General features: G+C 47.9%; 3 protein-coding genes across 8 annotated transcripts; 1 reads left to right on the top strand and 2 right to left on the bottom strand.

The window, feature by feature from the left end:
- Window positions 1–20632: 20632 nt before the first annotated feature.
- PRXL2A (peroxiredoxin like 2A) lies at window positions 20633–45071 on the bottom strand. Of its 2 annotated transcripts, none has more exons than XM_002720973.5 (7): window positions 44834–45071; window positions 38748–38811; window positions 33550–33729; window positions 31545–31636; window positions 25860–26000; window positions 25057–25221; window positions 20633–21336 (listed from the first exon to the last, which is right to left on the bottom strand). In XM_002720973.5, exons 3-7 carry the CDS (start codon window positions 33725–33727, stop codon window positions 21223–21225), a joined length of 690 nt encoding a protein of 229 aa, XP_002721019.1. In that variant the 5' UTR covers window positions 33728–33729; window positions 38748–38811; window positions 44834–45071; the 3' UTR covers window positions 20633–21222. The 2 variants fall into 2 exon arrangements, with proteins under 2 accessions (XP_002721019.1, XP_008272532.1); XM_008274310.4 differs by lacking the exon at window positions 44834–45071 and adding an exon at window positions 39608–39829.
- An 18-nt stretch (window positions 45072–45089) lies between these two features.
- DYDC1 (DPY30 domain containing 1) lies at window positions 45090–114879 on the top strand. 4 transcript variants are annotated; one of them, XM_008274307.4, is made up of 7 exons: window positions 45090–45359; window positions 103690–103857; window positions 104315–104416; window positions 107791–107883; window positions 109297–109347; window positions 110152–110256; window positions 114790–114879. In XM_008274307.4, exons 2-7 carry the CDS (start codon window positions 103711–103713, stop codon window positions 114817–114819), a joined length of 528 nt encoding a protein of 175 aa, XP_008272529.3. In that variant the 5' UTR covers window positions 45090–45359; window positions 103690–103710; the 3' UTR covers window positions 114820–114879. The 4 variants fall into 4 exon arrangements, with proteins under 4 accessions (XP_008272529.3, XP_008272530.2, XP_017206020.2 ...); XM_008274308.4 differs by lacking the exon at window positions 45090–45359 and adding an exon at window positions 99827–99991; XM_017350531.3 differs by lacking the exon at window positions 45090–45359 and adding an exon at window positions 99849–100010.
- DYDC2 (DPY30 domain containing 2) lies at window positions 91466–99787 on the bottom strand. 2 transcript variants are annotated; one of them, XM_002720980.5, is made up of 5 exons: window positions 99725–99787; window positions 96118–96309; window positions 95456–95611; window positions 95065–95172; window positions 91466–91934 (listed from the first exon to the last, which is right to left on the bottom strand). In XM_002720980.5, the coding sequence occupies exons 2-5, from the start codon at window positions 96118–96120 to the stop codon at window positions 91770–91772; spliced, it is 432 nt and encodes a 143-aa protein (XP_002721026.4). In that variant the 5' UTR covers window positions 96121–96309; window positions 99725–99787; the 3' UTR covers window positions 91466–91769. The 2 variants fall into 2 exon arrangements, with proteins under 2 accessions (XP_002721026.4, XP_017206021.2); XM_017350532.3 differs by lacking the exons at window positions 96118–96309; window positions 99725–99787 and adding an exon at window positions 95703–95973.
- Window positions 114880–141545: the final 26666 nt, after the last annotated feature.

Here is a 141545-nt window from a genome sequence, read left to right as displayed (position 1 = left end):
CTCTGTCTCTCTTTGCTTTCAGAGTTTACCGTGTCAGGGATGTGACTGTGAGATTCCAGAAAGGATTCTGGTGTGTCTGGCTCTGGTCAAATAGCTGCTCCTGGACTGGTCTCTACTGTGATTAGATGGGATACTGTAGTTGGGTGGGTCACGTGCCTCCCTCTGTGGTCAGTAGGGCAAGGCCTGTTCCAGAAGAAGAGATGGAATGTGCAGAACCAACATCATGATTCCTGGCAGCATCTCATACACCAGCCATTGCTTAGGTGCTAGGCAGCCACTGGAAGGTTTCAGGCAGAATTGCTCTTGCTTCAGGAAGATCCCTGCGGCGGTAGGAGAAAGAATGGCTTGGAGGGAACAAGACTAAAGCAAAGAAAGAATTGTTAGGAAGGAAACTTCCAATGGCTCAGGAAGGGGATGATGAAGAAATGGAAGAGGTGGATTCAGTATACATTCAGGAGGTAATTAGGAGGTATACATTAGGTGGCTAATTGGGTAGGCGAAAGAGGAGTTGTCACGTTCTGGTTGCGTGGACAGTGGCTGGTGGTGCTGGTAGAAGGAAAAACAAACTCGGTTTCTCCCAGGCACTCTCAAAATGTGGCTGAGACCTGCTGTGTGTGCGTCTTTCCTCACAGCCAAGCAGCACGCAGTGACAGCCGACAACGGGGCTGGACTTTTTCTTGTCTTCTCCGGGGCGCCATCCTTCAGGAACTGCGACCTGTTCCACTACAGAGAAGCTCCCTCTGTACCCCAATGTCTTGGGGTTTTATGGAGGCCTCATGGAATAGGCGTGATTGATTAGCTCACTGACCGCTGGTGAGCAGCTTAATCCTCAGCTCTACAGCTGGCTTTGTGATATAGGGGGTTAAGCCACCTGCAACGCCAGCATCCTGTATGTGTGCAACGTTCAAGCCCCAGCTGCTCAATTTCTCATCCACTCTCCTGCTAATGAACCTGGGAAAACACAAGTGCTTGGGCCCATGCCACCCACATGGGAAACCTGGATGAAGCTCCTGGCTGCTAGCTTTGGTGGTCTGGCCTAGCCCTGGATGTTGGACCCTTTGGGGAGTGAAAGAGGAGTTGGAAAATCTCTATTTCTCTCTCTCTGTGTGTGTGTGTGTGTGTGTGTGTGTGTAACTCTTTCTAATTAATCAAATAAATCTTTAAAAAAATCTTCAGCCTTCTCCCTTCCAATGAAGTTGAGGGGTGGGGATGAAATTTCCAACCCTCTAGTGCAGCTGTGGTCTTTTGGGTGCCTGATCCCCACCCTGAAGATACCTAGGGGCTGCCTTTAATCAATCATTAGCACACATGGGGCTGGTGCTGTGGCTCACTTGGCTAATCCTCCACCTGCGGTGCCAGCATCCCATATGGGCACCGGGTTCTAGTCCCGGCTGCTCCTCTTCCAGTCCAGCTCTCTGTTGTGGCCTGGGAAGGCAGTGGAGGATGGCCCAGGTGATTGGGCGCCTGCACCCGCATGGGAGACCAGGAGGAAGCATCTAGCTCCTGGCTTCGGATCGTTGCAGCGCGCCGGCTGTAGCGGCCATTTGGGGGATGAACCAACGGAAGGAAGACCTTTCTCTCTGTCTCTCTCTCTCACCGTCTAATTCTACCTGTCAAATAATTTTAAAAATTAAAAAAATCATTAGCATACAAAAACACAATTAAGATTGTGATGGAGACCAAATATCACAGTGACTATCACTTGGACAAGGAATCCAAGTGACCCTGCGTGTGTGTGGACAGAGGTGATGACTTGGATCAACTTCTTTTTAAAAATCTATTTGAAAGGTAGAGAGAGACACACAGAGAAAGAGAAAGGACTTCCATTCACTGCTTTACGCCTCAAATGCCTGCAACAGCCAGAGCTGAGCCAGGCCTTAGCCAGAGCCTGGAACTCTATCCAGGTCCAGGTCTCCCATGTGAGTGCCTGAGGCATAATTGCTGCCTCCCAAGATGCCCGTTAAGAGAGTTTGGTTGGAAACACCGAGCAGCAGGAACTGGAACCAGGACTCTGATGTGGGATGTGGGTGTCCCAAGAGGCGGCTTAACTTACTGCACCACAGCACCCAGCCCTGGACGGAGACAGAGGGGTCCAGTTTGCTATATGGAGTCCAGGGAAGACATCTACACAGAAACTATAAATCTGGGAGTTGTATCAGGGAGTGCGTTCAGCTCTTGTTATCAGTAACCCAAAAACACTCACTGCCTTAACCAAAGGAGGTCTGTTGCTGTAACTGTCGACAAAATTTTGATAACAGAAGAAACCTAGGGGCTGGTGCTGTGGCACAGTAGGCTAAGCCTTTGCCTGCAGCGCTGGCATCCCATATGGGCACCAGTTCATGTCCTGGCTGCTCTTCTTCTGATCCAGCTCTCTGCTATGGCCTGGGAAAGCAGTAGAAGATAAGAAGATAGCTCTAGTGCTTGGGCCCCTGCACCCGCATGGGAGACCTGGAAGAAGCTCCAGCAACCTAGCTTTGGATCAGCCCAGCTCTGGCTGTTGCAGCCATTTGAGGGAGTGAATCAGTGGATGGAAGACCTTTCTCTCTGTCTCTCCCTCTCTCTGTGATTCTACCTCTCAAATGAATAAGTAAATCTTAAAAAAAAAAAAAAAAAAAAAAAAAAGAAAGAGAAGAAGAAAAAGCTGGAGGAGGAGGAGAAACCTAAAGGCAAGCAGAGTAAGACTGGCCAGGACCTCCACAGTGTGGCTCAGGTCCCAGATGCACTCGGCTGGTCTCCTCACGGGCACCGCTCATCCTCAGAGCCAGCTGTGCTCCAACTCCAGCTTCCCACCCTGGCAGGAAGAAGAAAGATCAAAAAGGATGAGGTGGACCATTGGAAAGAACGCAATGGAGGAGTCGTGCTTGGTAGGGAAGCGAAGTGACAGCGGGATGTGGGGGGCTCGTAAATCTGGGACAGGAAGATGGGGGTGGAGGTGAAGGTCCTGGCAGGAGTGAAGAGGGCAGGTAGGACAGCACTGGACTGTGGGTGGACAGAGAGGTGCACCCATGGGAGTGGGCTGTCACAGGCTAGTGTCACAGGTGGTGAAGAGAATTTACCAGAGGAGACAGTGGCAAAAGGCAGTTTTATTGGAAGCCATGGGCAGACGAGCCGTGTAGGGGTGACTACGATGGTAACCTGTGGGGTACACCTGTGGAGGCAGTCCCTTCTTAGGATGCCTACTGCTGAATGCTTGTAAGGGAACAGTGGGTAGGTCAGCCAGAGGCTGGCCAGTACAATGCAGACTCCAATCCAAGAAGCACACTTGGAATTGCAAGGTTTCCCCAGTTAACGATCAGGGTTAACTGGGGAAACCAGGGTTTTCTAGGGTCAGGTAGGATTTCCCAGCTAGGTGCTTTGCATCTCTGGGCAGAGCTGGGGAGCCCGTGTCCCCGTTTATCTTCAAGGACTTTACCAGATGCCTGGGGACCACCTTCTGCATGGATGATAGAGATGGAAGAAAGAGGTCAATGGCTCATAGGGTGAGGAGCTCAGAGGGCAGAGGCCAGTCGGAGAATGGTCACCTCATCCATGTACGCGGGACGTGCAGTGCAGGCGGTAAGAGTGAGTGGGACGCCGTCCTCTTTGGTTGACTTTTCACTCCAAGCTCAGTTTGGAAGTGACGTGGCATTTCTTGAAAAAGAGGTCAGGGAGCCCTGCTGAAAGGAGAACAGAAAGGAAATTAACTTGGCCTGTCATCTAAGGGCTGCCCTGTTCGTTCTGGAACAATCTATCACACTGAAGGATTCTGCAAACTTCCAGAGGCCTCTAACTTCTATTTGCACGTGTAGCCTGACCCCTGCTCTCATATGCTGTCCCCTGAAGAACAGTTAGGGCTAGGATTTATGACAGGGAGGCTGGTGTTGGGGCACAGCAGGTTAAGCCACTGCCTGCAATGCCGGCATCCTATTTTGGAGTTCTGGTTTGAGTTCTGGCTGCTCTGCTTCCAATCCTGCTTCCTGCTATGTGCTTGGGAAAGCAGTGAAAGAAGGCCCAATCCTGGGCCCCTGCCATCCATGTAGGAGACCAGGATGTGGTTCCTGGTTCTTGGCTTCAACCTAACCCAAAAATCTGTGTGCTAGGAGCCCCTGTGTGAGCACACAGTGCAGAGGAGCACACTTGAATGACGGAGGCAGAGACAGTGGTGCCAACAAGTGCCATCGTGTCTCTGGCTCTCGTTGTCCCATCCATAAACGAGGGGTGAGGGAGAACAGAGTGGCCCAGTAGTGACCTTCCAGAGCCCTGGAAGTCCAGGCCTGACCGTCTGAGAGTCCACTGTGCTAGAATTACTCCCAATGGGAGAGGATTGTCTTTGCCCAGAGAATACATCAGAGAGACAGCAGATCCTGGAGGTTAAGGGCAAGGCCCTGGCAATCAAACTGCCTCGGGGGTGAACCCCAGCTCTGCCTGACAGCTGTGTCCGCTCAGGGTGGAGGCTCATTCATGTCTGCCCAGGAAACTGAGACAGGGTGGAGATGTGAAAGGCCCCTGGCAGTGTGTAGTGTTACTGCTGGAGTAAGCTCCTGCGACGTGACCTTCCCAGAGTTCCGAGTCAGGAAACCGTGCGTGGGAAGGAGGCTCAGAGAGAGTCACGTGGCCTGTGATAACCTGGGCTCCTCGGCTTTATGTCCAGATCCGAGTTCCCCCGTTTGCCTCAATGACACACACGGAAGTTTGAGAGTTCGCTCAGGCCCCTCCAGAAGAGGCCCTGGCAGTCCCTCCCAAACCGCAGGAAGCCAGGGAGAGAGGTACACACTGACGAGCACAGTGAGGGTGCTGCAACCATCACAGGTCTCCCGCTCTTCCTCTCACCGCTCTGAGTTTGCAGCTGGTCCAATGGGAGAATCCGGTTGCCCCCAGGGAGCCTGCATGGCAGCTGCTGCCGCGTGCACACACTGCCACCTAGGGGCAGTCTGCTGAAACGCTATCAAGGCTTAGGCGCTTATGAGCCTATCCAGCCACTGGGTGTGTGTGTGTGTGTGTGTGTGTGTGTGTGTGTGTGTTTGCACATACGTGGGTTGGGAGGAGAGGAGGACTCATCACTCATGTCTAGCACTGCTGATGTCTCCTTCCTTCCCAGAGCACGTGCTCTCTGGGCCACCCTTGTCTTCATTTTCCATTCTGGACTACACAGGGTGAACCCCATGCCCCTCAGTCTCCTGTTCCCCGCCCCTGCAACTATGGCAGCTCTCCCAGACTCCCCCACCTCCGCCACCCCCCATCTCCACCCCAGTCCAGCTCCGCTGGGTCTCTGTGGCCTCAGCCACTTCTATGTCTTTTGATACCTTTGAAGCCCATGGCCAAGGAGTTTTTTTTTTCTTTCTTTAATATATATTGAAAGATTTATTTATTTATTTGAAAGTCAGAGTTACACAGAGAGAAAAGGAGAGGCAGAGAGACAGAGGTCTTCCATCTGCTGGTTCACTCCCTAGTTGGCCACAACAGCCAGAGTTGAGCCGATCTGAAGCCAGGAGACAGGAGCTTCCTCCAGGTCTTCCCATGGGTGCAGGTCCTTGGGCCATCTTCCACTGCTTTCCCAGGCCATAGCAGAGAGCTGGATTGGAAATGGAGCAGCTGGGACTTGAACCGGCACCCATAAGGGATGCCGGCACTGCGGGTGGCAGCTTTACCTGCTACATCACAGCGCTGGCCTCCACACAGAGTTTTTACCGCCAGACTTGAACTTGAATTAATTGATCTGTTTCCTGGGGTACAGTTCCCCTCCCCCACATGGAATGGAAATCTGATCCTCCAGTCCCCTCCCCCAGACTCTTAGAGTTGAGTCTGATGTGGGATCGGTGTGTGCAGCTGCAGGTGCCTGCAAGTCATAAGCCCCGACCCCAAGTAGAACACTGGCCTACTTGTTCATCAGAATCGCCCTCTTACTGGGATGCCTCCTTCACCTGGGACCTGAGGGGAGGTGTCATGTGACTAGCCACCCACTTCCAACCTTACAAAACAAGTGGGCAGTTGGGAGGATCCCTTCCCTTCTCTGCAGACAGGGTCAAAAGGAGGTGCTGAAAATGCTGTCTCTCTACTTCCCCTCCCCCACCCCCTGTTCTCCTTCCGGCCCACCCACTCCTCACCTATGCCCACATGTGTGTTTTTGCTTTCTCACCGTTTAGATAAAGTTTTGTCACTTTGTGCACTGTATATGTGCCTGTACTTAGAATGCGTCACTGAATAGAAGCCAAGGACTTGGAATAAAAGTTAACCCCTGCCTCAGATCCATTGAACACCAACTCCTTCCTGTGTTCCACAGAGGCAGAGCAGACCTGGCCCCTGGGACCACATCCTGACCACAGGCCAGCTACATGGACAGGACAGAGCACAGGGCACCCAGAGCGCTTGGAATTTGAGCACTAGGAGGAAATGCCCCAGGCAGGCAAAAGGAAGCTGCCTAGGATGGGGGAATGACAGGGAGGGTGTTACAAAGCTCATTTCCAGGCAGCTGGTGGGGCATCCCAGCTCAGAGCTCCAGTGGGGCCTCACAGCTCAGTGTCTCCCCCTCCCCGCTGCCTGACACACATTTCTTGATCAGCTCCTGTTTCCTGTGTTCTGGGTCTCTGCACCTGCCGTCACCTCAGCTCAGAGCACCTTTTGCCCATTCCCTTTGCTTGTGTCAGGATAGGGAAGTAGAAAACCGCCCAGAACAGCCATAGCCAGGGCCTGGAGGGGTCAGGCTCTAGTACCATCCCCGCGACACCTCTCCCCACTTGCACCGTAACACCAGTACCAGCTTCTGGCCAACTTGGCTTCAAGGCTCCCACTAGGCTTCTGCCCCTGCCGCTCTCTAGAGGCACCCCAGACACCCTGAGGATGAGTAGCTCACTGCGCTGCCCAGCCACCAGCACGTGCCTTCCTTCTCGGGCAGAACTTGGAGGGATGTATGCTACAGAGCAGGGTTTGGGCGATGCCTGGCCTGGCCAGTTCTCTGAGGTCCCCAGGAGAGGGCAGTGATGAGCAACAGGGAAACTCTCCTGCCTGCTGCAGGACTGCTGGCTGCAAGTGGCAGAAGCTAATTCAGATCCCTGGATTACCATTTGTAACTGTTGTTAGTGTGTGCGTACATACCTGGTTCTGTAATACTGGTTTTCCGTTTTTCAAGGTGTCTGAAACATTTATAAGAATCTGAAGTCAATCTATTTTGTTAAAATTATTACAGTTTGGTTTATTAATTGGAGCAGCCTATGTGAATGTTTAGAGAAATGTTAACTGTTTCCACTTTCCTTTTTTTTAAAATAATCTTTTAAAAAGATTTATTTATTCATTTGAAAGGCAGAGTTACAGACAGAAAGAGGGAGAGACAGAGAGGTCTTGCATCCGTTGATTCACTCCCCAAATGGCCACAGTGGCTGGAGCTGGCCTGATCTGAAGCCAGGAACCTCTTCCGGGTCTCCCATGTGGGTACAGGGACCCAAGCATTTGGGCCATCTTCCACTGCTTTCCCAGGCATATTAGCAGGGAGCTGTCTTGGTAGTGGAGCAGCCAGGACTCGAACCGGTGCCCATACAGGACAGCGGCCCCACAGGCCGAGGCTTAACCTACTAAGGAACAGAACGGGCCCCTACTGTTTCCATTTTCGTTTACTGAAGATTAAAAACAGAGTATGACTAGGATGTGTTTCTCTGCATATCCAGAGCCCCTCTGGGACAAAATAACAGCTGTGAGGCGTCCCAGAGGGTGCCGGGAGCCACCCAAGGGAGCGGGCCTGAGCAGTGCGTGCACTAGTGGCTGGGCAGTTTTGCTCCGTGCTCTGTCCCACAGCCCAGCTATTGCCCTTGTCACTAGGGTGACTGGTTCACTGCTGGTGACCTTCTAGCCCCCCCCTCCCCCACCCTCTGCAGACCTGAAATTTGTCTGGAGGTCCTCCTGAGTTTGGAAGGCTGGGGAAGAGATGAGGGGCAGATAAGGGGGCCAGGCCTGTGGGGCAGAGGCTTCAAAGACTTGCTGCTTCCAAGGGCAAGCTAGCTGCTGCCCCAGGAGCCTCCCCAACCCCTCCACCCTAGATGGGCTGGCCTCCTCGCCCTCTTGGGTGAGCACTTGGGACAGAACTGCCACAGGGAGGCCCAGGGCCGGCTGGGACCACTGTGAGCAAGGGGAAAGCTCCCAGATGCTTCTCCCCGCCCACACAGATTGTCCCGCATTGAACTGGGCCACCAGGTCTACCCGGTCAGTCTCTGAGGGCGGTGGAGGTGAGAGCCCCGACATGACTTCTGCACCTCAGCCACAGCAGGGAAGCAGGGAGGTTTACAGAGCACATAGCTTGCTCTGCTGTTTTGATAACTTTGTTGCAGAAGTGTCCTTGGTTCCATGCACATGGAGCAAATTATCAAGGTTCAAAAGGGCATTAAAAAAGGGACAGTCTCCTCCCAGCCACGTCCCCTTCGGCCAGTGTCCTCTTCCGGGAGGCAGATGCTGCTGCTGCCTGCCGAGTTTGGAAGTGTTTTTCCATAGATGCGTTATGGTAGACACCGCCTCCCCGCCCCCACTCACACACACCGCGGTTCTGTCTTCCTTGTCTTCTCTTTAAGAGTCAGAACCATCCCATTCTAGCAGAGTACACAGACATCCACAAGGGCTACATTTCTCAGCCGCTCTTGCGGGTAAGGCTGTCGCAGCGTCCTGACCTTGAGGACATGAGCGCAGTGAGGCGTGCCACTTCCAGGATGCAGTCCCAGGGGAACCAGGACGTCTTCTCCTTCCCGCCCTGTCTGCTCCAGGGAACAGAGGACACTGTTACTGGTCACGGAGGCCAGAGCGTTTGCAGGAGCGAATTTCATGGGTTCTTTTCCTCAGCTTAGTATAGAAACAAAAAGCCAGAAAACAATTTGGAAAGAGGCAGAAGCTTTTGTTTGACGGAAAAGGAACTTCGATTTGATTGGCAAGCGACAGTGAAAGCGTCTGGTTCGAGAGGAGAGCAGGTACAGTGCCCGAGTGGGACACCGGCTTGGAGGCAGTTTCCCGATTTTTAAGGCATTGCTGTTATTTTTTCCCTATTGAGTCATTCTGTGGGGGCATCAAGTGATTTTTTTAAAGAAAATTCTTTTTTTATTATATTTTTTTATTTTATTTATTTTTCTTTTTACAGGCAGAGTGGACAGTGAGAGAGAGAGAGAAAGGTCTTCCTTTTGCCGTTTTTTCACCTTCCAATGGCCGTCGCGGCCGGTGCGCTGCGCCTATCCGAAGACAGGAGCCCGGTGCTTCTCCTGGTCTCCCATGGGGTGCAGGGCCCAAGCACTTGGGCCATCCTCCACTGCACTCCTTGGCCACAGCAGAGAGCTGGCCTGGAAGAGGGGCAACCGGGACAGAATCCAGTGCCCCGACCGGGACTAGAACCCGGTGTGCCGGCGCCACTAGGCAGAGGATTAGCCTATTGAGCCACGGCGTCGGCTGGCATCAAGTGATTTTGATTGGCTTTGGCTCATGGAGATAGCAGGGTCTCCTGGAGATAGTCCGTCTCCTTGGGGGTTCAGCCCCCTCCTCTGCCAGCTCTGGGTGAAAGATTGGGACCACCCTGAAGCTGTGATTTAAAGCTGCAAGGTCGGGGCCAGCGCGGTGGTGCAGTGGTTAACGCCCTGGCCTGAAGCGCCGGCATCCCATATGGGCACCGGTTCGAGTCCCGGCTGCTCCACTTCCGATCCAGTTCTCTGCTGTGGCCTGGGAAAGCAGTGGAAGATGGCCCAAGTCCTTGGGCCCCTGCACCCACATGGGAGACCCAGAGGAAGCTCCTGGCTCCTGGCTTCGGGTCAGCGCAGCTCCGGCCGTTGCAGCCATCTGGGGAGTGAACCAGCAGATGGAAGACCTTTCTCTCTGTCTCTGCCTCTCTGTAACTTTCAAATAAACAAAGTAAATCTTTTAAAAAAAAAAAAAAAAGCTGCAAGGTCAACGTGCAGCACCAGAAGCTATTAGTGGGGGAGATGCCCATCGTCCTGGAGACAGGCTTTCCAGCCGCAGCTGACAGCTTGCTTGTGAAGGACATTCTACCCGTGTCTGAGGGGCCCACAGACTCGCAGCCCCACTGGATGGCCTCAGACACCTTCCGGGAGCGACAGGGCATCAGCCTCAGATGACGCAGCACAGACGGAGCCTGGTCCCTGAGCCAGTGGATTGCTTATGTCCATGCTGTTATGTCAGCAAGAAATAAACAGCCTCTCTTTCTAAAGATTTCTTTATTAATTTAAAGGCAAAGTTACAGAAAGAGAGAGAGGGAGAGGCAGAGAGATAGGTATTCCATCTGCTGGTTCACTCCTCAAATGGCCGCAATGGCCAAAGCTGGGCCAGGCCAAAGCCAGGAACTTCATCTGGGTCTCCCATGTGGGTGCAGGGGTCCAAGTACTTGAGCCATCCTCTGCTGCTTTCCCAGGCACGTTAGCAGAGAGCTAGATCAGAAGTGTAGCAGCAGGGACTCGAACCTGTACCCATATGGGGTGCGGCACTGCACCTGCTGAAGTTTAACCTGCTGAGCCACAGTTCCAGCCTCTCTCTGTGCAGACCTACACACAGAGAAAGACACACATGCAACCAGGAAGAGAAACAGAGAGAGATCCTCCATCCTCTGGTTCACTCTCCAAATAGCTGCCACAACCGGGGCTAGGTCAGGCTGAAGCCAGGAGCCTAAAATTCCATCTGGGTCTCTCCTATTAGTTGCATGGGCTCAAGCACTACGGCCATTCTCTTCTTCCTTCCCAGGTACATTGGTATTCACATGGGATCCTAGTGTTTAAAGTGGTGGCTTGGGGCTGGCGCTGAGGAATAGTGGGTAAAGCTGCTGCCTGCAGTGCTGGCATTCTATAAGGGCGTCAGTTCGAGTCCCAGCTGCTCCGCTTCTGATCCAGCTCTCTGTGGTGACCTGGGATAGCAATGGAGGATGGCCACAGTCCTTGGGCCCCTGTACCCATATTTTTTAAAAAATTTTATTTACTTATTTGAAAGACAGAGTTACGGAGAGTCAGAGACACAGAGAGAAAGAGAGAGAGAGAAAGGTCTTCCATCCACTGGTTCACTCCCCAGATGGCCACAATGGATGGAGCTGTGCCTATCCGAAGCCAGGAGCCAGGAGCTTCTTCCTGGTCTCCCATGGGGGTGCAGTGGCCCAAGGACTTGAGCCATCTTCTACTGCTTTCCCAGACCATAGCAGAGATCTGGATTAGAAGTAGAGCAGCTGGGACTCGAATCGGTGCCTATATGGGATGCCAGCACTGTAGGCAGCAGCTTTACTCGCTATGCCATGGCATCGGCCCCATAGAGTTCAATTTTGCTATTATACATCCTATGGGTTTGGAAAATGTATAGAGAAATGTATTTGCAATTTTAATATCAAACAGAGTTGTTTGACTATCCCCAAAATTTTCAGTGCTCTGTTCACTCATCCCTCCCTCCCCCATAATCCTTGGAAAATATTGCTCTTTGGGGCAAGCACTGTGGCATAGTAGGCTAGGCCTCCGCCTGCAGTGCCAGAATCCCATACAGGTGCAGGTTTAAGTCCTGACTGCTCCTCTTCTGATCCAACTCTCTGCAATGGCCTGGGAAAGCAGTAGAAGATGGCCCAAGTCCGTGGGCCCCTGCACCCACATGGGAGACCCGGAAGAAGCTCCTGGCTCCTGGCTCCTGGCTTCTGATCGGCGCAGCTCCGGCCATCGCAGCCATTTGGGGAGTGAACCAGTGGATGGAAGACCTTTATCCCTGTCTCTCCTTCCCTCTGTCTGTAACTCTACCTCTCAAATAAATAAAAATCTAAAAAAGAAAGAAAGAAAGAAAATACTGCTATTTTTATTCTATGTACAAGAATGTCATGTAGTTGGAATCCTACAGTATGTGGCCTTTTTGGACTAGCATCTTTCACTTAGCATTTAGCCATGTGTTTTCATGGTAAGATAACGCATTTATTTTTAATTCCATGATCTGGATATTTCATGGTTTATTTATCCATGTGCCTGAAGGACATTTTAGTTGCTTCCAAATGTTGACATTATATGCAGGTTTCCGTACAGATGAAAGCTTTTGTCTGGATGAATATCAAGGACTGTTATTTCTGGATCTTCTGGTGAGAGTTACTTAGTTTTATAAGAAGCTATACTGTTTGGCTTACCTACCAGCAATGAATAAGAGTTTCTGTTGATCCTCATTCTTTGCAGCATTTGGTGCTGTGTTCTGGATTGTGACCATTCTAATTGGCGTGTGATGGTATCTCACTGGTTTTTTTTTTTTAAAGATTTATTTATTTATTTGAAAATCAGAGTTACACAGACAGAGAAGGTGAGGCAGAGAGAGAGAGAGAGAAAGAGAGGTCTTCCATCTGCTGGTTCACTCCCCAGTTGGCCGCAAGAGCCAGGAGCCAGGAACTTCTTCCAGGTCTCCCACACGGGTGCAGGGGACCAAGGACTTGGGCCATTTTCCACTGCCTTCCCAGGCCACAGCATAGAACTGGATAGGAAGAGGAGCAGCCAGGACACAAATGGGCACCCATATAGGATGCCAACACTGCAGGCAGCGGCTTTACCCACTTCTCCACAGCACTGGCCCCTCACTGTTGTTTTAATCTGCATTTCCACTGGGGAGGGCATTGTGGCACAGTAGGTTAGGCCAATGCTTGGGACACTCACATCCCATGTTGAAGTGCTGCTTCAAGTCCTCAGCTACTCCATTTATGATCCAACTCTCTGCTGATGCACCTGGGATGCAGCAGATGACTGCTCAAGTTCAAGTCCCTGCCACCCATGTGGGAGACTCAAACGGAGTTCCTGGCTCCTGGCTTAGGCCTGGCTCAGCCCTCGATGGTGTCCTAGATCATTTGGGGGAGTGAACTAGTGGGTGGAAAATCTGTCACACTGCTTTTCAAATAAACAAATCTCTTCTTAAAAAAGAGTATTCATTTTATTTGAAAGAGTTAAGGGGGGTTGGGGGGAGAGAGAAAAAGGTATATTCCATCCATTGGTTCGCTCTCCAAGTGGCCTCGATGGTCAGGGCTGGGCTAGGCCAAAGCCAGGAGCCAGGAGGTTCATCTGCGTCTCCCACATGGGTGGCAGGGGTTCATACACTTGGGCCATCTTCCGCTGCTTTTTCCAGGCCATTAGCAGGGAGCTGGATCAGATGTGGAGCAGTAGAGACATGAATCAGTTCACATGCCAGCGTCACAGGTGGCAGTTTTACCCTCTATGCCACAACACTGGTCCCAATAAATAAATTGTTAAACGGTTGATCTGCATTTCCCTGATAACATATGATGCGGAGCATCTTTTCATTTACTTGCTTGTCCTTTGTATCTTCAGTAAAGTATCTGTCCAGGTCTTTGGCCTATTTATTAATGGTGTCATTTTCTTCTTTTAAGATTTAATTTATTTGAGAGGTAGAGTTACAGACAGTGAGAGGGAGGGACAGAGAGAAAGGTCTTCCATCCGCTGGTTCACTCCCCAGATAGCTGCAATGGCTAGAGCTGAGCCAGGAGCCAGGGGCTTCTTCAGGGTCTCCCACATGGGTGCAGGGGCCCAAGGACTTGGGCCATCTTCTACTGCCTTCCTAGGCCATAACAGAGAGCTGGATTGGAAGAGGAGCAGCCGGGACTCAAACTGGTGCCTACATGGGATGCCGGTGCTGCAGACAGGGGATTAACCAACTGTGCCACAGTGCCAGCCCCATTCATTTTCCTACGGTTGAATTTTAAGAATTATTTGTATATTTTGGAATACAAGACTTAACCAAATATATCTTTGCAAATATTTTCTCCTAGTTGGTGTCTTTTCATCCTTTTGAAAGTATCTTTCACAGAACAGACATCTTAATTTTTTAAAAAAGTTTTATTTGAAAGGCAAAGTTACAGGGAGGCAGAGGCAGAGAGAGAGGGAGAATTCTTCCATCCACTGGTTCACTAGCCAAATGGCTGCAAGGGCCAGAGTTGGGCTGATCCAAAACCAGCAGCCAGAAGCTTCTTCCAGGTCTCCCACATGGATGCAGAGGCCCACCCCAAGCACCCAGGCCATCATCCACTGCCTTCCCAGGCCATCTGCAGGGAGCTGGATCAGAAGTGGAGCAGCCGGAACTCCAACCGGTGCCCATATGGGATGCTGGCACTGCAGGCGGTGGCTTTATAAGCTACACCACAGCACCAGCCCCAGAAATCTTAATTTTATTTTTTTAATTTTTTAATTTTTATTTTATTTTTTGACAGGCAGAGTGGACAGTGAGAGAGAAAGAGACAGAGAGAAAGGTCTTTCCTTGCTGTTGGTTCAACCTCCAATGGCCGCCGCGGCCGGCGCACTGCGGCTGGCGCACCACGCTGATCTGATGGCAGGAGCCAGGTACTTATCCTGGTCTCCCATGGGGTGCAGGGCCCAAGCACTTGGGCCATCCTCCACTGCACTCCTGGGCCACAGCAGAGAGCTGGCCTGGAAGAGGGGCAACCGGGACAGAATCTGGCACCCCGACCAGGACTAGAACCCGGTGTGCTGGCGCTGCGAGGCGGAGGATTAGCCTAGTGAGCCGCGGCGCCGGCCAATCTTAATTTTAATAAAGTCTAATGTCAATTCTTTCTTTCATGAATTATGTCTTTGATACCATATCTAAAAATCATGACCAAAGCCAAGTTCTTCCAGATTTTTCTCCCATGTTGTCTTCCAGAATTATTATAGGTTTGTCTTACAATTAAGTCTATAATACATTTTCAAGTGATTTTTGTGAAGGGCTTAAGGTCAGTGTCACATTCATGCAAATGCCTAGTTCCAGAATCATTTGTTGAGAAGACTGTCTTTGCTCCACTGTAATGACTTCACTCATATATCAAAGTTCAGTGGCCTTGGTGAGTCTGATTCACGTGAGTCTTTCTGGACTCTCTCTTCTGCCCCATGGATCTATTTGTCCACTCTTAAGCCAATACCACAATGACTTGATTATTGTAGCTTTATAGTAAATTTTGAAGCCAGGTAGTATCAGTACTCCAATCTTATATTTCCAATTCATTATTGTGTTGGCTTTTCTGGATCTTTGCCTCTTCATATAAATGTTAAAATCAGTGCAGGGTGTAGGGGGGTGTTGTGTCTCAGTGGGTTAAGCCACCACCTGCAATGCCAGCATTCCATATGAGCATATGAGTGCCAGCTCAAGTACCGGCTGCTCCCCTTCTGATCCAGCTCCCTGCTAATATGCCTGGGAAAGCAACAGAAGATGGCCCAAGCGCATAGGCTCCTGAACCCATGTGGGAGATCTGGATGGAGTTCCCGGCTTCTGCCTTTGGGCTGGCTCACCTCAGGCCATTGCAGTTATTTGAGGGATGAACCAGTGGATAGAAGATTTCTCTTTCTACTTCCATCTATAACACTGCCTTTCAAATAAATAAATAAATAAATAAATAAATCTTTAAAAACAAGAAGCATTTGGACCTTATGAATTTAAACATATCTCATGTGCTTTAATTTATTCCAATTATCCTTACCGATGCTCACATTCTCCCATCTTTGGCAAGTGGGAGGTTGTTCCCTGGGTTGTTCCTTTCTGTAAGCCCTCAGTGGTCTTTGAGAGCTTGTTTGAGGTTTGGTATGACAAGATGCGACAGGCTCATGTTGTACCCTGTCTGTCCCAAGCCTGACATCAGTCATTTCCCTGAGGAGTTCCTTTTAGTGGCACCTGACATTGGAAGCCCACAGGCTGAGCTCCATAGCCTCCTGGGAGTATTTACTCATCTTTCCTGGCTGAACACCACGGAAATAAGGGCATGGGTGTCTCTTGCCTAACATCAAAACACACACTGACCAAGGCTTAGATGTCTAAAATGGGAAAATTCCTTCTGCTTCTCAAAGATTTCACAATTGCTCTCAATTTCAGAGTGGTTTTCCACCTTGCCTGCACAGAGGAATCCCCAAGGGGGCTTTAAAAACTACTGAGGCCTGAATCCATCCCCAGGGCTTCTGGTTTATTAGACCACGTCCTAGCCTGAGCGATCAAAGTCGGAAAAATGTGAAGCTCCCAGAAGGGGATCAACCTTTGCTATGATTTTACAACCCATGCACAGAGCTGCTTGGATACCTTAATTTTAAGACAGAAATCTTATCCTGTTGTCTCCTTCTAAGCCTTGTTCACTTCTTTAGCACTGTTCCCCTGCATGCACACTGATGCTTGCCCCTCTAGCTCACTCATGTGTCACTGTTGTAGCGCATTCAAAGCTTCTGCTGCCCCTCATTTTCTGCTCTGTCCTGCACTCCAACATTCCCATGCCAGCTGCTCAGGAGTCGTGCGGTCATCCTCCACTCCTCTCACTTTCACACCCCACATCCGGTCTCTCAGGGATCTTCTCCGCTCTGCCTCCGGAGGTATCCAGCGTCTGACATTTCTCTGGATCTGCTTGGCTCCCTCCAGCACTGTCTCCTGCTTGTGGTCTAAGGGGTCTCCTGCCATGCCCTTGACTCTCTTGTCTGCCCTGTAGAAGCAGCCAGAATAATGGACATCAAATCATGCTGCTCCTCTTAAAACCCTCCAAGAGGCTGCTGTTTCTGCACAATGCAGAAGCTGGAGTCGTGATTTGCCTGAACACAGCCACTGCTCCGCCCTTCTCGCTGCCTCTGTCTCCTGCCGATGTCACTTCAATCACTTTGCTGCCCATTTGCGCGTCTGGAACTTTGTCCTTGCTGTTCACTCTGCCTGGATGCTCTCCCTCAGTCCCTAAGACCCACTGCTTCACTTCGTGCTGGTGCCTGCTCAGATGTCATCTGTGCGACGGCCCTTCCTGGCCACCCTGAACCAAAGTGCTATGGATACTCCATCGCTCCCGGGGCCTTGACCAACTCCTGCTCCTAGCTAGTGTGTTGGGCTGGCCCTGACCATCACCGTATCACGCAGAAAGGTGGCCAGGTACACCTGGGAAGGAGCACGTTCCTGAAAGGATCATGCCCCTTGGCCAGCGCCGTGGCTCACTTGGCTAATCCTCCACCTGCGACGCCGGTGCCCTGGGTTCTAGTCCTGGTTGGGGCGCCAGATTCTGTCCCAGTTGCTCCTCTTCCAGTCCAGCTCACTGCTGTGGCCCGGGAAGGCAGTGGAGGATGACCCATGTGTTTGGGCCCCTGCACCCGCATGGGAGACCGGGAGGAAGCACCTGGCTCCTGGCTTCGGATTGGTGCAGTTTTTTTTCCAAACACAAAACCCATGTGTTTGGGCCCCTGCACCCGCATGGGAGACCGGGAGGAAGCACCTGGCTCCTGGCTTCGGATCGGTGCAGTGCACTGGCCGTAGCAGCCACTATGATAATTTAGTTAGGAATAATAATAATAAAAAAAAAATCACAAACTCTTCTCCTTGAAACCTAAAAAGGATTTGAGGGGTTAAACCAAAACAAGTCAACTTTTCCTTCCCTGTCACCAATATAAACTCACAAATACGCATCTGTCTGCTTGCCCCATGGGGCACTGGCAACCCAGAACGGAGAAGGGAAGGCTGCCAGGGCTGGGGGCGGAGTTTAGACTCTTCCCTCTGATTGACGAGCACCTGCAGTCTCTTCCCCACAGCCCATCGTCCCTACCCCCCGTCCCCCCATGCTCTCCTCTGGGAAGAGAAAAAGTAGACACAGGCACAGCTCTGGAGAAATCAGTATATTAGGGGAGAGACCACAGAATTAGGTAAACAAAACATCCCAGAATCCTCCGCATCCTCCCACAGCTACTGTTTACTATCCTAATCCCCATCTTGGAGGTTCAGCTCCATCTAGGGTCCCCCTCCCCCGCCAAGCCACACCATCCCTGACCCTTGCCAAAGACTTAAACATTTTTTAAGTTTATTTTTATTTGAAAGGCAGAGAGAGAGAGAGAGAGAGAGAGAGAGAGAAAGAGAGAGAAACATTCTATCTGCTACTTCATTCCCCAAATGCCCACAATAGCCAGGGCAATATTCTTGCCTGGATCCTGTCCTAGAGGTACTGATTTAATGGGCCTGGATGTCAGAAGGTTTTTTTGTTTTGTTTGTTTTTAAAGATTTATTTATTTATTTGAAAGTTAGAGTTACTCAGAGAGAGAGAGAGAGAGAGATAGGTCTTCCATCTGCTGGCTCACTCCTCAATTGGCCACAATGGCTGAAGCTGCGCCATTCTGAAGCCAGAAGCACCAGTCTCCCACACTGGTGCAGGGGCCCAAGGACTTGGGCCATCTTCTACTGCTTTCCCAGGTCATAGCAGAGAGCTGGATCGGAAGTGGAACAGCCGGGTCTTGAACTGGCACCCATATGGAATGCTGGTGCTTCAGGCCAGGGCATTAACCCGCTGCACCACAGCACTGGCCCCAGTCAGAAATTTTTTAAACCTCTCCAGGTGACTCAGCTGTGTAGTCAAGATTGAGAACCACCGGCATTACAGTAAGGACACTGTCTCTTATTCATCCTCTTGGGTAGTTTGCATTACAGAGTCTTAGTTTATGAAATAACTCAAAAGGGAACCAACTCATACTTGCTAAAAAACCTGAAGCTTCAAACCCAAAGCTCACAGAGATTAATAACTTTGATTTATATCATGCTTCTCAGAGTGACCCTTGGAGCAAGATCACCTGAGGACAGAATAAATGTATTGACTCAGCTCTCTGTCCCTCTGCTCCCAGCTGTCCTGGCATCTTGAGAGAGCTGCAATTCTGTTCACCATCACGCTAGGAGGCTTGAACAAACACCAGCAGTTTCTAGAAGCTCAAGGCTACGTCCCTGGGGTGATCTAGCCCTCCTTGAGTTCCTGCCTAGGGAAACTGAAGGCTGCCAAGAGAACTTACTGCTTGTTCCAGCCAACACCTGACCGCAGGCTTCTCTCCATTTTTTTAAGAGCATTTACTTTACAAAATTTACAACTCTAAATCCTTCCTCTGTGCCCTTGAGATATACACATATATGCATCTCCTCCCTAGGAGTGTCTTTCTCAAGGACCTGGTAGCCATCCCTTGGAAATGCAATCAGAAAGCCAGGGCTGACTCCTGTGGGCTCTGTGGGAGCCCCGAAGCCTGACTTTCATAAGCTTGTGCTGTCATGAGCTGCAGACAGCCTAACACATCCACCAGTCCCCCGCCCCCTGCTTCTTGTACTTTTCCACTTCCCTGACTCCTCCAGCCTTGTTCCCTCTCCTTAAGCCAGCTTTCTTCTTCTAAAATTCCCAGTCACCTCTGCAGTGATAGGAGCTGACCTGAGTTCTAAGCCAAGGACTCCCCCTCCTAGTGCAGGAGCCACTGAAGTTCATTGCCTTCAACTTGTGCCCAGTTTTATTTACAACAGTAATAAGATCCTGGGGTGACCAGCGTGTATACTCAAGTTTGAGAAGTACTATCTGATAACAACATTTATCATCAGACTTTTTTTTTTTTTTTTTTTTTTTTACTTATTTGACAGGTTGAGTTAGACAGTGAGAGAGACAGAGAGAAAGGTCTTCCCTCCATTGGTTCACCCCCTAAACGGCCACTACGGCCGGAACTGCGCCAATCCGAAGCCACCAGGAGCCAGGTGCTTCTCCTGGTCTCCCATGTGGGTGCAGGGGCCCAAGCACTTGGGCCATCCTCCACTGCCTACCCGGGTCACAGCAGAGAGCTGGACTGGAAGTGGAGCAGCCGGGACTAGAACCAGCGCCACAGGCGGAGGATTAGCCAAGTGAGCCACGGCGCCGGCCCCCATCATCAGACTTCTGATAAACAGCCAGGAATGCAGGCAGGAGTCACTCTTCCCATCTTACCAATGAGGAAAGCTATGGTTAAAGTGGAAGTTAAACCCACCTCGTGACAGTCATTGCTGTGTCAATAATGGGATGATAACAGGAGAGAAAAGAGCACCATTGCATGCGAAGACCCAAGAGAAACAGGTTGGTGAACGCGAGAACAGCAAGGTTTCTATTTACGCATCCATCGGTGCAACGTGCTCTCGGGCTCTACTCCTCTTTAGTTGCAAGAGAACAGTGTCAGCATCATCAGGTGTCTTCTAGGCCCCAGGGAACGCTGCTCTGAGCTCTCCTGTTACCCGGTAGGTAGCTGATCACAGCTCCTGGGGGATGAGTCATTATACTAACTCCACATGGGTACAGAGGGTGTTGCTTCAGAGACTGCAAACGGCCAGGCCCCATGCAGCCACCATCGCTGAAGCCAGCCCCAGCCCTGGCTCAGCCACGAACCACTCACCTCACCAACGCTCCCCTTCCCCAGCTTTCCTTCCACCTCACTCTCCACTCCCGCTTTCCAGGGTAACGCCGGCTGCCGCCTCCTGGGTGCGCTGCTCCTCTGACTCCCACCTCTGCCTTCCTATTGCTGGACCAATTTGGCACCTTTAGGGCACTGCTGGGACAGAGGGCTCTTGCTGCCTTTATAGTTATTCACATGGTAAAACTCCAACATAACAGATTTATGACACTACGCCCTTTACACTTTGGTTCTGCCCTGGATTTACCAAAGTAGGCCAAAAGAACCATGGAAAAGCAGCTACTAATTCTAAATACCAAGGGAATCCAGTGGCAAAACCACTACCATGAATGAGGGGATGAATTTTTCTGGTCACTTTCAAGCCTCTTTGATCATTAGAACTAAGGGAGTCTCCCATCCCCGTTACCCCACACCCATGGGGAATACTGATTTTTCACTCTCAATCAGCATTTTGGTAAATATTTTCACTATTGGCTTTCTCAGGAAAAACTTGTATATGCAGATGATTTCTGATACATAATTTTATTAGAGCCAGAGATGATCATTTTTGTCTAGAACAACTCTCTGAGGTTAGAATGGAAGACGAGGAAACCAGAGATTCCACTTTGTAATTTACCCTTACCAAACTATCCCATCACACATCAGTTCTTTTATAAGAGTACCACTCTGTTATCATACCACAAATCATTAATAGAAAATGCACAAGCCTGGAACCTAATGTTCTCTAATCTTCAAGCCAATCATCAACTTCTCTCAGATTTTTGACAACATGAAAATGAAAAATCTTTTCAAATAACAGCATTCAAATGTCACATCCTTTCGTGATGAGGTACAGCAATCAACAGCTAGCCTCGTACTTTCTAAGTTTCAGCTTAAAGAACCCTCGCTAATTCCTTAGGTCTCTGTCAGTCTTCTTTAGGGGCTATTTTGCCTTACTGGGTCTCAACAGGATACAGTAATATTAAAATACGTTAATAACCATACTGAGAGTGCGGTGTCAGTGGGCTTCCGACTACTGAGGGGCACGTGTGGAAACACAGCCCAGCCAGGGAGCACAAGTGCCCAGAGGCATCCTGAGCTGGCTGGTTTCTCGGGATCATTTTTTCTCAGAGGCCGAGGTCTGGGATGTGATCTTCTTGGCAGCTTCCAGCACAGAAGGTAGGTTTACTTTGTCTCCGAATTCTTTTTCCCGGTGCTCAAGAAGAACGCCCTAAAAGGAAACAAGCAGGAGCATCAGTCCTCCTGACGCCAGAGACACTGGCCTTCCAAGCCCCGAGCTTGGGCAGCAGATAACACCGATCAGAATCTGGCCTGTATGGAGTTCAGTCTTTCAGCGAAAAGTAGGACCAGGAAGGCCCCGGCACAGCATCTGGACTGTGCAGACAGCACTTCGGGAGCAGGAAGTCGGACAAGATTAACCGAGACAAGGACATCAGAGGCAGGCTTCATAGCTGATGAAGCCTGGAAGGCAACCAGGCTGTCGACAAGGGTGGAGACACAGGTAAAAGACTATTCTAGGTGAAAAGAACAGAACAAAGGTAACGCAGAAAAGATGGTGTAGAAACGGAGTTTAAGGGTCAGGTATTGGAAACCTTCTGAAAAAGATCTTCCTAAGAAACCAGAGGCCTGGGGCCAGCGCTGTGGCGCAGCAGGTTAAAGCACCAGCCTGCAGCGCTGGCATCCTATATGGGTGCCGGTTCCAGTCCCGGCTGCTCCACTTCCAGTCCAGCTCTCTGCTATGGCCTGTGAAAGCAGTGGAAGACGGCCCAAGTCCTTGAGTCCCTGCACCCGCGTGGGAGACCTGGAAGAGTTTCCTGGCTCCTGGCTTAGTATTGGTGCAGCTCTGGCCGTTGTGGTCATTTGGGGAGTGAACCAGCAGATGGAAAACCTCTCTCTCTCTCTGGCTCTACTTCTCTCTGTAACTTTGTCTTTCAAATAAATAAAATAATGCTTTAAGAAAAAAAAAAAAAAGAAACCAGAGGCCACTCACTTCTGAGGCACTAAGATGCAGGCTACTGCTACACTCCCCTACAGTGGCAAAAGTGATAAAAATAATGCATGTAAGATCAGCATCAAGGAGTCCTGGTTGAAGAGTTCTTTGGCCTATTACATCCAGGAACTCAAATTAAAAATTAAAATCTGGGAGCTGGCACTGTGGTATAGTGGACTACGCCTCCACCTGCAGTGCAGGCATTCCAAATGGGAGCCAGTTCAAGTCCTAGATACTCTACTTCCAATCCAACTCTCTGCTGATGACCTGGGAAAGCAGTGGAAGATGGCCCAAGTGGTTGGTCCATTGCACCCATGTGGGGGACCTGGAAGAAGCTCCTGGATCCTGGCTTGGGATCAGTCCAGCTCTGGCCATTGCAGCCAATTGGGGAGTGAATCAGCAGATGGAAGATCTCATTCTCTGTCTCTCCCTCTCTGAATAACTCTACCTCTCAAGTAAATAAATAAAATTTTTTTAAAAAATAAAAATCTGTAAATACAGTGTATCATTATTTAGAAAATTTCAAAAATTAAAAAAATAAGTAAAAAGCCCCACCACAGTGTAGCAAGCACAGGGAAGTAGATCTCAATAAAGCATAATGTGGTATAAAAATATTGAGAATTATGATATGTATGAATGTATTAAAATGTTCACAATATACCTCTAAATGGGAAAAAAAATCTAGCTTCACAAGCTACCACATTCTAAAACAAAAGCCTTCTTAGATCTGTTCCTTTAGGTATCCATTGGATGGCTCTCCTCAGTTTCTACTGTTCCACTGTCCTCAAATTTCTATTGCACACACATCTTTAAAATAAGAATGACTTCAAGAATGTTATCACAAAGAAAATCACCACTGACTGGCACCTGGCACTATGAGACCGCAAAACCCTACTCCCAAGAAGAACTGAGTTAAGTCCTGATGCTCAGTGAGCCCAGTCGACTCTCCACCAGGGAGGGTGAAGGCCAGAGCCCCAGGGAGTAACAACAAAACCAAACAACACACCTAGCAACGCCAGGAACGTGCCAGCCAGGCCCATGAGCACCAGATGAGTCAGCATCGCCAGGCAAGAGAAGGCTGGCAGGTGTGCCAAGCCCTGCCCTAGAGGCCACGGGAAGAAACCCCACAAGCCAAAGTGGGGAGAGGATGGGCAACCCTCCAGAGAAGTGGTCTGTCCAGGTGTAAGAGCCTTTGGAAGGGGTTACTGGAACCCCCTCTGAAGACAGGCTTCGGGCAGGGCCAGGGCTGGGTCTCTGGAGCTGGAGCCGTTTGAGTTACTGCCATTGTTCTGCTCACTAGCTGTGTGTCTCTGGCTGATTTCTTTCACATCTTGAGGCCTGTTTTTTACCTAGAGATTGGAATAAAAACACCTAGTACCCCACAGTTGGTTGAGAAAGGCAGACCACGTAGATGAGCACCTGGAATGAGGCTGGTGCACATAGGAGCCATTATCACGACAACATCTTAAAATATTTTCCAGAAAAACAGCTAGTAGGCTTGTGTTAAATCAGACACCATTTATACTAAGTTCTAATACAGCTAAGAGTGAGCAGTTAGTACAGTGTAAAAGGAAGAGATCAGAAATAATGACTACAACCCTGGGATTTCCACTCTCACTTTTATTCCTCCCAAGTTGGGCACAGTATATGGTTCCCGATATTATAAGTGAGAGCCAACAATGCAGACCAATCCCGTCTTTCTCCAGGAAGCAAATACTCTCTACACGTGCTAATATGCAGGGACAAGTCTGGTCTGCAGGTGCATGTGCCATGCCCTGCCTCCACCCACTCTGCCCTAGCCTGTCTGCAGGGGGTCAGTTACCTCTCCTGGGGCAGCCCTGACACCAAGGCCCTCACTGGAAAAAGCACAGTCTCCCCGATATTTCCTTGCCACTTTCCCTGACTAGGCCTCTTTTAATCCTTCTTTCCTCTTCACTTTTTTTTTTTTTTTTTTTTTGGACAGGCAGAGTTAGACAGTGTGAGAGAGAGAGAAAGAGAGAAAGGTCTTCCTTTTCGTTGGTTCACCCCCCAAATGGGTGCTATGGCCCAAGCGCTGCGCGGATCCAAAGCCAGGAGCCAGGTGCTTCCTCCTGGTCTCCCATGCGGGTGCAGGCCCCAAGCACTAGGGCCATCCTCCACTGCCTTCCCGGGCCACAGAAGAGAGCTGGAGTGGAAGAGGAGCAACCAGGACAGAATCTGGCACCCCAACCGGGACTAGAACTGGGGTGCTGGCGCCGCAGGCGGAGGATTAGCCTAGTGAGCTGTAGCGCCGGCCTCCTCTTCACTTTTATCATCCATTCTTGATGACCTGTGGACACTCCACCAGAGTTAAGTTCATGAGCAGAATGAAAATAATACTCTTGTTTAAGAAAAGAAAACAAAACTTGAAGTCAGAAAACCTGGATGGAGGCCCCAGCAGCGCCAAGGATGAGCTGTGGTCCTTGGTGCAGTCGCTCATCCCCTCGGTCCCAAGTTCCCTGTCTGCACAATTGTGACAGGACCATGGTGAGTGAGCAGATCCAGCTGCACGGTGCCAGCAGAGGGCAGCTGTGGGATACATGACAATTGCCTTCCCATCCCCTCCTCGTGTTCCCTGGACTTCTGGAAGAAAGGCTGGGACTGCTCAAATAAGCAAAGTCAACCCCCTGGCTCCAGGTTTGCGGCCCCAGCTAATAGACATTGCAACACCCACAAGTAAACACTGTGGTGCAGGGGGGGCGGGTCCCCACTACTCCATGTACTCATCCAGTTCCCTGCTAATGCCCCTGGAAAAGTAGTGCGTGATGACCCAAGTACTTAGGTCCCTGCCACCCAGGCTAGAGTGCCTGGATCCCGGCTTCTGCTGGGCCTTGCCCTTGCTGATAGAGGCATCTGGGGGGTGAATCAGCAGATGGAAGATCGTGGTCTTTCTCTCTGCTTTTCAAACACATATAAACTTACCTGTTTTCCTGATCCCATCACAAAGACTCCCCCAAGTATGACGCCTTCGCCTTCCAGATTTCCAGAGAAGCCACCATTCCAAGCCCGGAAAAAGCTGTACCACACTCCCAGACGGACAAATCCCATAAACAGCATCTTCCGCTTTTGTGGACCATAGAACCTTTTCTACAGGGTGAGAAAGACAGACTCTAAATGAGTTTCTATAGCCCTGCCTGCCCCAGGGAGGAAAGGTTCCCAGCAGAGCATCTGTTCTCTGGCAAAGACCCGAGGCATGCTGGTTGGTGCCTTCTCCCCCACCCAATACACACAGCCTCCACCCAGCACCACTCTCAACTGCCCAAGGAAACAGAGAACCCTGCCAGGTCCATCTTCCACCCTCAAGGCAGTCCCAATCTAGGGAGGCAGATTTGAAGCTCCCTAGACTCAGCTTCTCACTTGTTCTTGAGCCTGGCAGAGTGGGAACAGTGCTACACTCTGCAGATGCAGAGCAGAGGGGAAGAAATATAGCTGCAATGAATTGACGGATGGGGATTGGTGCCACGGCCCCTACTTGCATTGGGAGGCAGGGACTTGATGGGGTGTCAGCTACTTCCTGCCCTCCTGGGTCACACGGCAGGAAGGGCTTCAGGAATAACAGAGTTCACCTTTCAACTGGCTGGTCGTGCTCCGCTCAGGCCTGGGAAAGCCTCTGATATCCAGGGCCACTGCAGGAGAGCTCGGCCTCCAGCTCCAGGCCAGACGTACCCTGAACCGCCCAGCTCTCCACTGCTGGGCCTGGCCCCACCAGCTCACAGCACACATACCTTTTCATCCAGGAAGATCTCTCCTTTGAAATAAGGCTGGAAGTTCTTCACCTCACTCCTGATGTCCTCCTTCACCACTGCGTACAGGGGGACGCCCAGCTCATCCAACTTGGGCTTCAGGGAAGACAGGTCTGCAGCTTCCTGCGGGAGGCAGGGAGGCTGAGGGATGCGAACTGCTGGGCCCCGGTGGCCAACAACCCACCTCCCCCATGGGCCCAGAGCATGGCTGGTACAGAACCCAGAAACAACTCATGCCCCGGTGACCCAGCGCTTGCCTGTCCCAGCTGGGCACTGGGTCTCAGAATAAGGTATCAGGTCTCCGATTCTTGTCTCCTTCACAGTGGGAATTAGAGGCGAGGCTCCAGCCGCGTGTGTCCCTACTTCAGCTGAGGGAGCAGCCACAACCAAGAGGTGGCACCAAACACCTCCTCCACTCCTGCTCCACATTGCTCATACCCCATCCTCTTCCCTGCACTACAGCCAACTGGCACAAGGGCCCAGCAGACACACTGCACTAGGGCCAGGTGAACGATGCTGGCCTCCACACTCTGGCCCAGTCAGCTCCCTCCCTTTGCAGTAATCTTCCCTTTATCTCCAGCTCACACGCTACCCTCTGAAAAGCATCCTCGCTCTAAAATGATCTGCCTAGCTAGTGCAGTCTGCAGCAAGGCTCTACTCGTCTGTGCATATTCTACTCACCCTGCTGGGTGACATCTGAGTGTTACCACTAATTTGAGTGCTGCCACTCAAATTCCCCAAAGCAGCTTATAGTTAAAAGGCTACGTCTTCCATTTCTTTGGACCCCTCAGTGCCTAAAACATGGCTGGAACTAAATACCAAGTGGAGATTTGAACATTGGTGGACAGTGGGGAGAATGCCGCCGAGAGCCACAGACGGCCTTGGCCCTCCATGAACTGTATGCTGATGAATAAATGAAGTTGCGTGAGTTGTGATAAAGCTCCTTCATTCACATTTGGTGTCAGAATTAAAGAATTGGGGCTGGTGTTGTGGCATAGTAGGTTAAGCCTTAGCCTGTGGTGTCAGCATCCCACATAGGTTCAAGTCCCAGCTGCTCCACTTCTGATCCAGCTCCCTGCTAATGGCCTGGGAAAGCAGTAGAAGATGGCCCCTGCACCCATGTGGGAGACCTGGAAGGGGCTCCTGGCTCCTGGCTTTGGATTGGCTCATCTCCATCCATTGTGGCCATTTGGGGAGTGAACCAGCAGATGGAAGATCTGTCTTTCCCTCTCTCTGTGTGTAACTCTGCCTCTCAAATAAATAAGTAAATCTTTTTTTTTTTTTTTTTTTTTGACAGGCAGAGTGGACAGTGAGAGAGAAAGACAGAGAGAAAGGTTTTCCTTTGCCATTGGTTCACCCTCCAATGGCCGCCGCGGCCGGTGCGCTGCGGCCGGCGCACTGCACTGATCCGATGGCAGGAGCCAGGAGCCAGGAGCCAGGTGCTTTTCCTGGTCTCCCATGGGGTGCAGGGCCCAAGCACCTGGGCCATCCTCCACTGCACTCCCTGGCCACAGCAGAGAGCTGGCCTGGAAGAGGGGCAACCGGGACAGAATCCGGCGCCCCGACCGGGACTAGAACCCGGTGTGCCGGCGCCGCTAGGCGGAGGATTAGCCTAGTGAGCCACGGCGCCGGCCAATAAATAAGTAAATCTTAAAAAAAAAAAAAAAAAAAAAAAAAAGATTAACAAGAGACAAAACAATTTAAAAAAATGAATTAAAGAATCAACAGGAATCCCTTTTAAATGTGACCCACTGTGTTTTTTTTTTTTTATATTTTTAAAAATTTTACTTGAAATTTAGAGTTTCATAGAGAGAGAAGGAGAGGCAGCTAGACAGAGAGAGGTCTTCCATCCACTTTTTCACTCCCCAGATGGCCACAGTGGCCGGAGCTGGGCCTATCCGAAGCCAGGAGCCAGGAGCTTCTTCTGGGTCTCCCATGTGGATGCAGAGGCCCAAGGACTTGGGCCATCTGCTGCTGTTTTCCCAGGCCATAGCAGAGAGCTGGATTGGAAGAGGGGCAGCTGGGACTAGAACTGGTGCCCACTTGGGATACCAGCGCTTCAGGCCAGGGCGTTAACCCACTGCACCACAGCGCCAGCCCCGACCCACTGTCTTCAACACAAATACGCTACTATACAATGGTAACCACATTTCACTTTCCAGAATAGGAAAAAATAATAGCTAACACAACAGAACTGATTGTACTTGGTATCTCAGGGTGAGCAGCAGTTTGCCTAGAGCAAAGAGGACTGCAGCGTCGGGAGGGCACAGACCACCTGTTTGAGGACAGCAGGTCTCCTGACTCACTTTTCCTGGGCTCTCTGCACTGCCTGTAGCACTGTCCAAGCCATGAAGTAGAAACTGAGTCATGCAGCTCCTCCCTGAGCCACTCAAAATAACTCCGACTGCCACCCACCCAAGTTTCCAAAACTGCTCTGCCAGGGCACAGGCCAGTGTAGAGGCAAGCAGGTTATAATTAGGGAGAGATAGTACCCTTGGAACCTTCTGGGTTTCGACAGCCTCCAGCAATCAAATCAAACAGCATTCCATGTTGGAGTCAGGAGGCACCACAGTTCTGGAAACAAAGCCCTTAAGTTTAAAGCCCCACCTCTCATGGCAGCCTCTACTGACATCCGTGTCCTAATTCCTGGAATCTGTGAACCTGTTCTGTTACATGGTAAAATGGAATTAAGACCATGAAGTTACAGTTGCTCATCAACTGACCATAAAATAAGGAGATTAACCTGGATTTTCTCAGGGAACTGGATATAGTCATCAGGCTCCTTAAGGGCAGAACAGGGAGGCAGGGGAGGCAGTGTCAGAGTGACGCAGCAGGAGGAAGACCTGAACAGGCATGGCGGGCTTCACAAATGGAGGAGGGGTGTGAGCCAGCGAGCACAGGTGGCCTCTGGAAGCTGAGGGTGACCGACAGAGGGGTTCTCCTCCACAGGCTCCAGAGAGACGAGACCAGATTCCACTCCCTCCACAGTTGTAAGATAAATGAGAGCCACCGAGCTTGCGGGAATTTGCTATAGCAGGCGATGAAATAACTAACTCACTTCCTCAAGCAGTTTGGCTTTGTCAGTTTCCTCCCCTGGAAAATGAGAGTAAGGACAGCCAGCTGTTTTTCAAGGGACATGGTGAGGACCTCATGAGTTCACAGGCACCAAAGTGCCGCGAGGGCAGCATACTGTACGGCTTTGCATGCACTCAGCAAAGCAACAGAGTCTTCCCCAGTGCAACCACACAAGCAGGGGTGAGATTAGCCAGGCTGAAGGGCCATGCCCCAGGGTTAGGGAGCACAACCGGAAGGAGGACGATGACCGCCAGAACAGGGTCAACACCACTACATGAGAAACAGCACTGTCATTTCCAGTGTGTCCTAAGTACGATGGTGATCGCAAACACAGGTTTTCTGCTACCAACTCGGCAGGCCATCAAACCACACTGGTCCCTGATTTACCCATCTATAAAGGGATACGTCGGATGCAGGTAACCACAGTGTTCCCTAACATTAGCATTTTGTGCTTCAACAATCACACTTCTGGGACAGACATTTAACTTAGAGGTTGAGACACCAATAAAGAGGTCCGAGTCTCAGGCTTGGCATTGTGGCATTAACAGGCTAAGCTGTGCCTGTAACATCCATCCCAAATTGGTGCCAGTTTGAGTCCTGGCTGCTCCACTTCCAATCCAGCTCCTTCCTAGTATTCCTGGGAAAGCAACAGAAGATGACCCAAGTCCTTGGGGCCCTGTACCCATGTGAGAGACCTAGATGAGGCTCCTGGCTCAGGCTTTGGCCCAGTCCCAGTTGTTGTAGACATTTGGGGATGAACCAGTGGATGGACACTTTCTCTGTCTCTGTGCCTCTCATATAAATAAATAATAAAATATATATATATATTTTAAAAGCCACACAGAACAGGAGTTGTGGCACAGTACATTAAGATGCCACTTGGAATGCCCATATCCCATATCAGAGTGCTAGTTTGAGTCCCTAGTACTTCACTTCTGATCCAGTTTCCTGCTTATGTGCCTGGGAAAGCAGCAGATAATGGCCCAAGTATCTGAGTTCTTGACACCATATGGGAGACCTGGAGGGAGTTCCCGGTTCCTGGCTTTGGTCTGGCCCAGCCCTGGCTATTGCAGCCTTTTGGGGAATGAACCAGCTGATGAAATATTTCCTTCTTTCTGCCTCTCCTTCTCTGTGTCACTCTTCCTTTCAAATACATAAATAAAGAAACCTTTAGGGATGGCACTGTGGCACAGTGGGTTAAAGTCCTGGCCTACAGTGCTGGCATCCCATATGGGCACCAGTTCAAGTCCCGGTTGTTCCACTTCCGATCCAGCTCTCTGCTATGGACTGGGAAAGCAGTAGAAGATGGTCCAAGTCCTTGGGCCCCTGCACCCACGTGGGAGACCTGGAAGAAGCTCCTGACTCCTGGCTTCCGATCAGCTCAGCTCTGGCCATTCCAGTCATTTGCAGAGTGAACCAGAGGAATGGAAGACCGCTCTCTCTCTCTCTGGCTCTACTTCTCTCTGTAACTCTATCTTTTAAATAAATAAAATAAATATTTAAAAAAATTTTTTTTTAAAAAAAAGATTATAAAAAAATCACAGTCACACTCCTGCCTTCCCTTGATAAGCTTCCTCACTTGCTAGACAGGAAGTCTAGCATGGGGAAGCCAGTCAGGGAGCCCCAGTGTTCCCCAAACTCTCCTGTCACTTATCAGCAGGACTGAGCCCACTGAGCTCCAGATCTGACACTGAGAGCACTTGGCGAGAAGGCAGGGCTACCACGTTGGAGTGTGTGGTCTCAGCTGTCCACGATGCACTCCAGGTGGGTCTCTGAGAAGAGGCGTGTGGGCAGGCCTTTTTTTTTTTTTTTTTTTTTTTGACAGGCAGAGTGGACAGTGAGAGAGAAAGAGACAGAGAGAAAGGTCTTCCTTTTGCCGTTGGTTCACCCTCCAATGGCTGCCACGGCCGGCGCACCACACTGATCCGAAGCCAGGAGCCAGGTGCTTATCCTGGTCTCCCATGCGGGTGCAGGGCCCAAGCACTTGGGCCATCCTCCACCACACTCCCTGGCCACAGCAGAGAGCTGGCCTGGAAGAGGGGCAACTGGGACAGAATCCGGCACCCCGAGCGGGACTAGAACCCGGTGTGCCGGCAATGCTAGGCGGAAGATTAGCCTAGTGAGCCGCGGCACCGGTTAGGTCTGTTCTAAAGACAGGTTTTGAAGAGCTTCTCTGTCATGCTGCAGCTTCAGCACAGCCAGGGGCTGACCATGCTGGTATAGGGGAAACCCAGCCCCCTCATTTCGGCAAGCATGCGTCTGTGCTGACCAGTAGCAACGTGGACTTGGACTCTGCTGCTGCTCTTGATTAAATGGAAGCTAGTCCAGGACCCAGAGGGTACGGCCCAGGATGAAAGCCTTGAGAGTTCCAAAGGAAAGTCAGATGCATTGCTAACCTTAGTGGGGATGGCAAGTTGTTAAAAACCAGACACAGAGCATAAGTCAAAAGAAATTCCTACAGCAAATGACAGAGCACAGATCAGTGCTGGTAAAAGGGAAAGTGAGCCTACGGTTCTTCGGTCCTGGCTGCAAATGCACTGGCTCCCACTCGCCAGGATCCTTTTCTCTGAACAGATTTCCAGACGCACCCACCTCTCGACAGAGGAAGCAGCCCGGCCTCCGTACTGCCATAATCACGGCTCCATTCTTTTCCCAGAGCTCCTTTGCTTTGAAGGTCCTTGGTTCTGAGGAAGAAGAAAAGGAAATTTATGATGTCCTAGCCCAGTCCAGCTCTGTCCACCCCTGCCCTAGCCACTGGGCAGTCACGAACCACGCTGAGCCAAGCCGAGGTCAGAAACGAGGCCTAGGAGAGGACCTGGACAGGCGTTCCACACGTGGGAGAAGGCAAACAGGGAACACAGACAATATTCATCTTGAGAATCCCACACTCTCTTCCCCCATAAAAATCTATTTGCAAACTGGGACATTTTGGGGAAAATGGGTATTATTTATTCTGGTCTTTGGACATTGTAATAATCCTTCAGGGCAGAAGCATGGCTACAACTGAAAAAGTCTTGTACTGTGACCAAAGAAACATCACTCTTACAAGGACACTCAAAGGAGTCAAAGGAAATCATTACACGGGCCATGTTATTTGCAGGAGGGAAGAAGACCTGTAGTGAGGAAGCGCTCTGGGATGGTGCAATGCTGCAGCCCAGGCCCGGCTGAAAAGCTCAGACTGATTCTGAAATCCAGCCATGTGGCCCAAGGCCAGCTATTCTTCCTCTTTGGACCTCATTTTCTCACGTAAGGTGTGGGTATCTAAGGGGCAATGCTGTGGCACACTGGGTTAAAGCCCTGGTCTGCAGTGCTGGCATCCCATATGGGTGCCAGTTCGAGTCCTGGCTGCTCCACTTCCAATCCAGCTCTCTGCTGTGGCCTGGGAAAGCAGTGGAAGATGGCCCAAGTCCTTGGGCCCCTGCACTCATGTGGGAGACCTGGGGGAAGCTCCTGGCTCCTGGCTCTGGATTGGCCCAGTGCGCTGGCTGTAGGGGCCATTTGTGGGGTGAACCAAAGGCAAAAGGAAGACCTTTCTCTCTGTCTCTCTCTCACTAACTCTGCCTGTCTTAAAAAAAAAAAAAAAAAAAAAAAGTGGTTATCTAAATAGCTCCATTTTGGATTGCAGAGAGCAAGAAAAAGCAACTATGGTGTGCTCACTCCAGTGTCTGGGATGAGAGTTAGTGAGGGATCAGGAAGTATGAACCCTTGTCCCCTTAATATTTCCCAAAGCAATCCATGCCTCTGTAGGATGCTCCATGTGTGTGTGCGGGGCGGGTAAGAGGGGGGAGACTGTCTTTAATCAAGTGAGATTGGAACATTCTGGGTGCAGAGCTGGAGAGGTCTCTGCTCAGTGTCTTACCAACGTGACCTGCCATGAATCCGCACGCCACACTCCCACCTGCCTTTGATAAGCCTCCTCACTTTCTGAGAAGATGCTGATCACTTCCATCTGGGGGCTAACCTGGAGCCCACCAGTCAGCGAATCCCAACATTCACCAACCTCCCCTGCCACCTGTCAGCGTGACTGAAGCCCCACTGAGCTTTCCTGTGTGCTGCTGCTTCAGCACACCCAGGAGCTGGCCATATTGATGTCAGGAGCAATCCAGAGACCCCTCATTTCAATAACAAGTCCCTACTGTGTGCCAGGCCCCCAAGCTGAGCATCAGGAACACGGAACAGGAACAGTGTTTCTTATTTGTCTTGAGAACTCCTGTTCTCTCGAAGGTCCCATAAGCCCCAAATTCCTCAGCCCACTCCTTGGAAAGGCTGCTTGAGGAAACAATCGTGCGACTTTACTATGGAGCAATTTATCCACACAGAGAGACAAAGATAGAAAGTGGAAAATGCTTTTGCTAGGAAAAAGTCAAATGACACAGCAGGATCACAACAATATAATAATAATGTAACACGGAAAGGAAAACACCAAAACAAAACATGATCATTGTGTTAGGGTAATGAGATTACCGGTAATCTAAAAAGTGTTATTACATTTTTCCTAATGTTGTTACATTTCCTTTTCAGTAAAAAAGAAAAAGAAAACCAGCGAGCCTGCATCCCGGAGTCTCGGAAACACCGAGACTGGCAGGGTCACACTTACCCTTGCCCAGGGTTTTCAGGTCTATGTCCTCCAGGTACTCCAGGGCTGCTTTCTGGGGCTTGGACAGAAACATGTCTGTGTTGGCCAGCAGCAGCGCCACGGCTGCAGCCCCCAGGGCTCCTGCACCGATGGACCACATCCCCATGGTGAAGAAACTTGGGTCCTGGAGGAAGGACATTTCTGGAGATTGAAAGGAAAAAAGAAAACGTTACTGCTCCACGGGACAGCTGGAATCTGATCTCTCCGGCCAAGGCTCTGACGGGGCAGCCGGCCAGCAGGCCAGGAGGCCAGAGGAGGGGCAGTGGCCAGCAGCCATAGAGAAACAAGGACTGCAAGGCACCTGCTGCTACCATAGCTGGAGAGCTGGGGCCATGTCAAGAACAGGGAGGTTCGTGCCACAAGGAGCTCATTAGTGCGTCAGGAGCGCCGAAAGAGGAACACAACCTTCTCGGGCACTCCTCTTACTCATGTCCCAGGCTGTGCCCCCAGCTTTGTGGTGCTCTGCCAGGCTGTGTCCTTGGGGGTCACACAGTCTCCTCATTCTCCTCATCCAAACCTGAGTGTCCCTCACAGCCCAGGCGGTTCAGCTCCTGCCTCTCTGGGTGGCAGCGTTCTCCTCCGTGACTAGAAGACACTTAGAACGCTGGCCTGTCACCCTTTCTTTGCTGCTCTTAGGAGGATCCCCCAGAAACAGGGACCATATTCTATTCTTCAAGCCCACAGCCAGTGCCCAGCAGGCAATTTCAGTAAATTTCTCCCAACTGAGAACATCTTTATTTTTAATTCATTACAGAAATAAAAGAGGCTCTTATAATAAAAACAAAACAAACCAAAAAGAAGCAACATATAAAAGCCTAGTTAGGAAGAAAGCAAATGTCCCCTGAAGCCTACCACTCAGGGAAAGTCACAGTTGAACACCTGCATCTAATCTGACATCATTTTCCTTTGGGAACAGAACCAAGCAGGTACCTGCTGAACGAATGGGAACCAAGATGGAGAGCTGGTGCTACGCCAGAGAGAGCGGGAGCTGCAGACGTTTGCACAGGGCAGGGGACTGGCAGGTCCGTCAGAGTCCAGCCTTGTTTCCAGCTGGTGACTGGTTCCTGGTCCCTGAGGCCCCCTGCCAGTAGCCTTGTGTCTCTGCGTGGGAAATCCCAGATGCTGCCCACTCCTGTAATAGCAGTAGGGAGCCCACTCTGCCAACAAGCACGCACTATCCCCATCTTTCCATTTGGCCCGCATGCTATCTAGGATCTGACTCGACTGGACTGGGTGCCTTCCTCCCTAAGCCAGGCTGACTCTGGTGCTTCTTGGACCACCAGGCGCAGGCCTGGGGGTATGTGTGCTCCCCCAACCCCCACCAGCTCCAATCTCAGCCCAGCCCCATCTCATATCCAGCTCTCCCCTGCAGGACCTGGCCAGGAGAAATTTCTCCAAAGATCCAGCTAATGTTTGGAAATCCGCATCACTGCTGATGGAGGGGCCTGTGGGGGTGCCCCATAGTGGGATGGGGGAGGAATGGCTGGCTCTGTGGTGATGACTTTTGGAGGGAAGGGGTGGGCCAGCCTGGGAATTTCAGATTGCAGAAATATAAGAGAACTTCCAAGTGAGACGGTGACCAAATGAAAACAGTATTTAACAAAGAGGAATTTGGCATCCACATGAAGGAAGAGGAAAAAGGGGGGGGGAGGTCAGTGTGTATGTTTTGGGGAAAGTGGTGCTGCTGTGACGTTTCTGATACCAGGACTCCAGCTGGGGGAGAAGAGCTCCTTCTAACCTCACTGCCAGAACGTGGTCTGTAGACTGGCGGCAGAGAAACGCCCCACATCAGAACTAAGAAAGCATTGCTGCACTTCAGCCAGACTGGCAGGTGTCTGAGCCGCTCGACAAGGACAGCCGTGAGGGCAGGCCAGCCTTGGAGCGCTGGGCCCTTCCCAAGCCCCAGCTTGTTAGCTCATTGTGGCAAGTTAGCAATAGTGACAGAGACCCAAACCCACACCTCTGCCTGCTACCCTCCCTCCTATTCTTCTAGACTCAGACACCTCCTTAAGAGACCTCCCCGGATGCTCTGCCTGCACCTGACTCTCACTGCCGAGAGGTGTTCATTATCCCTCCTCAGTCCTCTGTCCAAACCGCACTGAAGATCCCTCTGCCGTGCTTAACAAACCTGCCTTGGCGGTAAGACTTCTCTCCTCTGACTCTGCTTCTCCGTTAATCTCCAGATCTGTGCCTAGCACTGTGCACCTTTGCTATGCAGTGGGCACAGCCCAAATGTGTGCCGCGATGAATTCAATAGAATTGAATGATGAAGATGACAACTTAATGGTCGACAGTTCTCAGGCCAAGCAGGAAGGAGGCCTGCTTCCCATTCTTTTTTGTGGCAAAGTTACACATTACAAGATTACAGTTCACAGAACAATTAGGAGGAAATTACTGCTCTCACCAGCATGCTGTAAAAAGGAGATTCCAGAGAGCCTAGAAAAATTACGTACTTCTAAAACATCCCTGGGGGCGGGTGTTGTAGCTTCAGGGGGTTAAGCCATAGCCTTAGAAGCAGGCATCCCAAATGAGTGCCCGTTTGAGTTCTGTCTGCTCCAGTTCTGATCCAGTTCCCTGCTAAAGTGCTGGGAAAGCAGAGGAAGACGGCTCAAGTTCTTGGGCCTCTGCCACCCAGACTGGAGACCCAGAAGAAATTCTGGACTCCTGGCTTCAGCCTGGCCCAGCCCTGGCCGTTGAGGTCATCTGGGGAGTGAACCAGTCAATGGGTGAAGATCTCTTTCTCTCTCTGTATCTCCCCTACTCTCCTAGCTCTTTCAAATAAATAACAATTTTATCTTTTTTTTTTTTAAAGATATGTTTCTTTAAAAGGCAGAATTACAGAGAGAGAAAAGGAGAGACAGAGAGAGAGATCTTCCACCCATTGGTTCACTATCCAAATGGCTGCACTGGACGGTGCTGGGCAAGGCCAAAACCAGAAGCCAGGAGCTTCATCCAGGTCTCCCACATGGGTGTAGGGACCCAATCACTTGGGCCATCTTCCCTTGCTTTCCCAGGTACATTAGTAGGGAGTTGGATCAGAAGTAGAGCAGCCAGGACTTGAACCGGCACCCATATGGGATGTCAATGCTGCAGGCTGCAGCTTAACCCACTGCAGCACAGTGCCAGCCCCTAAAATAAAAATCTTACCAAAAATATAAAACATCCCTGGATTTCTGACAGGTATGTATGGTGCGAGAGTACACAGAGTGGCATCTCAGCACAGATCTGATAAACATGTCTGCAGCAGTGTGCAAACCCTACAGATGGATTCACTGAGACTTAGTAATCTACAAGCCCAAGAACCCTTATGGTCAGCTTTATATTCTTTCAACATACCCCTGCAAACTTAATGCAATAGGCCCCATCTCTCCACTGCTCATCCACAGGCATTCTGCCTGTTCCCTCATGAGCACAAAGCAGTTCAACTTAAAAAGACTCAACATTTATTCACACATGTTTATTCAGCACTGACTTGTTCAATAAATGGAAATTTGGGAGGACATAAAGTGAAACAATACACAGTCCTCAAAGAGACACAGCTTGGTACACAAATAGCTGAAAAGCAAGTGGGAAGGTGAGGCAGCGTGGGCACGGAGCTATGGCAATGCAGGGCTGTGAACCAGTCTGGGCAGCCAGAGAAACACTAAGACGGAGGTGGCTTTGAAGCCAGTACAGGGCACAGGAGGCAGGGTGAAGGGCTCTGCCAGGCCTGACTAAGCCCAGGAAGCAGCAAGCTGACTAGGGGCAGATGTCGGTGCCTTGAAAACTCAAGATTTCTATGCCCCAAAGGCCCCCCACTCCTACCTCAAGTCCAAAGGCTATAGCACGGGAGATCTGAGTTTCAAAATTCCTGTGAATTCTATCCAAGCCCCAGCCCTACCCTTGGCTGTGATCCTAAATCATGAGTAGAGTCACCCCTTTGTAGCAATGGCCCTCATCCCTGGTGATGGCACAAAGATATAAGCCTCAGTCATTCTGGCTCATTGCCCCAAAGAGAGATAATGTTGGAATGTACCCCTTGCCCTTGAATCTCCATTTGGTCTCATACCCCATTATCTTTACACCCCACTCCCTGCATTCCTCCCCAGGTTCGGAGGCCCTGCAGCCACATGAAAGACCAGTTCCAGACCAGTTCTGAGGAATTCACCTTCATCTGCACCCCCCCCCCCCAAGATGTAAAAAGGCCTGGCCCCTGGGTTGGGGTCTCCTGCTGGGTGTTCTATCAATGTGCAATTGGCCACCCACCTCTGTGGATTTATTTTCTCTGAATACATTCAGTCTGGCTGTAGATTTGTATTCTACCTCCTCTCTGATCTGCATCTCTTTTCCCAACATTTTGGTGCCAATCTGCACTCTCTTCCTAACACCCAGGCCCCTACAGCAAGTTAAGCTGCTGCTTGGGAAGCCTGTATCCCATCCGGGGGTGCTTGGTTTGAGTCCCAGCTACTCTGCTTCAATCCAGTGTCCTGCTGATGCACCAGGGAGGCAGCAGGTGATGGCCCAAGTTACGTGGATTCCTGCCACCCTTAGATCCAGTTGGAGTTCCTGGCTCCTGGCTTCAGCCTGGCCTTGCTCTGGCTGTTGTGGGAATTTGGCAAGGAAACCAGCAGATGAAAGGTCTCTCTCTCTCTCTCTTTCTTTGTGTCTCCTTCTGTCACTCTGCCTTTCAAATAAAATAAATAAATCTTTGAAAAAAAAAAAAAAACAAAAAGAGTAGGAAAAGCTTTAATGTCTAAATATTAGAATACATTTCAGTAGGGACTTCTAAAACAACTGACTAGACGGGGAGGGAGGCCAGTAAGCCAGGATCCTGTCGGTGCCACTTGACATCTGTGGCCTAATTTCATTCACTCAACAGCTTTGTGATGTGGGGATTATCCTGTTTTGCAGCTACCAACACCGAGGTTCAGAGAAGTTCAGTCACAACCCCACTGTCGCAGAGCCAGGAGGCAGCACTACTGCAACTCGGTCCCAGGTCAACAGGAATACTTCAAAACTCAGTCTTTCTACTGTCACACTTTGCCTCCCCACACATTCAGAAATGCATTTCTAGAGGTCAAGAGAGATCTCTTTAGTCTTCAAGATGGTTAAGAAGATCAGCTTGGTTTCTTTCAGTCATCAGGTTCAGCAAACCATGTTCACTGTAAAAGGAAACTTACCACGCACCAGATGTCCCTTCTCTTTCCTCTCCTCTCTGTCCCGCGGAGGCCAGGGTCAGTCTCTCTGAAAGACAAGAGCAAAGTTGTTTACAGAAGGGCCGGCCCCCCACTGCCTTTCCCCACTGCTTATCTGATCTCCCTCTCCCACATGCAAGGTGAAGCAGGCTAAGGCCCCAAGCAAACAACAGCTGTGTAGCCTTCCTCTGGGGAGAGCATGGCTATGCAAGGGAAGGCGCCCAGCTGGGCTCCCTGGGCCAAGCTGGGTGATCCTTGATGGAACAAAGCCATACGCCTCAGCCATTCTAGCTCATTGCCCAAAAAGCAGATATAATCAGAATTTACCCCTTAACTCTGAATCCCAATTCAGCCTCACACCCTGCATTCTTCCCCAGGTTTGGAAGGCAGAGGGGGCTAAGTTGAAGAACCTGCATGAAGAAGCTCACCTCTGCCTACTGCCCCTACCCCAACCATTAGCCCACCTAATATACAAAAAAGCCCAGCCTGCTGGGTTCTGGGCCCTGTGAGGTCTGGCTGTGAGTTCATACCCCTGTCTCCTCTCTGTTTCTGCCCCCTTTTCCTGACATTTGGTGCCCCATGTGAGGCAACACCAGTCTGGTCCCCTTTCCCTTGCAATCCCTCTCCGCCCCGGTTTGCTAAGGCTCTTGAAGCTCTCCAGTGACATCCTGTGATTCTAACAGAAAGAGCTCACTCTGGAGACCAGACATTCTTGATTCCTCCCCACTACCACCTCGCTGGTTCCGTTTCCAGCTTGGGGAGCCTGTCTCTTCTTTGCACAGGCAGCTCCCCTGCCCACACAGTCCCTCACCCTACACCAGTCACAGCTGGGAACAGGCACTCACCATCCACTGCGTGCACACCCCTGCTCCTGCTGGCAGAGAGACTGACCTACAGAGAGCAGGCAGCAGGGGAAGGCTGGAGGTGGGGCTCTGGAGTCCCGCCTATGCCCCTAAGCTCTGTTACTCCACTGGCAGGACCAGGCCACCCAGAAACCCTGGGGCTGCCAGGGTTCAGCTGCCAACAGGCAATCTCCAGAAAACATCAAAGGGAGAGCTGCCAAGGCCCCCCCAGGACTTCAAAAGGTTGAGCAAAGGTTTTTGAGTCATTTGCAATCATGCAGATTCTAACATTTCCCAAGTGCCAGCTTTCCGATGCAGGCTAATGGAGCGAAGCCCTTAACATAGTCTGTGTGTCACTCTAACAGAAACCAGAGGGGTCCAACAGCCTTTTCCTCCATGGCTTGCTGTGCAGCCTGTGTGCTTGCCAGTTCCTCACCCCCGGCCCAGGCCCAGCACAGGTCCACGGAGGTCCCTGGCCTGCTGTCTCTTCTTTACCACCTTTGCTCTCCCTTCTTTCTTCTCCCAACCCACCCTCCCTTCCTGGGAGCCTCACCTCTTTTCAGCACTTCACCCGCCACCTTGATAATGACTTCCAAGTCACTACTGCTGTTCCTGACCCAAAGTTTCCACTTGGGGGTCTTGTAGGTCTCTCTGTCTCACTGAGTCTAAAACTGACCTCCAGAGCTCCCTAGCTCAGTGACGGACAATAAGCATCTGGCCAACGCTCATCCAGAAACTGAGAGTAACATTTCATTTTTCTTTCACCCTCACTGGCCACACTTTATCAGCCAAGAAGTTCTTCCCATTGCTAAAAATGTGGCTGCTGGCTACCTCTTCTCAACCTCCCTGCTGGAGGCCAAGTCCAGCCTAACCTATCTCAATAACCACAGAACTGAAGGTGGCTTTGCTCTTGACTTCTGTAGTTTATTTTCCATGACATGGCCAGAGCAAGAGCCATCATAACCTCTCCAACCTGATCCCATCCTTCCCTGGCTTCAGACTGGCACTCAGTCTGAACTCAGCACAGCCAACAGGGCCTTGCACAGCTCAGCTCTGGCCCACCACTCAGGCCTCACTCCTTGCCAGATCACTCCATGTGCAAGGCCAGCAAGTGGCCCAGGTCCTTCCTTTTCCCATGCCAACTAGGCAAATGCTGGCTTACCTGTAAGGTCCCACACAAATAACACCTCCTCTCCAAAAGCCTTAGCAACACTGTCCCTCAGCCTTGTCTATACTATGTAGCATATGTGCATGTCCAAACACACACATATTTTTGCATACTGCACAACCAAATAGACTTTGTGTAGCTATTTACACATCTTTCTCCACAATACAGTGCACAATCTGAGGGTAGGAATTGTTGTCTTATTCTTTCCTACATCCTCTGTACTTAACACCAACACTGGTAATCATGGACATTCGATGTCTAATGAAGAGATTTGAATTTTACTCTCTAAACTCCAGTGAGGCAGAGCCAGAAATAACTTACAGATATCCCATTTCATCTCAGTATGGAAGGGCCAGCTTGGTATTGAAGAAACACTCGGGCTTGGGGCTTCCGTGACCTCAGTTTCGGATCCAGCTCCTCTGCTGGCTGGCAGGGCTCCCAGACATCCTTGAGAAATACGCTCTGAGCCTGGCCTCCTCACCGGTACAGAGGGAGGAACTAGAAATTCTATGACATTGTCGCAGCTGGGACACCCACAGACTTGAAAGCACCATGCGACTGTGATTTCAGGGACCAAACGTCCAGAAGGCCACTGCTGTCCTGAGTGTGCACACTTCCATTTGTTCCCTTCCCTGGGTATGACTCCAGCCCATTCCAGAAGTTGCCTTTGGGCAGGAACTGATAAAGTCTTAACAAAGCAAAGCATCATGGGTCAATTCATGTCTGAAACAAGTAGGGACAGCATGAGCTTCCCAACTGCAAGGGTGCACCTGCCCAGCCCCACCCAGAGCATCCTCCCTGCTCAAACGAGCTGACCTGATGCACACGGGGAGGAGGGGCAAGGGAGACCACAGAGGTAAAAGGCGCAGGTGAGCCTCCTTGCCCCAGGCCTTCCGTGCACAGGCTGGCAAGCACATGGCATCTTCCTTCTCTGCTCTCCTCCTTCCCCCTTCTCCTCTCAAAGCTCTAGTTCAGCCTCTCCTTTACGAAGTGAGTAAATGAGGAGAAGGCCCAGAGAAGGGACCTGCCAGTCCCAGGTCATGTGGGCAGTACAGCTTGTCAGTGGCTCCCAACTTCCTGTCCGTGACCCATTTACCCTGTTTTGGATACTCGAGTCCCAAGCAGCCAGCCAGCCAGAGGCCTCTAAGGCTGGATCGCTGCGGGGACTGGGACCCGGGAAGGGAAGTCCTGCGGGTCCTGAAGCCTGCCTGTGAGCCTCAGGGAAGCTGAGAGCGAGACAGCTCCAGAGCAGGGCCTGCGGAGCCGTGCAGGGAGAGAGCACCAGCTTGTCCCGAGCCCAGTCCTTGGCCAGCAGCTCATACACCAAAGCCAAATCTTTTCTTAAGGGTCACAATGCCCATACTCAGCTGTGAAGCCATTCTGCCCCTTTCCAACCCACAGTAACAAGGCCCTGTCAATTCTGGATGAGTACAGGGACACAGTGTGATGAGTCCAGCACCAGGGCCCCATGGACAACAGGAGACACCCTCTTACCCACCCTCATCCTCAAGCACTGTGGAAGTAGCCACTCAGAATGAGCACTCCTCTACCTGCAAGTCTCCAGCTGACAGTCTGCCTGGCTCTAACCTCCACCCTCAGATACCAGATTCAGCAAGTTCTGAACAGATCCTCAAAAGAGAACCAGAGGACACATCAGCTTCTGGGAAACTCAGAGACACTGCACAAGGTGAGGCACGGGGGGCCAAGAGGGAGGGGTCTTTTCCTCTGAGAAGTGGTCCTCAAGCAACAGAGGCCTCTGAAAGATCCAGCCGTTCTAGGCTCTGCTGTCTGGGCTCAGAACAGCTGCTCTTGATCAAGTTCTACGAGCATGGAGAGGAAGTCCTGGTATTGCCCATAAAGGACACTGCACTGACACAGGAAACTCCTGAATCGGCTCTCTTTACTGTGAGAGGTCACTCAAGCTTCTGCACCTTGGTGTCTTTTTTTTTTTTTTTTTTTTTGACGGGCAGAGTTAGAGAGAGAGAGAGGGAGAGAAAGGTCTTCCTATTCCGTTGGTTCACCCCCAAATGGCCGGCGCAGTGTGGCCAGCGCGCTGCGCCGATCTGAAGCCAGGAGCCAGGTGCTTCCTCCTGGTCTCTCCATGTGGGTATAGGTGCCCAAGCGCTTGCGCCATCCTCCACTGCCTTCCCAAGCCACAGCAGAGAGCTGGACTGGAAGAGGAGCAACCGGGACAGAATCTGGCCCCCCGACAGGGACTAGAACCTGGTGTGCCGGCGCCGCAGGCGGAGCATTAGCCAAGTGAGCCGTGGCACCGGCCACCTTGGTGTCTTCCGAAAACACAAGGGCACTCTGAAGGCCGGGTGTGAGAACGGATGAGAGCAATGGAAGATGCAGCAATGCGCTACAGAATTGCAAGTCAGCGTTATCTTTGTCCTCTTTGCCTGCTCAGAAACACACACCCTCCCAGAGGGCAGCACATCTGAAGCAGAACAGAAAGGAAACACTGTGCAACTTCTCCAGCTGCTTCAATGCCGGCCTGCCTCTTGGGAGGAAATGCTAGGTCTGATGGGAACCCTGGCTTGTGTTGTTTGCCCACCCCATGCTACCCCTGCAGCAGCCTAACACTGCCCTTTGCACTACCTGCACCCCACGAGGCAAAGAGCACTGCCCAGTTCAATCTTTCTATGCCAGAGGCCACTGAGCACAGAAGTGAGGCCGGCTCCCTCCAAAGAACCCGTGAATATTCTTGTTACCCAAGCCTTGGCCAAGGGAGACTTGGAGCTACTGCTCAACACTTCACAGAGGCCAGAGAGCTGCCTCATGTCTGAGATGCGGACAGAGCCTGGGCCTTGGAGCCCTGGTATTCCACTCCTAACGAAACCTTCCTGGCATCACAAAAGCTGGTGAGAGAATCATCAGAAATGCCTCTTGTACCCCTTGCAGAAGCTGAAGGAGCGAAACGGTCCCACTGACTGGTACGTCCTTACAAAGGAGGGGACCATGGGACAAGGCAGACCAAGAATAACTAAAATTTAATTCCTACAATCTGTATGAATCTGAAGAAAGCATTGTTTTGCATTAGTGTGAATGATTTCCAAATCAGAGTTGTAAGAATCAAAGGATAAAATATATAGGAGATGCTCTGTAAGCTACTTACAAAGAGTGCTGCGTGTACGATGCATAATTCTTGCTAATATTTAGATCAATTACCTCTGAATGTTAAATGCACACAAAACAGAGAGTAATTGATGAATGAGTATCTTTTAGAGTCAGAGTTTGTATTTTGAGTCCCAGTTCTGTCTCCAGGGCTGAGCCAAACCAGAAGCACTGAAGTCTCTAGAGAGTGGCTCCAGGACAAGGCTTTTCCAAAATAAATCATAAATAATTACTTTCTTTTCATAAATCATTTGCTAGGCTCAGTGGAAAACACACTAAAATAAAAACAGAAGCAAGAAACGAAGTTTCATTCTAGATGTCTGGGCTGTGGAAAACTGCACGGAGCGACGGAACCGGGGAGGGGGAGCAGCTGCACCTGAGCCCTGGTGTGGTCCGGGGACTCCCGGGAGTGCTCCCTGCGCACGGCCCTCCTCAGCCGCGACCCCCGCCTAATAACCTTCCTCTGAGGGTTCCACCGCCTCCTGCCCTCCCAGCTCTGCAGCAGCCCTGACGTCCATCCTTTCATTCCAGATCTCAGCACAAAGTTCTGACACTGACACCTGGCTCTTCCTGTTTTAAAACAGGCGTTTGCCACCTGCGGGGGAAGAGGGTAACAGGTGCAGCTCAGAGTCTGAAGGAAGCTAGAACCGTGCCTTCTCCTCCAGCCGCCCTGCCGCCCCCGGCCCACCCCGGGCTCGGCCCTGGCAGTCCCTTGTCCCAAGGATACAGGCAGCTCGGTGGCTGGGAAGGCAGGCATTCAGATCAGTGTCCAGCCGGGCTCGGGCCTCCGGACCCCTGCGTGCGTTTCTCACGGACTACCGCGCCGTCCTGGAAGGAGCTAGGCCACCGGGGCCTTGCAGGTGCAGCCGCGCGGCCGCGGGCGGACCTCATCAATTCGGCACCCCTACCGCGTACCGTCGACCACCCTGCTTCAGTATTCTCACCTGCGCCCCGGCGGACCGCGCCCACGCGGAGTCAAGCGCTCTTCAGAGCCCGGCGCGCAGTACGAGCTGCAAGTCTCCCCAACCTCCCGCCTTCTCCCTCGCTCCACTCTCCGGATCTGAGGGACCAACGCCCCCTCCCCGAGGGTCCCCAGGGGGCGGCTAACCCCCCGCGCCTGCGCACTGCGCGCCGCGCCTCCACCGCGCCAAGACCACGTGACCATGCCCCGCCCCTGTGGGCGGAGCTCCGGCCCCGCCTTCACCCTTGGTCAGCTAACAGTAGTCCGGGGCTCGGGGACGTTCAAGTCTGTCCGCCCGTTAGTTGCGCGGCAGGCTGGCTTAGGCCACCTGGGGCCGAAGGGCTCTGGGCTGTTCTGAGGGGATCTGGAGGCATCAGCCCTGTGTGAGGGTGATCGCCTCCCAGTAGGCAGCCTGTTATTGAAGAGTTTTTTGATGGCTTCTGTTTGCTTGGGGCAGCGGGGTATCATCAGGACTAACACATGGCGATGAGTGGCGTTTCAAGCTACAGGTACAAATTCAGAATCGCGGGCCGCCTCCTCACCCCACATGCCCCCTTTCACCCCTAAATACTGGCCACTGGGGCAGGGTGGCCGGAAGCGGCCTGGAGCCCTGGCTGCTGGGATGCTGACTGGTCCCCTCAGACTCTGAGCAACGCTGGGACTAGCTTGTCCCACATTCGGTCGTCCATCCTCCCTTCATTTATTCCTCCTGTAGTGAGTACCCACTCTGTTGTGTACAAGTAGGTGGTTGGGAGAACGTATTTTTAGCGACAGGAAGAGCTGGCGCACAATACAAGACTTAAAAGATCATGGAGGGGCGGGAGTTACGGCATAGTGGGCTAAGGGGCTCCCTGCGATGCCAGCATCCCATATGAGCTCCGGTTGGGGTCCTGGCTGCTCCACTTCTGACCCAGCTCCCTGCTGATGCACCTGGGAGAGTAGCAGAAGATGCCCCAAGTGCTTGGGCCCCTGCCACACTCGTGGAAGACCTAGAAGTTTCTGGCTCCTGGTCCTATCCTGGCTCCAGGCCCCAGCCATTGGGCCATATGGGGAGTGAACTAGCGATGGAAGATCTTTATCTCTTCCTCTCTCTCCTTGACTTTGAAATAAAATATAATAAGTATTAACAAAATAAAAAATCAATGGAGGGGCAGGCATTTTGCCCAGCAATGGAGTCACTGCTCTGGGCCTCTGTGATTTCACTCCCCACTCAGCTTCCTGCTAGTGCTAGAGGCAGCAGGTGATGGCTCAAGTGCTTGGGTCCCTGCACCCAGGTGGGACCCAGATGGGGTTTCTAGCTGCTGACTTGGCCTTGGCCCAGCCTTGGTTGTTCCTGATTGTTGTGGAACCAGCAGATGGAAGATGTTTCTGTTTCTCTTCATTTCAAATGAAGTGAAAATAATTTTAAAGTATTTATTTTTTATTTGTAAGGCAGAATTAGAGGAGAGAGACTCACTCCCCTAAATGGCCACAAAACTCGGAGACTGGAGTTCGATCTGGGTCTCCTACACAGGTACAGGGGCACAAGTACTTGGGTCATCTTCCGCTGCTTTCCCAGCTGTATTAGCAAGGAGCTGGATCCCAAATGGAGCAGCTAGGACTTCAGCCGGCATTCATATGAAGTGCTGGCATCCCAGGTGATCTCAACCTGCTGTGCCACAGTGCTAGAGCCATCAGTAAACAATTTTAAAAGTGCAGTGGAACCCCAGAGCAGTCACAGGGCTACTTAGCAAAACAGTCTGACACGGCCGCTGGTTAGAGGTGGCATCTTCCAGCTGTGCGTTCCCACGCTCCCCTGTGACATGCTTGCTGGTGTACAAAGACCAAAAGCTTCCCAGATTCACCTCCCAGCCTTCCCACTCGGCTCCACTCTGTAAACAGGGCAAGACTTCAAGTCATGTCATCTATTTAAGGAACCTCTCCTAACTCAAACTGTGAATTCCTTTCCCCTCTAGAAACAGGGGCCTGGCCCAGGACTGGCACCCAGACGTTTTGGGGCAGTACTGAATTGGGGGTGGGGTGAGAAATCAGTTTGAGGATTACAGAAGTAGACATCTGATCTGAAGGCCAGAAAACACGGGTGTAATTTGGTACAATGTGGGTGTAGTCATTAAAAAGGGACCTATCTAATTCCTGCCTCATTTCTCCCTACCCTGTGAAAAGGGGAGATGGGGGGAAAAAGCTTAATGTTCTCCGTGTTAAAGTAGGAGATTTGGTCCTACGGAAAGTTTACAAAGAATGCAACTTAGAAAAACAGGAAGCTATTTCCTTGGGATGTGGACCCCCAGAGACTGACCGCTAATGACAGAACCATTCAGGGTTACAGAGAGCAGGATTTGGGAGCGAGAGCTACCCCAAGGCTTCAGCTGTGATATAATTACTAATCGAATGCAAAAAGCCATGATTATATGTACACTTCTGTAATGTCCGGAAGCTCTTACTTCAAAAGCCAAGCTAGATCTGGTAGCTAATTAATATGCTCCTCAGACTCTAAGTTTCTTTCTCTACAAGGAGGCACAGGCTGAGCTCATTAAAAAAACAGTCATAAGACCAGAAAAATAAGTTGTGGGCAGGCAGGCATAGGAAAGCTGATTTACAAAGCCAAAGGATAAAACAAAAACAAAGAGCCAATCAAAAAAAAAAAAAAAAAAAGCCTTCTAAAAACAAACCAAAAAAACCCCATCAATATGCCAAGTTTTAGGGAAAATGGTTGTAATGTTTTAAAGACCATTGACTATCCTTAGATTTTGAATTTAAGTGGGTAGAAATTAAGGTTGACTGGAAGCTTTGTGACAGCTTAAATATTTAAAAACATATATGAGTTGCTGTCTGGACAAGGGCTGGAAGGCTTTTCTGTTCCTTATAAATCCCACAGACAGGCAGAAAACATTGCTATTGGAAGGCAGATCTGGGTAAAGGCTTGTGATTCTTTCAGTGTCACAACACCTCTAGATTTGGACAGTGTGGATTGCCTCCTCAGCCGTGACCCGGGCCATCAGTGTAACACAGCTCTAAGCTGATGCCCTGTGTTATCTGAGCTCCAGTTCAGACGGTGGCTAGTAAAGGAGTGAAAATAAGTCAAAAAGAAGTGCTTGACCTCACTGACCCGGGCCCAGATTTCCATTCTGTGGCTGCATAAGAAATCAATAATTTCATGTGCATGTGGTATGGATTGGGTGGGATCTGAGTCTGTCCCCCAAAGGTTCATGTGTTGGAGGCTTGATTCCAGTGTGGCAATGTGGGAGACGGTGGGACCTCAAAGAGGTAGGGCCTAGTAGAAGGCCCTTGGGTCATTGCAGGTGCTGCCCTTGGAAGGGAATGCTGATTTCCTGGAGTGAGTTCTTTTTTATTTTAAAATCCTAAGCGTAGGGGCCAGTGCTGTGGCAAAGCAGGTAAAGCCACCACCTGTGGCACCGCCATCCAATATGGGTGCTGGTTCGTATCCCAGCTGTTCCACCTTTTTTTTTTTTTTTTTTTTTTTTTAAGATTTATTTATTTGCTTGAAAGAGTTACACACAGAGAGAATGAGAGGGAGAGAGAGGTCTTCCATCCGCTGGTTCATTCCCCAATTGGCCTCAATGGCTGGAGCTGCGCCAATTTGAAGCCAGGAGCCAGGAGCTTCTTCCAGGTCTCCCACGCAGGTGCAGGGGCCCAAGGACTTGGGCATCTTGTACTGCTTTCCCAGGCCATAGCAGAGAGCTGGATTGGAAGTGGAGCAGCCAGGACTCGAACTGGCACCCATATGGGATGCCGGCACTGAAGGTGGCAGCTTTACCTGTTACACCACAGCGCTGGCCCTAGCTGCTCCACTTTTTTTTTTTTTTTTCTTGGAAATTTAAAATCCCACAACCACTGTTTATTATGGAGCTGACCCCTGATCCGGGGAGGATTTCTGGTAGTGAGCCCGGGCATCGGGGCCTCCAAACTTTTTGGACTCGCAGCAGCGGGGTCAGCTACCAGCAGGGTGCGATCATACTGGATGAGGATGTCTTTGAGCTCCTTTTTGGAAGCCTCATCCACTATATATTTTTGGTAATAGGCCACCAGGGCTTTGGAGATGGACTGGCAGATGGCATAAATCTGAGCCACATGACCGTCACCCTTCACTCGGACCCGGGAGGAGCGCTTTGCTCCACTTCTGATCCAGCTCCTTCCTAATGGCCTGGGAAAGCAGTCAAAGATGGCCTAAATGCTTGGGCCCCTCCACCTATGTGGATGACCCAGAAAAAGCTCCTGGCTCCTGGCTTCAGATAGGCACAGCTCTGGCCCCAATTGTAGCCAATTGGAGAGTGAACCAGCGGATGGAAGACCTCTCTCTTTCTCTGCTTCTCCTTCTCTCTCTGTAACTCCAACTTTCAAATAAATACATCTTTAAAAAACAAAAAACATCATCTTTTCCTCTTGCTCACTCTCCCAGCATGAGTCCATGAGGTCCTCACCAAAGCCAGGCTAATGCTGGCACCATGTGCCCGAATCTCTAGAACGGTAGGTTACATAAGTCTCTTTATAAAGTTAGCCTGCCTCAGGATTTTGTTGCAGTAGTGGAAATCTGACTAATACAAAACTGCAAAAATAGATGAGCACAGATCAGCTCTAAATATCTTCCCTACTTACCAATATCCCTAAATTCAGCTCTCTATTATTTAAAAAAAAAATTGCTTGAGAAGTAAAGAGAGAGAGAGAGCAAGCTTCCATTCATTGGTTCACTCCCCAAATGCCCTCAGTAGTAAAGGGTGGACCAGGCTGAAACCAAGAGCCATGAGCATCCTCTAGGTCCTGTATGAGTGGCAGGAACCCAGCTACTTTAGCCATCACTGCTGACCCCTAGGATTGTCTTGACAGGAAGCTGGAGTCAGGAGCCAGAGCTGGGAATCAAACCCAGGTACTCTGATATGGAATGTGGGCGTCAATAGCCAGGCAAAAACACTCCTGTTTCTTATTTTTTTAGAATATGAAGAGACTCTGCTTGTGTGGTGTACTTCACAGCAAAGTCTGTAGGGCCTTCTTTCTAGAGCCCTGCATATAAGTGGACAGTGGTTTACCATGTGAACCAATGGCTGAAGGAGGCCTGGCTGTGTGTGACCCTCTGTCTCCAGGATGAGTACTGCAGGGCTGGCTGAGTGCTCTCACTCTTCATCATTTGTGTTATCAATATTATTTACTGAGGTAGGTGTGGTGGCGCAATGGGTAAATCTTCCCCTTGGTGCATCTACATCCCATGTGGGAGTGTCTGGTTCATATTCTAGCTACTCTGCTTCTGCTTCAGCTTCTTGCCAATGCACACAGCAGGTAGCAGATGAGGGCTCAAGTACTTGAGACCCTGCCACCCATGTGAGACGTGGGATGTAGTTCCTAGCTCCTGGTTTTTGTTTCGTCCAGCCCTGGCTGATGCAGGCATTGGATGGAAGATTTCTTTCTCTGTCTCTCCCTCTTTCTGTCACTCTGCTTTTCAAATACATACATACATATATACATCAGCTATCATTCACCAAGCCTTTATTTACTTAGGAATCTTTGGTTTGCAAGAATAGAAAAATCTAACCAAAATTGCTTTGAGGCCACCCTCAATAATATCATTAACAATCCAGGTTCCTTTGCTTCTCTTTTCTGTTACCCATGTGTTGGTTTCATGTCAAGGCTGGTTTTCCTTGTGATTGTAGTGTGGCTCCCAGGATCTAGCACGGGGAAGGATCAGTTAGACCAAGAACTAAACAAAGGCCAAAGCTCACTCTGCTTGGCCAATCATTGTGGCCAGGGTTCTGCTACGTTGCGATTGGTCTGAGTCTGTTCCCATCTCACACATTATTGTGTATCTACTTTGAAAGAAAAATGAATGTAAAGTAAACAAGGTATTCTTTAGATAACTTCATAATTAAAGTCTAACTCTTCTATACCATTTTTAGATTGAGTCATTATTTCTGAAAAAATTTTAAAAGATTTTATTTATTTATTTGAGAGAGGTAGAGTTACAGAGAGAGGCAGAGAGAGAGAAAGAAGCTTTCCATCCATCGGTTCACTCCCCAGGTGGCCTCAATGGCCGGAGCTGAGCTGATCCAAAGTCAGGAGCCAGGAGCTTCTTCCAGTTCTCTCACGCAGGTGCAGGGGCCTGGGCACTTGGGCCATCTTGTACTGCTTTCCCAGGCCATAGCAGAGAGCTGGATTGGAAGAGGGGCATCCAGGACTTGAACCAGTGCCCATATGGGATTCTGGTGCCACAGGCTGGGGCTTAGCTCACTACGCCACAGTGCTGGCCCTGATTTCTGAATTTATTGCACACTATTATCCTTCATCCACCAGAAACATTGATGATACAGCATTTCTTAAAGGATGCTCCACATGGTCTTCTGCTCAAGGTCAGCAGGGACTCTTTGATGAAGCGATGCGTGACATGTTAATGATAGTCCTTCAAACACATGAACTGATGACACCAGCTTCTCATTGCTTTCAGATTTCTTTTATCCATTTTTGACAGGGTTGGCAATTTTTCCTGTGCATTGCAGTTCTTCTGTGTGTATCTCAATAACAAAACATAATGGACTTCATTTGTATGTGTGTGTGTATGTGTGGTTTTCTTTCTTAATTCTAATAGGCTCTCAAGGGTTGCTTTGCAAGAAAATAGGAAAATGATGTCATTCCTTTGACAAAATTTACATTGCTAATATCCAATTGATCTACTGTTATGAGTCCATGAATTTCTACATTTTCAGTAACTTTTCCATTTCAGTGCCAAATCATATTATTTTAGATTTTTTTTAAAAGCAATTAAATTAATACAACTGAAGGGTTAGTGATCTGTGACCACATCCACATGTGTGCCCCAACAACTATGTCTCATTTGCTGCCTAGTCAGTAAGAATTGTGAGACCCCATTGATTGAAAATGCGTGACCCAAGAGATGTTAAAATGTAAAAAAAAAAGCAAGTTAGAAATTATGAGTTTTGCTGTTCTACAATCTAGTAGAGTTTGTTCCAGGAATGCAAGTGGGCATCAAAATCGATAGATCAATCAATTTATATGAATAAATTAAAGGGAATAAAACTGTTTATCAGTAGATTCTGAACCGGGATTCAGTAAAAAATTTACAACCTTTCACAATAACAGCTCTAAGTAAACTAAGAATAAGTTTAGATCATTTAAATATAATATACTTCACCAAGGCCTGAGAGATGGTATCTTCAGTGGAAAATGTTAATTTCAATGAGATAAGTGGCTAGTGAGGCATTGTAGCAAAGAGGGTTAAGCCAGTGGTGACACTGGCTTCCCATTTAAAAGTACTGGTTCAAGTCCTGGTGCTCCACTTCTGATCCAGCTTCCTTCTGGATCCCATTGTCTGGGAGGGCAGAAGGGCCCCAGTGCTTGGGATCTTGCCATCCATGTGCGCAAACACCAATAAACACCTATAAGTAGATACTAGAAACGCATTCCACTTGCAGTTGTGACAAATATGCAAATATCTGGAGCAGTATTGAACTAAAGAGTTGTAAGATTTATATTAGAAACTGGAAATGTTATTGAGGTTCTTAAAATAGGGTCTGGCCCTGTGGCACAGCACATTAAGCTGCTGCCTGTGATGCTCCCATATGAGCACTGGTTCGAGACCCAGCTGCTTCACTTCTGATCTAGCTCCCTGCTAATGTGCCTCAGAAGCAGTGGATGATGGCCCTAGAGATTGGGCCCCTGCCACCCATGTGGGTGACCTGGATGTATATCTGGCTCCTGGCTTTGGCCTGGCTCAGCCCTGGCTGTTGTGGCCATTTATTTGGGGAGTAAACCAACGGATTGAAGATTTCCCTGTCTTTCCCTCTCTCTCTGTAACCCTGCTTTCAAATAAATAAATAAATAAATATTTTTTAAAAGTTCTTAAAATTAGATAGAAACAAATGGAAAAATATATTACCTAGTTTTTGCTGAAATACTTGCGCCATCCTCCACTGCTTTTTGTAGGCCATTAGCAGGGAGCTGGATTGGATATGGAGTAGCCAGGACTCGAACCAGGATGCTGGCATTGCAGGTGGCAGCTTAACCTGCTGTGCCACAATGCTGACCCCTGTCTATTTCTATTAAGTTTTAAAATGTATTTATTTAAAGTTGTTCTCTAACAATTTCTAAAAATTCTGTGTATAGTTATCTTTCATTTCCTGATTCCTGTATCAATTTCCTACTCAGTTTTTTTACTTGAATCTCAAACTTTTTTTTTCACTTTTTAGTAAAGTATACTTTTTTAAAAAGATTTATTTATTTATTTATAAGGCAAAGTTACAGAAAGGCAGAGGCAGAGGCAGAGAGGGAGAGAGATCGTCCATCCACTGGTTCACTCCCTAAATGGTCTCGACAGCCAGAGCTGGGCCAATCCAATCTGAAGCCAGCAGCCAGGAGCTTCTTCTGGGTCTCCTACATGGGTGCAGGGACTCGGCCAAGGACATCGGCCATCTTCTACTGCTTTCCCAGGCCATAGCAGAGAGCTGGATCAGAAGTGGAGTAGCCAAGTCTTGAACCAGTGCCCATATGAGATGCCGGCACTGCGGGCGGCAGCTTTACCGGCTGCACCACAGCACTGGCCCCAGTATAATTTTTTTCAATTAAGGTATCATTGAGGTGAAATTCACCAATTCTTTAAAAGATTTTACTTATTTATTTGAAAGACCAAGAGACAGAGAAAAAGAGAGAGATCTTCCATCTGCGGGTTCACTCTACAACAGCTGGTCTGGGCCAGGTGGAAGCCAGGAACCAGGAACTCCATCCTGATCTCCCACATGGGTGGCAGGGGCCCAAGTTCTTGTGCCATCATCCAGTCCTTTCCCAGGGATTAGCAGGGAGTTGGACCAGAAGCAGAGCAGCCAGAACTCTGGCACGCCAATATGGGATGCCAGCATGACAAGCTACAGCTTAACCAGCTGCACCTCAAACAGACCCCAAGTTCTCCAATTTTTTAAAAAGATTTATTTATTTATTTGAAAGTCAGAGTTACACAGAGAGAAGGAGAGGCAGAGAGAGAGAGAGAGAGGTCTTCTATCCGCTGGTTCACTCCCCTAATGGCCACAATGGCCGGAGCTGCGCCAATCCGAAGCCAGCAGCCAGGAGCTTCTTCCAGGTCTCCCACACAGGTGCAGGGGCCCAAGGACTTGGGGCATCTTGTACTGCTTTCTCAGGCCATAGCAGAGAGTTGGATCAGAAGTGGAGCAACTGGGACCCGAACCAGTGCCCATATGGGATGCTGGCACTGCAGGCAGTGGCTTTATCTGATACACCAACAGCGCCGGCCCCAGAATTCTCCAATTTTAAGTATGCTATTTAAAGAGTTGTGATGAATGTATTCGGTCATGTTCCACCACGACAGTCACAACAGAACCTTTCCATTATCCCTGTAGTTCTCTTCTGTCCCTTTGTACTCAGTTCACTCTCCCAGCAATACGACCTCCAGGAAACCACCGATTTACTTTCTGTCACTGTAGTCTTCCTTTTTGTAGACTTTGAATCATGCGGTTTGTAATATTTTGCATTTGGCTTCTTCCACTTAGAATAATGCTTTTGAGAGTCATTTGTGTGTTGTGTTCATCAGTACTTCATTCCTCTTCACTGCTGAGAAGTAGTCACGTTGTATAGCTATGACAACACTTTTCCACGTGTCAGCTGCTGTGTGCATTTGTGTTGTTTCTAGTTTTGGGTAGTTATGAATAAAGCTGCTGGAAGCTTCTGGGTGTAACCTTTGTTTGCACTATGTTATTGCCTTGGATTGCTATGCGCAAGTGATCGTGGAGTAAGTGTATGTTTACCTTTGTAAGACAAACCATCCGTCAAGACGAGGTGTCATTTTCATTCTCACCAGCAATGCACGTAAAGTTCTGGTTGTTCTACGTTCTCACCAATACTCAGTAATGTCAATCATGCCTAGGATTTCCTCCACTGACAGCATTAGACCCTTGCTAGAGTTTGGATGTTTCACCTGTTGGGTGTCCCCCAGAGGCCCATGTGTGACAGACTTGGTCCCAGGATGGGGAAGTGGTGAAGCCTTTAAGAGATCAGGCCTAGTGGGAGGTCCTGAAGGGTGTGCCCTCTGCAAGTGGTTCTCAAGTAACCTCTTGAGTTCTCCCAAGAGGGCTGTTAAAAAGTTGGCTTGGGGACCAGTGCTGTGGCACAGTGGGCTAAGCCTCTGCCTGCAGCGCTGGCGTTCCACATGGGCACCGGTTTGAGCCCCAGCTGCTTCTTTTCCAACCCAGCTCTCTGCTTATGACCTGGGAAAGCAGTGGAAGATGGTCCAGGTACTTGGGCCCCTGTACCCACGTGGGAGACCTAGAAGAAGCTCCTGGCTTCTGGCTTTGGATCGACTCAGCCCCAGCTCAGCTAAGCTCCAGCCATTTTGGCCATTTGGGGAGTGAACCAGCGGATGGAAGACTTCTTTCTCTCTCTCTCTGCCTCTCCCTCTCTCTCTGTGTAACCCTGATTTTCAGATGAATAAATATCTTAAAAAAAAAAATGAGGGGCAGGTTCATTTTGCAACTTATAGACTTGTTTGTTGCCAATATTTTAATTTTTTATGTTTTTTTAAAAATATTTATTTTATTTATTTGAAAGGCAGAGTTACAGAGTGGGGGTGAGATAAGGGTGGAAGAGAAAGTAAGGGAGAGAGAGAGAGAGAGAGAGGGAGGGAGGGAAGGAGGGAGAGGTTTTCCATCCTCTGTTTTTCTTCCCAAATGGTCCCAATGTCCAGGACTGGGCCAGGCCAAATCCAGGAGCCAGGACCTTCATTCAGGTCTCTCTTGTGAGTACAGAGTTCCAAGCACTTAGTGCATCCTCTGCTGCTTTCCTAGGTGCATTAGCAGGAAGCTGGATCAGAAGTGGAGCAGCCAGGACTCAAACTAGTACCCATCTGGGATGTCAGCACTGCAGACGACGGCTTAACCTGCTGCCCATGGTGCCAGCCCCAATATTACTGGCATTTTTAAAAAAAGTAATAAGAAAGAAAATTAGCAGCAATATTAAAAAATAAAAAGGTAATCAAACACATCTTCGGTGCCTCTGCTCCATAGTTCTTCCTAGTTCTGCCTCTCTCTCATTTAACTATTAATTATTATCTAGAAAGGCATCCTAGCTTTCACTGAGAGTGGAGAGGCACTCAGAACTCCCAGATAAAGGGAAACCTGTCTAGCGAGACAGGCTGCTTCCATCATTAAAGGGTCTCCCAACAGATTCTGTTTCCTTCTAAAAATGTTTTGAGGTGCCAAACACAATTCAAATTTATGGTTCTTTCCCCCGGCATCCTATTCATTATAGTATGTCCTGGACAAAAGTGCTGGGATAAGAACCATTGTCTTTCTCTCTCTCTCTCTCTCTCTTCCTTCCTTCCTTCCTTCCTTCCTTTTAAAGATTTTATTTATTTATCTGAGAGGTAGAGTTACAGTGAAAGGGAGAGACAGAAAGAAAGGTCTTCCTTCCACTGGTTCGCTCCCTAAAAGGCCACAATGGCCAGAGCTGCGCCAATCTGAAGCCAGAAGCCAGGAGCCAGGAGCTTCTTCCAGGTCTCCCACGCAAGTGCAGGGGCCCAAGGACTTGGGCCATCTTCTACTGCTTTCCCAGGCCATGGCAAAGAGCTGGATAGGAAGAGGAGCAGCCAGGACTAGAATTGACACCCACATGGGATGCTGGTGCCACAACGCCACTCCTCCACCCCACCCCACCCCTTTTTTTTTTTTTTTAAAGATTTTAGAATCATTGTCTTTCTTCCTTTCTTTCTTATTAGACAGGTAGAGTTATAGACAGTGAGAGACAGAGAGAAAGGTCTTCCTTCCGTTGGTTCACTCTCCTAATGGCTGCTACGGCCGGTGTGCTGCGCCGATCCGAAGCCAGGAGCTGGGTGCTTCCTCCTGGTCTCCCATGCCGGTGCAGGGGCCCAAGCACTTGGGCCATCCTCCACTGCCCTCCTGGGCCACAGCAGAGAGCTGGACTGGAAGAGGAGCAACCGGGACTAGTACCCGGCGCCCCAAATGGGACTAGAACCCGGGGTGCCGGCACCGCAGGCGGAGGATTAGCCAAGTGAGCCACGGCGCCCTGCAGAAGCATTGTCTTTCAAACCATAGACTGGCCGCCCTGGACAGTACCATGCTGCCCCCAGCCAGTCCCTCTGAGAAAGCAGAAAAGGCTCCTTCCTGCCTCCAGGTGTCTTGCTCAGTGTTCTCTTGCTGATATCCTAAGTTACCAACAGCTTGTCCCTATGAACGTGTTGTCAGAACACCTAGGGATCTCCCGGGGAGCCAGTGGATGCCGTTTCTGCATCTGAGGGATGCTGATGAACTTCAGGTCGGTGTCAGGGGTGGCCAGGGCTACTGCAGGGAGGAGCCAGGAAGTAGACATTCTCTGCACACACCACAGCCTCACGAGAGGGGACAGCAGCTTAAAGCTTTTCCCTGGCAGTGTCTCCTCTTGGGTGATATGGAGTCCTCATCCCCCTGTAGCTGCCATAGAAGTGATGCCCATATAGCCAGCGAGGCAGCACCTCCTCTCCACCCTTGTTCCGGGCCCTCCGTCTTGCAGTGAATGCTGGCAGACACTGTGGCTATCCGGAGTGGCTGGTAATGGGAACAGATCTAGCAGGTTCTCATAGTGGGGGTGCCATGCCCCTGCTCTGGGGGACTCCTACTTCCTTAAGAGCTCTTCACAAGTGTTGACTTCACCCCGCACCTGCTATTCCACCATACACTTCTCCGAACACCCAGATCTTGGGAGCTGAGCTTTTCCCCTAGCCTAGACTGCCCTTCCGCGGGCTTTCGTCCCTGTAAAACTTCTCTTCCTTTGATGCTGAGTCAAACGTAATCGATGTGATGTTTTCCCTCCCACTCAACCTGAGTGGGTTCTTCTGGGCTCCCACAGTTTGTCGCTGCTTCTGTCGCCACCCTCTCTGCTTCCTTGCTTCCTCCATCGCAAAGGGTGGAGACTGCTCTTCATACCCACACCCTCAGGTGAGGGCTTGGCGACTCTTAGGAAGAAGAATGACTTGTCTTCCCACAGGCCATGCTGGACGAGGCATTCAGATTGTAGGAGTGAATCCAGAGAATTTCCATAAATCACTCCGTTTTTGCTACAGCGGATTCTGTGATTAACGATTAGTTACTGCTGCACCCCAACCAGCAGGCACACCTATGTTCAAATATTAGTCATCTAACAGCACTCAAGGTCCTGCTGAGTCACTGTGACAATGATTAGGAACATGTCTGCAAACCTGATCCATCGCCAGAACTTTCAACTAATGCTGTTCAGAAGACAAAACCGAATCTTTTTTTCAAAGGAGAATTTATGGATCCTGAACGTTTTCCCCTGGGGGGAAGAGACTGCGTGATTGAGTCTGAAGGATGTTTTCCTGCACCTGGCGTATAATCTCTTATATTTTCAACAAGTCAACGCTTGGCCCCTCCAGCAAATGATTTATCCTAATAGACACTCACTGGCTCCACTGCAAGGGTTCTCTAGATACCGTGGTGACTAAAGTTCAAATTACAATGCAGAATGCCAGGGCTGTTTCTGCAAGGCCAAGTTCAAGGCTATCCCAGCTCATTCTGGAGGTACAGCTTTAGGAGTCTGTTGAGTGCCAAATTCTTAGCTTTGAGATTCCAGACTTCCAAAAAGGAATGTCTATTGGTGTATCTGGGGTGTTAATTTCAACGTGTCCCTCTTTGAGAAGCATCTTGTTGCTGCATTTTTTTTTTAAAGATTTATTCACATAGTTGAAAGGCAGAGTTACAGAGAGAGAGAGGAGAGACAGAGAGAAAGATCTTTCATCTGTTGGTTCACTCCCCAAATGGCCACAATGGCCAGGAGTGGGCCACGTTGAAGTCAGGAGCAGGAGCTTCCTCCAGGTCTCCCATGTAGGCACTTGGGCCATCTTTTGCTGCTTTCCCAGACACATCCGCAGGGAGTTGGATCAGAAGTAGAGCAGCTGGGAGATGAATTAGTACCATATGAGATGCCAACATTGAAGGCCACAGCCTAACTTGTTGTAGCGCGATGCCAGCCCTGTTGCTATTATTTTTAATAAAATGGTAGTAAAACATGCAGCCGAACTCACTGCATCTAACTAAAAGGTCTAGGTTAGACCTCAAAGAGGAATTTGCACACCCAAGTTCATAGAGCATTATTCACAAATGCCAAGAGGTGGAAGCACCTCAAATGTCTAACCACATTGGAAAAACAAAATGTGATATATACGTATGTCTGCACATGTGTGAGTATGAATATTATTCAGCCTTAAAAAGGAGTGAAATTCTGACACACGCCTCAACATGAACGAACCACAAGGACCTTATGCTAAGTGAAACAGGCCAGTCACAAAAAAACAAATACTGTAGGATTTAGAGAACTTAGAGTCGTCAAAATAATAAAAACAGAAAAGTAGCAAGGTGGTTGCCAGGAGCCGGTGGGACGGGAAGATGGGGAGTTGTTGAATGAGTGCAGCAGAGGTCCAGTTTTGCAAGAGAAACAGCTTCTGGAGCTCTGTTGCACAACAGCGCCAGCACACCTAACACCACTGAGTCGTGCACTTAACATGGTCAAGATGGTAAGTTTTTTGCTGTGCTTTTCTTTCCCCACAATAAAAGAATGCAAGCAAACAAAACTCTGAAGGGTCTTCAGGCTCACCTAGTCCACCCGGTCATTTCACTGACAGCACAGAGACTTGTGCAGCACCGTCATGCGTCTGTGCAAGGTGACCTCACTCCCAGATGCTGCCCCTCTAGCAGCTCTGCCGGCTCCCCTGCTTCTCCATGGTGCGGGAGAGGTTTGGTGAGACTCCAATTCCCACAACACTCTTCTCTTTCCCAAACTCTCATCAACTTAAAGGGTTGCTCACTTTCCCTGGACACAGTGTATACTTCTATACACTTCTATATATACTTCTTCTTCTTCTTCTTTTTTTTTTTTTTTTTTTTTTTTTTGACAGGCAGAGTTAGAGACAGACAGAAAGGTCCTCCTTCGGTTGGTTCACCCCCCAAATGGCTGCTACAGCCAGCACGCTGCGCCGATTCGAAGCCAGGAGCCAGGTGCTTCCTCCTGGTCTCCCATGCGGGTGCAGGGCCCAAGGACCTGGGCCATCCTCCACTGCACTCCTGGGCCACAGCAGAGAGCTGGACTGGAAGTGGAGCAACCGGGACAGAACCGGCGTCCCAACCGGGACTAGAACCCGGGGTGCTGGCGCCACAGGCAGAGGATTAGCCTATTGAGCCGCAGCGCCGGCCCTATATATATATACTTCTATAACCAGGGGAACAAGTCACATGCCACCTTGGGTCCTAGGTATAGCGGGAGCTCAGAGTGTGGCCCAAGAAGTCTGAGCAACGCCAGCACTCATGGAGAGTTTCTGAGGCCAGGATCTGGAGTTACACTTTCAGAAGACACCACTGTAGCAAAGACCAGACTTCCTTTCTGGCCTCCACGCTGGGCTGTGTTTTGGTCTGGGTGTGCATGCAGTGTTCTGCTCAGGCTCGAGGAGACTGTTCCAGGCGTGGAGTCTTTACCACGCTAACTTTGCAGAGTTTTGGTGTTGGTGAATGCAAAATTCTTGGCTACATGTTCAAGGCCCTCTCTGCCCTGATTTTAATCTACTCTTCCAATCACATCTCATTGGAAGCCACTATTAGCAGCTATTACAAAGTAATTAAAGCTTGGACTTGGGTTCAGGTTGAATTCTAGCACCCCACCTCCCCAGAAAAGAGAGGCATGATTTATAGGTAATACAAATCGCATGATTACAGGAATCAGAATGAGAGGGAGCCGTATATACTGACTTACATAATTAAAATCACTCTAACAACCCGAGAATACTTTTAAATTGCTATTGGTTGGAGAAACTTGTGCAACTCTAATGTAGATCATATTTACATGACTTATTCTTTAGACTTAGCATCTGATTTTAAGCCGTTTGGCATTTGTGCTGGCCAAAGTGTACATTTGCATCTTCTCCTCACTCTTTTTGCTTTTGAAGTATGCTCGGGTTAAATACACTCTCAGGCACCTTTGACTTACTTCCCGGTTTCATGCAGAGGTTGCCTGTGATCCTGGTGAGCACTCAGCCTACAGAAACATTGCTGGACATCATGGGTCAAGACTTCTGCAGTTTCAATTCTGATGTAGCTGAAGCTAATTTCCATTACAAATTCCACTTTTAACAGGCTTTATCTCTGTAAATCTAGTCATTTATCTCACTAAGCCACAGTTTTCTTTTTTTTAAAAGATTTATTTATTTATTTGAAAATCAGAGTTATAGAGAGACAGAGGCAGAGGCAGAGGCACAGAGAGAAAGAGAATCTTCCACCCACTGGTTCACTCCCCAGATGGCTGCAATGTTGGAGCTCTGCTGATCTGAAGTCAGAAGCCAGGAGCTTCTTCCAGGTCTCCCATGCAGGTGCAGGGACCCAAGGACTTGGGCCATCTTCTACTGCTTTCTCAGGCCACGGCAGAGAGCTGGATCGAAGTGGAGCAGCCAGGACTCGAATTGGCGCCCATATGGGATTGCGACACTGCAGGCAGTGGCTTTACCCGCTATGGCACAGTGCCAGCCCCCACAGTTTTCTTTTATAAAGATTTATTTATTTGAAAGAGCGACAGACGGGGGTGCGGGAGGGGAGGAGTAACAGAGAGAGTTCTACCATGTACTGGCTTACTCTGCAAATGACCACAACAGCCACAGCTGAAACTGTAAGCCTGGAACTCCATCTGGGTCTCCCACGTAGGTACTGGGACTCAAGCACTCAGGCCATCTTCTGTTGCTTTCCCAGGTGCATTAGCAGGGAGCTGGATTGAAAGTGGAGCAGCAGGGCTCCCATCGGTGTTCTGATATGAATGCTGGTATCACAGGCTTAACCTGCTGCACCACAATGTGGGCCCCCCAGTTTTCTTGAAAGAAAACAACAGAAATAACAGCATTCAATATGTGAGGGTCCGTTGAAATAACACATTTCAGATTTTTTTTTTGACAGGCAGAGTGGACAGTGAGAGAGAGAGAGAGAAAGGTTTTCCATTAGCTGTTGGTTCACCCTCCAATGGCCGCTGCGGCCAGCACATCGCACTGATCCGAAGGCAGGAGCCAGGTGCTTATCCTGGTCTCCCATGGGGTGCAGGGCCCAAGCACTTGGGCCATCCTCCACTGCCTTCCTGGGCCACAGCAGAGAGCTGGACTGGAAGAGGAGCAACTGGGACAGAATCCGGCACCCCGACCGGGACTAGAACCCAGTGTGCTGGCACCATAGGCGGAGGATTAGCCTATTGAGCCGCGGCACTGGCCTTACATTTCAGATCTTGTCCCAGAACCCAGTATACTGCAGGCACATACATTTGAAGCCCTTGCAAACTGGAGTCATTGGCAGAGGTGCTTCTCCTCCAGCAGAACAGGCTCATTCCAACTTTGGCCTCTGCCTCACCTTTCCCTCTCCCCCTTCCCAGAACAGCTTCGGCAGATCCCACCAAGGCCCAGATCAACGCCACCCTCTCTCGAAGCCTTTGTTGACCCTCCCTGCAGGAAGGCACCCATGCTGGAGGCTGATTTATCATCTCTAGTAAATGATCACATCTCTGGGCTGGCCTGTGGGGGCAAGGAAACTGCTACTGATTGTATTTCCTGTACGTGACCTCAGGGGTGGTCATGGGATGCAGGACCCGAGGCAGGACCCAAGGCAGTTGCGCAGGCTTTCTCTGCAGATGGCCACTGCAAAGCTGGAAGAAGAAGAACATTAACCAAAGGCTCTCTTGAGGCTGTTTCATGGGTCCTTTTGGGGGCTGTAGGTTGTGTTCCAGTTTACCCAGTAAATGGAGCTCTGGGTGCCAGGGCTGGCTTTGCTCTGCACCACTCTGGGTCTATGGGCCTGGCCGTCTGCCCCTCCATCTCCTGCCAGGGTTAGTCCCAGAGTCCAGGCCAATGTCCCTTTCCTGTGTCCACAGCAAAGGCTCTGCCTTGGATTCCCTCAGAACCTGTGGTTCCTCTCCTGGGATACGACCTGGCTCAGCCTTCGGTGATTATCATTTAGCATCTGATTTGTTCCTCTATCGGATGAGAAGTTCCTTTAGGGTAGAGATGATGTTGGACCATTTTCTCTTTCATGTGCAGAGCCAAGCAGGATACGTGGCTCATTCTGGATACTCTGGTTATTCACTATTACTTGATGCAAGATAGGGGTTGGTGTTGTGGTATAGTGGATTAAGCTGCTGCCTGCAACACCAGCATCCTATAATGAGCACTGGTTCGAGTCCCTGCTGCTCCACTTCTGATCCAGCTCCCTGCTAATGCACCTGGGAAAGCAGCAGAAGATGGTCCAAGTGCTTGGGCCGCTGCACCCATGTGGAAGAACTGGAGGTGTTCCAGGTTCCTGGCTTGGGCCATTTGGAGAGCAAACCAATGGGTGGAAGATCTATCATTCTCTCTGTCTCTGTCTGTGTCTGTCTCTCCCTCTCTCTGTAACTCTGCTTTTCAAATAAATGAATAAATCTTTAAAGAAAAGAGTGAAGAGAATAACTACCAATTACCATATGCTCATGATCTGTCTGGGGCACGGTGCTGAGTACATTACCTGCATTATTACCTTAGTTTTCCATCTGTTCTGTAAGGAAAACCTTACCATCCTCTTAAGAATGTGAACTGGAGGTTTTGACAAGTTAAGTGGCTTGGTCAAGGTCAAAGAACAGTGGAAATGTACAGCTGGGCTTTACTCCAGTCTCCACAGAAGAGGACAGGTGCACGGAGGGCCAAGCGAAGCACACACACACACAGAGCTCATCACATTTGCAGTTTCCACCTCACATCCAAGCCCAGTTGTGCAAGCCTGAGGACAGCTGGCTTCCCCTGGAGAGCTAAGCCTGCCCTCACTGTGTGGGCTGGCTGCGTGGGGCCACCACTGGTCCAGATCCAGTCTGGGGCTGCCAAATTTGCAAGCCCCTAGACACGACGTGCACAGCGGCTTCTGCTCTTTCTCTTGCTCCATCTTCATAGATGACCTCTGTGAGATCAGCATGGAAGGAAGACCTCGATAAGGCCAAGGACAAGTCAGCATCACCCGTACAGGGGCTTTGGCTGGGACCAGGAGCCTGGGCTCTGTCCAGGAAATCGGCCTCTTTGAGTTGCTATCAGGGTAGAAAACGCGTTCTTTGCTCTCCTCCTATTGCCCCCTGACTTGCTCTCAATCCTTCGTATGCACTTGAATCAGAGCTGAGATTCCAATGGAGGATCCTTTCCTTGGGTCAAGATGCATTCTCTTTGGCCCCTGAGGCCAGCGAAGGGAGTTGATATTCAATGGAAAATATTTGTATACTGCTCAAGACTTGTGTGATATACCTATGATTTCTTCATATATGGATGAACAATATGAGACTCCTCTGTGTCAGCAGCAAACTTTTGCCAGAGCCAGACTAATGCTCAGGTCTCTCGGTTCCCAGCCCAGAGCTCTGGCCACTGCTTTGTAGTTGCTTATCTTTAAAGTCAATTACAAACCGGTGCCCTGGCTCACTAGGCTAATCCTCCGCCTTGCGGCGCCGGCACACAGGGTTCTAGTCCCAGTTGGGGCGCCGGATTCTGTCCCAGTTGCCCCTCCTCCAGGCCAGCTCTCTGCTGTGGCCCAGGAAGGCAGTGGAGGATGGCCCAAGTGCTTGGGCCCTGCACCCCATGGGAGACCAGGAGAAGCACCTGGCTCCTGCCATCAGATCAGCGCAGTGCGCCGGCTGCAGCGCGCCGGCCGCAGTGGCCATTGGAGGGTGAACCAACGGCAAAAGAAGACCTTTCTCTCTGTCTCTCTCTCTCACTGTCCACTCTGCCTGTCAAAAAAATAAATAAATAAAAAATAAAGTCAATTACAGTTTTTGCCAACGGGAGCAAATTAGGGCAAGGTATCAACAGGAAGACACTGAAAGTCTCTGAAAATATTTGACAGTTCCAAAGTCGATGTCTCTGTAGCCTCTCCTTAGCTGCGAGTTTGAGGCTGCTTGTGGAATGGAGAAAGGGCTGACCCTGGAGCCAGGACTTTGGACTGTGACTCTTGGGAATGGCATTTTCCCTCTCTAACTCTGCACCTGGTACTTGTAAAATTGGACGATTCACCTGCCTGGTGGGGCTGGAGTGCTCCTGCTTGTGTCTGGACCCCAGTTCCCATGCTATTTTCAGTGTTCTCTTGCACACTTATCTAAAGGAGCCTCCTGGGCGTTGTAGCCCAGCAGATTAATGCTTGTGTACCATTTGGGAGAGTCTAGATTTGACTTTTACCTCTGCTCCTGATCCAGCTTCCTGTTAATATACACCCTAGGAGGCAGCAGGTCACGCTCAATTACTTGGGTTCCTGCCACCCACATGAGAGACCCCAGCGGGGTTCCAGACTGCTGGCTTTGGCCTGGCCCAGCCTTGGCTGTTGCAGGCATCTGGGGAGTGAGCCAGCAGGTGGAAGATCTATTTCCACATGTCTCTCTATAAAAGAAATATAGATAAATAAATAAACACTTAAAGTGACCTCCCTGGAGGACTTCTGCTTTCAGCTCTGATACATGTCAAAGGACAAACTTCCAACAAGTTAGTTTAAACATCTTAATGGTCTATGTCCAATTCTATCCTTGAGCAACATTTCATTCCATAAAACAGAGCAGATGTTCTGATGGGCTGAACAAAGGTGACTGATTTTATAGACAGAGAAGGCCAAGAAAGCAGAAGCAAAAAACTAAACGTGAGCTGGCGCCGTGGCTCAATAGGCTAATCCTCCGCTTGTGGCGCATGCACACCGGGTTCTAGTCCCGGTCGGGGCGCTGGATTCTGTCCCGGTTGCCCCTCTTCCAGTCCAGCTCTCTGCTGTGGCCCGGGAGTGCAGTGGAGGATGGCCCAAGTGCTTGGGCCCTGCACCCCATGGGAGACCAGGAAAAGCACCTGGCTCCTGGCTCCTGCCATCGGATCAGCGCGGTGCGCCGGCCGCAGCGCGCTGGCCGCGGTGGCCATTGGAGGGTGAACCAACGGCAAAGGAAGACCTTTCTCTCTGTCTCTCTATCTCACTGTCCACTCTGCCTGTCAAAAAAAAAAAAAAAAAAAACCACAAAAAACTAAACATGGTGGTGGGCATTGTGGCACAGCAGGTTAAACCACGCTTTGGGATGCCCACATCCCATATTGGAGCACCTGGGATTGAGTTCCACTCTGCTTTGTCCAATCCAGAGTACTGCTGACGTGAGTACTTGAGTTCCTGCCATCCATGTGGGAGACTCAGATGGCGTTCTGGACTTCTGGCTGTGGCCTGGTCCAGCTCCAGCGGTTGTGGACATCTGGGAAGTGAAGCAGGAGATGGAAAAAGATATCTCTATCTCTCTCATTCTCTATGTCTCTCCTTCTCTCTCTGTCACTCTGCCTTTCAAATAAATAAATAAATACATACATACATCTTAAAACTACAAGTGGATTTCTCTTTTCAAAGTTATTTTTCTTGTAAGGCAAGAAGTTAGAACAATAGAAAAATAACTGATTGTTTAACATAAGGGGATATCAATAAGGGGATATCAGGTTACCTCTTTTGTGTAAGGATTAAGGCAGTAGGGAATTCATTAACATGCCCATTGAAATTAGCTTCTTTGAAAATTTGGATATTAACTCTCTAATTCTTATTTCTTGGAAGGCCAATTAAGCAGCTTGGTTTGAGCTCAATGATGTGAAACTTCCGTGTGATTCCATGTTCGTTTTTAGCCTGGTCTGTTGGGGCTTAGTGTATAAGCATAGTCCAAAACAATAGCCTCTAGTTATTTTTACTTAACCCACGTCAAGAGCTTAGATATCATCACCCCTATCCTTACAACAAGAGAAACATGAAAAAGTTCAAAACCAATGACTTTTGCAGACTTGAGTTTGTAGGACAAATCCCTACTTGCAAACATACGAAGAAAAAAGCTTTTTCCAGTCTTAGCTGGGATCTGTTCACCTAAAGCAAAATCCAGATAAGGAATATATGAGAGGTAAATTTTGAAAAGTTGCTGCAAGCAGGATGTGGGTGATTGTCAGTGGGAGAAATGTGTGGGGGGAGCAACTAAAGGATTTGTGGCACCGCCCCCCCTTCCAACCTCCTTCCTGCTTCCCACCCCATGTCCTCCCTGAGATCCCTGGTGCCTATCAGAGCCCCCCCAACTCCTTGTAATATAAATAGGAAACAGATAAGCTACACAGGGCAGCTATGAAACTGATAAGGGGGAAATTCCCAGAGACTTCAAAGAGCCCCCTACTCCTGCCAGCTGCCTTCTACATCTCCGCAAATTCCCTCCTAGCAGTACAAAACCCGAGTCCCAAAGCACCCTGCACGCAGTCTCTTTGCAAGAAATGGCTGTCGCCAACCTCTTTGCTTCCAATAAAGCAACCTGTCTCTCTTGAGGTCATTTCTCCATCTCCTTTTTCCGTCTCTCCTTTCTGGGGGTACGAAAGACCAGAACCCCGAGCTATTCCAGACCTAACAGCAGCCACACGAGGTGTTCCTGAGGAAGGGCTGGGAAAATGCCCCTCGTGGCTTTGTGGCTCGTGGCTCTGGCAGGGAAGGGAAGAGTAATCCCCCTAAAACGTGGGCAGAGCATTTGCAACAAAGGCCGACCCTTCAGGGAAAGAGGCATTGTAGAGGATTATCCCAGCAGCGGGAAGGACACTTCCCGCATTCCCGTTTTCTTTAGCCTCACTTGAAGCCAGTAAGCGTGGTGCACAGGAGTCAGCGCTTATGGAAAACGACAGTAGGATTCCAGCCAGGGAGGTGAGTACAGGTCAGGGGGCAAAAATCGGCTCCACTGTGAGGGACACAGTCCCAAGACATGAGATCACTGAAACGTGAGATTTAATTGAAAGATTATAGAATTTCCCCTTCTCTGTTTTATCACTGCACCTGTTAGGTAGGAAGTCAGAAATGAGCTTATGTGTGTGTGACAAAGGCCTAAGGAATTGACATCTATAGCAGTCCAGCATCCGCATCTCAAAGTTGTCCTGATAACCCTCCAGGTGCAGCCCAGTATCTGCACTTCAGGATCCTGCCCCTTCTACCTGATAACCATCCTTTCTCTAAGGTGGATGACGGCCAGCCAAGCTTCCCGTCTGATCACTTCAGTGGAAAACTCAGAAAGGAATCTTTCGTATTTACATCCAACAAGTCCTTTGTTTGGAAGGAGAAGAAGAGGGGGAAGGAAGGCAAGACCCATCCCCTTAAAAGCCCCAGCCTAAATGTAGACTACACATTGTCTCAGGTCCTGTCTGGAGAGGTACCCATCCATTCTTACGGGTGTCCCTACCCTAATAAAACCTTGCTATGCTGCTTTCCCCTGCTCTCTGTCTCACGCCTGAATTCCTTCTTGCGTGAGGACAAGGACCCTTTGCTTCTCTGGTAACAGACCTACAGGTCTCCAGTGTAACAGTGGTTCATGGCAGAAAACAGGCTTCTCTGAGGAGGAGTATGTAGGGCAGCCCAAGCCCAAGAGGACCAACATATACAAGGACACTGGGGCATTTTGGAGCCTGTGGCCCTGATAGCTACACCAGACATCAAACACTCCCAGCTCCTACTGGAATTACCATAATTTCTCATCAAATGTCTATTAACCTCACTTTTGATTTATCTGCTTCAACATATCTGACTCTCTACAAAAAAAATGACAAGGCATGCTAGAAGGCAAGAAAATTCACAGTATGAAAATACAAGCTAGTCATTAGAACAAAATGCAAAAGTGGCATAGATGTTAAGAGTTATTAGACGGGAAATTTAATACAAGTATGATTAATATGTTAATGCATCTAGAGGAAAAAATTGACAATATAAAAGAACTGATGGGTAATGTAAATAGAGATCAGAGTTCTAGAAAGAATCCAAATAAAAATGTACCATCTCTGAGAGACCCCATTAGGGCAAGGCCCAGTGGAGTTGTGGGAGCGGGGCAAGCCCCAAGACCCCAGAACTGAAGATCTACCAGTATGCATTTCCACCTTGGGTTAGCTGCCAGTGCACAGAGCCTAGCAAAAATTCAGGGCTGCCTTGGTCCTTGGAGATCCAGTTCCCACCCCAGGATGCCAGATATGGAGCAAATGAAGATTGTTCTTCAACTTTAAGACTTCAGATGTTGGGGTCGGTGCTGTGGTGCAGTGGGTTGAAACCCTGGCCTGAAGCGCCGGCATCCCATATAGGCGTCCATTCTAGTCCTGGCTGTTCCTCTTCCAGTCCAGCTCTCTGCTATGGCCTGGGAAAGCAGTAGAGGATGGCCCAGGTCCTTGGACCCCTGCATCCACTTGGGAGACCCAGAGGAAGCTCTTGGCTCTTGGCTTTGGATCAGCGCAGCTCCAGCCGTTGTGGCCATCTGGGGAGTGAACCAGCAGTTGGAAGACCTCTCTCTGTCTCTAACTCTCTCTCTAACTCTGTCTTTCAAATATATAAAATAAATGTAAAAAAAAAAAGACTTCGGATGTTTTCCCTGTTGGATTTTGGACTTACATGGGACTATTTATCCATTTCTTCTTGCCTGGAATGGGAGTGTCTAGTCTATGCCTATTATCATGTATTTTGAATGCACATGATTTATTAATTTTACAGGCTCACAGATAGAGATGAATTTGCCCCAGGATGACTCTTGCCTTGATTCTCAGCCAATTCTGATTAAAGGTAGACTCTTGACTTTGAACTTTTGAATTGGTGCTGGAACTTTGAACTATTGAGGTAGAGCAAATTTGTCTTGTGTGTGAAGTTGGAGTTTTGCAGACCAAGGGGTAGAATGCTCTGGTTTGAATGTGTCCTTCTAAGCTCACATGTTGGAACGTAACCTCCAGTGCAACAGTGTTGAGAGGTAGGAGCTTTGTCAGGTGATCAGGTCAAGAGGACTTTGTCTTCATGAATGAACTGATACTCTTATCAGGTGTAGATTAGTTATCTCTGGAGTGGGTTCCTTATAGGAATAAGCTTGACCCCTTCCTTCTCTGTCTGCCTCTCTAGTGTGTGGGCATGTTTTCTTCCCTGTCTTCTTAGCTCCATGGGCTAACACATCCTTCAGAACTGTAAAAAAATAAGTCTCTGTTTTTTATAAATTACCCTGTTTCAGGTATTCTGTTGTGGCAGCACTAAATAGAATTCTTCACTAACTGGGAGAATTGAAAAGAGAAACAGCCAAATCTATAGTGGGAGACTTCACAGATTTCTCTGTTAGCAATCTGTAGATCAAGTAGGCAGAAAATCAACAAGGATTTAATGACCTAAGCAGCACCATCAGTCAACTGGATTTCATTGACATAGAACACACCACCAAACAATAACAGAATACATATTCTTTTTAAACTATTCAATTCAATTCAATTCAATTAGGTCTAAAGTAGCCTCTGTACATACTGAATTATGTTCTTATACATAGACAAACTGCAATATAACCTGAGAGTATATTCTTTTTTTTTTTTTAATATTCACTTACTTATTTTGAAAGAGTTACAGAGAGAGAAGGAGAGACAGAGAGATGGAAATTTAGGGTTTGGTATTGTGGTACAGTGGGTTAAGCTGCTGCTTGGATACTGGCATCCCATATGAAGCACCAGTTCAAATTTCAGCTGCTCCACTTCTAGCCTAGCTCCCTGCTAATGCACCTAGGAAAGCAGTAGGAGGTGACCCAAGTACTTGGAGCCTTGCTACTCTCTTGGGTAACTGGAGTTCCTGGCTTCTAGTTTTGGCCTGGCCCAGCCTTGACTATTGCAGTTATCTGGTAGTGAACTACTGGATGGAAGATCTCTCTCTTTCTCTGTCTGTCTCTCCCTCTCTGTAACTCTGCCTTTCAATAATAAATAAAATAAATCTTTAAAAAAATTAAAATATTTTGAGTTAAAGAAAAATTAAAAGGTAATTTATTAGAATTTGTGAGGTATACCAAAATAGTGCATAGAGGAAAATTTATAGCAAAAAAAATGTGTATATTAGTGAAGAAGAAAGATCTAAAGTCTGTAATCTAAGCTTCTACCTTGGGAAGTTAGAGGGAGAAAAAAGTTCAATCAAACTATCTATCGGACTGGTTCTTTGAAAAGAACAATACAGTTTAAAAACTTAGAACCAGACTGACAAGAAAAAAGGAGAGAAGATATAATTATCAAATCATGAATGAAGGAGGTGTCATCACTAATGACATCTCATTGATATTGAAATGGTAATAAAAGAATACTGTGATCAACTCTGTGCTCATATATTTCATAACTTAACTTTAGAAGAGATAGCAACTGAAATTCATACAAAGGAAATCCACACACAATAGATAATCTGAATAACCCTGTGTCCTTAGACATTGGATCAGTAATTAACAAGCTTTCAAAGAAGAAAGCACCAGGACCCATTGGCTTCACTGGTGATGTCTAACAAATATTTAATGACGAAATAATTGAGTTATTCACAATTTCTTCAGAAAATACTCATAGAAGCAGAGGAAAGACTTCCTAACTCCTTCCATGAGGCCTGCATTATTTTGAAATCAAACCAAATAAAGACATTACACGACAGAAAAACTACAAACCAGTATCTTTCATGAACATAGACATGAAGACCCTCAACAACAACAACAAAGCAAATAGAATGAATTTCTTCCCTTTAAGATTTGAAACAAGGCAAGGATGTCTTCTCATCACCCTTACTCCACATGACACTAAAAGTTCTAGCTAGTGTATTAAGACAGAAAAAGAAATAAAATGTATACATGTTAGAATTAGAAAGGTAAACCTGTCTCTATTTTACAAATGACATGACTGTCCCAAGACAAAAATTTTCAAAAATCTACAAAAAATTAAACCCTCTTATAACTAATAAATGAGCATAGCAAGGTGCATATATGAAAGTCAAGTTTTCTAATTATAATGGCACCTCTCAAAATATTTAGACAAAAAATATGACTGCAAAACACTGATGAACGAAATCAAAGATGCTTTAAATAAGTTAGTTTGTGCAAGTTTATGCTCATGGGTTGAAAGACTGAATCTGTTGAAAATGCTAACCATTCCCAACTTGAACTCTAGGTTCAGTGCAATCCTAGCAAGCTATTTCACAGATATAAACAAATTGACTTTAAAGTTTCAATGAAAGGACAAAAGACTTAGACTAACCAATATAATACTGAGGATGAATAAAGTTGAAGGACTCACATTACCCAGTTCCAAAACTTACTTCAAAGTTACAGTAACAGAGACAGCGTGATGTTGGCAAAATGAATGCATAGACCAATGGGACAAAAGACAGAGTCCCAAGATCAACTACACAAATAAAGCCAAGCGAACTTTGATAAATATCCAAAGGCAATTCACTGGAGAAAGGATGATGTTTTCAACAATTGGTGCTGGAACAATTGGATACACAGTTTTTTAAAAAAGATTATTTATTTATTTGAAAGAGTTACAGAGAGGCAGAGGCAGAGAGAGAGAGAGAGAAAGAGAGAGAGAGAAAGAGAAAGAGAAAGAGAAAGAGAAAGAGAAAGAGAAAGAGAAAGAGAAAGAGGAACAGGAACAGGAAGAACAGGAAGAGAGAAGTCTTCTATCCACTGGTTCACTCCCCAGATGGCTGAAACGGCCGGAGCTGCGCTGATCTGAAATCAGGAGCCAGGAGCTTCTTCCAGGTCTCCCACACTGGTGCAGGTGCCCAAGGACTTGGGCCATCTTCTACTGCTTTCCCAGGCCATGGCAGAGAGCTGGATAGGAAGTGGAGCAGCTGGGATTTGAACTGACGCCCATATGGGATGCCAGCACTGCAGGTGGAGACTTTATCTGCTATGCCACAGTGCCAGCCTCTGGATACTAAAAAATTGAACCTACATACACACCTTGCTTCTTTCACACAAATTCACTCCAAATGGACCACAGACTTTTCTGTGGTTTGGATATGGTTTGTCCTCCAGAGGGTCATGTGCTGGAAGCTTGGACCTCAATGGAACAGTACTGGGAGGTGGTAGGATCTTGAGAGGTCATTATCTCACGGAGGTTCTGCCCTCGGAAGGGATTGATGCCCATCAGGCAGGGAAGGGCTGGCTTGCGGGACTGGATCAGTTCCTGTGACCCCGGCTGTTGTAAACAGATCAGCCTCCTTTGCTCAGTCTCTCACGTGTGTGCCTCCCTTGCACGTGTTCCTCGTCCTCTCTCACGTGGTCAGGCTGTGATGCAGCACGAGGCCCTCATCAGAAGCTGGTGATGCTAGCACTGAGCTCTTGAACTTCCTTGCTTCCACACTGAGAGCCAAAATAAACCTCATTTTTTATGTTTCACAGCCTCAAGTATTTGCAGAAAATGGACTAAGACCTTACCACAAAAAAAAAAAAAAAAAAAAAAGTCTTCCCCGGTGGCCCTCTGATTTTCTTCATAGTACTTACTAGACTCTGTACTCATTTTTATACTTGAATTTTATTTGCTTGATGGCTTATTATCTCTCTTTCCAGCCACTCTGTAAGCTCCAGGGGGCTGGTTGCATCTGGTAGGTTTTCAGTAAATAACCATTAGTATTTTTGAATTGTCTCTTGATCTGCTTAAACTTTCTTAGCATAATTATTCAGAAATATGGAGACCAAAGCAGGAGTAGTTTTCTACAAAATTAAGTGCTTTGTAAACAAACACAGCACAAAATTAAGTACTTACATGAAGACAAACACCAAAAGGAAACAGTTGTGCAGTTCATGGAAGATTCGACTGTGTAGGTTAACTGTGCAGACAGACACACTGACCCAACCTCAGAATCCTTGCTGAAAGGCCTCCTGGAACCAAAAATAACGGCTGGGGTGGGGAATTGGGAAAAAGGTTGTGAAAGGCTACAGGCTTCCCATGAGATGGTACGAGTAGTTCTATTGTATGTCATGTTGACCATTGTTAACAACAGCATATTGCAAAATGAATAGATTAAAAGTGTGTAGACCATAAAAACACAACGCGAGGTAATGCACGTGTTATTTAGCTAAATTTAGGCATTCCACAACTTACACACGTTTCAAAACAACGTGTTGTGGATAATAAATATACCTTTTTTTGGTCAAAAACCACAAACACTAGCCATTTCAGGTGAAAGATTGTGAGGTGCTGGTGCCACCACATGGCTACAAAGAGGAAAAACAGCCGAGGCTTTGGTCAAGGTAGAGAGAAAACAGTGTCGGTGGTGGGGACGTGGGGCCCAGGGCAGGGACAGCCATAGGTTTACAGTGGCATGGGTTGAGCACAACGTGGGCACAGGAGTCACGGTGGCAGCTGATGTACTTGGGAGTTCCCTGCGCTCACTTTGCTTTGGGCTCTGTGTGAATGAACCCACTCAGCCTCTCAGGGTGTAGTGGAAGTTGGGAGTGGATGTTCATGGATTGGGTAAGAGACTGCCTGGTAGGAAAGAGTCAGAGGCATTTAGCGAATGATGGTTAAATTAGCGATCATAATAGCAGCCATGAGCAATGGGTAGCAGCAATTGCAAAGGCCGTCATAACGATCTCTTGGAAGGCGATTTGAGGATGGCAGAGCTGTTTCAGTGGGTTCTCCTTCTTGTATTTCAGTAGATTAACAGTTTATTTGGGAAGAATGTGGTGATGTCAAATCTCCCGCCCCAAGACTGACCTCACCTGCTGAGCCTCTACAAGGCGGGACAACTAAAGCAGTGCGACATCTACTACGTCCCCTCTGCCCAGCAGAGAAATGCAACGCTAATAGTAGTGGCCAACTCACAATCTCAACAGCAGAGGGGTCCGTTTTCCTCCAACAGGAGGAGAAAGCAAGCAGAAGTGTGCACTCCAGTGCTGTCCTGCCCTGGAGGCTGGCGAGGAAGAGCCCTGCTGGGCCACAAAGACTGTCAGATGGGAATCAGGCATCCCAGCTAACCGTCACAGCGAAAGCTAAGCTACGCGTTTACGTTTCATCCCTCTGAAAATGAAGACACCAAGCTGCCCATATTCATATTGACAAATGTTACTTTTAGGAAGCATTTATTTTTCCCAAATGAAAAATCTTTTTTTTCTTTTGATTTTACAAAAGACCCCTAATCATTCTAAAGAACTTGATGTGAGGGGTGGTGTGCGGTGGTACAGTGGGTTATACCAGTGCTTGTGACACCCGCATTCCCCACCAGAGTACGCACTGGAGTCCTGGCTGCTCCACTCCTGATCCAGCTCCCTGCTAAGGCGTCCCAGGAGATAGCAGATGGCGGTTCAACAGCTTGGGCCCCTGATGCTCACCGGGGAGACCTGGATAGAATTCCAGGCTCCTTGCTTCAGCCTAACCAAACCCTGGCATTTGCGGGCATTATTTCTTTATTCTTTTTTTCTTTTGTCATTATTTCTTTCAAGTAGATGAAGACAAATAAACAAACTTCTGTATCACAAGAAGTAGTAATCCTCCCTCAAATGAACATCTTTCCACGTAGTTTATGCAAGAAATACACATGCCCCCCCGCACTGTGTGACATAATGCATTTGCTGTGTTTTCTATAACTTTCTACAGTATTACTTTTAATGACCACATAATTGTGATAGTGGAATGAATGATGAGTCCCGGTACTGTCTTTTGTCTATGTATCTATCTAAAATTTATAAGAGCTTAAACACTAAATCAGAGTAACTAGTTCTCACAATTATTGTCAGTCCCCATTTGTGTGTTTTTGCTTTTGTTCTGGGAACTTGTTTGGGGAAACACTCAAATCTTTGTTTTAAGAAAAGGTTAGATGTTAAGCAGATTAGAATCCGGGATATAATACCACAGAATTCTGGAATTAATTCTGCCAGTTATGTAAAATGAACCCCCTAGAGGGGAGCGATAGAAGGGCTTGGTAAAAAATTCACTGAGCCTGGAGCTCATCACCCCCACCCCCCACATCTGACTCTCCTCTCTCTCTCTCTCTCTCTCTCTCTCTCTCTCTCTCTGACACTGCCCCCTGGTGGTGGGGAGGAACAGTCTAGAACGGTCATCTTAACCACCTCCTGTTATGTCTGTCTTTATGTCTGGCTGTCTTGGTACATGAAGGGCACTCTTTAAACAAGAGGAAAAAGTATGGAAAGGAGGGAAGCTTTCATTCTAATCAAGAAGATGCTGAGTCTACTAAAGTGGTTTTGGGTAAGGTAGCCCAACCCAAACCTTCTTTCTCCCGCTGCAATCCCCCTCCCTTTGTACAGGTTCCTGTGTGTGCCCACACACACATACACACACAAACCATACGATCATTTAGCCATGCCACACCCTCCTGTTGTGTGCCTTCTGATTGTTTTGCATGCTTCCTTATCATAAACATATTTTATTGAATAATATTTTTAAAAATATTTATTTATTTATTTGAAAGGCACAGTTGGGGGGTGGGGAGACAAAAAGAAATATCTTTTATCTGCTGGTTCACTCCCCAAATGGCTGCAACAGCCAAAGCTGGGCCAATCTGAAGTCAGGAGCCAGGAGCTTCTTCTGGGTTTCCCACAGGGGTACAAGGGCCCAAGCACTTGATCCATCTTCTGTTGCTTTCCCAGGTGCATTAGCAGGGAGCTGGATCAAAAGAGGAGCAGCTGGGACTCAAATCAGCATCATATGGGATGCTGGTGCTGCAGGTTGTGGCTTTAACCCGCTGCACCACAGCTCCAGTCCCCGGGACATCTTGTTCCCGAAAGAACAACCACTGTGGAAAGTCAGCACATCTTATTGATTTTTAAATTTTTATTTATTTGAAAGGCAGAGAGCTGCATCTGCTGGTTCATTCCCCCAAATGCCTGCAATGGCAGGGGTTAGGCCAGGCCAAAGCCAGGAGCTGAGAACTCAACTCAATCCAGGTCTCCCATGAGGACAGCAGGGATCCAACTCCTTGAAGCATCACCTGCAGCCTCACAAGGTGCCCATCAGCAGAGAGCTGGAATTGGGAGCAGAGCCAGGACCCGAGTCTAGGCCTCCAATATGGGACACAGGTGTCTCAAGTGACATCTTTTTTTCTTTTCTTTCTTTTTTTTTTTTTTTTTTGACAGGCAGAGTGGACAGTGAGAGAGAGAGAGACAGAGAAAGGTCTTCCTTTGCCGTTGGTTCACCCTCCAATGGCCACCGCGGCCAGTGCGCTGTGGCCGGCGCACCGCGCTGATCTGATGGCAGGAGCCAGGTGCTTCTCCTGGTCTCCCATGGGGTGCAGGGCCCAAGCACTTGGGCCATCCTCCACTGCCTTCCTGGGCCACAGCAGAGAGCTAGCCTGGAAGAGGGGCAACCGGGACTAGAACCCGGTGTGCCGGCGCCACAAGGCAGAGGATTAGCCTAGTGAGCCGCAGCGCCAGCCTCAAGTGACATCTTAACCAGCAGCCCAAATGCCCGTCTCCATCACTTTTCGAAGTCAAGTCTTGGGCTGATGTGGTGCAGTGGGTTAAGCTGACGCCTGTGAAGCTGCCATCCCGTATCAGGATGCTTGATTGAGTCCCAGCTGCTCTGCTTCCTGTTTATCTTCCTGCTAGTGCACCTGGGAGGCAGCAGATGATAACGCAAGTGCTTGGGCCCCTGCCACCCATGTGGGAGACCCAGACTGACTTCCTGGCCCCTGGTTTCATCCTGTCCCAGCCCTGGCGGTTGTGGCCATCTGGAGAAGTAAACCAGCAGATGGAAGAGCTCTTTCTCCCTCTCTGTCACTCTACCTTTCAAATAAAGAAAGAAATCTTTTTTTAAAAAAAATAAAGGCAGTCTTTGGGAATCATTCCTGGGATCAGCTTGACTACCTTCATTCTTTGTTGATCTTTGTCTGAGATAAATCTTAGGAAAACGGCTGAAAAGATGCTTTTTTGGAGCACTAAAGCTGAGCAAATTAAACTTGAGGTGGAGAAAATCACCATTCCTTCCTGGCTGTCTTCGAAATGGGTCACAGAACACTGAAGGAGGACTTCCTTCAAACACTTTAGTCTGGGGGCTGGCACTGTGGCATATTGGATAAAGCCTCTGTCTGCGGTGCTTGCATTCCATAGGGGCACCGGTTCAAGTCCTGGCCACTCCATTTCCGATCCAGCTCCCTGCTAATGCACCTAGGAAAGCAGCAGATGGCCCAAGAACTTGGCGCACCTGCACCCACATGTGAGACCTGGAAGAAGCTCCTGGCTTCAGCTTGGCCCAGCTCTGGCTGTAGAGGCCATTTGGAGAGTGAACCAGTGCATGGAAGATCTCTCTCTTTCCCCCACCCTGCCCAGTAACTCTACCTTTCAAGTAAATAAAAAAATAAATATTTAAAAAATTTATTTTAGGCCGGCGCCATGGCTCAATAGGCTAATCCTCCGCCTGCAGTGCCGGCACCCTGGGTTCTAGTCCCGGTCATGGCGCCAGATTCTGTCCTGGTTGCTCGTCTTCCAGTCCAGCTCTCTGCTGTAACCCAGGAAGGCAGTGGAGGATGGCCCAAGTGCTTGGGCCCTGCACCCGCATGGGAGACCAGGAGAAGCACCTGTCTCCTGGCTTCGGATCAGCGCGGTGTGCCGGCCACAGAGTGCCGGCTGCAGCGGCCATTGTGGGGGTGAACCAACGGAAAAGGAAGACCTTTCTCTCTGTCTCTCTCTCTCTCATTGTCCACTCTGCCTGAAAAAAAATTATTTTAAATTCAGAGAGAGAGAGAGAGAGAGAGATCTTCCACCCACTGGCTCACGCCCCAGATGGCTGCAACAGCCAGGGCTGGGCCAGACCGAAGCCAGGAGCCTGGAGATTCTTCTGGGTCTCCCACATGAGTGCAGGGACCCAAGTACAACCAGGGCCATCCTCCACTGCCTTCCCAGGTGAATCAGCAGAGAGCTGGATTGGAAGTGGAGCAGCGACTCAAACTGGCACTGGTGAGCACTCGCATGTGGGGTGCTGGCAGCGCCCACTGTGCCGCACATGGCCCCAGGAACAGTAACTTCTGCAAGATGGAATGCAGAGCGCTTCTTCCTGTTGGGCCCCAGCAAATGGTGTGAGCTTGGAGGCAGCTGGGTCTCGCCCAAATGGCTCCCAACTCCTAAGACATTTTGTCCTGGTTGTCTTTCTCCAGAGACTTTGTTCCTTCCAGTAGTGTTTGGGAACTTCACTCAGTGGGATCCTCACCATAGGTTTTCTGATAGCATTTCCCGGGAAGAATTGTTCAGGCTCCACGAATTTATCACTTTTTCCTCTCCTAAAGGATTGCTTGGAATTCTCTAATCTTACACTTGAATTTTTTTTTAAATCCCCAGATGGGGACCAGTGCTGTGGTGTAGTGGGCTAAGCCTTCGCCTGCAGCGCCAGCATCCCAGATGGGCGCTGGTTCACGTCTCTGGCTGCTCCTCTTCCAGTCAAGTTCTCTGCTCTGGCCTGGGAAAGCAGTAGAAGATGGCCCAAGTCCTTGGGCCCCTACACCCATGTGGGAGACCCAGCTCCTGCCATTGCAGCCATTTGGAGAGTGAATCAGTGGATGAAAGATCTTTCTTTCTGTCTCTCCCTCTTTCTGTCTGTAACTCTACCTCACAAGTAAATAAATAAAATGTTTTTAAAAATCCCCAGATGATATTATTTGACTAGATATACATAATATTATTTTCAGTGACTTTTTTTTTCTTTTTAAAAAAGATTTATTTATTTATTTGAAAGGCACAATTACAGAGAGGCAGAGGCAGAAGCAGAGAGAAAGAGGTCTTTCATCTTGTGGTTCACTCCCCAATTGGCCGCAATGCCGATCTGAAGCCAGGAGCCAGGAGCTTCTTCAGGGTCTCCCACACAGGTGCAGGGCCCCAAGGACTTAGGCCATCTTCTACTGCTTTCCCAGGCCGTAGCAGAGAGCTGGATCGGAAGGGGAGCAGCCAGGACTCAATCCGGCACCCATATGGGATGCCGGTGTGGCAGGCGGCAACTTTGCCCACTTTACTAAAACTGGCCCTGTTTAAGCATTATTTTTTAAAGAGACTTTTATTCAATATCTTTATCCAAGGATCTCAGGCCTCCTAGGGACTCTCTGGGGCTAATTATTTTGTGGTTAATTTTATTCATAGAATCTCTTTCTACAGTATTTTTTAAAAAATAATTAATTAATTTGAAAGACAGAGTTTCAGAGAGAGGGAGAGACAGAGGAAAAGAGATCTTTCATCTGCTGGTTCATTCCCCAAGTGGCTGCAACAGCCAGGGCTGGGCCAGGCCGAAGAAGTCAGGAGCCAGGAAGTCCCCCTGGGTTTCCTGCTTGAGCTGTCATCGGCTGCCTCCCAGGCACTCCCATCCACTGGCTCTCTCACCAAATGACCACATTGGCTGTGGGTGGGCTGGAAGGCCCGGCACTCGGATGGCAGCTGCAGGCACCCTAACTGACGGGCTCCACTCCAGCTCTTGTCTGTTGATCTTTTTGATTGTTCCATTTCACTTTGGCTGAGCTTATTTACAAGAGGGATTTTTTTTTTTTCAATTGTATCTTTAAATTCTATCATTTTATTCCTGGTGAGCATCCTTTTTGGTGATGATAACTGAGAAAATTTTTATTTCTTATTAATTCATTTGTAGTAAGTATCCTTTGACTATCACTGCAGAGGACAGAAGACCCAAGAAACCCCATCCAGTGCAAGCGTGACTTCCATTCATGGCCCTCGAGGGTCTGCTTTTTGGGAACCCTCTTCTATGACAGGTGAACTCACCTTTTGTCAAGAGACGTCAGGGACGGCTGGCATTGTGCCACAGCTGTTAAGCCGCCACCTGTGATCCCAGCGTCCCGTATCAGAGTGCCAGTTTGAGCCCAGCTGCTCCACTTCTGACCCAGCTCCCTGCTAATGCACCTCAGAAAGCAGCAGAAGATGGCTCGAGTGCTTGGGCCCCTGCCACTCATGTATGTGGGAGACCTGGATGAAGCTCCTGGCTTCTGCCTGGCCCATTTGCTGCTCTTGCGACCATCTGGGAAGTGAACCAGCAAATGGAAGATCTCTCGTCTCTGTCTCTGTACTGTACTCTTCAAATAAAATAAATTAAAAAAATGACATCAGAGGGGTCCGGCGCCATGGTGCACTTGGTTAATCCTCCGCATGTGGTGCTGGCATCCCATATGGGCACTGGGTTCTAGTCCCAGTTGCTCCTCTTCCAGGAAGAAGCTCCTGGCTCCTGGCTTCGGATGGGTGCAGTTCCGGCCGTTGTGGCCACTTGCGGGGTGAACCAACGGAGGGAAGACCTTTCTCTCTGTCTCTCTCTTTCACACTGTCTGTAACTCTGCCTGTCAAATAAATAAATAAAAATCTTTAAACAAATGACATCAGAGACATTTTCTTACTGACAAATGGAAGTCAAAGCTAAGAGCAGAGGGCCCCAGAGAACCTTCCCTTTGCTATGTGAGCCACGCAGTAGGACTCAGTGGTAAGCCATTCTGGAGGAGCTGTTGGCCCAAGCACTCAACCGTCTTCATTGAGATCAGACATCTAGACTCTGCCAGGAAGACCACTCTGCCTTCCTATGCTGAAGAGTCTCTCTGCTCAGCCACACACCTGGTTGTGACATCATACTGTTCTCCAAAAGTCGTTCTTCTTACTCCTTTTCTAGAAGTAGCGAAGAGTAAGGAGGATGTTTGGCAAAGTGGCTAAGACACTGCCTGGCACTCCCACAACCGTATTGTACTGTCTGGGTTTGAGTCCTCGCTCTGTTCCACATTCCAGCTTCCTGCCAGCGCGTACCCTGGAAGGCAGCAGGTGACGGTTCAAGTACTTGGGTCACCCAGATTGAGTTGTGTTTTTTTTTTTTTTTTTTTTTTTTTTTTTTTTGACAGGCAGAGTGGACAGTGAGAGGAGACAGAGAGAAAGGTCTTCCTTTGCCGTTGGTTCACCCTCCAATGGCCGCCGCGGCCGGCGCAATGTGGCCGGCGCACCGCGCCTATCCGAAGGCAGGAGCCAGATGCTTCTCCTGGTCTCCCATGGGGTGCAGGGCCCAAGCACTTGGGCCATCCTCCACTGCACTCCCTGGCCACAGCAGAGAGCTGGCCTGGAAGAGGGGCAACCGGGACAGAATCTGGTGCCCCAACCGGGACTAGAACCCGGTGTGCCGGCGCCGCAAGGCGGAGAATTAGCCTAGTGAGCCTCGGTGCTGGCCTTTTTTTTTTTTTAAAGATTTATTTTATTTATTTGAAAGACAGAGTTACAGAGAGAGGTAGAGACAGAGAGAGGGGTCTTCCTCTCTCATCCGCTGGTTCATTCCCTATTTGGCCACAACAGCTGGAGCTGCGCCGATCCGAAGCCAGGAGCCAAGAGCTTCCTCCCGGTCTCCCACGTGGGTGCAGGGGCCCAAGGATTTGGGCCATCTTCTACTGCTTTCCCAGGCCATAGCAGAGAGCTGGATCGGAAGAGGAGCAACCATCACCCATATGGGATGCCAGCGCTTCAGACCCGGGCATTAACCCACTGAGCCACAGTGCTGGCCCCTAGGTTGAGTTCTTGACTCCTGGCTTTGCAATGCAGTCCCAGATGTTGCAGGCATTTGGGGAGTGAACCGGCACACAGAGGATCTCTTTCTCCCTTTAAAATAAATAAACAAATAAATAAAATCCTAAAGGTAGAAAAGGGGATTTATTTCCCCATAGGATATTACCCAACAATTTGAAAAAATATTTGCAATCTACATAAAAACATAAGAATATTATCACTCAGTACTATTTATTCAAAAGAATATTTTCACTGGGAGAAAGGCTTTCACTGGAAAGGACTTTAATTTATAAACTTTATCATTTGTGTTGTTATAATAGTGTCTCTAAATGATCTAACATCAATTTTTCAAGTATCCTGTTTGGGATTATTAATGCTTAGAGAGTCGGTTAATTTTGGCTGGTAATCAAGACAGATAAAATATGCATGAGTTAGCTTCAAGGCTTCTGGGTAACAGTGGTCATGTGAAAGCTCCGTGGAGGCTTCATTTCATCTAAGAGGTAAGAAAACGACGGTAATCAACTTGCAGCCAAATGTCTGTGGACCAGGAGATGAGACTTCCCTCCTCAGAATGTCAGGGTATTCAGATGCGCCAGGCAGAGAGACCACAGCGCCACCTCCTGGCCAGCTGACCTTGGCCCAATCATGAACCTCTGAACCCCAGTTGTGCGTATTCTCTCGCATTGTAAAATTACCCGATTCCTGGAGCGCTGTGAAAATTAAAGAAGATAATGCAATCAAGCACTTAGCCCAGTGCCTGACACGCATTAAATATTCAACATAAGTCAGCTGCTATTATTGAAAACTAAGAGAACACTTGATTATGTCTCTTTCCTTAAACGGCTGTGAAGAATATGTTCGAGTGGTTGGAAGTGAAATGCCTGTATTCCCATCAGAAGAATGAGGGGCATCTGATGAATATGTGCTCTTCAGGTACGATGCACTAGTTAGCCCTGGTCCTTTGGTTTTAAAGTCACAGGCATTTTTTTGGAGTGAATTTGCTCAGCCTTTTAATTTACCTAAACAAATGAGAGCTGGAAGCCATTCTTGACTTTTCCCTCCCAGGCATTGCATTCTGCCTCCCAGCGTCTCTCAGGCCCAACCCTAACCCTGCACCTGGGTCCCTCAAGCAGTTCCTCCACACACATCCCGTCTACACTCCAGGGAAGACTGGCTCCAGGCTCCGTGCCTTTGCATATGCCCTTCTCCCAGGCTTTCATCTATCTTTGTTTCTTAATTTTAATTTTTAAAAGACTTTGGAACCAAGGGCCCCTACAAGTTCAGATTGTATTGGGCCCCACACTCATGCAGCTGTCCCAGCCAGCACACATGAGTGTGCTTTTTTTTTTTTAAAAAAAAGATCTATTTATTTATTTGAAAGTCAGAGTTCATAGAGAGAGAAGGAGAGGCAGAGAGAGAGAGAGAGAGAAAAGTCTTCCATCTGATGGTCCACTTCCCAATTGGTTCATTCCCCAATGGCTGAAGCTGCACTGATCCAAAGCCAGGAACCAGGAGCTTCTTTCGGATTTCCCACGTGGGTGCAGGGGCCCAAGCACTTGGGCCATCTTCCTCTGCTTTCCCAGGCCACAGCAGAGAGCTGGATTGGAAGAGGAGCAGCCGGGACTAGACCCGGCGCCCATGTGGGATGCCGGCGCCGCAGGCGGAAGATTAACCTACTGTGCCACAGTGTCGGCCCTGTACTTACTTTTTAAATCAGTGGTTAACATTCTGTTGTTTGGATCGTCCACATTTTGTATATCCGTTCATTTCTTGATGGATATTTGAGTTATTTCCACCATTTGGCTATTATAAACAATGCCACTATGAACATTCATGGACAAGTTTCTGTGCGGACATATGTTTTCAATTTTTTCAGCTATGAACCTAGGCATGAAATTTCTGGGTCATGGGAGAACTATGTTTAACATTTTGAGTAACTGCCAAATCATTTCCCAAAGTGGCTGCAGCATTTTACACTCCCACCAGCAGTGTGAGTGTTCCAACTTTTCCATATCTTCACAAACATTTTTATTGTCTAGTTCTTCAATTGCAGTCAATATAGTGAGTGTAATAATGGTATTTCACTGTGTGCCTCCCCTCCCCCAGCACCCCTTCTTGTGATATTGATTTGCATTTCTCTGCTGATAAAGATGTTGAGCATCTTTTCGCTGGATGTCAATAGGCATTTCAGAAATGTTTATTCAAATTCTTTGCTCATTTTAAAATCGAGGTGTCTTTTTATTATGGAGTTGTAAGAATTTTTAACACACTTTCTGGATACTAAATTCTTATCAGTCATGTGTGTATGTATTTTTTTAAAGATTTATTTATTTGAAAATCAGAGTTACACAGAGAGAAGGAGAGGCAGAGAGAGAGAGAGAGAGAGAGAGAGAGAGGCCTTCCATCCACTGATTCACTCCCCAATTGGTTGCAATGGCTGGAGCTGGGCCAATCTGAAGCCAGGAGCCAGGAGCTTCTTCCAGGTCTCCCATACGGTTACAGGGGCCCAAGGACTTGGGCCATCTTCTGCTGCTTTCCCAGGCCATAGCAGAGAGCTGGATCAAAAGTGGAGCAGATGGGACTCAAAGCAGCGCCATATGGGATGCCTGCACTGTGGGCGGCTGCACTGGCCCCTAAGGCACATTTATTTATATTATGAAGTCCAGTTTATCTATTTTCCCTTTAGTTGCTTGTGCCTTTTGTGTCTTATCTAAGAAATCATTGCCTAACCCATGATCACAAAGATTTAGACCTATGTTTTCTTTTAGAAGTTTTATATTATATTTAGGTCTCTGTTCCATTTTGTGTTACTTTTCGCATATAGTGTTTAGTAGGGGTTCATAGTCAATTATTTACAGTATGTAGATATCTGGATTTCCCAGTACTATTTATTGAAGACGATTCTTTCCTCTATTGAATTGGCTTGCCATACTTGTTGAAAACCAACTGGTTATAAATGTATGGATTCATTTCAAGACTTTCAGTTCCATTCTAGGGATCTACATTAACCAGCCTTAAGTTAACAGAGCCGCTCTGCCGAGATTATTGTAGCTTCTGTTTTAGTTTTGAAAGTGGGAAGTGTGAGCCGGTGCCACGGCTCACTAGGCTAATCCTTTGCCTTGCGGCACCGGCACTCCGGGTTCTAGTCCCGGTCGGGGCGCCGGATTCTTTCCTGGTTGCCCCTCTTCCAGGCCAGCTCTCTGCTGTGGCCTGGGAGTGCAGTGGAAGATGGCCCAAGTGCTTGGGCCCTGCACCCCATGGGAGACCAGGAGAAGCACCTGGCTCCTGCCTTCGGATCAGTGCGGTGCGTCGGCCGCAGCATGCCAGCCGTGGCAGCCACTGGAGGGTGAACCAACGGCAAAAGGAAGACCTTTCTCTCTGTCTCTCTCTCTCACTATCCACTTTGCCTGTCCAAAAAAAAAAAAAAAAAAAAAAAAAAAAGTGGGAAGTGTGAGCCTTTCGTGTTTCCTCTGGATTAGCTGTTTCAGGTCTCTTGCTTTCCGTATAAATTTTGGGAACCCCAAACCCTTTGGGGCTTAATAATAGACAATGGAGCTCTTTTTTTTTTTTTTTTTTTTTTTTTACATATTTATTTTACTTGAAAGTCAGAGTTACACAGGGAGAGAAGGAGAGAGAGAGAGAGAGAGGGTCTTCCATCCGCTGATTCACTCCCCAATTGGCCGCAACAGGAAGAGCTGTGCTGATCCGACAGGAGCCAGGTGCTTCTTCCAGGTCTCCCACGCGGATGCAGGGGTCCAAGGACTTGGGCCATCTTCTACTGCTTTCCCAGGCCATAGCAGAGAGCTGGATCGGAAGTGGAGCAGCCGGGACTAGAATCGGCGCCCATATGGGATTGCGATTCTGCAGGCAGTGGCTTCACCACGTTGCCGGCCCCTGGAGCTCTTTCAAAGTCAGTACCTCTAGGTCAATTTCATTTCTTTTTTTACAGCTGCGTTGCTTTCCATAGGCTGAGTACGTTGTTCTATTTGTAAATGTCTAGGTTCTTTACCCTTTTGTGCTGCTATAAACAGGAAACAACTTTATCTGTGAGCATTTGCCGGATTGTTTCTGTAGATTAAACTCCCGAGAGTAGGAATGGTGGGTTTTATTTTACATTTAGTGCTCCTCAAAAAAACCTGAAGTGTACTACATGGAAATTAGAGCCAAGATGAGGTGTTCTGGTTTTCGGTAGCATCCTCCCTGGCCTCTTCCACAGAGCTGCTGCTTATCAGTGATTGTCTGGTGTCACCCAACTGTGGTCTGCGATCTCACGTCTCTTGTGATCTCCCTGGAAGGATGCCTCCCCAGTGTCTGGGGGCAGGATCCAGCAGAGCCTCTGCTAAATCGCCTACCCCAGCTCATCCAGCTAAACCTGGAAGCGGTGTCTAGCAGCCTATCGGCATCTAGACACCGGATATGGGGCACTGTGAGGCAGGCTGGTATCATCCAGGACAGCCTCTGGCCAACCAGAAAATACAGCTCCCTTAAGGCCGACCTCCTGGGAGAAGCCAGATGACAGAAATGCCTGGAGAGTTTGGTGGAACATTCCAAGAAGCCCAAAATAGTGTGGGTGTAGGACAGAGGAATAACAGCTGTAGAGCGTTGAAGGGTTTCAGGCAAGACTGTACACAGATGCATCTCTAAGAAATGGAATTACCATGCGACACATGATTAAGGGAGGAGTCTACAACAGCAAGACAAGGATGAAGCAATTTGAGTCCCGGGGAATAAAAATAGTAACTATGGTGATTGTCCATCTGTGTTGTTGTAGGAACTTGCCTTGGTAACACTCTGGAGCATTAGCTCATAAGAGCACCTATTTCCTGAGTTTTTAAGACATAAGTCTTAAATTAGTGAATTCTTGTGATAATTTTTACAAAGTCACTATTATTAGCTCCATTTGCTTTGTAAGGAAGCAGACTCAGAGAGGTGAAGTTACATGTACAGGACTCCTGTGGTCATAGTGGAATCAGTCTGCATAGCTTGCCCCAGAGACTTGATCTCTACTGATTTTTCTCATAACTTGCATTTCCCTGAAATTTTTAAAGACTCCTTTTAAGTTTGGTTTTGTGCGAAATTACCAAACTATATTTCAAAGCAGATGTACCATTTTGCATTCCTGAGAGCAACTAATGAGACATTTCCAGAAACATTAGTTTCTGCCTGTGTTCTGGGCTTTGGCCACTCTAACAGGCATATATATAGGGGTATCTCATAGCTATCTCAATTTGCATTTCTCTTCAGAGTTGACGAACTCAAAAGGCTTCCATAGCCTTGGCAGCTCATGACTGGAGCATAGGGAGATTACTGATGCCATAAACAAGAGTGTCAAATTGTTAAGTCAACAACAGGAGTCACTGTGTACTTACTTCTCATGTAGGATCTCGGCCCTTAATGTGCTGTACATTGAGATTTAATGCTATAACGAGTACTCAAACAGTATTTTCACTTTGTGTTTCTATGCGGGTGCAAACTGTTGAAATCTTTACTTAATATATACTAAACAGATCTTCTGTATATAAGAGAAATGAAAATGAATCTCGATGTGAATGGAAGGGGAGAGGGAGCGGGAAAGGGGAGGGTTGCGGGTGGGAGGGAAGTTATGGGGGGGGGAAGCCATTGTAATCCATAAGCTGTACTTTGGAAATTTATATTCATTAAATAAAAGTTTTAAAAAATTTGCATTTCTCTGATGACATGTGATATGGAGCACATATTCGTAGGCTTGCTTGTCACCTGGGTGAGGTCTTTGGCCTATTTTTTTTCCCCTTTGGCCTATTTTTAAATTGAATTTTGTGTCTTCTTATTGTTGAATTTTAAGAGTTTTTGGTATGTGTTGGTTAACACATTTTTATCAGATGCATCCGCTGCAAACATTTTCTCCTAGTCTGTGACTTATCTTCCTATTCTGTTGACACTGTCTTTCAATGAGAAGGAGTTTTTAATTTTAAAGGAGTCAAGATTATTAATTATTTCATTCATGGATTGTCTTTGGTGTTATATTTAAAGTCACTGCCTGATGAAAGATAACAAGTGTTGGTGAGAATATGGAAAAAAGAGAATCCTTGCACACTATTAAATGGGTAGGTACATTAGTAGTCATCATGGAAAACTATATGGAATTTCTCTAAAAATTAAAAATAAAACTACTGTATGACCTGGCCAGGACTTCAACTGGTGCTCCAATACGGGATGCTGGCATCACAGGCATCAACGCCGGCCCCTCCATCAACACTTTAATGTCTCATTCCACTCACTTCTTGCTTGCATGATTTCTGAGAAGTCAGACCTAACTCTTGTCTTTGTTCCTGGATAGGCAAGGATGTCTTTAAAGCAAAGCTTAGCTTTAAAAAAATGTTCTATTTATTTATTTTCATTTTATTTGAAAGAGAAAGAGAGAAAAATATAGACATATGGAGAGAGTTCCTCTGCCTGCTGGCTCAGTCCCCAAATGCCTGGAACTTCATCTGGGTCTTCCATGTGGGTGGCAGGGACCCAGGTATTTGAGCTATCACCTGCGGCCTCCCAGGGTGCACACTAGCAGGAAGCTGGGTCAGATGAAGAGTGGCTGGGCCTTGGACCACGTACTCTGATATGGGATGTAGACGTCCCAACTGGCAACCTAACCACTGTGCTACCTGGCCACTCCTGATTTTTTTTTTTTTAAACTCTGGATTATTTCAGGATTTTTTTTCTCGCTAGCTTTGACTTTCTGTAGTTTGAAAAGGAAATGGCTAGGAGTAGGGTTTTAACTTAAAGAATTTTTTTTGGCATTGCTGTGTCTTGTTTGGTTTTTGACATTAATTGGGGGAAATTTTCAGTCATTTTTATTTCAAGTTTTTCTTTTGTCCTTTATTTTTCCATTTGGTCTTCCATTGCACATAATCATACCCTTTGTAGTTATCTCATGGCCCTTGGATAGTTTGTTCTCTCTCTCTCTCTCCTAGTCTTGGAGGTTTCTGTTGATATATCTTCAGAATTGGAGCTTCCTTCCTCAGCCACGCTCAGTGTACTAGTGAGCACATCACAGGCATCATTTCTGTTACAGTGCATTTGATCTGTAGCCTTTCTTTTTGGTTCTTTCTTCAGATCTCTGCCTCTGCTTACATTCTCTCTCTTTTCTTACATGCTGTTTACTTTGTTCATTGGAAACTTTATCGTAATAATCATAGTTGTTTTAAATTCTCAGTCTTACAATTCCAAAATTCATGCCATGCCTTGTTTGATGCTTGCTTTGTTTCTTCACATTGTTTCTTTTCCTCTTAGGGTGCACTGTAATTTTTTTCTGGACAGCTAGACATGATGTATCAGATAAAAAGAACTGCTGTAATGTGGTGGCAAGGTATGGAGGGAGGGGCAGTGTTCGACAGTCCTGATTAGATCTCAGTGTCTCAGTGAGTGAGAATATGCCTCTGGGCTGTGAATTTCACGGATGTTTTTCAGTTTTCCTCTTTCCTTAGATAGGACAGAATGGCGACAGTGTGTTAGAGTTGGACAGTTCCATTCTAAACGACTGGAGCTTACTAGAATTGGGTATTTTCCTCCTTCAGGTCAGTTGGGCTGGGGCTGGGCTAGGGCTGAGGATAGGAGTCAGGAACTCAATCCAGGTCTCTCACATGGATGCAGGGATCCAACCACATGGGCCATTACCTGCTGCTTCCCAGCATCTGCATTACTTGAAAATAATTTTAAGTAATATTTATAATAGCTTTGTAACCCAAGTTGGCCTGAAGCTTCCACGGGGTAATGTATACTCATTTTAACATTTTAACATGGGCTTTAGGGGCTGGTGCTACAGCACAGTGGGTTAAAGTCCCAGCCTGTAGCACCGGCATCCCATATGGGCACGGGTTCGAGTCCCGGTTGCTCTACTTCTGATCCAGCTCTCCACTATGGCCTGGGAAAGCAGTAGAAGATGGCCTAAGTCTTGGGCCTCTGCACCTGCATGGGAGACCCAGAAGAAGCTCCTGGCTCCTGGCTTCGGATCAGTGGAGCTCTGGCTGTAGCAGTCATTTGGGGAGTGAACCAGTGGATGGAAGACCTCTCTCTCTCTGGCTCTCTCTGTAACCCTTTCAAATAAAATAAAATGAACATTTTTTACAAATAGGCTTTAAACCATAATTAAAAAACCAAACTTACTTATGGAATAGAAGAAAACCAAAGTGATGCCCTTCCAAGCCAATGCCTGACTATCTCTGACAATCTACCATATATTTAAAATTTGTTAAACTTGGAAATGAACCATTTGCCATTTGCAGAGTTGAAATACAAACCTTCTGAGGCCCCTTCAGACGACGAACAGAAAATTCTGCTGTTCTCTGGCATCCTGCAGGGAACCCAGGGCTGAGCCGGGGTCTTTGGCCTTCCCAGGCACTACATACTCAGCATGCTCACGTTGCTCTTCCTCCTCTGTCCTTTACTGCAGGAGAAGCCCTCCCATCCCCCCACCGGCTCAGGCCAGAAACCTGCCAGCCATTTTGAATTCCCCGGCTCCAACACTTCACCTTGTCAGTGACCAAATTCCCTTCTCAGTTCTTAGACTGCAGAAGCACAGTGTGTTAGCTAAATGCAGAGACTATTGTATTCTATGTGGTCTATACATATGGTACAATATTTAAAAAAAAGATTTATTTGAAAGGCAAAGTGAGAGAGAGAGATACAGAGATCTTCCTTCTATTGGACCACTCCCAAATGGCCACAACAGCCAGGTCTGGACCAGGCTAAAGGCAGGTGCCAGGAACAACATCTGGATCTCCCACCTGGGTGGCAGAAGCTCAAGCGCTTGGACCATCTTCTGCTGCATCCCCAGGCACATTCGCAGGGAGCTGGATGGGAAGCAGTGTAGCCGGGACTTGAACTGGCACTCCCATATGGGATGTTGGCATTACAGGTGGCAGCTTAACCTGCTGTGCCACAATGCTGACCTCAGTACAAGATCATTTAACCTTAAAACAGAAGGAAATTCTGACACGTGCTACAACATGCATGAACCTTGAGGACATGCTGGGTTAAATAAGCCAGCCACAAAAAGACACATTCTGTATAATTCTATTTATATGCAGTATTAGAATAGTCAAAACCATAGAGACAGAAAGTAGAGTGGTGGTTTCCAGCACTGGGAGAAGGGAGAGACTGGGAATTTATTCAGATTAAGCTTTCCAAGATGAAAACTGTTTGGTGCTGACTGGTGGTGATGGCTGCCCAACAAGGTGAAGTGGACATTCTCAACACATTGTGAATGGCTAATACAGTACATTTAATGCTGTATGTGTTTCACCACAAGAAAACAATTGGGGAAAATGTAAAAAAAAAAGAAAAACCTGGAAACATACATTATTTTAGATTTTTATTCTGAGTTCATTTTATCCTATAAGTAGTTCAATTCTTCACATGATTGGAGTTTTCTTAGCTATGAGAATGGGATTGGGTTGTAGGGTTTCTGCAAATGCCTCCTTCTATAGGCCCTCAAATCTTGGTTGAAGTGAGAGCTCTTCAAGCTGGCCATTCTCTTGGTCTGATGTGTTGAGGGAACAGAATTATGAGTGTCTGAAAATCTAAGAGGGATATTTGGATTCAGGAGTCATCTCATGAGCAAGTTCATGCCGATAAACTCCCTGGTAATTTATTTCTTAGGGCATTTCAAAGTTCCGGTCACTCTGGCCAGCTGACTCGGCGGAAGGCATTCCCGGAATCACACTGGAAGTACTGGGCAGGGCTTCCTGCTCTGAGGCCTCCTTCTCAAGCAGCTTCGTGTCTTCCCGCGTGAATATGGCCTTCTTTGCAGAAAGCGGTTCCTAAACAGAAAGGTTGTCAGGAGAGATGAAAACTCTAGGTAGGGCAATGACACGAGATTGCTATTTTCATGCCTGAGACTAAGAACAAATTGAAAGAGGCCCCTTCTAACAAAGTATAAAACTAGACCTGATGGATCAAAGTGATTCACCATAATCTAGTTGTTTTCCACAACGAATCTCGACACCTTTTAAAGGAAAGCAACAGAATCTCGATTCCCTACAAAGCACCATCTATGATGTTCAGCATAAAAGCAACGATCACTAGGCATATGGAGAAGGAAAATGTGAACCCTAATCTACATAGAAAATATTCACTAGAAAGAGACCCACAAATAACACACATGATAGAATTAGCAAAGACGTCAAACAGCTATTACAAATATTTTCAAAAACTTAAGGGAGGGGCCCAGAGCGGTGGCATAGTGGGTGAGGCTGCCACCTGCAGTGTCGGCATCCCAAACGGACGTCCCAGCTGCTCCACTTCCAGTCCAGCTCTCTTCTATATGGCCTGGGAAAGCAGTAGAGGATGGCCCAAATCCTTGGGCTGCTGCACCCATGTCGGGGACCCAGAGGGGGCTCCTGGCTCCTGGCTTCAGATCGGCTCAGCTCCGATCATTGCAGCCATTCAGGAGTGGACCAGCAGATAGAAGACACCCCTTGCTCCCACCTTTCAAATAAATAAATAAATCTTTGAAAAAAATTTAAGTGGGAACAATAGATACAATGAGTAAAAATTAGGGTATATCAACAGAGAAAATTTCCAAGAAAATGGAATTTTTTTTTTTTAAAAAAGAACCACATAGAAATTTTTGAAAGGAAAAGGATAATATCTGAAATGAAAAAAACTCACTTAATTCCTAAGTGGTATACTGGTCATTGCAAAACAAAGGGCCAGTAAACTGCAGGCAGCTCATTAGAAATTACCCAAAGGGAAGGACAGAGTAAAAAATATATTAAAAAGATCCAAGCCTTCAGGAGCTATGAGACAATACCAATAAATCTAACATCTGTAGAACTGCAGCCCTTGGCTGAGGAAGGAGATTTTGGGACATAAGCTCCACTGGCCTCCTGCACCCCATCTTTGCTGGAAGTCCCAGGGGACCATGCTGCAGTGGACCTGTGGAACACTGCGGAGAGCGCTGTGAAATACTCATACAACCCCCAAGATCCTTCTGGCGTCAGGGCTGTATCTATGCTGCAAATACTTGAATTGATTCTCTAAAAACGTACTTCTAAAACATTTGTGTGGTCCAGATCTTTATAAACAATAGGAATTGCATTCTGACTTTGAGTCAAAATGATGGCTTACTTACTCAAAGCTGCCTCTTCTCAATGGAGAGAAACCAATACAAGGGCAGCCTCTGCCAGCTCCCTTCTGGGCCAGACTCAAATGGTACCTGCACGATGAAGCTCTTTTGGATTCCCATGCACAGGACTGCATTCAGAATCTTATGGCACAGGATACGATGAGAGCTTTGTCAGCTATCAAGCTGCAATTAAGTCAGTTCTCTACCTGGGTGTCACCAACTTTGTAGCACAGGACATTTTACAGGAGATTGTGGAAAAGAATGTGGGAGTTAGGAGATAGGCTTGTCAGATGGATGAACAGAGAGCTGTTTTCAGCTGTTCCAAGTACACCACTTACTTCCACTACTACAGCATCATACCCAGGGCAACTGGGGCTTGGCACGTAAATAAATAGAACACTAAATAAATTGTTATATATTATATATCTGAAGTATACACTTACAAATATATTTGGTTTCCAAAATTTTTTTGAATCATCTTTGAAAAGGGTTCAAAGGATTTTTTATGAAAAAAAAAAAAACCCATTTGTTATCATTTAAAATACACAATTTTTAAAACCAGTCACGGGGCTGGCACTGTGGCACAGCAGGTAAAGTCCCCACCTGCAGAGCAGGTATCCCATATGGGCACCAGTTTGAATCCCAGTTGCCCCACTTCCCATCCAGCTCTCTGCTATGGTATGGGAAAGCAGTAGAAGATGGCCCAAGTCCTTGGGCCCCTGCACTCGCATGGGATACCCGGAAGAAGCTCCTGGCTCCAGTTGGATCAGCACAGCTCCGCCTGTTGCGGCCAAATGGGGAGTGAACCAGCAGATGGAAGACCTCGCCCTGTCTTTGCCTCTCCTTGTCTCTTTGTGTAACTCTGACTTTCAAGTAAAATAAATAAATCTTAAAAAAAAAGTTACATAAAAGATATTTCCTGAAATCTAATATGAATTAATCGTGTACTGTTTCTTTTTCCTATTGCTAAGGATTTTATTAATAGGGATTGTCTGTAAGATTGGCTTATAGGGGCTGGTGCTGTGGTGTAGCAGGTAAGCTGCCGCCTGCAATGCTGGCATCCCATATGGGCACTGGTTGGAGTCCTGGCTGCTCCATTTCCCATCCAGCTCTCTACTATGGCCTGGGAAAGCAGTAGAAGATGGTCCAAGCTCTTGGGCCCCAGCACTCACATGGGAGACCTGGAAGAAGCTCCTGGCTCCTGGCTTCTGATCGGTGCAGCTCCGGCCGTTGCGGCCATCTGAGGAGTGAACCAGTGGATGGAAGACTCTCTCAGGGCTGGCACTATGGAGCAGTGGGTTAAAGCCCTGGCCTGAAGCACTGACATCCCATATGGGTGCCAGTTCTAGTCCTGGCTGCTCCTCTTCCAATCCAGCTCTGTGCTGTGGCCTGGGAAAGCAGTGGAGGATGGCCCAAGTGCTTGGGCCCCTGCACCCCATGGGAGACCAGGAGAAGCACCTGGCTCCTGGCTTCGAATTGGCTCATCTCTGGCCATTGTGGCCATCTGGGGAGTGAACCAGCAGTTGGAAGACCTCTCTCTCTGTCTCTACCTCTAACTCTGTCTTTCAAATAAATAAAATAAATCTTAAAAAAAAAACCCTCATTCTCTCTTTGCCTCTCTGTAACTCTGCCTTCAAATAAATAAATAAATCTTAAAAAAAAAAAAAAACACGATTGGCTTCTATATAAATCTGTGAATACAGAGGACGCAGTAGGCCGCGGGGAGCCCGGGTGTGTTTTGCACTGTGGCCGGGCTGACTCGTGGATTTCCTGGACTCTGCCAGCAGGCGGTGCGTTTGCCCATGCCGAACTCCTCTCCGTACCGTGTGGTCCTGCTCACTCTCCTGTTGGGTCTGATCCTCCCTTTGCTTCAGCATGTCCTCGAGGCCACTGTCACGTTCCTCCTTCAGCTGCACCTTCTCTTGCCTGTGCTGGGGTGAGGTGACAGAGTTGAATCAGGTCCTTGGGGGCAGACCGGGGCCCTGGGCCCCTGTGACTAGCATGAGCCTGCCATGGGCTCTAACCCCAAGTCCACCGCCCCTCTGAGTCGCATTCCCTTTTTAGCTCCAGATTTCACACACTTCAGGGATACCTGCGAGCTGAACACACCAAGAAACTCCCCCCCGGCTAACAGCAGCATCAAGTCTTGGATTTCAAATTACTCTAGGAAAGCTGAGCCCTCCATAGGTAGACCCAGTGTGTGTACACACACACCTCTTCTTTTGCCTTGGCTATACTCCGGTAATGATAAAGCCAGTGAGCCAGGTACTCTATCGGGTCACTGGGCCGAACCTTCGCCACTTCTGCCAGTGCCTGGGCCAGGCAATTTCCAAAGCACTTCTTCAGGTATTCAGTTTCCATGCCGGAGGCCTGGGAAATGTCAAAACACAGTCACGATTTTACAATTGTAATCTGATATCTCTGGATCCTACTCTTCCTAAAAGAACCAATAAATACATACTTGCCGATAGCTCTTATAGTCGAATGGACATTTTTCCTACAATGCTCCAGTTGTACTTGGTCAGACAATAGATCATGAGGGTCCTTAGGTCTGAGAATGGCTTCACACGCTGAGGGTTTAGGGCGGCGCCAGCCTCTTACCCAGACATTTCTACCCTTGAGGAGGTAGGAGATACCTGAGCAGGCAGGAGGTGCCTGGGAGGGGCTCTGAGCTCTGCTATTGTGAGGCTGGAAGCTACAGTTATCTATGACATAGGAAAGTTAGGCTCATTTATTTCATAATGAACCAGGAAAAGCCCTGGGGAGGAGAGGGAGGGAAAATGCTGGGCTCTGCAAGTACAGCTGCTCAGGCTCGCTGCTCTCTAGGGCTTAAGCAAGGACCCGCGGCAGGTTGGCTGGAAGCCCCTTGGGTTTACCATCGGTCTGATTTGAAGAGCTGGAGGCAGTGCAGTCCCAGTTAGACCGTAGTTAGGAGTGGCAGTGAAGCACAGTAGTGGGAACACAGACTCTGTGATCGGACAGACCCTGTCCCAGCCCTGGCTCTGCTGCTTGTGAGCTGTGTGGTCCCCAGCAAGTCACTCTGCTTCTCTGAGCCCCCGTTTCCTCATCTGTAGAGAGAAATAACAGAAGCATGCACCTCACAATGACTAGGAGACACATAAACACACATAAGGCACTGAGCCTGGTACAGTGTTTTACTGCTCCTGGCTTTGGATCCGCACAGCTCTGGCCATTGTGGCCACCTGGGGAGTGAATCATCGGGTGGAAGACTCTCTCTCTCTCTCTTTCTGCCTCTTATCTCTATGTGTAACTCTGACTTTCAAATAAATAAATAAATCTTAAAAAAAAAAAAAAGATGGCCCAAGTGCTTAGGCCCCTGCACCAGCGTGGGAGACCCTGAAGAAGCTCCTGGCTTCTGGCTTTGGATCCGCCTAGCTCAGGCCGTTATGTCCATTTGGGGGAGTGAACCAGTGGATGGAAAACCTTTCTTTCTCTCTCTCTAACTCTACCTCTCAAATAAATGAAATCTTAAAAAATAAAAAAAAAAAATAAAGACTCAGATCAAGTCTTAACATTTTCTTTTTTTTTTTTTTTTTAGTTTGTTCCTTCCTCATATCTCTCTCCTCCCATTTTTCAGTTTAAGGAAGAATATATATATATATATATATATATATATATATAGCCAAAACGTATCTGTAGCAATGAGCACAGGGAACCACTGAGCACACAGAACTGTTTTTTTTTTTTTTTTTTTTGACAGGCAGAGTGGACAGTGAGAGAGAGAGACAGAGAGAAAGGTCTACCTTTGCCGTTGGTTCACCCTCCTATGGCCGCTGCGGCCGGTGCACCACACTGATCCAAAGGCAGGAGCCAGGTGCTTCTCCTGGTCTCCCATGGGGTGCAGGGCCCAAGCACCTGGGCCATCCTTCACTGCTCTCCCTGCCACAGCAGAGAGCTGGCCTGGAAGAGGAGCAACCGGGACAGAATCCGGCACCCCGACCAGGACTAGAACCCTGTGTGCCGACGCCGCAAGGTGGAGGATTAGCCTAGTGAGCCGCGGCGCTGGCTAGAACTGGTTTTTCAATAGCCTCCCTCCCTTAAAAGGCACCCGGGTGCCTTGGAGAAATGGCTGATTCCAAGGCTGGGGCAGGAAAAGTCTGAGGGGCCTGGAACATTTTGTTATGCCTAAAAGTAAGAAAGCTCTACAAAACAAAATGGAACTGGCTCGAAGGGGGTCCTATCAGCCAAATCTGGGACACTCTGACCACTAAAATAAATAATGACCATGATGGGTTTGTTCGAAACAATCAGAGATTCTTCAGCAATCAATATGTTTATTTGGAGACAGCATTGCAATAGGAATGCATTTGCCATGGTAAACTGTGTGCTCATTCAGGGAAGAAACGCAAACTGAAGAGGACTTCATAAGCTATTCTACAACAATAACCCACAGCTGTAAGGATCCACAGCAGGGGGGGTGTCAGGCCGAGGTTCAACCGGCAGCTGCTGGGCAGGAGTCCCTGCAAAGGATGCCCTGTGTAAAGGCTGGGGTGGCCTTCAAGCAAGGTGGCAGCTCCACAGTGGTTCTGTGACAGTTCCTGTTACCAGGCATACACGCGTGAGACCCTCTCCCTCAACACAAGTGACTCATTTTGACTTTGACAACTTTCACAGATCATGGTTCACACAATAAAATAAGAGTCTACTAGTTGATAGGAGAACAAATTAGTAGATGAATGGAGAAGTCAGAATTCTCTTTCCTCCCCCCCCCCCCTTCCTTTTGTTTGAAAGGCAGAGGGGGAGGGAGGTAGAGAGAGAGAACTACCTCCCATTTGTTGGTTAACACCCCAGATATTCATAACAGCCTGGGCTGGGTCATCTGCAAACTAGAAGCCAGGAACTCCACCTGGGTATCCTACATAGATGTCAAGGACTTGAACTCTAAAGACGTCAGTGCTACCCCCCAGAGTGTGCATGAGCAGAACACTGGATTGGAAGCAGAGCCATAATTTAAACTTTGGCACTCGGGTAGGGGATGGAGTTTTCCCAAGTGGTATCTTAACTACTTTGCCAAAGGTGTCCCCCAAATTCTTTCTTTTTAAAGATTTATTTATTTACTTGAAAGTCAGAGTTACACACAGAGAGAAGGAGAGGCAGAGAAAGAAAGGTTCACTCCCCAGTTGGCTGCAACGGCCAGAGCTGTGCTGATCCGAAGCCAGGAGCTTCTTCAGGGTCTCCCACGCGGGTGCAGGGGCCCCAGGACTTGGGCCATTTCTGCTGCCTTTCGAAACCATAGCAGAGAGCCGGATCGGAAGTGGAGAAGCTGGGACTGGAACCGATGCACGTATGGGATGCTGACACTGCAGGCGGTGGTTTTACCTGTTACACCATAGCACCAGCCCCAAAATTCTCTCTTAAAATAGAATGTCAACTATGAGGCCAGCGTTGTAGCATACCAGGCTAAGCCTCTGTCTGGGGTGCCAGTATCCAATCTGGTTCATATCCTAGCTTCTCCTCTTAGGTTCCAGCTCTCTGCTATGGCCTGGGAAAGCAATAGAAGATGGCCCAAGTGTTGGGCCCCTGCACCTGCCTGGGAGACCCGGAAGAAGCTCCTGGCTCCTGGCTTCTGATCGGCACAGCTCCGGCCGTTATGGCCATATGGGGAGTAAACCAGCGGATGGAAGACCTCTCTGTCTCTCTCTGCCCTTCTCTAACTCTGCCTATCAAATAAATAAATAAATCTTTAAAAAAAAATCTTGCAGGAGGTGTGTGTATTTCACAAGTAGGGGCAATGATTCACAAGGGTCTTTATAGGAGACACCGGTCAGAGGGAAGGCGGCATGATGGAGCAGACGGTGCAGCAGGCGGTGTGACTCGGGCATCTCTAGAAGCCGGGAAAAGCAAGGAAATGTGTGCTTCCCTCGGGCCGTCACTAGTAACCTCCCTTGCTGACACTTTGGGGTTCGCTCAGCAAGATCCACACAGTTTCGACCGACCTCAAACTTGTAAGAGGATAGATTTGCGCCTGAATACTGCAAATGTGGGGCACTGGTGTGGGGTGGGGCGGTGATACTTCCGTCTGCCCATCTGGGACCCGCCCGACCCACTGCGCGGGGATACTTTCCTATGCTCCTTGGACTCATACAGTGCGCTCTAACGACAGATGACCAGCAAGATTCTGCCACTTGGAGGCTTGGAGACGTGCACATGCTCAAGTGCCACACCAGGTGGGGATCCAGCATTTGTATTTCAACAAAATCCTCAAGTTGGACTGTAGCTACCAAGCCACCTGGCCTTTATCACGGTAGCACCGTCCTTTCCAAAGCCCGCCGCCCCTTCCTCTCTGCAGAGCCTGCCTGCTGGGCCGCGGGGTCCCACCGCTCTTCTTCCGGACCCATCCTCACGTCTTTCATGCAGCAAGTGTCCTCGGCTCGCCCACCGCCCCGCACCCTGCGCCGTCCCCCGCGCGCCCCTTCCTCTCCGTGTGCACGCCCCCTCCACTGCCAGGCGCCCTCTGCTCACCTGTCCGCGAGCCCTGCTCTTTTCCCGGGACCCTGGGGCTTGCGCGTCCGTTGCGGAGCAACGGGACGCGACGGGCGGGTGGAGAGGGCGCATGCGCAAGGCGCGGGACGCTTGCAGAAACCGTTGCTCTCCTCCTGCTGGGCTGTGGTTCTGACTGCTGGGCTTTCTGACTCGCTCGGGACTCACGCTGAGGCCTCAGAAGGCTTGGTTTCTGGCCTGGGAGGCCCTCTGGGCCAGTCTTTGGTCAGTTCCTGCTCCTCCTCCGCGGTGAGCAGCACGGCGCATGGTAGGTGAGGGCAGCCGCACCTGCAGACCCAGGATGGGGAAGCCAGCCTCAGCGCCCTGGCTCCACAGTTGCCAGGAAAAAGTACTGCGTGCCGCCTAAGTGTGCACTTCAGAGTTACTTTTTAGTAAAGATGTGCATGATAGGAAATTCACCGTTTATCTGAAATTTCAGCTTAACTGGGTGTGCTGTCTTTCGATTTGCTAAATTTTTAAAGATTTATTTATTTGAAAGGCGGAGTCACAGAGGGAGAGACAGATCTTCCATCCGCTGGTTCACTCAAATGGCTGTAATGTCTGGAGCTGGGCCACTCCGAAGCCAGGAGCCAAGAGCTTCTTCCTGAGCTCCCACATGGGTGCAGCGGCTGAGGACGTGGGCCATCTTCCACTGCTGCAAAACTCATTAGCTGGAGCTGGATTGCAAGTGGAGCAGCACCGGTATCCAGGATGCAGGGGCTGCAGGCCCCTGGTGGTTTTACTGGCTATACCACAATGCTGGACCCTGATTTACTCAATCTTGCACCCTTGCTAGGGTCCCCATCTCACTTGGCCTGTAAGGATCTTCTCCTGTCTCTGGTGATAGCTTCTTGGGGGCTGGAGGCACCTGTTTTCTGTAGGCAGGGACTGCCTTATGCTGAGCCACAATGCCCGTTGGTGTATGTGGAAAATAATGTTACTTGCAACAGGAGAGATGGGTATTACGCTCCAGGAAACATGTTAGGGAGATGACATCCCTGGACTTGGCCCAACTCTTAGGCCAGAGGTTGGGTCCTTAGGAATCGCGGGCCCCTTGGAAAGTTTTATCATTTGGGAGAAGTAGCAGGAGCCACAACCCCCTTTTTAATTTGAAAGGCAGAGTTAAGAGACAGAGGGAGGCCGGCGCCACGGCTCACTAGGCTAATCTTCCGCCTTGCGGCGCCGGCACACCGGGTTCTAGTCCCCGTTGGGGTGCCGCATTCTGTCCCAGTTGCCCCTCTTCCAGGCCAGCTCTCTGCTGTGGCCCGGGAGTGCAGTGGAGGATGGCCCAAGTGCTTGGGCCCCGCACCCCATGGGAGACCAGGATAAGCACCTGGCTCCTGCCATCGGATCAGCGTGGCGCGCTGGCCTCAGCGCGCCGGCTGTGATGGCCATTGGAGGGTGAACCAACAGCAAAAGGAGGACCTTTCTCTCTGTCTCTTTCTCTCACTGTCCACTCTGCCTGTCAAAAAAAAAAAAAAAAAAAAAAAAGAGAGAGAGAGAGACAAAGGGAGAGCCAGACATCTGCTGGTTCACTCCCCAATGGCTGCAATAGCTAGGGCTGGGCCAAGCCAAAGCCCAGAGCCTGGAACTCCAGGTGGAAGAACCAAGCACTTGGGCCATCATCACTACTTTCCCTGGGAGCATTAGCAGGAAGCTGGATCAGAAGAGGAGCAGCCAAATTTTGAACCGACAGCAGTTATAGGAGGTAGCTTAGCCCGTTTCGTCATGATGCAGGCACCTATACTTTTTTTTTTGTAATGTTCATGTCAAACGCCATGGAGATGCTAGTGGTAGTCTGATCTTTAGAGTTTGTCCCGCTGAAGTGCAGTGAAGGTATTGTGCTCCAGATTCAGGTGTAATCTTTCTTTGTATGGTTAGCACATGCATATCAGCGTGATAGGTGCATTTGTGCCAGTTTTGATTTTTAATGACTACATTTATAAATACACGTGTATTTTTTTTCTGTACTGCTGCTGTTTACACAGAAGATGGCATGTACAATTTGTCTTCTTTATCACTTCATTCTGTGTTCTAGAGATCTCTTCCTGTTTTAAAATTTTTTTTTTATTTGACAGGTAGAGTTATAGACAGTAAGAAAGAGAGAGACAGAGAGTAAGATCTTCCTTCTGTTGGTTCACACCCCAGTTGGCCACAACAGCCAGAGCTGCACAGATCCAAAGCCAGGAGCCAAGTGCTTCTTCCTGGTCTCCCATGTGGGTGCAGGGGCCCAAGCACTTGTGCCATCCTCCACTGCCCTCCCAGGCCACAGCAGAGAGCTGGACTGGAAGAGGAGCAACCGTGACAGAATCCGGCGCCCCGACTGGGACTAGAACCCAGTGTGCCAGCACCGCAGGCGGAGGATTAGCCTGTTGAGCCATTGCACTGGCCTATCTATTATTTATTTAAGACATGGGGATGAGGGTGGGGAGAGACATCTGTAACAGCTTGGGGCTAGGACAGGCTGAAGCCAGAAATCAGGAACTCAACCAGGTCTCCTAAGTGGGTGGTAGGGACCCAACTACTTGAGCCATTACTGATGCCTCCCTGGGTGCAATTGGCAGGAAGCCAGAATTGGAAGTGGGGCCAGGATTCACCTGAGGCACTTGCACAGGGTTGTGGGCATCCCAAGGAGTGAGTGCCTTAACCACTAGGCCAAATGCCTATATCCTCTTCCTTTTTAAAAAAAGTGTTCATTAGGCTGGTGTTGTGGTGCATCCCACATTGGAGTGTGGTTTGTCCCGGCTGCTCTGCTTCCTATCCAGCTCTCTGCTAGTACATCTAGGAAAGCAGCAGAAGGTGGCCCAAGTGCCTGGGTCCCTGCCACTTGTATGGGAGGACTGGATGGAGTTCCAGGTTCCTGGCTTCGGCCTGAACCAACCCTCCTGTTGCCACCATTTGGGGAGTGAACCTGTGGTTGGAAGATCTTTCTGTCTCCCTGTCACTCTTCCTTTCAGATAAATAAAAAATAAATCTTTAAAAGTAAGAAGAAAAAGTCTGCATAAATGAAAAGACTGGAACATTACTGGGAGAATAGCTCTGTGATGAGGCTACTCTTTAAGCAGCAAGAGGAGTTTGTCTCCCAGTGGGAGGAGAGACAGATGCACACACAGATAGTTCTCAGGTAGTGTGACAAGGGCTGTGTGAGTTATTTGGAGAAGGAGGTATATCTTTGGGTTGCCTGAGAAACCTTAGGGATTGAGAAATGATCTTCATATTGCAATTAAGGAGATAGTTTCCAAGTTGAGAGAGAGAGAGAGAGAGAGAGAGAGAGAGGATCATCATGTACAGGAGTCATGGAGATGAAAAACTCCAAGTTAGACCCCCAGGGTATATTGGCAGCAGGAGAGATATCTGAGCCTGAAGAGAAACTTGGGGCCAGATTGTGAATTTTTATTCTCTAGCTTTGGAAATTCACAATTATTGTTATTTTTAAAAAGAAGTAGACTGTTGTGATGTTTTGTAAAAATGGCCTAGGAGAACATCTTATTACAGTCAGCAGGGTTGGGGCTCTGAAATCACGATGCGGGCACAGCCTGTCTGCTTCGTCTGCCAGCTGTGTGACCCTGTGCTGTTCTGTTATACTCTTTGTGCTGGGTTTTTTTCCCCTCTGTGGGCACAGTGAGGAGCATGATTTTTTTTTTCAGGTGTGTTGTGAGGATTAAGTGAGACAGGCATTGCTTAAAGTCACCAGTCATGAGAGTGCCCCTTTCTGACTCTTAGACTTGAGAGTCTCTCGGGATTTTGAAACTATTTTACTTTCAGTGGCCTGTGGAGCCATTTTGGAAGATGTTAGAAGTTTCTGGGGCCAGCTTGCTTGTGCCATCCCTAATGGGACATCCCCAGGATGGAAGACAGCTCAAATGCTTTGTTGACCTCACGGGACTTGCCTCTTATTGTGCTTTCAATGAAAATTTCCTGTACTGATGCAAAACTTTCTTTTAAAGGTTTTAATTTATGCATTAGAAATGGAGTCATTGTATCTTCAGAAGCATCTTGGGGCATGCCTAACTCAAGGTCTTGCAGAAGTGGCAAGAGTTCGCCCGGTGGATCCGATAGAATATTTAGCATTGTGGATTTACAAGTATAAAGAAAATATGACTCTGGAAGAACTGGTAGGTATGGAGCTCTGTTTAGGACATTTAGAGGAGTAAAATAATAGGTCGAAACTTCTCTGCTTTTTTAAAAAAATTAAATACTGCTTTTTTATTATAAACATAATGTTTATTATAGAAAAACTTGGACAATATGGAAAAATAGAAAGGAGAAAAGATATCTGAAGAAAATGTCTACTTTTATTTTTATGTATATTCTATGTATGGTCATTGTTCTGTATATCAACCTGTAGATTTTCTTGTATATGCTTTTCATCATTCTCTGAATTATTTCAGTTTTGTGCATTCTATTCAAAGAAAACATACCTCTCCCCTACATGTTATATGGTTTCCAAAATGGATAGACTATAACTTGCTTCATCCTTTTCCTATTGGTGATGAAGATACTCCAAGCCTTGTTTTTACAGATCGTTTGTTCTCTGGTAAGTCGTGTGCTGTTGTTTCTAAACAACCCTAGAGACAGAAGGAAATGGCCCAGCTGGAGCATGAACGGGAGTTAGCTCTGATGGAGCAGGAGATGCTGGAGCGGCTCAGGGCGGAGGAGCTCCTGTTTCAGCAGGTGAGACGAGCAGGATCGGGCGGCGCATGGACTGCCAGCGTCCTCCTCCCTGGGGTATGACCCGGCGCTGCAACCTGCCACCAGCTCTGGCGCCTCACGTGGCTTTCTGGTATCTTCAGCTTTGTGTCTGTGTTTGTGTCATTTCTGCTGGAGAAGCAGTACCCGTTGGTAAAAGGCAGACCTAGAGTGTGCAGTCTCAGCACCCCAGTGAGACCCTCCCCAGTGGTCACTGTTGCTGTTGAACTGAAAAGCGCTCACACAAGGCCACCAGAGATTTTTCAGGATCCGTGTTGAATGGGGTGTTGGGATGGAGCAGTTAAGCAGGGGAGATGCAAAGTGTTAATAATGTTTTCTTTTTCTTTTTTTTTAAAGATTTATTTATTTATTTGAAAGAGTCACACACAGAGAGAGGAGAGGCAGAGAGAGAGAGAGAGAGAGAGAGGTCTTCCATCCGCTGGTTCACTCCCCAGATGGCCACAGTGGCTGGAGCTGCACCGATCTGAAGCCAGCAGCCAGGAGCTTCTTCCGGGTGTCCCACATGGTGCAGGGGCACAAGGACTTGGGCCATCTTCTGCTGCTTTCCCAGGCCGTAGCAGAGAGCTGGATTGGAAGTGGAGCAGCCGGGACTCGAACTGGCGCCCACATGGGATGTCAGCGCTTCAGGCTATGGTGTTAACCCGCTGCGCCACACCACTGGCCCCGTGTTAATATTATTTTCAAGGAGATTTTGAGGAATAAGATTTTTTGTTGTTTTAAGTGGTAACATTAGGAGACAGAGTGATTCATAGAGTCAGATTTCCTTGGAGATAAGGGGAGATGGGGCCTGGAACACGGGTTAAACAGGTGGATGAGAGAACACCTTTGTAACCCAGGGAAGAGGGCAGGATGGATGGGCGTGAGTGAGCGCGTGGCTTTCATGGCACAATGTTGGAAGCAGTGTCTGTATGACTGTTCCTATGCTCTTTATGAAGTAGTGACCTTGGTCCTCTGTGAAGCTCAGGGCAGCAGGAGGTGTGTGGAGAGTAGACAAGGGTTGAAATGGTGGCTTTGGAGAATGGAAGAGAGCGAAAGTTAGCATTCCCTGGTAGCATTTGGAGACCAAACACACATAATGGTGGTGTTTGGTGAGGCTGTGTGATTCCGATTTCCCCCGATTTAGGCCTGCATATCTGAGGTTGTAGACACTTTGGCTGAAGTAGGTGTGGGGTGGCAGGATTGGGGAGCTGAAGATGTTGGCAAGAGGATAGTTGGAGGGGTGGGTCACGGAGTATAATGTGGATTAGGGAGCGTTCCAAAGTGGTTTTAGAACTAAGTGTGACCCACATCGGCAGTTCTGTTATCTAACACTTCACTCTAGGTTCTTGACTCGAGTGCACACGTTTAGAAAATTGGAAAAGAAGGCCTCTGCTTTGTGTGTGTGAATAAAAAAAAAAACAGAGACCTGATAAAATAGCCTCTCTGCCTAATCTGCCATCCTTGATCCCTTAGGATAAATTTCGCTGCTTCCGAGGCTTCATTTTCAGTCAGTTCTCTTATTCTGGAAGGGAAGTTGTAAAGTATTGAATGGGGTGTAAAAACTATCATCCAGACAGGCAAGGCATTCCAGCAACTCCTCTCACCAAAAGGCTACACTCCTAAAAAAGCTGATTCTTTGTGCATGTATTTTTTCCAGCCAGAGAAATAAAACATCAAGCATGTTTTAGTTAACTCATCATTGGTAAAAGTCTTTTCTTGCTTGGATAACAAATGAGTTACTTGGAAATTTACTTTGGTTCCAACCTTCTTTTCATTTTTAAATCTTGTGAAAAAATACATGGGATACTTCTATTTTGAATTTTCTACTTTTTATTGCTTTTGCTTTCATATGAGTTGAGAATATTGTGAATGAGTGCTTATGTTGATACCACATTCTTTAGTACAGTGCTATATAATAAAAGCCATATTTTTTTAAAAGATTTATTTATTTTACTTGAAAGTCAGAGTTACACAGACAGAGGAGAGGCAGAGAGAGAGAGAGAGAGAGAGAGAGAGAGGTCTTCCATCCGCTGGTTCACTCCCCAATTGGCTTCAACGGCTGGGAACTGCACCCATCTGAAGCCAGGAGCCAGGAGCTTCTTCCAGGTCTCCCATGTGGGTGTAGGGGCCCAAGGATTTGGGCCATCTTCTACTGCTTTCCCAGGCCATAGCAGAGAGCTGGATCTGAAGTGGAGCAGCCGGGACTCGAACTGGTGCCCACATGGGATGTCGGCACTTCAGGCTATGGTGTTAACCTGCTGTGCCACAGCGCTGGCCCCAAAGCAATATTTTTCTGTTTCATTTGATAACAAAATATGGGACAGGCATTTAGTGTAGCGATGAAGACTGTGCTTGGGATGCTTGCATCCCATATCAGAGTGCCTGGGTTCAAGAGTCGGTCCTGCTCCCAATCCTAGCTTCCTGCCAATGTGTACCCTGGGAGGCAGCAGGTGATAGCTCAAGTACTTGGGTCCCTGCCACCCATGTGGGAGACCTGGATTGAGTTCCTGGCATTTGGAAATTGAATCGGCAGATGGGAGACCTCTGTCCCTATCTCTCTGCCTCTCTGCCTCCCGATGAAATAAATGTAAAAATGGACAACAGAATAATCCATACTCCATTGTGCCTTAAAAGTGTGACGTTCAGAGTTCACTTTTCTTGTTTTGGTTGATGGGTATAATTAAAATAAAAATGTGCATGTTAGTTATACTGAGGTACTGCAAATCCCATTGATTTATAACATTGTCATTGTGATTTGCAGCCAGTGGACTGAGCAGACGTGCAAAACAATGTTAGCACCTCATATGGTCTCTGTTGGAAGTAAAAGCAGTTGTAGGCCATACATAAGCAAATAAGATGAACATGAGCATGGTGTAAAGGCCATTCCTAGCTTATGGGCTGGACAATTTGAGTCAGATTTGGCCCCTAGACTGTATTGCTGACCCCAATTTTAGCGCAACATATATTGTTGGTTATTCACGGTTCAGATAATATTCTTAAGATTTCCTCACCTACTGTTCTGCAACCAAGATTTGGCTATTTGAATATTCATTTATTTTATCTAGAGAAATTGGTGCAGTCTCATTTGTAGCTTCAAGAACAAAGAAGTGACTTCATTTTGTCCAAATTGTAGTTTCCAAAATTAGCAGTTAAGAAAGCTTCTTTTTTAAAAAAAATCCTGTACTTCATGAAATACTTGTAGAACCTAAAATATTAAGTGACTGTGACCATTTATTTTTGTGAGTTGCTGAAATTTCAGTGGGTATAACATAATTACCCTGGAACATTTAAAAGTTACAGTGTTAATTCCTTGCACTTAATCTGACTGTAATCTGACTTATGTATTTCTGAATGTTCAGCAACAGCTGGCGCTCCAGCTGGAGTTGGAAATGCAAGAAAAGGAGAGACAGAGAATAGAGGAACTGCAGAGAGCTCAAGAACAACTGGAGAAGGTAATTTGAAGTTTTATAAATGTTTTGTTTGAAGATATATTAAGTTCTTTGAAATACTGAGGGTTTTTGATCTCTGAGACAGTAGTATGTTAGATGTATTAGCAACAATAATTTACATTTAACATGTTTTCATGCAGATTTTTTTTTGACAGGCAGAGTTAGACAGTGAGAGAGACAGAGAGAAAAGTCTTCCTTTTCCGTTGGTTCACCCCCCAAATGGCTGCTATGGCCGGCACACCGCGCTGATCCGAAGGCAGGAGCCAGGTGCTTCCTCCTGGTCTCCCATGGGGTGCAGGGCCCAAGCACTTGGGCCATCCTCCACTGCCCTCCCGGGCCACAGTAGAGATCTGGACTGGAAGAGGAGCAACCGGGACAGAACCGGTGCCCCAACTGGGACTAGAACCCGGGGTGCCAGCGCCGCAGGTGGAGGATTAGCCTAGTGAGCCGCGGCGCCTGCCCTGACTGCTTCACTTCTGATCCAGCTTCCTGCTAATGGCCTGGGAGGGCAGAGGAAGATGGCCAACATGTGTGGGAGACCAGGGTGGGGTTCCTGGCTCCTGGCTTTGGCTGGTCCCAACCCAGCCAGTGTGGTCCTTTGGAGAGTAAACCAGCATGGAGGATTTCTGTCTCACTGTCTCTTCTTCTCTGTCACTCTGTCTTTGAAATAGTCTTTCAAAAAAGTTTTATTTAATTATATATGAAACATAGTTATCTTCTATTACTATAGAGTGTCGCTCCCCCTCTTCGCGGAGGAACGACACAGGACCCTGCGCTGTTCTTTTGTCTGCTTGGCCCTTCCCGGGTTTGCTGCTGGTCCTTCCCGGGTTGGCTGCCGTCCCTCCACCTCCGTGGAGGGGCGGGCCTCCCTGCCACTTTCCCCACTTCCGTGGGGGAGCGGCACACCGCCGGCCGGCTCTCTCGGGGGCCGCACAGGTGTTCCTTCAGATAGATGTTCCTGGTGCATGTTGTCTCTCTCCTCCTTTATAGTCCTCTTCCACCAATCCCAACTCTGCTACCCACACGCCGAGCACGCTGCTCTCCTCCAATCAGGAGCAGGTCCTGCAGCTTGTCAAGTTGGTGAGAGGCAGCTGTGTAGAAGCTGTTTACTCCTCTCCCAGTGCCATATTGTGGGAGAGCAGATGCATAGAATAAGTCTTAATTCCAGTAACTTAGTCTAGTTGGAGTTGCTCCCCACAATAGAGTAGTAAATAAAAAAAATAAAGTAAATACAATAAAAGTAAATAAAGTCAAGGTCTGTGATTTTGTGTTAAGTACATTCAGATCACTCTTCAAAGACTGATAGAATTTGGCTTTAGGTTGAATATAGCATTGGTAAAAATAAAAATGCTTGGAAATTAATGTGAAGCAAAATGAAGTATGTTCAAAGTATTCTTTTCATTTTATCTGTTACAGGAAATGAGAATGGAAAGTATCGCTAAGGGTGAGGATAGTTTACGTTCAGAGGTGAGAAGCAAAAGATTTTATTTTATGTGAAATGAATGAGTTTCCTGAAATGTAAGGCTTAATTTTGATGCATTAGTAGCTAACTTTTAAATAAGGATATTATCACAATTGATATTCAAAATATATATTCTAGTAATAACAAGTCACAGATATGATGTGCTTTGAAGCAAAATTTCAAAGTGGATAGAAAAAATTGGGCATTCAACTTGTATTTTTTAAAGATTTATTTATTTATTTGAAAGTCATAGTTATATAGAGAGAGGAGAAGGAGAGGCAGAGAGAGAGAGAGGTCTTCCATCTGCTGGTTCACTCCGCACTTGGTCGCAATGTTTGGAGCTACAGCTAGCTGAAGCCGGGAGCCAGGAGCTTCTTCCAGTCTCCCATGTGGGTGCAGGGACCCAAGGACTTGGGCCATCTTCTACTGCTTCCCCAGTCCATAGCAGAGAGCTGTATCGGAAGTGGAGCAGCTGGCACTTGAACTGGTGCCCATATGGGATGCTGGCACTGCAGGCCAGGGCATTCACCCACTGTGCCACAGTGCCAGCCCTGTTGTTTGTATTTTTAAAGAGAGTATCCTGAGATATTCACCATATTTCTTATATATTTTAAATTTGTGCATGTACTTTTATGTTTTAGCAATTATTACTAGAATTCCATTGTCATTAAGAGGTATTGGTTAATTGTTTTAAATAATAATGCTGAATTTTGATGTTGTAATTCAGAAATTTTTTACAAAAATTGAAAGAAAAGTAATATATTAATTTTGAAGTGATTTAAAAGTAAAAATGATTTTTTTGAGTGCAGGAATCACTCCTAGACTCGGGCAAAACCCTAGCTGAAATTAGCGATCGATATGGAGCACCAAATTTGAGCAGAGTGGAAGAACTTGATGAACCAATGCTGTCTGATGTAAGCATCTAAATCTTAAAAACAATGCTTTCCCCCTTTGGTAAAGTCTAGCGCAAACGAGGCCAAGCTTTGCTGGCAAATGGATTTTTGCTTCATAGGAAGAAAACCAGCTGCCCGGTTGCTGACCATAGTCCTAACTGGCATTTCGCCCTTTTGCTAACTAACGTGTAACTGGCATATTCAAATCTGTGTTTATCTATATACCTGTATCTATGGCTGAGTCATGGTTGTCTGCATATTTGGAGTTAGACTTTGGAAAAATTCAAAGCCTCTTCAAAATATGTATTTAAAATTATTTTGTGAAATACATCATATTCAATTTCAGGGGAGACTATTTTGGTTTACAGTAGCAAAGCCCAGAACAAATAAAATCCTAATGCGAGTGTATGCTTCATGGCATGTGCCTGCCACTGTGGCAGATGCAGTCGTGACTGTGGTAGATATTTCTTTGTGGAGTTTGCCGTCTAGAGGGGAAACAGACAGTTAAATCGGACGCGTATTTAATGGTGCTTACTGGAGTGACAAGACGATGTGCTGTCCAAACCAGCCTGCTTTTGAGAACAAAAGGAGCCCGATCAGCAGGTGTGAACCAGCGCTGTCCTGGCAGGGAGGTGCGTTTGGCTCCTGTAGTCAGTGTGCACTAAGTGGGAAAGGCAGAGGCGTGGAGGAGCCTTGGTCAGCGAGGACTCGGGAGGGAAGTCAGTGATTCGTAGCTCAGTGCTGAGAGCACAGAAGGTGTAGAGAGTCGGGGAGGAGAGACTGCAGAGGTGAGGAAGGGAGGCGTCAGGGCTCAGACTGTAAAAGAACTTGCAGCTCCTGCTCCGAGGCTTATATTTTACTGTATAGGGGTTGATATGGTCAGAACTGCATTCTATTTTATTTTTCCTGGCGGTTTAAATTAATCTTTTCTGCATTTTTAAATTTCTTTATAATGACAATTTACTTTTATCATCAAGAAGAGATGTTCCACCTGCTAGGACAACAGTTACCTTAATAGTTCCAAGCTTCATTGGATTTTTGACAATATCATGGTAGTTATGGAGTCCCAAAGCATTAGCATCAACAGAGATCAGAGAAGGGCCATGCATATGATAAGTGCCCCTTTAAAAACCTCACTCCTGCAGGAGAAGCACCTGGCTCCTGGCTCCTGCCATCGGATCAGCGCGGTGCGCCGGCCGCAGCGCGCCGGCCGCGGCGGCCATTGGAGGGTGAACCAACGGCAAAAGGAAGACCTTTCTCTCTGTCTCTCTCTCTCACTGTCCACTCTGCCTGTCAAAAACAAAAAAAAAAAAACAACAACAACAAAAAAAAACAAAAAAACCTCACTCCGGTGCCTCAATTGTTCGGTTGCTTTAACACTCTTTAAAGCTTCACATTGCTGCTGAGAGTCCGGCAAAATATCCTTCAGCACAGTTTCTTTTGTCTGTGGCATTCCTACTGATTTTTTTTTTCCTGTAAGTTTTGGAGAAGATGCACTATTGGCTTTAACTACTGAAGCTGTGGAGTTGTAATATCTGCTTTTCTCTGGACACCCCCTGTAACTTGGGCCACGATTTGTGAGCTAGAAGTGGGTGGAGCTCCTTGCGTGGTGTGTCGGGGAGAAGTAGATGTCTGGAAACAGAGGGAGTCCTGTGCTGCTTGGCTACCTTTTCTGTTGCTTGGGGGATTTTTTCCTTTAATAGAAGCCACTGCTGCGTTCTGCTGAGTGCCTTGCCTTACTCTGGCCTTGCGGACCACAACCGGTTCTTCTGTGGCGTTGGAGACACTTTCTGCACCAAAGCTGCTCTAGAGCTTGTGCCGTAAGAGCAGTGTCGTCTCCAGGCTTGTCATATAAATAACAATTTTTTTTTTAAATTTTTTGACAGGCAGAGTGGACAGTGTGAGAGAGAGACAGAGAGAAAGGTCTTCCTTTTGCCGTTGGTTCACCCTCCAATGGCCGCCACGGTCGGTGCACCACACTGATCCGAAGGCAGGAGCCAGGTGCTTCTCCTGGTCTCCCATGGGGTGCAGGGCCCAAGCACGTGGGCCATCCTCCACTGCACTCCCGGGCCACAGCAGAGAGCTGGCCTGGAAGAGGGGCAACCGGGACAGAATCCAGCGCCCTGACCGGGACTAGAACCCGGTGTGCCGGCGCCGCAAGGCGGAGGATTAGCCTGTTGAGCCGCGGTGCCAGCATAAATAACAATTTGAGAACATGGCATTGGTTCTCCAAATGCTTCTTCTTCTTTTTTAAAATTTATTTGACAGGTAGAGTTGTAGACAGTGAGAGAGAGAGAGAGAGACAAAGAGAAAGGTGTTCCTTCCATTGGTTCACTCCGCAAATGGCCGCTACGGCCGGTGCTGCGCCAATCCGAAGCCAGGAGCCAGGTGCTTCCCCCTGGTCTCCCATGGGGTGCAGGGCCCAAGCACTTGGGCCATCCTCCACTGCACTCCCGGGCCACAGTAGAGAGCTGGACTGGAAGAGGAGCAACCGGGACAGAACCAGCGCCCCAACCGGGACTAGAACCCGGGGGTGCTGGTGCTGCAGGCAGAGGATTAGCCTAGTGAGCCGCGGCACTGGCCCCAGCTGCCCGTTTTTCTTAGTGTTCATAAACCCTGGTGGAGGAGGGTTAACAAGAGCTGTTTGTCGACTTGGCAGAGAGGTTCTTAGCTGCTTTGAATCCCGGTACCCGAATGTTGTCTACATGTACGTGTCCTCTGAAGAAGGACCTCACGGGGTCGTCCCTGGCAGACTGCGCAAGATTGAGTGGTGCAGGACAGCCTTTCATGGACGCTCGCCACCAGCCCTCACCCCAGGGGCTGCCCAGAACTGCATTTTGAAAAGACCATCTGGCTGTAGTAGGGACACTGTGGTTGTGATCTAGAGAGACAAGACCTAGGTAGCCTGAAGTGAGTGGCGTTTGACAACCATTCAGAGGGCGGAGCAGGACTCAGCAATAGTCAATGGGCCACTGTGTATTAATTAATTAATAATTTGTATTATGATCTGGCACTATGCGGGGGGCCAGACAATACCAATGAACAAAATGCCTTTCCTTTGGGGGCCGTGGCCCACTGGAAAGTGCTGTGAGGGACAGAGCAGGGAAACCTGCCCTGGTCTGGGCGGGTCTTCCTGGGGAAGCAACCTTTAAGGAATTAGCCCGAGGGGAGCCCAGAGGATGGGGAGAGCAAGGCGCTTTCAAAGGTCTGTAGCAGTCCAGTATCGTGGCTGAGTTGCAGGAGCCCGGGGAATTGTGTGTTGAAGCTGGAGCGGTGGATAAAGGCCAGATCACACTGGGCTGTAGGTTTTGTTAGGGATGTTAAGCTGAAGTGTGGTGGGAATTTTGGAAAAGAGTAAAAGGAAGAGATCTGTGTCTCTGTAAGATGGGAAGGCGAGAGGACTGAGGGGGGCAGGAGTAGGAAAGGAACCCTACCTAGAAAGTTGCTGCGGTCACACAGATGCAGGTGACCAGGGTTGGACAGCGGACATAGGGAGAAAGAACTGAGTGAATCTGAAATTGGCTGCAAGAACAGGGGAGAGAAGGGAGCAGGAGGAGGCCCAGAGTTCTTCTCCTGGGCAATTGATATTACCATTTGATGAGCTGACAAACGTAGGAAAATGAATTAGGCTTTTAAAAAATGATGGCTTTAGTGGTGGACATGTTGACTTTGAGGTTACTTTGAGACATGCAGATGAGGGTGTCTACATAGCAGTTGGTGGACAGTGTGGGTGTGGAGGACTAGGGAGAGGCCCAGGCGAGACTGAATTCAGCAGTTATGGGCATACGTGCTAAATCAAGCTAGGGGAGTGAGCAAGGTACAAAGGAGAGCATACGGTGTGTGAAGGTTGGGGGCTCAGAGGGAAACTGTCAGAAATTCCAACATGTAGGGATAGGGACAGTAAGAGGACCTCCACAAGGAGGTTATGAAAGGTTAGCTTTCTACAAGAAAATACTCAAGATAAGCTAATTATGAAGGAGGGAAGTTTATTCTGGCTCATGGTTTTGGAGGTTCACAGACCAAGATTAGGTGTTCCTCATTTGTCTGGCCATCTGGTGAGGCCAGAGCGTGACAGTGTCCGAACAATGCAGGAAGATGATCAGGTGGTGAGTCAGGGGGCAGACATGTGGCTAGGCCTGACTGGGCTTCTATAACCAATTCTCGTATATGAACTACATTCTGAGGGCACCCCCCCGCCATGACTAAGGACTGCTTCCTAGCCCACTCCTAAACACCATAATTGGATTAAGTTTCCACTCTCTTAGTACCATTACTTTACGACCCTGGGGATTAAATGTGTGAGTTCAGGAGCCATATCATATTTGACCCAGAGCACACAAAAACAGAAGTAGAAGAAACGTTGGGATAATGGATACCTGAAAACATCATTTATGGTTACATTCTATTTGGATATTCTTCGAAATGATCAAAAATTCCTAAAAAGCTTCATCAATGCAGTCACATAGAAATGACCCAAACTATGGTTTTCTTTGGCTTGTATCTTTTCACAGGCCTAATTGTATTAAAGCATTATTTTTTTTATTTTGCTTTTAGGTCGCATTAAACATTGATCAAGATTTGTAGGATCAACGATCCAGAGCAAGAAAATAAAAATTGTTTTGGCTGATTTAAAATTTCAAAACAGGAAGTCCTCATTTTTTCCTCTCAAACTTGAACTCCTCTTTTTTTTTAAATAAAAAAATTTATTTGCGTATTTTTTTGAAAGGCAGAGACACATAGAGAGAGGAAGGAAGGGAGGGAGGGAGATACCTTCCACTTGCTGGTTCACTCCCCAAATGGTTGCCAGCAGCTGAGTCACGGCCAGGCTGAAGCCAGGAGCCAGGAGCTCCGTTCAGGTCTCCCACGTGGCGGACACTGGCCCTCCTTCACTGCCTTCCAGGAAGCCGGGTCAGAAGCACACAAGCAGGAACTTGAACCCGTGCTCCGATATGGGATGCCACTGTTGCAAGCAGTAGCTTAACCCACTGTACCATGAAGCTGCCCCCAAAGTCTACTTGCTTCCCTCTAAAGACAGCTCTATGAAAGGGCTTCAAAGGTAGCCTTAAAATATGGTTTTGGGTTCCCCCAGTGTATCTGGTTTTTCATGTGATTCCTTTGATAGAATGAGAGAGTTTGGTGAAGTAATCAAGGCAAATGGGAGACAAGCTGAAAGAATGGGTGCAACTGTGTGAGAACAAGGTGGCCTGGGAGGAAAGTTGCCAGTCTGTGCACAGTGAATGAGGCTACTACAGGGTGGGGAGCAGGAGCCCTCAACACACTTTAGATAGGCTGCTTTCCGCTGCGAGTAAGCTATATAGCATTCCTGTTTCCTGGAAGGTGTGGCTTTGCAGAATCACTTAATCCACGCAGCTGGATGAGGCTGGGGAGGTAGAGGAGTGTTCACCCGTCCCATGGCAGGGGAGGTTTCTCAATCTCAGGTTGCCCTGTCTCCCTACTCTGCCCAGCTGTGTCCAGGATCTGTCTTCGTCTTTGGATGTTGTAGGGAGGATCCACACAGAGTAGGCTGACCTGTGCTATCTGCTGGATTTGAGTATGGTTTATCCCACAAAGCTTCACAGGTTGGAAGCTTGGTCTCCAGTGTGGCAGTGCTAGGTGGTGGTGGGGCCTAGTGGGAGGTGCTTAGATGACTGGGGGCGTGCCTTTGAAAGGGGTTGGTGTGGTCTTCTTGCCACCCCCCACTGCCACCATGCCAGTCACACTTGGTTTCCCGCCTTGCCACGTGAGCTGTCCCAGGTGGCTGTAATGCCGTCTAATGTGAGGCCTTCACCAGAGCGCAGCAGGGCCCAGTGCTATGCCCTTGAGCCTCCAAAATGTGAGCTAAATGACCCTCTTTATCAAGTATCAGCCTCAAGTGTTTTATTGCAGTAATTCAACGCAGGCTAACGCAAATGGGGACCAAGTCATGGCGTGCAAAGAAGCATCATTTCTGTGGGTCAGTCAGAGGGTTCCGGTATTAGAGCAACTGATGCAAGTCAAGAGTTCACTAGATGCAGGCTATGTGTATCTTTGAAGTTTCAGCTGTGGCCTTGGACTTTGGGGGACGTCTTAACTTCCTTTACAAAGTCCTTCCAAATCTGAGTATGAGGTATGAGTCCTTTTTCTTCATAAGGGCACAGTTATGAAAACAAATGCCACAAAGAAGATGCTTGTCCTAAAAAAAAAGTCTATTTTTATACTTTTCTTGAGGCAATGAGAACAGAACAGCCTCATTGCTTAAATGGGAAGATTAAAAAAGGGAAAATAATAGAAAAAAATACTTGTTTCATTAGGAAGGAATGTCATCCTGTTAACCAGTTCTGTATATTTTTGAGAAAATGTCTTAGGTACTCTGGAAACATGACTTCTGTGTTAGTCTGGCAGGCAGAAACTGTATCCCCATTGTGGGCGACCTTCCCACGTGTGCAATGGGGACAGGGAGCACCGTGTCCTCCCAAGCCTTGGCCTCAGCCCAGGAGGGTGCCATCATTGAGGCTGGGGGTGGGAGCCAGGCACAGGGTGTCTTGGGCTCAGCAGAGCCTGTGAAAGTCTCTGAGGGGCATGACCTGGAGCCAGGATTTAGAAGCCAGGTCTCTTGAGTGTTGCCTAGTCACAGGTGAATTCCTGTGGTTCTGGGGTAGTCTTTTTTTTTTTTTTTTTTGATATTTATTTTATTTATTTGAAAGAGTTACAGAGAGAGAGAGAGGTCTTCCATCCACTGCTTGTACTGTTTTCCCAGGCCATAGCAGAGAGCTGGATTGGAAGAGGAGAGCTGGGACTAGAACTGGCACCCATATGGGATGCCTGCGCCTCAGGCCAGGGCTTTAACCTGCTGTGCCACAGCGCCGGCCCCCTGGGGTAGAGTCTTAAAGCAATCCCAATCAGGGCTCTGCATAAGAGGAGAGTGGCTCCTGTCCCTGCACGCAGATCACTCACAAATAGAGCAGCTGCCCTGGGCTCTCTCAGGAACTCAGAGGTTTTTTTTTTTTTTCAATTTTTATTTTTTTTACTGATGACAGCACAACTCATTCTAGACTCATGGCTCCTTTTCTGACAGATGTTGTGTTGCTAAATGATGTCCCATTCTTGGTTGAAATAGTGTATATCTTCCTGCTCAACTGGTCTTGAGGAAAAGATTCCAGAAGAAGGGAAATAGATGAAAAAAAAAAAAAAAAGGAGAGATACAAAAGACATAAGCATGGGGAACTAAACCTATATATATGTATTTTTTTTTTAAAGATTTATTTATTTACTTGAAAGGCAGAGTTACAGAGAGGCAGAGGCAGAGAGAAAGCGAGGTCTTCCATCTGCTGGTTAATTCCCCAGATGGCCACCACGGCCGGAGCTGCGTCAATCCAAGTCAGGAGCCAGGAGCTTCTTCCAGGCCTCCCACGTAGGTTCAGGGGCCCAAGCGCTTGGGCCATCTACTGCTTTTCAGGCCATAGCAGAGAGCTGGATTGGAAGTGGAGAAGCCGGGACTTGAAGAGGCACCCATATGGGATGCCGGCACTGCAGGCGGTGGCTTTATCTGCTATGCCACAGTGCCAGCCCCCCCCCCCAAACCTATTTTTCTCACTGCAAAAGATGAGACCATTAAAATGCAGGTGCACCTACTACACATTTTTGCTGAATTTTGAGTGAAAGAGTGTTAATATTCCATCAAAGTCAAGGATGAAGTTGTACATCAAATTCTGAGATATAACATTAGAAACAGAATTTTACAAAATGTTTTGGTAGTTAAATTTTGATACAGTATAAGACCAACAATTTCTCAGCATATAAAACTTTTTGATCAATATGCCACATTTTTGATACTATGGAAATCTTTGTTTTCAGCTAAAGTGGATGAAGGAAGAAGATATTTTTGAGTGCTTTGTTTTTCTCTAGTATGTTTTTCTTTATACTTTACATTTTATTTCTTAAAAAAATTATTTGTGCATAGAGGCCAGTGCCATGGCTCACTTGGTTAATCCTCTGCCTGCGGCGCTGGCATCCCATATGGGCACTGGGTTCTAGTCCCAGTTGCTCCTCTTCCAGTCCAGCTCTCTGCTGTGGCCCAGGAGTGCAGTGGAGGATGGTCCAAGTGCTTGGGCCCTGCACCCCATGGGAGACCAGGAGGAAGCACCTGGCTCCTGGCTTCAGATCGGCCCAGTGTGCTGGCCGTGGTGGCCATTTGGGGGGTGAACCAATGGAAGGAAGACCTTTCTCTCTGTCTGTCTCTCTGTCTCTCTCACTGTCTAACTCTGCCTGTCAAATAAAAAAAAATATACTAAAAAAATTATTTGTGCAAGATAGAGTGAGAGATCACTCCCATCTGCTTGTTCCCTCCCCAAATGCCCACAAAGGGCAGGGTCTACGCTGAGAGCTAGAACTCAATCCGGGTCTTCTGTGTGGGTGGCAGGAACCCAATCCCCTGAGCCATCTCTGCTGCCTCCCAGGGTGTGCACTAGCAGGAAGCTGGGGTCAGGAATCAGACCCAGGTGCTCCAGTGAGGATGTGGGCATCCTAATAAGCATCTCAACTGCTAGGCTAAACGCCTACCCTATATTCCATGTTTAAATTTTTTATTTGATATTTTTAACATGTTTTTATATTTATTTGAAAGAGAGATAGAGAGAGAGAAAGAGATCTCTTCCATTTACTGATTCACTCCCCAAATGGCCACAACAGCTAGGGCTGGGCCAGGCCAAAGCCAGGAGCATGGAACTCCATCAGGGTCCCTCATGAGGGTAGCAGGAGCCCAAGCGCTGGAGTGAGTCATCTGCCGCTGCTTTCGAAAAGTGCAGTAGTGAGGGAGCTGAGCTGGGAGCAGGACGGGTGCTCTGATATAGGTGCTGGTGACGCAGGCAGTGGCTTTACCCACTGTGCCACGATGCTGGCTGGCCCCTTGATATTTTCTCTAACACCTCCCCCATTTTTGCTGTAGATGCTATATATTCATTTTGTTTGCAGATGCTTTTTCCTGGATGTAATTGCATATGATTTTTGGAGCAGTTATGCTTCATTGAGATATAATTCACATACCAAACACCTTACCTACTTAAAGTTTACAGTTAATTGGTTGTTATATGTTCATAGAGCTGTGCAGCCATCAGCACAGTTTTAGAACATGTTAATCACCCCAAGAAGACAGGCTGTGCTTCAGCTGTCAGCCCCTCCCTAACCCCTCTTCTGTCTCCTTAAGTCCTAGAAACTGTGCGTCTACTGTCTTTTGTATCACTTCAGAAGGCACAATATCCGCACCATTATTAGTAAAACTAAGATAAATCATGGGATTAGGGTGATCACGGTCTATGCCTTCCAGCTTCTGCGGTTCCCTTTGTGACTCCAGAGTAATTTGTGTGGTGGTAAAATTTGTCCAGTCTTAATGGTTATAATACCAGTTGCTGATTCTTACCCAACTTGCATTGGGGTTTATGAAGTACATTTTGTTAATTTTATATTCCTTCTACTAATATGTCTAGCAGTCTTCTAAATGATTATCATCATAGAGAACTGTTATATTACATTAAATTGCTCTTATCAAAACAAATGTTTGATTCCTTACTTTAATTATCAATGTCAAAAGATAGAGATTTTTTAAAAAAGATTTATTTACTTATTTGAAAGGCAGAGTTACACAGAGAGAGGAGAGGCAGAGAGAGAGAGAGAGAGAGAGAGATGTCTTCCATCCGATGGTTCACTTCCCAGTTGGCAGAAGCTGCGTTGATCCAAAGCCAGAAGCCAGGAGCTTCCTCCTGGTCCCCTACGTGGGTGCAGGGGCCCAAGGAGTTGGGCCATCCTCCACTGCCTTCCCAGGCCACAGCAGAGAGCCAGATCAGAAGTGGAGTAGATGGGAGTCGAACCGGTGCCCATATGGGATGCCGGCACCTCAGGCCAGGGCATCAACCTGCTGCGCCACAGTGCCAGCCCCCAAGATCAAGGTTTTTAATGTAGCTATGAAGAGTAACAGTTGTTTTTTGGATTGCTTTTAATTGATTGCCAATGTAGACTCATGGTATTTCACTGATTCAATGTTTTTCTAATCCATAAAATTGTTATTATTTTAAAAATTTTCACACCCTTGGCAAGTAGCAGCTCCTGTGTTTCTTATGGACAGTATTACCAACCCTTATAACTCTTATAATTTGTATTTCTCATTGTTTCTTTTTTGAAAAAGATTTATTTATTTATTTTAAAGATTTATTTATTTGGGGGCCGTTGCTGTGGCGCAGTAGGTTAATGCCTTGGCCTGAAGTGCCGGCATCCCATATGGGTGCTGGTTTGAGACCCGGCTATTCTGCTTCTGATCCAGCTCTCTGCTATGGCCTGTGAAAGCAGTAGAAGATGGCCCAAGTCCTTAGGCCCCTGCACCCATGTGGGAGACCTGGAAGAAGCTCCTGGCTCCTGGAGTGAACCATCAGGGCAGGAAGCTGGGATTGGGAGCTAGAGCTAAGATTCCAACCTGACACTCTGAGAAAAGACATGGACATTTTAACCACTAGATCCAAGACCAACCAGATCAAAAGTTTAAGGGTTTATACCTTTGCAATCAATAACCATCTACTCCTTACCTCATTTTGCTTATCTCAACACGTGCTCTTAGTTGGCTCCCCTCTGAGAACTTAGCTAGGTGCTGAGTGTACAAACTGGTACAAGAGCTGGTCAGTGCCTTCAGGAAGCATGCTTCCACATGTTGAGCAAGAACACGTGAAAGAAGGTAAATAATGGTGCAAGGTTCAGATGACCCACTTGGTAGTTGGTGTCATTCACATCACGTGGAAAGGAGTCACACAGAGCACTATGCACTACGCAAGTGAAGGCTAACCTAAACCAAACCAAACCACCCAACACGCAACAAAAAGCAAAGGCACAAAAGGGACTGTGGGTGGGCAGGAGGGAAAATGCAAGCAGAGAAGTGACGGGGATGCCTGAGGGTGTGGGGAAATTAGGCACATGTGGCAATTCAAAGATGGCGCCCAAAGGAAGTAAGGTGGGCAGTACCCAAAGTCGTTTACCACCAAAGCTGATTGGCCGCGCAGCCTCAGGGGAGGTGATGACAACTGATGATGAGTGTACAGACATGTGGCTGGTCCTGTAAAAAGTCACCCTGTAAAATGACCTTTTAAGTAATTGATTGGTCCTTAAGCCCTGCCCCAGTAATCATGTGGTCTTGTGCTTTAAAAGGCTTTGCTACACGTGCAATAAACAGAGTTCTTGCTTGCTTGACTTGACTCCCCACTGCGTCTGACTGTCTCCCGGATTGGGAGGCTGGGGAACGGGCGAGCGGCACACTTACCTTTCTTTGGACCCAGTCCATCCTCATTCGGGTGGACTAAGACCCTGCACGAGGGCTGCTGGAAGAGCAGCTGGTCTCAGCGGGGATAAAGGGCACTCCCACCTGGCCCAGACTGTGAAGCATATTACATTCCAAGTTTAAATATTTAGATGGTATTTTCTGACAAGAGTAGAGGTGAGGCCTGCACATTGAAAACATTTGGGGGTCAGCACCTGTGGTATAGCAGGTAAAGCCGCTGCTTGCAATGCCGGCATCCCATATGGGCACTGGTTCAAGTCTCAGCTGCTCCACTTCCGATCCCGCTCTCTGCTATGGCCTGGGAAAGCAGTACAAGATGGCTCAAGACCTTGGGCCCCTGCACCCACGTGGGAGACCCAGAAGAAGCTCCTGGCTCCTGGCTCGGGCTCAGCGCAGCTCCGGCCATTGCTGCGATCTGGGGAGTGAACCATCGGATGGAAAACCTCTCTCTCACTCTGCCTCTGCCTCTCTGGAACTCTGCCTTTCAAATAAATAAATAAATCTTTTTTTTTTTTTTAAAGGAAAACCATTTCTTGGGAATGGAGGATGAGAAAGTGGTATGATACTGCAAAGAGGGGATTTAAGATACTTAATTGGTGGCTGTTAGGGAAGTTATGGATTAGGATTCCATTATCAAAGTCTAGGCTTAAGGTAAAGGAGATCTGATCCTAGGTTGTAGAAGTGGAAGTTAATTCAGTGAACACTTGTATACCCACCATGTGTCAGGCCCTGTATTAGATTCTTAAGAGGAACATAGGTGCAAGACAGGGCCCCTGCTCTCAAGTCAGTCACAAAGAAAACAAGTGACAGGTGTGACACCTTTCCCAGGAGGACATGGCAGCTGATCAGGTGGGGGTGAAGGGCAAGGAAGAGCCCAGGTCCTGGAACCAAAGTGGGGCATTGAGAGCTTGAGGGGGGTTAGGCAGAGGTACAGGTGTGGGCTGGACACCTGGCCGACTGGACACATAACAGGGTCTGAGGGAGCAGCTCAGAGCTTCCCGCTGCTCTCACTGGCCCAGAGAGATGGGTCACAAATAAAACACAAAAGCACAAGTTTTTGAAAACCAATTTTTTTGTGAAAATCTTATTAAGCCAAGAATTCATGTATATAACGTAGAATTAAATGTTTCAAATTATGTATTAAATTGTAACGAGTTCTGCTACCACTAGATGTCACAAAGCTTCAGTGTTCAAAAGCCTCTTGATGTAGTCATTTTTTTTTTTTTAAGATTTGTTTATTTTATTTGAAAGTCAGAGTTACACAGAGAGAGAAGGAGAGGCAGAGAGATAGGTCTTCTAACTGCTGGTTCACTTCCCAACTGGCTGCAACAGCCAGAGCTGGGCTGATCCGAAGCCAGGAGCCTGGAGCTTCTTCCAGCTCTCCCATGTGAGTGCAGGGGCCCAAAGGCTTAGTCCATCTTCCACTGCTTTCCCAGGTCTTAGCAGAGAGCTGGATCGGAAGTGGAGCAGCCAGGATTCGAACTGGTGCCCAAATGGGATGCCGGCACTGCAGGCAGTGGCTGTACCCGCTACGTCACAGTGCCGGCCCCGAGGTAGTCATTTCAAAAGATTCCTTCTTGTACAGAAGTGAGGATTCTAGTTTTCTCAAGTGTAGTGAACCATAGATGTCCCCCGACTTATAATAAGGTTACAGTCCAATAAACCCATTATAAGTTGAGAATCTCCCAAGTCAAAAATGCACTGAAGGAGCCGGTGCTGTGGCATAGCGGGTAAAGCCACTGCCTGTGGTGCTGGCATCCCCTATGGGCACCAGTTCAAGTCCTGGCTGCTCCACTTCCAATCCAGCTCTGTGCTATGGCCTGGGAAAGCAGTAGAAGACGGCCCAAGTGCTTGTCCCCCTGCACCTACATGGGAGGACCCAGAGGAAGCTACAGGCTCCTGGCTTCTGATCGGCTCAGCTCCGGCTGTTGCAGCCATTTGGGGAGTGAACCAGCGGTTAGAAGACCTCTCTCTTTCTCCGCCTCTCCTTCTCTCTGTGTGTAACTCTTGACTTTCGAATAAATAAATCTTTTAAAAAAATGCACTTAAGGCACCTGACCCACTGAACATAGCAGCTTGTCCTTACCTACCTCAAAAGTGCTCGGAACACTTAGTTCCCCTGCAGCTGAGCAATGGCATCTCACTCAAAGCCTATCTTAAAGTGGTTTTGAATGTCTAGTGTAAACTGAACGCGGCGCTGAAAGTGACAGACGGTTGTACAGTACTTGCTGTTAAGGTGCACTGCCGAAAGCACGCTGGGCCTGAAGAATGTCTGAAGCAAGGAACTAGAATTACTTACTGGATGCTAAGGATGCTACGGTGGCAGAGCCATCGGCTTCTTTTTCCTCTGATGAGGCTAGCGCCTCGCTCGGCTAGAAGGCACTGGGGCATCGTTCCCAGTGCCTGGGTGGGCAGGCGTAGCGTTCTACAGGAAGATATCAAGTTTGGGCCGTGCAGTTTGTTTCTTCTTTGCCTTTTTTTTTTTTTTTTTTTTTGACAGGCAGAGTGGACAGTGAGAGAGAGAGACAGAGAGAAAGGTCTTCCTTTTGCCGTTGGTTCACCCTCCAATAGCCGCCACAGCCGGCGCACTGCGGCCGGCGCACCGCGCTGATCCGAAGGCAGGAGCCAGGAGCCAGGTACTTATCCTGGTCTCCCATGGGGGTGCAGGGCCCAAGCACTTGGGCCATCCTCCACTGCACTCCCAGGCCACAGCAGAGAGCTGGCCTGGCAGAGGAGCAACCGGGACAGAATCTGGCGCCCTGACCGGGACTAGAACCCCGTGTGCCGGTGCCACTAGGTGGAGGATTAGCCTAGTGAGCCGCGGTGCTGGCCGCCTTTTATATCTCTCTAGAGTAAGCCAGCAATACTGGATCTGCCTGTCAGCTCTTGTGAATCTCTCATAACTGAAGTCCCTCTCTCCTGATGTCCCTGTGCCACTGCTCATAGTGGCAAGTGCTCCTGCCAGTCTCTCTGCTGTTAACTTCCTTGGTGCTTCAACTTCTTTCTTTCTCCCGTTTAAGCAGCTCCTCACTGGAAAGCTCTTTGGCCTCAGGGCCAACAAGCTCATGAATAAACTCTCCATCAACGTCCAATTCTAGATGCTTCTCAAGCACTAATTGTCGCTCCCCGTCTTCGTGGAGGAACGACACAGGACCCTGCGCTGTTCTTTTATCTGCTCGGCCCTCCCCAGGTTTGCTGCTGGTTCTTCCCGGGTTGGCTACCGTCCCTTCCACCTCCGTGGAAGGGCGGTTCCCCCTGCCGCTTTTCCCCACTTCCGCGGGGGAGCGGCACACCGCCAGCCGGCTCTCTCGGGGGCTGCACAGGTGTTCCCCTTAGATGTTCCTGGTGCATGCCGTCTCTCTCCTCCTTTATAGTCCTCCTCCGCCAATCCTAACTCGGCTGCCCACACACCGAGTACGCTGCTCTCCTCCAATCAGGAGCAGGTCCTACAGTTTATTGGTTGAACTGGAGGCAGCTGCGTAGAAGCTGTTTCCCTTCTCAGCGCCATATTGTGGGAGAGCAGATGCATAGAATAAGTCTTAATTCCAGTAACTTAGTCTAGTCCGGGTTGCTCCCCACACTAATATCTTGTAACTTTACTATCTCATCAATAGCAGAATCCTTGCTAAAGCCTTTGAATGTGTTCACAGGTTTTCACAGTTTTCTCCCCAGTGCTGTTCCTGTGTGACTTCTCTCCGCACTGCAACAGTGTGGCAGATAGCATGCACTCCCAGCATGTTAAAAACTTTCCCAAACTCTGGAAGCGTCCAGCCAGATCCAGTCTGGCTGGTAAATGTTGGGCTAAGTAAATGTTGGGCATGTGTAAATAGGATGCTTTGGAAAAAGCTGTTGTGCATTGGTCCATTAGCTGAATTACTGCAGTTAGGTTTGGTGGCAAATACACAACCTTTACATCAGGAATTTATTTTGATGATATGCTGTGGGTGCCCTGGAAATTAAAAAAAAAAAGTCTTGAGTGGGTTGTTGTTTTGTTATAATAATCTCTTGTCTGTAGAATGAAACAGTGAAAAAAAAATTGGTAAGGAGGGAGCAGCGTTGTGGCATAGTGGTAAAGCCGCTGCCTGCAATGCTGGCATCCCATATGGGCGCGCGTTCAAGGACCCAGCTAGCTCCCTGCTCATGGCCTGGGAAAAGCATCGGAAGATGGCCCAAATGCTTGGGCCCCTGCCACACAAGTGGGAGACCTGGAAGCTTCTGGCTCCTGGCTTTGGCCTGGCCCAATCCTGGCTATTTCAGCCATCTAGGGAGTGAACTAGCAGATGGAAGATCTCCCTGTCTCTGTCATTTTGACTTTCAAATAAATCTTTTTTTTTTTTAAAGAATCAGTGTGGGAACAATGCTGATGTCATATAGGCCTTCTTGTTAGGGTGATAATGAATGGACGGCCTATACTTGCTCACAGTCTTGAAGGCTCTAGGACTCTGTGAATGTGAGTTCAGGAGAGACTGCAGCATTTCCAAAGTAGCATTACTTGGTGTTTGAATGCCTTGAATCTTGGCAATGTCTTGGACCTCTTCTTTTTTTAAAGCTTTATTTATTTATTTGAAAGAAAGAGAAGGAGAGAGAGATTTTTCACCTACTGGTTCACTCCCCAAATACATCTAAGAATTGGGACTGGGCCATGCTGGAGCCAGGAGCTGGCAACTCAGTCTGGGTCTCCCACGTGGGTAGCAGGGATCCAGGTACTTGAGCCATCACCTGCTGCCTCACACCGTGTGCATTAGCAGGAAATTGAATCGTAAGTAGAAGAGGGGCTGAAACCCAGGTATTCCAATACGGAATGTGGGTCTTCAGCAACTGTGGTGCCACAATGCCCACCCCTGTCTAAGATGCTTCTGTGATTCATGTATGTACACTCTGGCATGTGCTTCAAGAAAAAATATATTTCATTGGCATTAAATATTTGTTTTTGCCAGTAGTTCTCGTCCACAGTTATCCTATGCAGCAATTCCTCAAAGGCTTTAGCATCTTCAAGTATTAGCACCTGCCACCTCATGGCTGATGTTCACATTATGAATGCTATGATGCCTTTTGTAGCATCAGAACCATCCATGACTTGCTGTAAACATTTAGATCCTATGTAGGATCATCAGCACACCCTTTTAGCATATCAAAAAGAGATCCTGCCTTAGCCGGGTACCAAGTAGGCTAACCAGTGTGTGTATCTGTCCCTGGTCCTTCATCCACGTGACAAGTGATTTCCCCATGTTATCTGTTGACCCAGTTCTTTTCTTCACAATGATGCTGGATTAAAATCTGCTGACAAGTTCGTTACATCTCTGATTTGCTTCTTGTGCTTTACGACGGCCAAGATCGCTGACTGTGGAAGCTGTCTCTCCCGTGCCATAGCCATGACTGGCTTGCTGTCTTCATGCTGGGCAGTTATCTTGGGGAGCTCAATAGGCTAATCCTCCTCCTGCGGTGCTGGCACCCTGGGTTCTAATCCCGGTCGGGTGCTGCATTCTGTCCTGGTTGCTCCTCTTCCAGTCCAGCTCTCTGCTGTGGCCCTGGGAGTGCAGTGGAGGATGGCCCAGGTCCTTGGGCCCTGCACCTGCATGGAAGACCGGGAGAAGCACCTGTCTACTGGCTTTGGATCAGCGCGGTGCGCCAGCCGCAGCGTGCCGACTGAAGCGGCCACTGGGGGTTGAATCAATGGAAAAGAAAGACCTTCCTCTCTGTCTCCCTCTCTCACTGTCCACTCTGCCTGTCCAAAAAAAAAAAAAAAAGTAACTGTGTTCCTTCTCTTCTAACTAGAAACAAAATATGGGCATTTTGTAGGCATGACAGGAGGTGAAAACATGAACCACAATATCTGAAGAACCCTGACAGCACTATCCTGGGAGGTGTAGTTTGTTTTCCTTGATGGCAGTGTGGCTGACGGGCTGAGGCTGCTGCCTCCCAGCATCAGGAGAGAGCATGGTGCCCTGCCTGTCACTCTCCTGGGAGGAAATTAAAAATCAAGGTTCACAGTATGATTTTTTTTTTACCAAATGTGTATCACTTGTATATCGTTATAAAGTCAAAAAATCATAAGTTGAACCATTGTAGGTCAGGGACCATCTTTACATTTTTAACTTTTGACATGATTATAATGTAGTACAAACATGCAGAGGAGTACATGGAATACATAAGCAATGTCTTTTATCCTAACCCAGATTTTAAAAATATTACTCATTTACCATACAATTTTCAGCTTTAACAAAAAATAAAATCTTCCAGTTGATGTTCTGTTTAAACCCCTTCACCCCATTCTCTCATTTCTTACTCTCAGATAATCATTTGACATTTATTCCTATTTTTATGATCAGTTATGCACTTAAAATAAGTGGATATAATTCCCAGTTACACATCCTTGATGTCTTCATACAAATATGTAATTATTTTTGCAAAAGTAAGATGGTTTGTTTTGGGTGATATTTTATCTTTTTTTTTTTTTGACAGGCAGAGTTAGACAGTGAGAGAGAGAGACAGAGAGAAAGGTCTTCTTTTTCCATTGGTTCACCTCCCAAATGGCTGCTACGGCCGGCGCGCTGTGCTGATCCAAAGCCAGGAGCCAGGTGCTTCCTCCTGGTCTCCCGTGCGGGTGCAGGGCCCAAGCACTTGGGCCATCCTCCACTGCCTTCCTGGGCCACAGCAGAGAGCTGGCCTGGAAGAGGGGCAACCGGGACAGAATCCGGCGCCCCAGTCGGGACTAGAACCCGGGGTGCTGGCGCCGCAGGTGGAGGATTAGCCTAGTGAGCTGCGCCGGCTCATTTTTTTTTTTTTTTTTTTAGATTTTATTTACTTATTTGAGAGGTAGAATTACAGAAAGAGGGAGAGACAGAGAGAAAGGTCTTTCATCTGCTGGTTCAGTCCCCAAATGGCCACAGTGGCTGGAGCTGAGCTGATCAGAAGCCAGGAGCTGGGAGCTTATTCTGGGTCTCCCACATAGGTGCAGGGGCCCAACACGTGGTCCATCTTCCACTGCTTTATCAGGCCATATACAGAGACCCAGATCAGAAGAAGAACAGCCAGGACTTGAACTGGTACCCATAGGGGATGCTGGCACCACAGGCGGAGGCTTAGCCTACTATGCCTCAGCACCGGCCCCAATGTTTTATCTTTTTGTTTTTTTCTTTCTTTTCTTTTTTACTTATTCGACAGAGTTAGACAGTGAGAGAGATAGAAAGGTCTTCCTTCTGTTGGTTCACCCCCCAAATGGCAGCTACAGCCGGAGCTACACGGATCCGAAGCCAGGAGCCAGGTGCTTCCTCCTGGTCTCCCATGCGGGTACAGGGGTCCAAGCACTTGGGCCATCCTCCAGTGCCTTCCCGGGGCCACAGCAGAGAGCTGGAGTGGAAGAGGAGCAACTGGGACTAGAACCTGGTGCCCATATGGGATGCTGGTGCCGCAGGTGGAGGATTAACCAAGTGAACCACAGCGCCGGCCCCGTTTTTTCTTAAAGACACATTTATTCAGCCTCAGGATCAGACTATTACATTTAGCAGTCAATAGCATGGGTGCATAAAATGAAAAAACTACATTAAAACCCTTTGTTGGAATGCTTTACACTTTCCACAGAACAGAAATTAAAATAATCTGTGTACAATTAGTCACATTGCAGTCCTCAAGTTTTTGCCCATGCACAAGAGTATTGTCTGAAACATGTCTTCTTCGTAGCAGCCGGGCCCTGCCACCGCAGTGCTTGGCTGAGTCCACAAATCTGTTGTAACCTGGAGCCTCCCTGCCACTTCTCTGGCTCTCCTGTCCTGCTATGCTTTGTTTCCTGGCAGTCACCAAAACCTTCTGCCACTGCCATCGCCGCCGCTGCTGCTGCTGGAACCGCCACAGCCACCTGGATTTCGTGGTTTGGCAAAATACTGGCCGCCACCACCATAGGGGCCAGAGCTTCTGCCTCCAAAATTTCTTCCCTTCGTGGGTCCACAATTTGAAGGTTGATGGTTGTAATTGCCAAAATCATTGTAGCTTCCACCGCCTCCAAAGTTGCTTCCATCATTACCAAATTCATCGTAACCATCCCCACTGCCACCATAACCACCATTATCTCGGCTGCCACCAAAGCCACCAAGCCCACTGAAGTTTCCTCCATGGCCAAAGCTGTCATCCCATACCATTCAGAATTATCTCGGAGGTGATGTTCTCCAGCGTCTTCTTTATTGCCATCAACAAAGATCTTTTTCACAGTTAGATGGGCACCTGGTCTTCGGGAATCTTCTCTCGATACAGCCCTCTCTGGTTCTGCAACTCTTCCATCCACTTTGTGTGGCTTGCGTTCATGGCCACATCCGCCTCCTCCACAGTGGTGTAGATGACAAACCCTAAGGCCCTGGAGCGCGTGGTGTTCGGGTCTCTCATGACCACACAGTCGGTGAGCGTCCCCCGTTGCTCAAAATGGCTCCTCAGGCTCTCTCCCGTCGTTCAGAGCGCAGCCCTCCCACTAAGAGCTTCCATAGCTGTTCGGGCTTTTTAGGAGACTCTGACTTAGACGTGGCAGCTGTGGGAAGAGAGACTTTGGCGATGCTTCCTTGGCGGCGTTCTCGGGCACAAAGGCCGGAGTTTTAACTTTAACGTTAAAGAGTATCATACTATAGTTAACCTGCGTCTTTTCAGTCAGCGTTCATGCCTGCTAATTCATGTGTATTTTAACTGCTATGTGAGTATAATGTGCCATTTTAACCATGCTTCTGTTGGTGGGTGTTTGGACTGTTTGAAATACTTTATTTTTTATATGTGGTTACATGTACATATACATGCAGACATGTATGTATCTCTGTGTGAAATGTGTGCACTGGGGGGAATCGGACCATCTGCACTCTGCCCCCTTGATGCTCAACCCCTACTAGCAAATCAAAGTCTGTCGGACTCTTCTTCCTAGAGAACATGTCAAGGACCACATCCCTAGCAGTCGTCTGATGCAGTCTCCTACTGGAACAGGCAAGGGCCAGCGCACAAGTTTTCTCTCGATTGGTTCTGAAACTGCAGCACACATCAGAATCCGCTGGAGGCCTTCCTAAAGTCCTCTCCCGGGTAAGTCCGTAGGTGTGGGCTGCGGCTGGAGAATCTGTACTTGAGTTCTAACAAGCTCCCCGTTGCTGCTTCTACTGCTGATGAGCAATCAGCTTCTGGAACACTTGGCTCTAGGTATATCAGGCACACTTGTGCAATTCCCCGGGGCCACAGGTTGTGTGCATTCTCAAGCTGCCAGATAATGCTGAGTCAGTTTCCAAAGCACTTGAGTGAGTCTGCACCCCCATCAGCAGGCCCCCAGGAGTTCCCGTTGGGGCGTATCCTTTCCCATGCTCGGCTGCGTTACACGTCGGCATATTTTGTCCATCACGGCAGTGTAATATGATAGCTGCTTTGTTGTTCAATTTGCATTTCCCCTGATAATGAGTGAGTTTTCAGGTCTTTTCATGTTCATTGGATAATGGGCTTGCTCTTTTGGCAGTAGAACGTTCCCGTTATTTGCTTATAGTCACTATCGATTTGTCTCTCTCTCTCTCATTGATTTTTTTTTTTTTTGGTTGGTTATGTGTGTTGGGAAATCTCTCAGGTGGTGAGTTACCTTTTAACTGGTTTCATAGTTTGGCAAAAATGTTGTTTTATTTTATTTACATGTATCATTTGTCGTTTATGGTTTTTTTTTCTTCCATTATCCTGGAAAATTTATTAAGATTTGTAGTTTGCTTTAAGGGTTATCAATTCTCATCAAGTATACCAAGCAATCAGATTGAGAATTTGAAAATTGGACAAAGCACCCCTTTACCAGTTAGATTGAATAATAAAATTCCAGTTCATTGCTTCTGCATTGGTGATATCGCTGAAACATTATTTTAAGGGTTAAAAAGGAGCCTATCACAGTTTAAATATCTCCAGCTTTGCCATTATTATTATTTTTTTCCCTTTAATTTTCTGGCTAACCACTTTACAAAGGGAATCAGATTTTTTTTGTTTGTTTTCATTTTGTTTTAAAGATTTATTTTGTTTATCTGAAAGGCAAAGTAACACAGAGAGAGAGAAACAGAGAGAAAAATAGATCTTCCATCCACTGGTTCACTCCCCTAAATGGCTGCAGCAGCCAGTGCTGGGCCAGGCCAAAGCTAGGAGCTTGGAACTCCATCTGGGTCTGCAACATAGGTGGTAGGGGCCCAAGCACCTGGGCCGTCTTCTGCTGCTTTCTCAGCCACATTAGCAGGGAGCTGGGTTGGAAATGAAACAGCTGGGACTTGAATCCTCATTCCAGTATGGGATGCTGGTGTCATGGGCAGTAGCTTAACCAGCTGCCCCACAACTCCGGGCTCTGGGGGGCAGGTTTTGAATCTGAGAACTCCAAAGTGTAAGTTAGTGCAGGAGAACCTAGTTGGTGGAAGGGGAGCAGCAATAGACTTCCAGATGTGATTTTTATGATTCATAAGAAATGCTTACAGACTCCCGAGTCCCCTACATGGCCACCTGGGCAGGAGGGACAACAACCAGCTGTTTATTGGCATCAGTGCAGTCCTGAATTCAGTTCTCTCTGATTTTATGGTTGATTCGTGTGAAGGGAAGAGGACACCAGCTATGTACCAGGCATGGTACATAAGATATTTTGCATTATCTCTACTCCTCTTGTCTGTAGACAGAATCACTATTTTGCAGAGGCAGGAATGGAAGTTGAGATTCACACACCCAACCCATCACTGAAATGCAGACCTAGACTTTGAAACTTTCTTGCTCCCACTCAGGACAACACATCTGAACCATTATGATGAACCTGCTGTGTTTGCAGGCAGTATTAGCCATTCATACTTTAGCTCAAGCTATTGTACTGAACCATAAAAGCTGTCCAAATTGGATATCCTGGAGGAACAGGTGAGCAGGTGGGCTGGTGCTGGACCATTTGAACCTGGCTTCATAGCTCCTGAGAGCCCGCGGAACGAGTCCCCAAAGATGAGATAATGTGGCCATCAGAGAGGAGGGAGTTCACTTGCTTTGTCCTTTTCTTAGGGTAGTGCTTCTCAAATTTTCATTTCTTATACATTACTGAGTACTCTGTTCAAGTGCAGACCATGATTGCTGAGTCTAGGGTGAGACACCCGATTCTGCAGGTCTAACAAGCTCACAGGTGATGCTGAGGCTGCTAGTTGAGGGACCACTGGGGTATATTCAGAACATGTGTGTTGTGGGAGATGGCATGGAAAGGGAAAACAGAGTATTTGAGGGATGCTGGGGCAGCCGGAGGAATCAGAGGGCAGAGCAGCAGTTGTTGGGGTGTGGGGAGGTTGGGGTGTACACAGTCCTAGCAATGCCTTTGCGTCCTGCTGCAGGTTCTGAGACCGGTCTGAGCACTATGTCACTTTCGCCTCTACGATGTCTGATGATTCGCTAGACACAACACTAAAGTACAAATGATCTTTACGGAGTTAGAGATATGTTTGCTTCATTGTCCAAGGATTCTTTGAGTGTAGTTCTGGAACATTCAAAGTTAATCTTTCTGCAAATGAAGTTTCTCTCCTCCTCTCCACCCCCACCCCCTTAGCTCTGGAAGCAGATAACATTACAGCTGGCAGCACCTATAAAAAGCAATCACAGCTTGTAGGCAGCTACTTCAAAAAATTTTAATATAAAAGAACAGATTTCATGTATTTCAAAGATATCATTCCAAGAATATAAGGATACTTCCCTCCCTCCCGCCTCTGTAGGTAGCTAGTTTTTATTATCTTGAATTGTGGAATATTTAAGTGGCTTTGCTAGGCAGTGCAATGTAGGCAAAGGAGAATACTTAGGAGTCAGAGGAGCTGAGTTTGAGTGTGGTGCCTCTTACCGGCTGTGTGATTCAAAATAAACCACCTAATCTCTGAGCCTCAGCTTTCTACTCCATTAAGTGGGGATGATACTGTCTGTATCAGCATCACTGTGAGACCTGAATGAGCTGACACTCGTTAAGAGGGCTGTTTTGTGAATGGTGAGACTCTCTACATATTTATTAACATTGATATTATTTAACATTGATATTAAAATTGATATCAGAGAAGGAGTAGGGGCGAGAGGCTGCCTTCCACACACAGGTTTTTAAAATCTTCTCTCACATACCCGAATGAGACAGTTATACACATTTTTTTTTAAAAAAGATTTTATTTGTTTACTTGAAAGTCAGAGTTACAGAGAGGTAGAGGCACACACACACACACACACACACACAGAGAGAGAGAGAGAGAGAGGGAGGGAGGGAGGTCTTCCAGGCCGGCACCGCAGCTCAATAGGCTAATCCTCCACCTGCGGCACCGGCACCCCGGGTTCTAGTCCCGGTTGGGGCGTCGGATTCTGTCCTGGTCGTTCCTCTTCCAGTCCAGCTCTCTGCTGTGGCCCAGGAGTGCACTGGAGGATGGCCCAAGTGCTTGGGCCCTGCACCCCATGGGAAACCAGGAGAAGCACCTGGCTCCTGGCTAAGGATCAGTGCGGTGCGCCGGTCGCAGCACACCGGCTGCAGCGGCCACTTGGGGGTGAACCAATGGAAAAAGGAAGTCCTTTCTCTCACTGTCCACTCTGCCTGTCCAAAAAAAAAAAAAAAAAAAAAAGAGAGAGAGAGAGAGAGAGGTCTTCCATCCACTGGTTCACTCCCCAGATGGCTGCAATAGCCAGAGCTGTGCTGATCCAAAGCCAGGAACCAGGAGCTTCTTCTGGGTCTCCCACGTGGGCCCAGGGGCCATCTTCTACTGCTTTCCCAGGCCATAGCAGAGAGCTGGATCGGAAGTGGAGCAGCCGGGACTCGTAACAGCACCCATGTGGGATGCCAGCACTGCAGGCTGCGGCTTTACCTGCTACACCACAGCGCCAGCTCTAGTTATACACATTTTCAAACATGAAACACATTTGGCCAAATTTTATGTATTTTTGGAGTGAAAGCATGGGTGGGAGGGTCTGTTTGCCTATATTACTTAAGTAATTATTTAAGTTTCTTATTTAACTTAAAATATTTAGACTTCAATATTATTTATTATGTAAAAATATTTTACAGAGTAAATAAGGGAAAAACAAGATATCCAGAAAAAATTAAAGTCAGAGTACTTTGTGGCTGTCATTTTCTTTCTATACAATTTTTGCCTTTAAAATGTTCTAATTCCCTGTTTCATTGCTTGGGATAGGAATTCGTGTGGTAAGGAAATTGTATTCTGGGAAAAAAAGGTGATTTACCTCTGTCTCTGCACAGCCTTTGGCCAATGATTTAACCATTAAGTAAAGTGTGGTTTGGGCTCACCCAGTTCCCTGTCAATCTTTGCGTTTCCCTGATCTCCTAATTGTGTTGTTGAGTTTATGGTGAGCTGACTTAGATGGAGCCACATACTATTTTAACTTTGCATTTTTTTGAAAAAAGTTAATGTTCAGCTTTTAAAATAAAACTGATCTATACTGACTGGGTCTAGACATTAAGATTTTGTTTAAAAATGGAAACTTTGTGCATGTAGATCTTTAGGGATACTGACAATGTCTAACAGACCCCTGAATACATCTTAGCAGTGGGTAGGTAAAGAAGTATAGAGTTGAGAGGTGATAGCTAATTCCTCCAAATGGTATACTTAATATAATATATTGGTTGTCATGAATTGATTCATAGATTTGGTACACTACTTTTTTAATTTTAAAAATATTGGAAGTCTTGCACAGCAGAGCTGTTAGTCAGCTGAGAACAGAATTCCATGGAGCTACTCATGGTCATGGCGCTCTGTCCAACAGCAACCAGGCTTGTCTCGCCCTCCCCTGCCTCCCCTTCACTGAGGTCACCCTTGGTTGAGAGATGAGCTAGCCAATGGAATCCCGCTCTTCAGCCCCACCCAACTGCCTGCTTTTCCCTCTGAAATTACTGGCTAATTCGAAACACGCCCATGCTGTTCCCATTTTTGCTTCAGCTAGCTATTTATCTTGGTGAGTGTTTTCGCTCATGTAAAATGAACACAGTTTACTTACTGATATCAACAAGCTCCAGAATTTTGTTTATTTAATGTGGAATCATGTGGTCTAAAAATTCCTTGTAGAAAGATCAGGGTTTGGGGTTGCTTTTCTATAGAAGAATGTCTACTTTAGATTTTTTTGGATGTGCATTCAGTATGTCCTTACCTGTTTAGTAAGATGTTGACTTGCTTGGAGAGAGTGTACGTAAAAGGGGCTATTCAGTTACTTTGAGCACACGCTTCCCTGAGGGTGCAGCATTCAACTCCTGCCAGTGCCTGGTGTGTCTTGGGAGCACACGGTGCTGGTGTTTATGGTTAGTGTACTCCACTCTGCCCCCCGATGTGTTCAACCCAGGCCGGAAACTCAGAAGTCATCTCTGGATCCTCCTACTCCTTTTTTTTTTTTTTTTGGTAAGATTTATTTATTTATTTGAAAGAGTTACACACACACACACACACACACACACAGAGAGAGAGAGAGAGAGAGAGAGAGATCTTCCATCCACTGGTTCACTCTCCATATGGCTGTGATAGCCAGAGCTGCACCGATCCAAAGCCAGGAGCTTCTCCCAGGGACTTGAGCCATCTTCCACTGCTTTCCCAGACCATAACAGAGAGCTGGATCAGAAGTGGAGCAGCCAGGACTCGAACTGGCACTCATATGGGATGCTGGCGCCGCAGGCAGCGGCTTTACCCACTATGCCACAGCGTTGGCCACATTCCCACTGCTTTACTTCCTACATTCAGGGACTTATCAAATCTCACTCCTGTGTGTGACTGCGCCATGTAACCTCTGCCTCCAGGGCAGCCCTGCCTAGTCCAGTCTCCACATGATAGCAGCCGGCAGGGTGGCTTCTCTAGAAGTTCATATCTGGTTATCTGCCCCATCCATATACATAGCTTGCTCGAAACCCTTCATTGGTTCTGTCATCAGGACAAAATCTAAACTTACAGGACCCATAGAGTTCTTCATGATCTGGCCTCTGCCATCATTCTTTTTTCTTCACTCTTCTCTCCTCTCCTCTCGTCTGCCAGTCCATGTCCCATGCCTGAGCCTTCCTGCACCGCTTGAAGAATCATGAAGGTTTCGTGCACTGTCTGCCTCCTGGGGTTAAGTACATGTTTTTCCTCTTGCATGGGTATTGTTTCCTGATGGCACCTGGAATACACCTATCTGTCCATTAGGTCTGTTTTCCTGTGGAGGACCTACCCTAGGTAGGATGTATTGTAGGTGCTTAACTCATGCTCACAGGATGCATGAGTGGAATGTAAGAATGGGAGGTTGGACACATGCTTTGGCAGCTGGAGTGGAGCCTCTCTCGGTCATGGCTGCCTCTTTGCCTTCCCTGCCGAGGACAGCACTCCTGGAGGGCAGGATCCTTCTCCACATCCTGTCCCCCAGCACTCACCTGTTGGCAGAAAGCCAACCGTCAGCCTTGGCCCTCTGACATAAGCCTGGACTCGGAATTGTTTTTCCTGCTGCGGCTGGTCCTCCTCCTCAGGGTTTCTGTTCTTAGGCTCCGGAGCTGCCAGCGCTCCTCTTTCAGAAATCATGCCGCTGTGTCGTCAGCTTGCCGGATTGCGTCGTATTCAACCTAGGACTTTGATTCCTCAGAGGTTCTTTCTCCCCTCTGTCATGAAGACTGAAGAAGATAATTTTAAATGTTGAAAGTAGTGTATTTTTTTCTTCTGTGAATTAGCAATTACTAAATTTTCAATTTCCACTGGGCTCTGTGCTAGAAAGAACAGCGCTGGGTTTTATTTGCTGTTTCTATCTCCAGAGACTAGAGCAGTGCCTGGAACATGGCAGGTGCTCAGTAAATAACCGAGTTCATCAAGTCAATGAATGCAGGAGGGAAGGGCCGAGATCAATACTGAATTTTTAAAAATTAGGGGGAAATTTAGGGAAGTTTTGACTTTGCAAAATTACCATAAAGATGGTAGAGTTTCTGTATAGCCAATATCTACTTTCTCCTATTATTAACGTCTCCATATAAGATGGTTCATTTGTCATAATTAATCAAATAATATTCCTGCATTATTACTGTGCCCAGACTTTATTCAGATTTCTTTAGTTTTTCTGCAGACACTACTCAGAACCTGCACTTAGAAGTTAGCTCTTCTTAGGTTCCTTGTGTTTGTGACAATGTTTTAGTTCTGATGCCCTCCCCAGTTCTGAGGCGTCCTGATCAGGTATTCTGTAGCACGTCCTCCCACTGGGATTTGTCTGATCTTATTCTGATGGGCCTGGGGTTCCGTGCTCATGGAAGAGAGCACGAAAGTGAAGTGTAGCAAAGGTACGGACTGTCACCAGTGTGACCGGCCAGCGACGGTGTTGCCGCCTTGACCCCTGCCAGGTGACTGCACCGTGGTTCCCTTCCCCCTCTCCTTCCAGGCTACCCCTTTTGGGTCAAAGTTGCTAAGTGCAGTGTCAATTTGAGGAGTGGGAGTTGTGCTCTACCTCCTGAAGAGTAGAGTATCAAAATAAATGATTTAGAATTCTTTGCACTGGTGAGTTGCTTATTCTTCTAGATTTACTTATTTATTCAGTAATTTATAGAAGTATGAATGCATGGGTTATTTTATAATACTTCAGGTTGTAAATTCTATTTTTACTACTCAAATTTTTCTAGCTTTGGCTGTTAGGAGCCCTTTCAGTTGGTTCCTGAACCCCTTGGATACACACTTATCATTTTTTTCCTTAGTAGTATTTTCTTACTTTTCAACACTAAAAAGATGCTCCAGGTTCATCTCCTACATTTCCTGTCCCAGTGCTAGGTTCAGCTATGTTCCCAAGGAGCTCTTTTTCTTTTAATTAGGGAATGATGTCAGAAGCCAAGACCTGGGTGCTGATTATTGCTAGGGTGCTGCTACTTTTAGGCATTCTCTGCCAATGGAATAAGGAGAAATCAGTGTGTATGCCAGCCTATGTGTACATATAGCTGTAAATATTTCTATTTGAAAGTGCTTATGTCTGTTTAAGCTAAGCGTGACTTGATACCCGTGTCTCACTCTGAGCATTTAATTTTAAAATTTGCATTGAAAACGGTAGACCTAAGTCCAACCAAATCTATAACTGCATCAAATGTGAGGGGTCAAACCCTCCAGCAGTGCTGCCGAGGGCTAGGCCCCTGCTTGGGGCACCTGCATCCCACGTGAGACTGCCTGGGTTGAGTCCCAGCTCCTTCTCTTTTGATCCAGCTTCCTGCTGTGGCACCCTGGGAGGCAGCAGATGAGATCCCGAGAGCTTCAGTTCCTGCCGCTTACAGGGGGGCCTGGATTGAGTTCCTGGCTCCAGGCTTCACCCTGCTGTGGCCTGGCCCCGGCTGTTGCAGGCATTGCAAGAGTGGGCCAGGGGATGGAGGATTTCTCTGTCTCTCCCTTTCTCTCTGCTACTCTGCCTGTAAAGTAAATAAATGAATATTTTAAAAAAAAGTTTGTCAAACTGGATTAAAAACAAGATTCAACTATGGGTTGTCTGCAGAGGCATGGAAAAGTGATACAATGTAAATAAGTTTTGCCGAAAATATTTAAGTCAAAGAGTAACAAAAGAATAAAAGGATCAAAGTCATTAGAGAGATTTAACAATTATAAACATATACCTACCAATAGGTAAAATATGTGAAGCAAATACATAAAGCAAAAAATAACAGGACTGAAAGACTAGACAACTAAAAAATAATAGTTGGAGACCTTAATACCCAACTCCTAGGCATTTGTAGAACAATGAGACAAAAAATCATTAGGACTACAGAAAACTTGAGAAAACTTGAGCAACTCTTTCAACTAACTTGATTGTGACATTTATGGAATACTCCATCCAATGATTGCAGCGCTCATGGAACATTTTCCAAGAAAGAATACATATGTTTAATAAATTTAAAAGTTTTAAAATCAATCAAAATATGTCATCTAACCATAGTTGATTTAAATTAATCAGCAGAAATGACCTGGGACCAGGATGATGACCTGTCCTTCGGGTCACATATGGAGGCGTTTGGTATGCGGCTCAGGGTCCGGTCCACGCATGCGCACCTTTATGTGGTGTTTCTCTGAGCTACTTCCTCAGTGTGAGCCTCGCTCCACTGCCACGCCCACTGCCTTTCCCAGCCTCCCCTTTGCATCCTTTATCCAGAAAGCTGCATTTTACTTATTTCACTTTGCTGTGCACGTCCCAGGGTTGTGCTTCTGAGATCAACTTGTGGAGGACCCAGAGAAAAAGAAAGCAACAGGGGTTGACTTCATTCACCCGGGACCATGCATCCCCCCGCATGTCAACCTCTTTATTATAACTGTTTTCACATTTGTACTTCTTCTTCTTTTTTTTTTTTTTTTACAGGCAGAGTGGACAGTGAGAGAGAGAGACAGAGAGAAAGCTCTTCCTTTTGCCATTGGTTCACCCTCCAATGGCCGCCACAGCTGGCGCACTGCGGTCGGTGCACCGTGCTAATCCGAAGCCAGGAGCCAGGTGCTTCTCCTGGTCTCCCATGTGGGTGCAGGGCCCAAGCACTTGGGCCATCCTCCACTGCCCTCCCGAGCCACAGCAGAGAGCTGGCCTGGAAGAGGGGCAACCGGGACAGAATCTGGCGCCCCGACCGGGACTAGAACCCGATGTGCCGGCGCTGCTACGTGGAGGATTAGCCTAGTGAGCCACAGCGCCAGCCTGTACTTCTTCTTGAGTCAGTTTGGGCAGTTTATGTATTTCAAGGAATTTTACCATTTCATATTGGATATCTTGTGGGCATATCCTTGTTCATAGTATTCTTTGATAATTTTTCCATAGGATCTGTAGTAGTATCTTTAATTCCATTCCTGATCTTAGATATTTGAGGCCTCTTTCTTTCTTTGCTTTTGATGTGTTGAACACTTTGAATTTCACTGACTTTTTCCCAATTAATCACTTTTGTCTTCGTTATCTTCTCATTTTCTATTTCATTTACGTCCACACTAATTTCTGTTAGTTCATTTCCTTACACTAGCATTGGATTTAACTTGCTCTTTTGCTAGTTTCATAAGGTATAAAGTTAGGTTATTGATTTGAATCTCTTTTGTTAATTTAAGCATTTACAGCTTTAAGTATAAATTTGAGTACTGCCTTCTCTGCATGCCACAAGTTTTGGTATATTATGCTGTCTCTGTCATTCATCTTTAAATATTTGAAAAGTTCACTTGTGATTTCTTCTTTGGCTCCTTTGTTCATGAGTGCACCTAATTACCTAATTTCCAGGTTGTGTATGTTTTCTGGCATTCCTTCTTACTGATATCTGGCATCATTCTATTGCTGTTGGAGAAGATGCTTGGTATGATCTCAATAGTTTTAAACTTACTGAGATTTGTGGCTTAACATTTGGTCTGTCCTGGGGATTGTTGTCTTTGGCCTTGAGAAGGATGTGTATTCTACGATTTTTGGATAGAATTTTAGAGATATATATGTATTATAATATATAGAGATATTGTTATATGCCAGATATAACCTAGTTGTTTTATAATATTTTTCAAGAGTTCTACTTCCTTAAAATTCTTTTTTGTAGTTGTTTGAGCTATGATTTTTTTTAAAGATTTATTTATTTATTTATTTATTTATTTGAAAGGCAGAGTTACAGAGAGGCAGAGGCAGAGAGAGCTTCCATTCACTGGTTTACTCCCCAAATGGCTGCAATGTCTGGAGATGGGCTGATCTGAAGCCAGGAGTCAGGAGCTTCTTCCATGTTTCCCACATGGGTGCAGGGGCCCAAGCACTTGGGCCATCTTCTACTGCCTTTCCAGGCCATAACAGAGAGCTGTATCAGAAGTGGAGCAACTGAGACTTGAACCAGTGCCCATATGGGATGCTGGCACTGCAGGAGGCAGCTTTACCCGCTAGCCACAGTGCTAGCTCTATAGCTATGATTATTTTTTATTTTTTAAAAGATTTCTTCATTTATTTGAAAGAGAAAGAGAGGAGTTTGATCCATTATTGAAAATGTAGATTTGGAAACTCCATTGTAGAACTCTCTCTTCAATTCTGTCAGTTTTTGAGTCATATATTTTGGTGCTCTGTTGTTAGGTACATAAATCTTTATAATTGT

The sequence above is a fragment of the Oryctolagus cuniculus genome, chromosome 15 (genome assembly GCF_964237555.1).
Source record: "Oryctolagus cuniculus chromosome 15, mOryCun1.1, whole genome shotgun sequence".
In the NCBI taxonomy this organism is placed as follows: Eukaryota; Metazoa; Chordata; class Mammalia; order Lagomorpha; family Leporidae; genus Oryctolagus; species Oryctolagus cuniculus.
This window is presented reverse-complemented; position numbering and strand designations above follow the sequence as displayed.

What these genes read in the sequence shown, in the direction of transcription:
- DYDC2 (XM_002720980.5), bottom strand. An exon ending in TAGCCAAGGCAAAAGAAGAG is followed by an intron (nt 95,173 to 95,455) that starts GTGTGTGTGTAC and finishes ACCTCACCCCAG; the next exon opens with CACAGGCAAGAGAAGGTGCA. An exon ending in AGAGTGAGCAGGACCACACG is followed by an intron (nt 91,935 to 95,064) that starts GTACGGAGAGGA and finishes CTTTCTGTTTAG; the next exon opens with GAACCGCTTTCTGCAAAGAA.
- DYDC1 (XM_017350531.3), top strand. An exon ending in AGGAGCTCCTGTTTCAGCAG is followed by an intron (nt 104,417 to 107,790) that starts GTGAGACGAGCA and finishes CTGAATGTTCAG; the next exon opens with CAACAGCTGGCGCTCCAGCT. An exon ending in AGGATAGTTTACGTTCAGAG is followed by an intron (nt 109,348 to 110,151) that starts GTGAGAAGCAAA and finishes TTTTGAGTGCAG; the next exon opens with GAATCACTCCTAGACTCGGG.
- PRXL2A (XM_002720973.5), bottom strand. Translation starts at nt 33,727, where the DNA reads ATGTCCTTCCTCCAGGACCCAAGTTTCTTCACCATGGGGATGTGGTCC. An exon ending in GCTGCTTCCTCTGTCGAGAG is followed by an intron (nt 26,001 to 31,544) that starts GTGGGTGCGTCT and finishes TGCCTCCCGCAG; the next exon opens with GAAGCTGCAGACCTGTCTTC. An exon ending in TGATGGGATCAGGAAAACAG is followed by an intron (nt 21,337 to 25,056) that starts GTAAGTTTATAT and finishes GTTTCCTTTTAG; the next exon opens with GGCGTTCTTCTTGAGCACCG.